This window comes from Bombus terrestris, chromosome 8, assembly GCF_910591885.1.
Source record: "Bombus terrestris chromosome 8, iyBomTerr1.2, whole genome shotgun sequence".
NCBI classification, from domain to species: domain Eukaryota; kingdom Metazoa; phylum Arthropoda; class Insecta; order Hymenoptera; family Apidae; genus Bombus; species Bombus terrestris.
Window position 1 is genome coordinate 2,232,244 of NC_063276.1, and position 118,499 is coordinate 2,350,742.

At 36.2% G+C, this 118,499-nt stretch overlaps 4 protein-coding genes and 1 long non-coding RNA gene across 15 annotated transcripts; 3 read left to right on the forward strand and 2 right to left on the reverse strand.

Annotated features, from left to right (window-relative positions):
- The first annotated feature begins 6,353 nt into the window (after positions 1-6,353).
- LOC100645836 (calexcitin-2) lies at positions 6,354-50,902 on the forward strand. Of its 3 annotated transcripts, none has more exons than XM_003397015.4 (7): positions 6,354-6,622; positions 43,968-44,034; positions 47,396-47,448; positions 47,644-47,763; positions 48,004-48,118; positions 48,976-49,073; positions 49,163-50,902. In XM_003397015.4, exons 2-7 carry the CDS (start codon positions 43,977-43,979, stop codon positions 49,268-49,270), a joined length of 552 nt encoding a protein of 183 aa, XP_003397063.1. In that variant the 5' UTR covers positions 6,354-6,622; positions 43,968-43,976; the 3' UTR covers positions 49,271-50,902. The 3 variants fall into 3 exon arrangements, with proteins under 3 accessions (XP_003397063.1, XP_003397062.1, XP_012166344.1); XM_003397014.4 differs by lacking the exon at positions 6,354-6,622 and adding an exon at positions 42,820-42,878; XM_012310954.3 differs by lacking the exon at positions 6,354-6,622 and adding an exon at positions 43,261-43,283.
- Positions 50,903-52,737: 1,835 nt separating this feature from the next.
- On the forward strand, positions 52,738-55,418 carry LOC100646418 (leucine-rich melanocyte differentiation-associated protein). 2 transcript variants are annotated; one of them, XM_003397020.4, is made up of 5 exons: positions 52,738-52,894; positions 53,949-54,209; positions 54,332-54,592; positions 54,719-54,933; positions 55,058-55,418. In XM_003397020.4, the coding sequence occupies exons 2-5, from the start codon at positions 54,010-54,012 to the stop codon at positions 55,117-55,119; spliced, it is 738 nt and encodes a 245-aa protein (XP_003397068.1). In that variant the 5' UTR covers positions 52,738-52,894; positions 53,949-54,009; the 3' UTR covers positions 55,120-55,418. The 2 variants fall into 2 exon arrangements, with proteins under 2 accessions (XP_003397068.1, XP_012166353.1); XM_012310963.3 differs by lacking the exon at positions 52,738-52,894 and adding an exon at positions 52,925-53,412.
- Positions 55,419-57,260: 1,842 nt separating this feature from the next.
- On the reverse strand, positions 57,261-81,348 carry LOC100646227 (peroxidase). Of its 4 annotated transcripts, none has more exons than XM_003397018.4 (14): positions 81,173-81,348; positions 69,108-69,235; positions 66,333-66,468; positions 66,039-66,232; positions 62,229-62,405; positions 61,510-61,706; positions 60,736-60,931; positions 59,264-59,461; positions 59,039-59,186; positions 58,756-58,912; positions 58,518-58,688; positions 57,859-58,057; positions 57,635-57,740; positions 57,261-57,553 (listed from the first exon to the last, which is right to left on the reverse strand). In XM_003397018.4, exons 2-14 carry the CDS (start codon positions 69,229-69,231, stop codon positions 57,448-57,450), a joined length of 2,109 nt encoding a protein of 702 aa, XP_003397066.2. In that variant the 5' UTR covers positions 69,232-69,235; positions 81,173-81,348; the 3' UTR covers positions 57,261-57,447. The 4 variants fall into 4 exon arrangements, with proteins under 4 accessions (XP_003397066.2, XP_012166350.2, XP_012166352.2 ...); XM_012310960.3 differs by lacking the exon at positions 81,173-81,348 and adding an exon at positions 80,829-80,983; XM_012310962.3 differs by lacking the exon at positions 81,173-81,348 and adding an exon at positions 79,456-79,921.
- A 152-nt stretch (positions 81,349-81,500) lies between these two features.
- LOC110119490 lies at positions 81,501-82,171 on the forward strand. The gene is made up of 2 exons (XR_002307961.2): positions 81,501-81,923; positions 81,996-82,171. It is a non-coding gene; the product is annotated as an uncharacterized LOC110119490 (long non-coding RNA).
- A 1,433-nt stretch (positions 82,172-83,604) lies between these two features.
- Positions 83,605-118,099, reverse strand: LOC100646028 (peroxidase). Of its 5 annotated transcripts, XM_012310956.3 has the most exons (14): positions 117,079-118,099; positions 116,813-116,983; positions 98,184-98,327; positions 96,769-97,087; positions 94,441-94,658; positions 90,333-90,509; positions 89,745-89,941; positions 89,482-89,659; positions 89,005-89,347; positions 88,209-88,365; positions 87,902-88,075; positions 87,530-87,728; positions 87,336-87,441; positions 83,605-87,187 (listed from the first exon to the last, which is right to left on the reverse strand). In XM_012310956.3, exons 3-14 carry the CDS (start codon positions 98,314-98,316, stop codon positions 87,100-87,102), a joined length of 2,289 nt encoding a protein of 762 aa, XP_012166346.1. In that variant the 5' UTR covers positions 98,317-98,327; positions 116,813-116,983; positions 117,079-118,099; the 3' UTR covers positions 83,605-87,099. The 5 variants fall into 5 exon arrangements, with proteins under 5 accessions (XP_012166346.1, XP_003397065.1, XP_003397064.1 ...); XM_003397017.4 differs by lacking the exons at positions 116,813-116,983; positions 117,079-118,099 and adding an exon at positions 111,403-111,763; XM_003397016.4 differs by lacking the exons at positions 116,813-116,983; positions 117,079-118,099 and adding an exon at positions 105,733-106,158 and having other exon boundaries at positions 96,769-97,075.
- Positions 118,100-118,499: the final 400 nt, after the last annotated feature.

Consider the following 118,499-nt stretch of genomic DNA (forward strand, 5'->3'; position numbering starts at 1 on the left):
GAGGGCGTAAGAAACACTCCGAATTTTTTCCAGGTCGGTATTTCAGAACTTGAGTCACGAAGCCCTATATCTATAACGTCTATCCTATACTTAATCGATGGTTAAATCTCTTGCTAAACCACTGAAGCTTGCGAAGTGCATAATGCTACTGTATAAGCGATTCGTATAGTATTAGCTATTATTGTAGCGAATTAGTAACGTTTATAAATTCGAGTAAATATAAGACAGATCAGAAAGTTTAATTAGTCCGATATAAAACAAGCGAAGAAAACAGCGAATGATAGTTTCAAAGGGGAAAATTGTTGCTTCACTTGCAACTTTACCATCAATTTTCTACAAAAATGTGCATCTCTAAAAAGAATAAAACAGATTGCATCCTGTCTCGCATCTACTCGTCGTATATTCCGCGCGAATTTATTCGATTTAATGCGGTTGAAGCATCGAGAGAGCCAGCGGATCTCTAATTTGTAATTCACATTTGTATTACCACCGGTGGTAAATGTTCGTGACACGTTTTCCACAAATTGATTCATGGCGTGACGTTCGTTCTATAAAAGCTACGAAAATCCTATATAACGGATAATTCAGGATAAAAGGCGAAATCCTATAGTTGCACATTCTGTCGCTAAATACGAGGTGGCGATCGTTCGAGCGATGATCCAGAACAAGGAACGGAAAAACATAGCGTGACGTTGGCGCTTACTGTCGTGAAATATCGATATAAAAAAGGGAATGAAGTCCGTTATATCCCGGAGGCGACTATATAAGGGGGTGACGTTACGATGGAAAGTTGTGAGCCAAGCAATTTTGTTCTTAGGAGTCTGTATTACAGCGCTGAATAAATCTCGAGCCCCAGCTACCCGCACCTTACTTTACTCCGCGAACCTGCTTAGAGATTATTATCAGTTACGATACGTGACAAAGTGCAAACTATATTCCTCTTTACCAAACTTCCTATAAAGGCAAACTGCACTCTGCGAAATACATTGCTCAGAGCAGTTTGAAGTTCGCCTGTACGAGACGAGGCAAATATCTGCGACGAAGTAACCGTCTTATATTATACCGGCAAGAAAGTTATTAACGCTGAACCTGTTATCATCCGGCAAAAATCTTTTATTTGATTTATGATATTCTATCAAATTAGTTAGACGTTTCCTTCTTTTTTTCTATCTAATTATGCAGCATGCAAATACTTATTTGAATATCCGAGCACGGAGTAAAATGAAAATCGATCGTCCGGAGTATGACCGAGGATGTAGCGATCGAGCAGCTTTGTATCCCAACGATCTTTTTAGATGGAAAAGGCATTACAAAATTTCTATATCGCGTCTTTTCGTATTCGTGCAATCGCAACCACCTTACTTTCCAAAATTCGCTCGTCAACAATGACGCGATGCATCGATATTATGCGGAGGTTGGTGGGGTGGTTACACTCGTCCGAAATTATTAGACGATCGATCCTTCGTAACAGAAACGTTAACGATCCAGAACGGAGCGTTAATCTTTTGCCAAATACAATCAACAAATTCTATTTCTATTTTCATATTTCCATGTTAAATCGATCGTCCAAGTATTTTCGTAACTTACGATTCCTAAACACGGTACGAAATAAACGAAGAACAAATGCGAAAAAGTTGCGCTCCGATTCTCCTCTACTTGATGTAACATTCTTTTTGTCGGAAAAACAAGCAATAACAAAAAGCTTCACCCTTTATCCTAAAACCATCAGCACTAGAAAGGTGAATCTCCTCGTAGGCCGGAAGAGAGCGTTCGAGGAAGAAGCAAGCAAAAGAGCGCGATAAAAGATCGGACGGATGAAAAAAAAAAAAAGGAAAAAGGGAGAAAAAGGAAGGAAAGTTGCTTACGTAATTTAAGGCGAAGGGGTCGGCAGCCAGTTCTACTGCAGGTTGTCGACAAGCGTGATACGATCAGCTGTTCGCTGAGACGAAAGCCGGTGGTCAGGAAGAATTCTACAGTTTGGAAATATCGTTGACGCGTGCGACTGCTGACTCGACAACGACGATGCGACGAAACGTAAAGCAATTTCGAGGTCGCGAAGTAGGCTCGAGAACTAATAGCCGATCCTTGATCCAATCCGACGATTTCTCGCCTGTCGTTCCAATGCTGATTCGTCAGATCTTCCTTAGCTGTTCCAGATCCATAGCAACCAAAAATAGTTTGCATGCGATGTCCTGATAAGAAATATGCAACGATGAATTTATGCGAGCACAGAAGATCGTTGTAAAGAGTTATCTGGAAGAAAAGATCGCATTTTATTCGCTCGTTGGCTATTTTCTTGCGTTGTGTCACGTTCGGGATCGTTCATCGTCGCAAAATTATATCGCGCGGCTCCAATTAATAGATCTTGGCATTACGTACGCGGATCTGTCGCGACGATCGCAATTTATACCTCTTATAAATCGAGTTAACTCGACGTGCACCGAAACCCATGAAATCCGCGATCGAAGGTGGTAGGTAAGTTGCGGTTTGATTGACGGAAGCCAGCAAACCAGAGCATCGCTTCCCGGAGATGTCATACACAGGCTTGAAACCTAGATCGGTCCAAGTTTCCCCTGCCAATGCTTTTCTCCCGATCGGGATTTTCTTTTCATTTTACCAGAATATCTACAAAAACGATAGAACCTTTCGCGATGCTATTCTATTTTCGTTTTACAACGATCGTATTCTCACTAGCGTAATGAGCGATCTTGCGTTTGTTCGACTGGTACATCCATACGGGCAGAGTTTCGTCATTTTTCACGGATGATAATGGAACGTGCAAATAAATGAATAATTAACAGCAAAGTATGCGACTATTTCTAAGTTACGGCATAATTATTCCTGCGCTATTATAAATTTCATACGGCGAATTTAACAGTTTCCTGTGTTTTTTTGATATTCTGGTCGAGGAATCGAGGCGTATTTTTAGGGGATTTTTGGTCAATGATAAATTACAATACTTCGTTTCCTGGTATCATCAAAGTACAGCCGTTCGCCTGAAAACGGATATTTTCTCTCGATCCTTGGTAAGCTGCCTCGTATTACGTTTCCAACTTAAAATAAGTTTGGCTAATTGCTTTTATGAAGATTCTCCAATGTATAGATTCTCAAATGACTATTAACAGCATTATAATACGCTCTATCTGTAAAGGAGCGTTCGGTTCCTCGCTATTCGTTATTTTTAAATTCTCCTTTAATTAAAACTTTAACTTTCGACTTTCATGTACCACGTGCTATCCGAATACCTCGCGTAATAAGAAGTAAGAACTATGCAGGATCCGCTAAAAAATAGTACGATCGAAACGTTTATAATTCGTTGTGGAATATTTAACTTTATTCGATAGGAGCGTAATTATTATTATTATTATATTTAGGAGCTGTTCTGTACAGCAGAAAGAAAGAGAGAGAAACAGAGAGAAATTCTCATAGCTGTTCTTACTTTGAAGTATTTATACGCTGCACATATTTGAATCTGACGACAAAAAGCGGAAGGAATAAAATTGTTGTCTGGAAAATGTCATGCGATCAAATTTTCTTCCTTTCATTTATTGGTTTGCCCGACAAATAGCGTATTAACTACGATGTTAAGCTTCTAACTGGAAAAAGAAGAATTAACTCGTTGCCGGAGTTATCGCGTAATTTAATAACAGCGATATAAGGCTATTTGCATTAGCTTCGTGCACGTTCGCTTTCTTAAGTGAAATTACGAGCACACTTATGTTCTTGACAAGTGCGTGTTCGCTTGTATTTATAGCGTGTGTTATAAATTTATAATATATGGAGAATCTTGTCGTTCCTAGGTCGTATGTAATACGACTGTAATCTCCCCCTTCGTTATGGATCGTTTCCAAATTATTGCACCTTTACGCTCGAAAAACGTTAAATCAGAATCGGCAAATTTCATTCGCCATTAACCTTTCGCTTTATAATGTCACACACATGGCATGGATTATGATTTCGATTATACGTAAAGAAGAGAGTTTAGTTTAAACGGCAACTTTAGTTTCGATTTCGTAGTTTGTGAATTATATCCAAGGGAAGATAAATCGGAAATGATAAACGTCTGCCACGAGAAAAGAAGAACATCCATGGCTGATGCGTGAAAACACTTTAAACATGCTGCGCTTTTGCGAAAATCTTTTCTAGCTTACGGCAAATTTTTAGCCATTCGAACGACCTCGTTATGATATCAATTAGTTTGTTTAATCGACGTTTCATTGTACATCCGTCAACGTATCAATCAACGTATCAGCGGCAATGCATAACCGATCGATCCTCCATCTGGTTCCATTGTTCTCGATACGCGATTTCAGTTACACGGGTCTTTCTTAACAAACATTTCTGTCCTGACATCGTAACTTGTTAACGTGGCTCCGTTCCAACTTGTTCGTCCTTTCTCGCGAATCTTTTGTCGCTTTTTTAATTCTAGCCAGTCAATGTGGTCACCGTATTTGACACGGAAGACGCTCTTACGTAATGTTAATTGAGTTCCTTTCTTTCTCCTACCTTTACATCCGGAGAAGGGAATTAGCTGAAAAACTGACATAGACGCATCAACGATAACGAGAGAGCTGCATTTGCGACTGTTCTGAATAATACCCGAGAAGATGATTTAACATTTTCACGCGATCTAAACGGTGACTGAAAATTACGATGTTTTAAATATCATTCGCAAGCAAAATTGGAATGAAATTTAGAAGAGAACGAGCTATCGAAAGTGTACTGTTTGAAAATAAACGAAGCAATTATGACAGATTTTTAATAACGTAACGCGATATACAGCTCAACTATGTTAATTACCGCGATGATAAATATCGTGTATTTTGCTTTAATTTTAAATTTCAGTCGATCTTCGCGGTGTCGCGAATCTATAGCCAGCTGACATTATTTATTCGCTCGGTGTATTAATTTGGAATGAGGCCAAAAAGGGTGTACGAGAAAAGTAGCCTTAAAATTACAAAATAAATTCTTTATTTTGCGCTATGCTGCAATCTGATAGAGCATAAATATTTAGCGAACGAGTATCTCGAGCGATAAAATGGCTTTTGATAAAAAGAGAAACTTCAAAGTCGCCTGTTAGCTTTTACACGGACTAATACGTTCGGACGAAAAAATTGGATATTTTAGTTATATTCGATGTATCTGAACGCATTGAAATTAGAATAAAAAGAAGTGTTGCCAGAGGGGATTTATTAATATTTACCACGAGAGGCGCTAATTCGGAATAAATGAAAGAATAATTTCTATGATAGTCTACTTTGAGCGTGAAATACGTGTTCTCACTTGCAGCCATCGCGTCTCTGCTTAAAATCTTAAACAGCTTTGCGTTGTTCAAAGGGCTATGTTTCATTCGGTGTTTAGAATTTTAAAGTCCGCAAGACGTTTATATATTCTGTGTGAGCGTAATCGAAAATATGTGTGGTGGTACGGTGTGCAAGAAGCCGCTATTAAACAACAGACTGGAAATTATGTGCGTATCGTGGCGCACATTGCCTAAAACTGGGTCCTTGGCTAATTGCCCATCCTGGTCCGCGAGGTCAACGCAAAGAAATAAAAAGGAAAAGGTAGAGACGAAAAAAAAAATTCTAATTATTCATAAACTTAGCCACAAATTGCCAAACACAAGCTACGATTACTTCCACCTACTTATCTAATTAATTCTTGGATTTTATCCAAATATTATCTCGTTACTCGAAGAATTTATCGAAGCGGATATCGATCGTACTGAACATAGTACTTCGTACAACTCGTAATTTATGCGTGTAAAATAATTTACTTCGACTGGTTCGGATATGTCTCTTAAAATTTGTATTTTATTTTACCCGGTTTGCCTCGGTTTGCGGAAAAATAAAATTCCATTATTTTCACTAATTTCCTTTGTTATTGATTTATCACCGTATACGTGGAAACTTGCGCCGGACTCCGCACATTATCCGGCAAAACTTTTCGATTACCATGGGATCGTCGCTTCTCTAAACCGATCACTTTACTTTCTTATTCGCCTAATTCCAGTCTCCCTTTGTCATTAAAATTCGCTCAAATACATAGAAAAGTCAAACAGCTACTCGTGGAAGAATGGAGAGCACTGGAAAGCAGAGAGAAAAGCAACGCGAGGCTGAAAGATGGGGCGCCGTGCAGCGGTCGGTGGTAAATGTTGAAGCGAGAATCGAGGAATCGTTGAAAAGCGTGAAAGATTCGATTTGAAATATCCACGAGGCATCGATACACAACGCGTTTAATAAAGCACGTGGTGGCCCGTGCCGAACGGACGAAGAAACCGAGTGGACGAAGCTTAAGAGGCCGATCTGCGCAAGCACAGGTGCAAGTTCGAGGGTATAAAGAGGAGAAGCTGGAGCTCGCTGCGCGCACTTTGTGCTTCATCTGTCCGTCAATCGCGTCGTGCGCTCGTTCGCTGTTTGTTCACGGTGATCAGCCCGCTCGATTCGTCTTTTTTTTCTCTTCCACTCGATCGCGAATCGGCCAAGTTGCAGCTTCTCCTCGTTGTCTTTGTCACCGTCGCAGTATCGCCTTGTCGTCGTTGTCGCCCTCGTGTGTTCACTCCTTCGTTTCATCGCGTTTACTTTGCGACTTCCACTTCGACGATCCAGCTCGGCTCATCCAGGTAGGTGCAGAGAATACTTTTATCAAAGCTTTTAAGGGACGTTCGTTCGATGCTTTTGCGTGGAAATCGCGCAAACCTGCGACGATTCGAATTTCGAGATATTTGAGATTGTACACGGATCAGTGATTTTGTGGTTCACAACGGGCACAACAGTGACACAACGGGCAAAATAGGTTTATCCTAGTTTCGCACGATCGGAGGAGAGAGTGACGTTGAAGAAATCGAGGAAGTGGAGGGATTATAGTCGGGAAAAGATTTCTCGAACGGTTTTAACCTGGTGATACGTTTGTTGGTAAAGAATGGAAGCTAGTTTTATCTTTTGTTGAACGCAGCGGAATTAATTTGATTTATTACCGAGCTCGTTTTCAATCGAAAGGTGAGAATGGCGTTAGGATAGCTGTAGAAATGGACATTGGTAGCGAGCAAAGACAGGAAGATATTTGAAAAGCGTTTAGAATAACAGACGGATATGTTCCTGCGTTATATTCGATCGGGACGAGGCAAACTTTTAATAAGTCTTATCCTACTGTTTCTTACACATTACATACACCCCGATGAATTATTACTTTGATATTTAAACGGTTCTTTATCCTACTTGAAGTAATTGTATACGTTTTCGATGCGAGCGAGTATACTCGTCAAACATAGTTGAGTGATCTTGAGGTTACTTTATTGCGAAGAAAATTTAAGAACTCTGCAACGTTAAAGCGCATTCCGGACAATTTAACCTTGCAATTGGTTGATTAGCCAGTTTATTAAGTCAAGAAATCATGTTTGCTACGTGACGGTAGTTTCGTTTAAAAATCCTGATGTACCTTCTTTGAGGAAAAAGTCTTTTGGACGAATCGAAGGAATTTTAAATTCGAGAAGCCTAGTTTCTTGATACAAAAATTTATTGAAATTAAACGAATCGGTGGCATTTGACGATATCGACGTAACGATAAAATTAGACGATTCTAAACTTTGTTCGGGAACACGAAAATTCGCTATCGTCGCTGAAGGCTTTTAAGCTTCTGGACAGCCACGTAACTTCCATATTTTGTCAAAAATTTTGCGATCCTTTCGACCTTCCACGCATATGACGTTACTCGAACACCTGAAACCACCAAAGCCACTTATCGGCTTTGCCATTTCGAACCTTCAATTATGGCAAATACTCCAGTTCGAAAGTTGTCTTAGGGCGGCGAAATATTGGAGCAAGCTAACGCGTTTGAAAATTCTGCATACTTCGAGCTAACGGTCGTCTTTGCCGGAGTTGCGCCGCAATGAACACAGCGATCGCTTCCGGTGATTCTTTTCCGGTCATCGGGGAAGCCTCGTTCTATTCGAAGTTATCGTGGTAAACGAAGCGTTGATTTTCTGATTATCAGATTTAGTTTCACCGGTTTTCCAACGACTGCACAGTCGATTAGCTTCACTGTCTTTCTTTAAATCGAAGAATTACAGTCGTCAAGATGAGAACGTTCGTTAGTCCAGGGTTTCTGAGACGATTAATTTTGCCGTGTTTTATATCTTCCTTTCTTCCCCTTGAATAAATTTTATTCTTACGAACGAGAAGCTGAATCTTGAAATTTAAGCTGAAACTTTCATTTAACTGGAAAGGCTTTCGCATTTATTTGACAACTTATGGGCCATTTAAAGTCTTGAACATCGTATACTGCAACTTAATAGTTAACGATTTATTGTCCATGTATAAATTTTATATTCGTTTTGGAAAATTGTTAAACGCGTTTATTTTATATAAAATATAAACGAAACGTTTGATATTCAAAATTTATTGATTTTATCAAACTATCGATCGCCATCGATGGCAATATTTTCTTGCAATACCTCAGCGAGAATCCATTTCCAGTTTTTCAATAAATGTTGTTTCTATTACGTTCAATGATACGGTACTATCGTGCGTGTGGATAATAATGAACGGAGAACAATGGGACGCGTTTTTGCAATCGCACTTATTAAAGCATGATTGTCAATAAATATCAAACAGCGATATTCTATTACGAGATGTGTATTATCCAGTTACGTCGCAGTAGTGGATCAAAGAGATACAATTTTCTACGACGTTCAGTGATGAGACAGTTGCGCTATTCATTTTTACCGAAGCTATAATTTTCTCCTATTATCAAAAAGATATTTGCTTGGTATTTATTAAAAATAGATTATTAGAATTTTCTATTAGAAGCGTTGTGTTAATGACGTTAGAAATTTATAATATGGAAAGATGCATTTTCCTGCGACGTTTAACCGAAGAAAAAGGTGCTGAAGTAACAAGATTGAAGCGTCATAGTGAATTCCAGTCAGGTAGTAACAATCTAATAGTTGAGAAAGTAGCTTCAACGAAAAAAAAAAAGAAATAAGGGAAATAGGACAGCATCGAATTAACATATTTATTATTAGCAAAATTTCATGTTTAGTTTTAATAAAGTTGTGCATATCACTGAAGATAATTGGAGATTAGGCTAAATTCATGAACTGGATAAAGTATAAAATACTAAATATGAAAAGTAAATATATAATATTAAAGTTTCATTTTTTAGAAGCATCTGGCTTACGTAACGCAACTTTCAAAATATTGGACATCTCGTTTATGCGGATGATGATATAGTTATTTTAAATAGCGCATAAATTTATGTAACGCAAGGGTGCACGTTCCCGTGACATTTAATAAAGAGCGAAGATGGCGAAGCGGAAGTATTCTTGTTAATTTTAGTAAAACTATAGGCACTCTATGAGAAAAATAACTGATTCGAATATTCTTTTGATTTTAACAAAAGCACGTAAAATCTTTGTGGAAACGGGGTCATCGTAAAATATGAATATTTAGAATGAAAAATAATCGTAAATTCGTACGCTAAACTGCTCTTAGGCCAAAGTGTACGTACTGCTGTATCTCCGGCTGATCATAATTATGCTTACGTTATAGAGCTTTCTTATAGATGCGGCCTAGAAAGATAAGAAGAATATATCGTAGATAATATAGTAAATACGTTATTTTCAATTTTTCCATATTTTTTGATACGGCCGTAGTAATTTTAATTCGCGTTATCCGTTATCCAATAAAACACATGACAGTTCGATAAGCACGATGTACGTACAAACTGATACTTTATTTTTCGCGCAAGTCGTTAAAACTGTGATCGATATAAACGTAGAATTAATTCACGTAATTTCTAATATAATTTCGATAAAACGATAATGACGTTTAACAATCGGATAACAGATTTAATTAAACTGATTCATCGCAATGCCCAAACAGGAAATATAAATATTCCCACTACTAAAATTTCATTAATTTAATCGTCATTATATTTCGTGTCTATAGTCATTTTAAACAAATCTACACAAATATTTCGGACAACGGATAATTATATTATTTCAGCAGCTTTTATCGCGATCATGCAAATATTCTGTTAAAATTTTCTAAAATTACTAACGAAATCGCATCTCGCTCGCATATTTATCGTATCGTACACTTGGCGAACACGAAAGTAACATGGTCGATCTCCGTGACGATAATCTTGGCCGAGATATAAAAGTTCGATAAGGGAACGCCACTTTGACGTTGTCTGTTATGCAGCTTATCAATTTAATCTTACTTAATTCTTTCTCCCCGCTTTTTTCTGCTGGCTCTGCCCCGTTCTCCTCGCCACGATGCACAATATCGCGAAGGTATAAATGGCCGATGGTTGGACGTCATGCGCTGCGTTCTTTGTTTCCACCCCTTCCATCGTTCTGCAGCTTTTCCAAGTTTCATTGAGCGCGTGGCTTAGGTACAGTGGGGTTTATTCCCCGACTTCCGTTGCAAAATAATAATTTAACTCCCCGGATGCATTTGCGTCTGGCTGCAGCGAATAAAAAGTGAAATTCGGCGGCAAAGTGTGAGCACAACGCGGAGTCCCCCGCGGCACCAACCGACAGAATTGCTCCGGTCCGTGGAACAGTCGACCATCGGAGAAACCTCGGCCGCTGTAAATCAACTCTGCCCGACATACAACCGAGAAATTTTTTCCGCGAATGGAAAATCTATCCGAGTGGCGAAATTAAAGGCAGTATCCCTTTGGTTAGCGTGCGAATTTCGAGAATTTTTCCGGCGATCTCACGTGATTTTTGTAATCTTTCAACGTTTCACAGCAGCAAATCGCGATATTCCCGTGGCGTGTAGTTGCCGCTCGTTTCGAATCCGTTTGGCGCAACGTCGATGTTGCGGTTCGTTCTGAAAAATGAAAGTGGAATTGGTGTTAGGTTCTTGTTTTCGATCACAGAAATTTCTTGATATTCGCTGCGTGGCTCGTCTCTTTTGAGTTTGAGAAGACATACCGTGGTGGGTCTTAAAAGATCAGAATTTCTATTATCATCCATCTCTTCTTCCAGCGGAAGCAGAATTTGAATCGAGCGAAGTAGGTCGTAGAGAAGGAAATTTTGTAGCAAGTTACTCGAACTTTTTTCCAATATATTATTTCGATGTGGGACGAATTTAATTCGAGTTACACCTTCCTGGAAGTGGAATACGAGCTCGATGTATACTTCGAGTAGAAATGGTCGACATTCTTGACGTGACAAAACGGAAACTCACATCTACGCTAAACAGCTAACAATATAAAAACATCTATAATTTTGCAATTATTATTTCGATATCTTTCATATTTTAATCCTCGTCCACGAGTAATATCAACTCGAGTTGTTGATTCTATTCTGTAAAGTAAATTTGCATCCTAAATATACACTTTGGATCCCAAATCTTGCAGTTTCATCAATATCTCTCAATGTCCACATTACAGATCATACATATTTTTCAATTTAATGAATCACTTTTAAAATCTGTTCGTTTATTTATTCATACTTATTGTTAGAGGAACGACGATTACGCAATATTGTTTCGTTAATTAATAGACTACTTTCTAACGTGTGTAACATGCATAAGAGTATCTAGAACGAAGCGTGTCTTTGTATATCACAAGCTGGACACCTTTTCCCACGACGTAATACTTCATTATGAATAGAATACTCTATTACCTGAACATTGTTATCTAAATTTGTTAGACCATTATTTAAACACGTTTTTTTCTCTTATAGTAGAAGACACGGCACGGTGTATTCTCTGGATTATACACATAATATATATTTTACTCGGTGTCTCCGGAAAAGATGATACGAAAGATTAATAAAATAAAGTAAAAAATGATTCCATGAACATGATGCAATAAATGCACACGTACGAAAACCGATGTAATTTTATAAAATGGTATTACATCTGACAAGAGCGATATATTGCGGAACAGACTATTGCTATTACCAAAGTGATAAAAAAAGTCATTAATATTCTAAACTTTCTTTTGTCCATTACATACTGCATTTAACTCTGTAGATAAACGTGACTAATATTATCTGGTAATGATATTCGAATTCCTGCGATTTTTACGATCGTCACAGGTACAGCTCATTCCGTGTACATAAATGCGAATTGGTGGCGGAAATAATGATCCAGTGAAACGAAGCAATCGTTTTACGCAAACATGCTCGAAATTCGAAAGGGACCATGGCATTCTGTAGTAGCTGTATGTAACGCTGTCGCTTCAATTGTGTTAAAAGTGTTACGTTAATTACTTTCGTATTATATTATGCGTCGCTATGTTAAATCTCTTTTGTAACAGACATATCGAGTAGGTGAAATATTTACTCCCTTTCCACAGTTTCGTTTACTTCGCTCATTTAATATTCGAATTATTTGTCTGAAAGAAAATCAATTTCTCCGAGGATTAATTGTGAAAATAATTGCAAAAAGTATTAGTAAATCGTTGCTTGTTGAAATAAAAAACGTTTGAAATAAATTTTTGTTAAAATATTATTCTTGTAATAGGTATTCTGCGCGTAATTGCTGAACGCTGTTAAATGGAAATAATTTTGAAAAATTAAACTTCGGATACTGCTGTTTTATCGATGACTCGGAAAACATAACGTGGGGGAACGAGAATATCGATACCCGAGTGTATCATATTCCAGAACAGTCTGGAATTCAATCACAATATTGAATGAAAATACAAAAAATATATTTGTCAGAAAGAAGAAGGTAAACTCATAATTTACATCTGTTTTTTTACAAGTGGATTTATAATTTTAATATTAGCCATCTCTTTGCGCGGAAAGATTAATATAATACTTAATAGGTTTTCATCTTTTCTCCAGCTAACAATTGCGGAAAGATTGAGAACAAGTACAAGAAGTATTCTTATACGAAACCCTATATTTGCTGCGGTTTTTAAAACTGCCTTCTCTGTTCTCCGTCTTCTTATTTTAAAAATCCTATTAATGAAATGACTGTGCCACGAGAATGCAAAGGTCCTTCTTAGTGAGCAACTTCTTCCGTTTTATGGCGATTATTCCTACTTGCCGATGATCATTGTTAAATACTTACTAAAAGTAAGACTTTGAGTACATAATCGGATAACTTTCAAATGGCGTGGTTTCTATACGACCAGCGATTTGTATGTTCGACGATATGCTAAAGTACCTTCCAGACGTATTTTCTTTCCCATGAAGTTTCGAATCCGCTGTACTTTGAGGATTCAGACAAGATAAGATCCGAGACTTTTGTAAATTTCTTCGTTCTAACATTTTACTAAATTTCTTATTTCTTTTATTTATTTTTATTTTTATTAAAACTTCGAGATATCTACAATATTTTACAAACGTCAACTTGCTTAATTATCTTGGCGTAATTATCCGATATTATACAACGACATAATTTAATCGTACAATTGAATAAATTTAAATTTAATAAATCATCAAATTCAAATTACAAATATATGGTTGAAGTAAGATGCAGCTATTCCTCCGTTTTAATTATAAAACTTGTATCTGTTGAGTTTTCCCGAGCAGACTGCGGAAAATTTCACGCGATCATTCCTTGTATACGTTCTAACAATTGTTCCGTTGTATCTGGTTTAGTTAAACGATACACACAGTGTCGTTCAATTAACTCGGGACGATAGAATCCATAGAATTTAAGTGAGAGAAGGGAAAGAGAGAGCGACGTGTGACGCTAATGTTCAGACGTTCTCTACAACTACCGAGGATCAGCATGAGCCGATATAACGTTGCTCGTTCAAAATTGACACGATTCGCTAACTATACGCGTCGAAGTTTTCACGCGTTCTACGTAGAAGACTAAACAGTTGTCTCGTTCATAACTACGTATGAATTTCATTCTGGTTTTCGACTGGATCGAATGTAGCTGTGAATTGCAAAGTGTTACGATAGCCGAAGGAGGTTTATGCAACGAATTGTGCGAAATGTACTCTCGAGTAAGCAACGCAATTTGATCGAACTTCTGCGCCCGAGTTTCAAAAATTAAGCGTTAGTCTGGAACGATAGTGAAATTGTTAACCCTTTCGGAAGAGATTGGTTTTATGCCATATATCAACATCGACGAAGTATTTAAAGCGATAAAGCATGTTCCCAGCTTGAACAGGTTTTTGGTTCCTTCGTGAAGATCGCGAATAAATAATGTAAGAGCAATGTTGGAAAGCGGAACACCGATGGTAAGTATAAAATATTTGGAGCTCTGTGTACCTTGGTCCGAGTAACAACTATTCTCTAGAAATCAAAATTAAGAAGAGGACATTACCGTTACCTTTTCTACCCCTTTGTTAACGCACGTATGTGTATGACTGTTACGAACGTATGTTATATCAAAAGAAAATACAGCAATTTAAGGATCGAATTGTTCTCGTTTTAAATTAAACGTATACTTCGACTTCAACATTTGCATACGCGACAAGGCAATTAGAAATTTGATATTAATAATTAATATTAGAATTTTAATCATTTGAAAATCAGGGATAATAAGTTTACAGCGTATAGTGGATTTTATCGACGACAACTGCAATTACAGAACTATCAGATCACAAAGGGTTGCAGAACAGAAATATCTATGTCGTATCAGGTCATCCTTCACTGCAACGAAACAAGGAATGACCTCATTTTACCTGCCTCTACTATTTCTGATTGGTGTAAGTTTACGTTACAGTATCGATAACAAGGCTGGATCTAACTAAAATTTAACTAAAATGAATTATAATAATGTAAAATAATTCTTTTATTCCCAATGAACTTGATATCATTGACGATAGATTAAAGGTAGATTAAAGTATTAATATTCCATTTTCCTAATAAAACTGACTTTGATGATACTCCCTGTTCTCTTCATACAATGTTATCCGTTTTGCGAATTTACAACGAGATCAATTCCACGGTAGTACACGCCATGAAAGTCAAGAGCAGTTTTTTTTCGCCTGTTTCGAATGGAAATTCGAGTCCACCTGCGAAGGTGGCTATAACCAGGATGGCTAAAGTTTCCTTCAATTTGCCGAAACGGCGATTACAGCCTGGCAGAGTGTCGTTTAGCTGCTACGATCAGTTGAACTACACACTGATTGCACGTACAAATATACAATTAAGGGTTCATTTGAGAGGCGAGGCCCGCGAGATTCGGGTGAACATTTTGTTAATTGACTATTGGACCGACCAGAATAGGCGAGGTTAACGGGAAAATATCCAGGAAAAGTTCGTTCGAGCCGTGACTGCCTGATACGAATCCGACTCGAGAAGCTGGATATTAAATTAGGTGTCGTGGTAGGTAGATTGTTGCGCTTAACACGTTTAAAGGCTTTATCTTAATTTTCCTTTTTACTATTTCATAAACTTTTATTTACTTAACTGTTTGAAAATTTTCCTTTTGCCATCTTCTGTATCTTCGCCTCCTTCGTACATTTTGTCACGTTAATCATCGCATTACTTAAATTATCGTACCGCTTATTTGCCATAATTCGAAAGCCAATTCTCACGTCTAGAATTCAAATATTTCCGAATTATGAACCAAAAAAAAAAAAGAAGATAAATATCTTAGACCGTAAAAGACTGGAGGAAATTCTATTCCACGTTTTTATTAGGCTACCCTGATAATCATATCATCGTTATTGCACATTAACTTCTGATACACTAAAACCGATTCTCCGGTAGTGTAACCGATTGCTTTTCTTCCTCGTGTGAGTTGCGGTGGGTAGGTCGACACGACGTGACGAGACATCTGTCCCGATGCCTCCGGGATGATTTATCCGCGGGAAGGCCAGATCTGCCCTCGAGGATATATCTCGGTAAGACGGATGGCCTGATCGCCATAAATGTTGGATTACAATGAAGGACTCAGTGTAAATAAACCTCTGCTGATATAACGTGATTATTTCTTTTCTCAATTAACGAGAAAATATTGGCTTCGATTTAGATTCCATCGCGTAACTCAAGATGAAATTTAAACTCATGATAATTTTTAATGATTTCGATGTATCGGTAAGAAACTTCCTTACGAAACTTCCTTAGTGTACGATATTTCATTCATAAACTAGAGAATATTTCATTAGCGTAGATCGATATCTGTAACATACGATGTCTCTAATTATCATCGATCTGATACTTCGAATATTCCACCATAATTTCCATCCTATTGCTTCTATCGAACTTCTAGTTGTTAATTTAATCGCAATTTGAATAGAAATTTCATTAAGAACAAATTAATGTACTACGTTTACTGCACAAAAGCGAGTTTATTTGAAATTATAAAAATAGCTCGCATACTTTAAATATAATTACTCGTCCAAAAATAATTGAAGAATGTTGGAAAAATCGGTTGTCGCCAGCGACAGAAGAAACCGAAAATTCATGCTTATTCGACGCGTATTAATAAATGGAAATCAATTATAATCCAAGAAGTTACAAACGCGAAAGAATTTCGGCTGCAGGGACGGTTCAAAAGTGATTTCGAATATTATCTCACCACGGAACTAGCTAGCTAGCTAAATTCTAACGCATGAGCAATTTCGTAACCGAGCGTCTTCACGTACCGAAGCGTTTTGGAAGAAGTCTCGAAGTTTCATAAATCTTGCCGCGAAAGTTGTGAAAGTTCGCTCTTTAAATCTAGACCGGGTAATTTTTTAAATAGAGATTCCTTCGGCGGGGTGTTCTTCGCTTTAAAAAATGCCCGACATTTTTATCTGTAACCTCTGGTCACATTCTTTTGCCACAATTTAACGTTACGAGGATCGATTATTAATAAGAGGTTTTAGCTGGACGATAGAATCGTGTCGAAAGATGCGTACGCGTCATAGACGGAAGATATACGAATCTACATAAATGATAATGCGTCCACTAAAAATGTTTGGATTTTAAAAAGTTTCAACAAAAGTTTCAGAAGCGTGAGAATCGCCAGAGAGAGAGAGAGAGAGAGAGAAAGAGAGAGAAACCATTATAAAAACTTTAGACGTGTATCGGACAACAAACAACAAACAACAAACGCTACAACCAACATTTTGCGACAGTGGTGAAATCTGCTACACCTGACACCGAGTGGTAGCATCCTTTGCGTTCTACGTGATATATTACAAAGCCAGCAAGAGATCGAACCGTTTGTATCCCCCATAAATTACCGACGGTTTGCTCTCCAAGTTTTCTAACAGATGCAAGCTACTTGAGAAATCTTGGTCGGAACTCGTTCTTTACACGCGTGGCGACAGCCGATGCTATTAATATTGGATAATATGGGCAACAATATGTCTCCCTTTTCAATTCTATTTCCGCGAAACTATAACAGCTATGTTTGTGAATGCGTTAACTGGAAGGGGAGCAATGTGGAATAAACCGCGGAAGTAGTAAAAGAAGTAATGCGAGAAAATTTGTACGGTTCCATTTTGGTCGTTTATCACCCTGTATTTATAAAATCATGAATCATGTTTATACATAGTGAATCGTGTAAACGCGTCATAGCTAATATCGTGTTGAACTAATCGTGATTAAGGCTTACCTATCAAACTAATTTTCATTCCATAGTCATCTCGTCTGTTAATTTACTTTAATTTAGTATCTACCCCGGTTTGCAATTCGCGCCGTATTGAAATTTCATCATAGGTCCAGGTATATACGGAAACCTTTGACTGAATATAAATGGCCAAAGGGAATAGAGTGTTCACTGAATGGGACCCTGGCTGGTCGTTACAGCGTAGCCGTTTCTAAACAGCGAAACTCGTCGACTTGTGATTAGCGAGACGACGCAGGATTCCAGTGAACTGCAAGGGAAGAACGTAATTGCGTTATCTTTTTTGCCAATTTTTTCAATGGCCCGTTTTTCTCCTCTCATTGTCAGACGATGTCCTTAAGGAGGACGGCCGTTCTCGTGCGAATATCGCTGCTTGCAGTTGCTTCGTGCGATTGCTACTTGTTTCGAACTCGGTTGCTACGAAGTTGAACGAAGTTAATTGTATCGGGATTACGCGGCGAAGCGCTTGCCCTTTCGTAGCGCATTCTTCTTTGCCATTTCAATGTGTTTGTGCATTTAGTACATCTGACGACGAAAATTGGCAATTGTTTAGTAACCAACGATAGTAATATTTATGCGATTTAATTTGGTTAGTAAGCTCCTTCGTAAATGAACATCGATGGGGCAAAATTCGATGCCTGTAATATTAGTCTGCTAATATTCTAATTTTGTAGGAGATCCAATATTTACGTATATACGTTTCAGAAGAGTTTTACCGATTGAGAAAATTTATTCGTTGTAAATTCACGATGACGTTTCTCGTAGTTCGTAAAAAAAAAGTTTTATTTTAAAAGAAAGCGAGAATTTCATTTTCTGCAGCCTAAAACAACGAAGAGGTCTCAGTTGATTTTAGCTATCTTTATATTTCGTACTTCTTCCCATATTATGATGCAGAATATTTCAAATTGACCTATAAATGCACCGAATCATAAAACGCGTGAATAACATGAAACGACAATTTTATCAAAAAATGCGATATAATTTTATAAAAATATTCTTTAGTTTCTTTATTAAATTAAAAAAGAAGGATAGAACACGAAGAATACCTGCAAACAAAGAAATTGTATTTTAATCAAATTACAGTCTCATTTTTTCCCTTCCTCTTTTTTCGGATTCTCTAATGGATATTCAATCGATCCGGTTTTCATCTTTCAATATACACGTCTCCTCCCAGTTAGATCGAAACTGCAACTCGCATTTACTCAGTCAATTGTCATCAATTACATTCAATTATCTGCAATAATTAATAATTATATGCCTAAATGAACTAATATGCAAAACCACGGTAACACGTCACTATCGCTGTACCTATGTATGTGTATTCTCGTTTCAATTTCGAAACTAAATTATTATATGCATTTTTTTAAAATAGAAGGGCTATTATATAGATTTGTATTAATTATGCACATACGCATGTATGGCAGCGTGAGTTATAGAACTGATTTCACCGGGAAATGACGTATAACACAGAAATTCATAAGGTTTCACGTTTATTATGATGAAAATGACGAGATGAATGTATTCACCTATACATATATCTATAGATATATCGTTTATAATATATTAAATTTGGCAAATAAATTGACTCGGAATAAGATTACAAATTTCATCGTAGCTTTGGCTAGAAAATAAAACAACAATGCGCTATTGTTACGCGATAATATAAAATTTCCTAGGCAAACTAGAATTCATAAAATTCCGCGAGTTTTCAGTAGAAAGATTCAGCGTAGATTAAAATACATTTTATGGATAAAATTCTTAATTATCGATGATTCGCAAGATCGTCTTTAATCTTAAAATTCTACGTTGAATGTACCCGGGGCAAATTTTTTTTCAGTTAAAAAAGGAAAAAGTTGCCGAGTCATTTTCTAAAGTATCGATGACCTCGAAGTAACTCGTTGCCGGGTTGCTAACCTGCGCTTTATCACTTTCACTTTGCTCTACAAACTTTCCTAAATCTCCTCAATATCGAAATCTATGAACTTTAAGTTGAAAACTTTCGACGATTTTCCATTACCCTGCATCAACAACTTCAGAAATTATTTTCTTCAACTTGCATCCTACCGAAAAAGAAACACTTCCTTTTACTTTTAACTTATTTTATTCGCCGTTACTAAGCTGCAGAACCACGTTCTTCAAATCAGGTACGTCTTTATTTGAAGTAATAATATTTTTTATATACGACTATATGATCGTTCATTTATTCGTGACATATGTATCTCGAAGATCACGCGGCAGGCAATTCATCTGGTTCTTTAAAATACGTTAACAGCTTGCTTGTACTTTATTCAGCTCGATAAGATAGAAGCAGCGAGCGCAACACGTGTTCCATTATACCCCTTTATCTAGGGGATGCATATAAGCCACCATACTAGATAAATACCATCAGTCACTTGTGGTGAATGTAATTTAGGTATTGAAAAACAATGATTGATCGTCAGCTTTCCCACAGAGAAAATAAGCTTCTGTCAGCGGAGAAAGAACGATTTCAACTTCCACAGAATCTCTCTGTAACGTTATTTCTGTATGGTAGTTACATTATTAAACTTTTATATTCCTTCCTATATAAAACAATTTCTTTTCATGAAAATTGAGTTTCACCTTTACATAGAGAGATCTATTTGTTTGATACATTTAGCAATAATTTTTCTACTAAATGTAGTAGGATCAGCTTCTAAGGCTAACAGTTTGTGCTACGCTTACTATATGTAACGTTGCATTATACGAGATAACGTTATCATTGCTTATTGTCATACCTTATGCGTCGTGCTATCATGTACTTCACCATAACGTTATTTATTATCTTTAAATTCAACGTTTCTTTGCCGATTATTATCGATTGACAGAGAAAAGCGAAACTTCAACTGTAATTACGCTTCATCCGACATGCTTCCGACATGGAATTACAAATGTTTGACCGAAATAATCCAAACGGAATTTCATTAATAATTTCCATGTTATCGAAACCTGTCCGGTTTATCATTTTCTCTAATGCTACGTGCAATGACACAAATAACCTGTTTCTCAGAGTTCGTGTCCAGTCAATTCCATTAATTGCTGTAACTAATGAAGGCTTGCTTCCTGTTTAGCACGTTCCAAAACGGAATTAGAACGCAGCGACTTCGCCAAATACGTTTGCCAGTGAAATGACAATTTGAGGATCTGGCTGATGAAACGACGTTAATTGCGTCGTGATATGTGTTTGTAGGATTTTTACCTTTAGAGACAGTTGTGAATCGTTCTGTGATTACGCTTGTCGAGGTACTTTTTCGAGGATTCGATACAATATTCTTGATACAAGTAATATTGGAGCAAATGACGGGGACAAGCTAATAGCCGATGATGTTATTTGATCTGAACTAATCAAACTCCGCAAATCTCCAGCTCTAAGAAGCGTTCAGGGAATTCGAATTTTGGCATTGTTAGTTCACTCAGCTTCCCTGTGATTTGTATGATTTCACGGTTGGCATTTTGTAGTTATCGAATCAATTGTGTTCGATAGCTGTATCTATTTGAATGAATTCTATTACCTCGTAATCATGGCTATTAATTATCCAATGATCACAAGCATCATTCATTCCACAAATTATTTTATAATCGTAGTCGTTAATTATTAATCACATTGAATTCTGCTTAATCATATCAAGCATTATGCGTATATGTATTTGAGATTTAGTAAAATAAAAGTATTACTTCGGATAAATACTTAATTGATTATCATTAAATGTTATTTAACAAACAAAAAGTCCACATAAAGGAAAGGGAAAAGAAATGGAAGAAGGAATTCTTTTAATCGATATATTTGGTAATCTAATTAAAAATCCAAAATTAAAATAATTGGCACTTTTTGAAAAGCATTTTTGAACGAGTTGGTTAAATTATAAACCGCAGAGATTAATACAAATAAAATTTACAAAGATGGTAGAACGTACTCGATACAGTCCATTTTGGTACAAATGAATAACGACCGGTAGATGTGAAATTCACAATGGCTTTTCGCGGATGCCCTGGTTTTATAAGCTTTTACCATAAAAATTGAAAATTCCTTTCTGTGTATTATGTACACTTTTACCATAACGACACCTTTTAAGCGGCACTTTATGGGCATTAAGCAACACTTTGCTCATAGCATTTAGATAGATCATCGATAAAATATCGCGGTATATATGCCACAAAGATAGACTTATTTTATCAAGATAAAGTGCGTGAAATAAATGGAACAAGGGATGAACGTTTTCCGATTTCTCAATTTTATTATCTCTTTTAACGCAACAACAACGGTTCACGTTGTTAAGAGGGAGAAAGAGAGATCTGAACGGTATCGATGTTTCACACTTCACGGTTTCAGATAGCCAGCGACGGTGAAAAGTTTATACTGCATTAATGACTTGGCGCACATCGTAGTTAAAAATAATTAAACACCACGATCGATAAAGCAAGCCAACGTGTAATAAATGCACGGGCGGCCATCAAAATTCTTGGACCTATTTAAAATACAGCACAATATCGAGGTTTATCCTAGCCGCGGTCCTCGATATACCGGATACGCTTAATTTCGCTAATTAACGACGTATGTACAAGCTGATTAATTTCTCCACGGTGTTATCCGGACTGTCTGGTTTTAAAACAATTATGTCTAATTATGCCGGCAATTATCCTATCGCGTATATACGATATTTCAACGGCGGACGTTTTATTGGATTACTCGGATTAGTTTTCGATTCTTTGGAAAATGTGAGAATTTCTTGTAATATCTGTTTCACTGTAAGATAAAATAATTTCTTTCGTAACACGAAACATTTCTAAAAAAAAAAGTATTTTCCCAAAACGGAGTTAAAAATTTAAATATACCTCGTAGACTGTTAAACAAATATAAGGCAAGCGACTAGATCAGGATAAAATCATGCCATTCCGCTCTAAACGAAGTCATGGTTTAATGAAACTGTTCAAGCCCCTAAGGTGGAAAACAATAATTGTAGCCGAATCGCATTCAACCATTAAACGTAATTACCCTTGCTGTTTTTTTTTTTTTTTTTTTTTTCGTATAAAGTGGAAGTTTCAATAGCATTTTAGAAGTTTAACCGAGATAACAGTTGTATCAACAGGTTTCCGCGTTGCTTTCAGCACTTTCGTCTCCCATACCTATGTTGTATCATGTAAATGGCGAGCAGTTCAAATCATTCTGATTTTAATATAATACAACACGAAGATAAATTTGAAAAGGTTCTTAAATCGTATAAAAAAGTATGAATAGTTAATATTTTATACAGTTACATATAAGAGCTTGTAGTACATTACTTTTGATGATATTAAGCGTTCCCAATACCTAATGCCAGGAAAATGTGACCAAGCATCATCGTACATAAATCATGTCTACGTTTTACGAACATAAAGAAAGTGTTGTAGGAGTATCTATAAAATTTTTGTGAAGCATTTTAGGAGGCGTGTTTGCGAACCCCATTTTCATCTGTTGAGTTCTCCCAACGTATTACGTCATATATTTTGGCCCTATATTTTATAGTTATTTTACGTGTCGTTTTATCCTTTTATTATTGGTTATGAAAATTTAGCGAGAAAAACTAGGCTATGGAACGCAGAAGCCAATGAATTCGGGTAAACAAGCATAAACAAATTTTCATCAACTTGCTATCGCTTGGTCGCAATCTAACAGCGTCTGCTCTCTATTGATTTGAATATGAAACGTTTAATTCTAAATATTTGACTTGCTTTGGCGATTTTACTTGTTTGCCAACAAAAACAAAAGCGAAATAAAATACTTTGGATTAAAGGAAAATAAATTGCGTTTGTTTTTTTTTTTTGATAATTAGAGGTTTCAAAATTTCCATGAAATGACGGAATAAATACGATCTTCGCGTATAACACAAATTTTCTGCGTTATATTTGTCAATTCCATTTGTGAATTATTAAGCAAAATAATATTATTCCGAGGAAGATAAAATATTGCGAAAAAATTACTTTTCTTTAATATAATCTATTTTTCACCGAGCACAGAACCCAACTATATCGCAGCCCGTGTTTTTCTTTTAAATGGAATTATGAGAGAAATCAATTTTGTTTATTTTTCGTTATATAACGTAAACGTATAAAAGTTCGTTTATTACACGCATGATCCAGTTTATTAAAATCGTGTAGTGAAATCAGCATGGTTTGAAAGCACACGCTGAGAATTCTTGGAAAAATATAAAGCTTATCACGGGGAAATGCAATTATATATCATTGATTTAAGAATATATTAAATATATTAAACTTTGTCACACACGTTCTACTTCACATTACATTTACTCTACATTTACATTGCATTTGAATTGAAAGGTAATATTCTGTTCTATTTTCATGATTTTTGGGATTCATATACCAAACGCAGTTATGCATGAAATAATTTCGCCTCTATGCAAAATTGGAAACCAGTGTGTCAGAAATGCTTCAGGCTAGAATTTCGAAAGAGACATTTTAATTTTATCGACATGTCAATTTTTATAAGCCTGATATTTTTTTCCACGCTCGTGCCATTATTTTATATTCTTGAAAATTCGCTGTTATAACCGGTAGTAGAATATAATAATTTTTCATATTGAAAATCTTAAGGATACAATTTTGTATAAAAATAATTACGACTAAAAATACACGTGACGACCCCCTGGAAAAAGCTCTGCGACCCCTTTGGGGATCGTGACTCTCAGGTTGCGAATCCAGGTTATATGGAAACCAATCTTTCTACACACATTCCTTTCATCGTTTATGGTATTTGCTTGTATAAATTTTTTGAATAAAAATGTGACCGCCACAGCTTTCAATGAAATACTATGAATATTATAAAACGCGTATCGCTTTAATAACGTAAAAGACGTCTCGTTAAAATGTCGAATATTATAAATAATTAAATTAATTACTTTAAGGCGGTAAAAGTATTTGTAGTATTGCAGCATCTATCTTTTGAAAGGATAATAGACGAATTTAACATAGAATTTGTATGAAAATCTTGGGACCTTTGAATATAGATATTCGAAGATGGAATATCATGTCAAAGTAATGGCCAGAGTGGAAATAGAGGCCGCGAATTCCGCGAGTACTTTAAATTCCTTCAATATATGACATTTTCGCTTTCGACAAAATTTGGTCCTCTAATCAATTTAACGAAATTTTCACGTTGTAGGGGCGAAGTTAAAATTCTCAATTTTCGTAAAATTGTAAACGGAGTTAGAGACCACGATCATCCGTTAACACGTTATCTTTGTTAAAATGTTAAAATCCAATTCGAAGAGCTAAACGGCGGTTCGTTTAAATATATAATTAAATTTGACTGATCTTTACCGAACATATTTTTCAAAGATTGCTTTGTAATCTCTCTTTTGCGCAACGCTGAACTTTGTATTCTGTTCATCCTTAAAAATTAACTTCTTTTACAATTTCTTTTTACGTCGGTCATTCTACATCGCAAAAAGACGAATACTCGTCTCGACGAGCATCAAACATGGCGTCGCTCTCCTTTAAAAGTAACAAAAGTGACGTGGAAAATAAGATTCTGGTGGCGTTTCTGAAAGCATCGTTCAATAACAGAGCCAAGGCACAATTGATTGTTATAACGAAGGCTACAGTATAACATTAACTTCGTTAGATGCTGTACAATTGTAATGCAATCTATGTAACTCCTATGTCAAACGATCACGAACATTGAATTGATAAGAAGCTCTTAAGCCTGTCTAATATTAGATTAAAAGCAATCGAGAGATGGCGCAACGTGCTTCGTGCATCTTTATTGCACTCTAGCTCCACAATAAAGAGGAAAACGTAGGTTGCAGAATGAATGCAACGTAAAAAGGTATACAAGTGGTATTCTTAATTATTCAATTGATGGTTGCGCTCCATCTCTCAATTGAAATCTTTGTCCATGAAATGGAAAGTTGTTGCACAATCAAACGGGTACAATTTACATGTACGTATGTACAATCTGTTAGATTATGATTATATGTTGATGAACGGAATGCTCGTTCGAAACAGGAAATTTGTACAACAGGAGATTCAGTTTTATGCATATGCGGTATTGTCATTGGCGCATCTAAAAAACGAGAATAAAAATTGGTAGTTTGCGGCAGTGGTATTCGAAATCACACTGTTGTCCATTTTTAAGCGATGTCGTAGAACTGACCAACATTTTCTCTGTCGTTCTGAGCGTAGAAAAAAATATCGGTCAAATAAAAGCAGTCAATCAAATCGATGAACGTTGCAAACTGCGAACTACAGTGAAATAGAAAAATAAAAGAACCTATGACACGAGCACGAGTGACCGATCGTTCTTTCATTTTAATTTGTTTATTACGATGAATATTTCACATCGAAGCTGTACGACAAACATACGCATCTTTATTCCCCGTAATAGACCGGCAGGGATGAAAGTTCTATGCAGAAGTTTTAAATCGATCTTCAAGTTTAGCTTTCCTATATGATTATCGACAAATTATTTTGCTACGAACTTTTGACACACTTTTCTGCCTGGGAAATTTACAAGGTAAAACAGATTTAAACCGTTCTGACTAAAAATGCTTTCAGTCCTGAATATAGAATGATGTTAATGATTCACCTACAAAGGGTGGAAAAGTTAAAAAATATAGTAGACAAATCTGACAACTGATTAGGGGAAGTTACGATTCGAACGAACATTTTTTTAAACTTCAAGTTCCATCGGTAGACGTGTACGTATTTTAGAACATTAAGGGTAAACGAACTGTTATTTTTATAAAAAGGAGTGACTTTAAGTAAAAAATTTATGTTTGCAAATCATCCACTCTGTCCACTGATCACTGTACACAATCAAAACCTTGCATTGTAATTTTCTTCTGCAAGAAAACTCCGGAGAGTTAATGGTTCGTGGAAACTAACAGATTTGTTCGAGAACTTACCATTTTAGCATAATCAATCTTAATCTTCGCTTTATCATCTCTACAAAACAAAAAAAACCCGTTCCAATTTTTCCCAGTCTTAATTAAGATATTCTTTGTGCTACGTCTTTTCAACTTTTCTTTATCAATCGTACTTCGTCACATTTTAGCATGACTCTTTCAACTTTCAAGATATTCTTCACAAACAATCTTCAATTTCTTCGTCTATCTCCACCTGGCTTTCTCGCGTTTCCCCAAACCAGAGAAATATTTAATTAAAAATGTCCAACCATAATCAGAGCATTCTTATATCCTTATTATTGTAAATTATTTGAGAAGAAGAATCCATCGGGACGCTTTATAATTTTATTGGGATAAAACGGCTTGTTTTGGGGGAGTAGAACCATTTCTACAATAGCGTTTTCGTACACTTCAATTTCTTGTTATTCGTGAAATTAAATAACGTTCAGGAAATTACGATAATTTCTAACACCAGCCCCTGACAAAATGATAGCCTTTTTCACACTGGGCAGACTAACTGCAAGAACATCTAAAGGCCTCTGTAATTACAGAAGCGAGCCGCGGAAGCGAGGAGTTAGAATACCGGCAGAGATTCATCCTTTTTGTCGCGTGAGCGAATTGTTCGGAGGTCGTGGGGAAATTGTACGCTTTGCATCTGACAAGAAGAGATCTCGAGGTATACGTAACGACCGCGTTTAAACGAGTTTTAGCACGGCATTAAAGCTTGGAAATAAGAAAGAAAGCTAGTAATGTTTGCTTCTTAAAAACAAACAGTGATCGATTTATGAGACGCTTGTGTTCAAGATTTCGGTAATCTTTATTCTTTCTTCGTATAAACTTCCTCGTGAACGACGTTCCCTTGACGTATATGACCCAGGCGACTCCAAGACTACTAAAATTAACGAACGTGATAGGATGATGAAAAAGAAAAATGTACCAGACCATATCGACTACGAGTATTCTTTTTATTGCGAGAAAGAAAAAAAAATGATATTTAGCAGCCTCCAACAAGTCGATAATTATTTCATAAAGTGACAGACGAATTATAAGAACCTTGGCATCGTTGTTTTTATTCTGGAACGTGCGAACAAAGTAGCGGTGGACGCCTTAAAGGTTGGAGAAACGCCACAGTGTCCCCGTATTGTGTCGGAGACATGGTCTGGGTCAATGAAGGTACAAAGGACAAGGCAGTTACTCTTTGAAGGTTGCCGACTAATTTAACGGTCGAACCTCGTTGAGATATACCTCGATCGATCATTAAGTGCAGAGACCGCCGTTTGTTGCGAGAGTCGTGGTTCGTTTGTGCAACAATGCACAATGTAGACCAACGTTCTGACCATTCCTGGTCAGCAGACGTTACAGCATAGTTTCAATTGCTTAGAAATCCTCCCTGGGATTTCAATGCACAACGGAAGCTTAGAAACTTGTTCCCGTTAAGATACCATCCCGAGCAAGACACCCGTGACAGCGCCAATAATTAATTTCGAGCGTTGCGTTCGAACAATGACACTTCCGCTTTGCCAAAGAACTTTCGATGCTGCCAATAAAACATGTCTCGCGTCATTGTCTCTGGTTCGAGGTAGAGATTCGCTTGTCTCATTTTTGCTGCCAGATAGAGTATGTGCTGTTCGTTGAGTACTTTCGAGATAATTTTTTCTTTTTAACAGAGAACAGATAGTTTTGCAAAGGATGGAAAGATGAAAAGACTCGTCACTTTTGTATCGAATGATAAATGGTAGAAATTTCTTCGAATAAAACTTGCCAAACTCGAGCCGAGAACCGAAACGATCCACGTAGAATGTTCTGCTGCCACTTTTAAATCTTAAATCTTCAAACGATGGAAACGTTTAAATGTAATATACATTTCATGCAAATCAAACGTATGGTTATAATTCCGGGAAATTCGAAACTCTAGGCTTTTGTGCTCAACTTTTAACTAGGTACTTAACCAAAGCGTTTCTGTTTAGAAATTTCACAGAAATTTTACGGTCCTCGCCTTTATTTCCTCTGTGACGCTGGCTAATTCGCCTGTGTCATGGCTCTGCGAATCGTGATTAATGGCGCTGACTGCTTTATCTCCATAATCGCGATTAGCATAATTATCTGCGCGGCAGAATGTTCACGCGCTAGATTTTCCTGCAAATCTGATCGACCAACTATGTCAGTCACGTGCATAGCATCTGTATCTCGGATATGTTCTTGCCCCATCATCGGTAAATGACTTAGAACGTTCGTTGTCTTGTAGCTCTCTTTCGGAATAATAATCGATAAGAAAGTACAATGTCTAGATAAGTGATTAGCGCAAAATTAAAACGAAGATAAGGGAATGATGGAAGAGCGTGTACTTCTTTAGAATTAGGTTTAGCATAATTCCTATTTGTGTCGTTTGGGACCGTGACAAGGTGCGTTTCATAGTCAGTCGGTTGAGGTATTTTTGGGATACGATACGTAACACCATAGACAAAGGATGTCGTATGAATGTTGGTTCACAAACTAATCTCATTCGGGTAAAAGCCATAGCAATGCTCCATTGTGTAAATGATTTTATTCGTTCTTATTATTTGAAACAAAATACTATTGTAACTAGTAAAATAACATTTCTATCGTACCTGTATTTTCGTAAAGTATCGTATCTTGAAATTAAATTTAATCGTATTATTCTTATATAGCATGTTTCGTTTCGATTATTTGTAATTCTTATTTGCTTGTAAATCGACGTTGTTAAAAGCTTCCCGTTTCTATAGGGACGGTATTGATTTTATTTTGCATTAATAAATATTCCATGTGTCATATACTGTAATTACCATTTTTTTAATAGAGTTTTAACAAAATAACTTTGACGGGAATTTTTTAGCGATACCTACCAACAAATTCGTACAACTAGTGAATTTTCGTACGTCCATGATGCCTAAATCAGAAGTAAACAAGGTTAAAAAGACTATTATCGTTATTTTAGAAATCGAGGGCTTAGACTTCCTTTAAACTGTATTTGACAGCGTTGAGGAGAAAAATGCGGTGAAGTGGTTGAGCTGCGAGATATTAAACATTTCTGTCTAACAGAGATTTCCAGAAAAGTTATATAAATGCTTAAGGTAAGAGCAAACTGGCTCTCAAAAATAGCTTCTTTGAACTAAGACTTTGTTTGAATTATACCCGGGACTGGGTTTGACAGAACTGATTTGTGACCTCCTATGTTTAGGATCTTTTTATTCGTATTTAAAAATGTACCGTCTAAGGAGCACTTTTTATTATCATGTTTTAAATATAACTTAAAATAGCATCGTAGGATAAAAAGTTATAATAATTTCAAACGATTAACAAAACGTCCCCGAAACTGAATAAATACTTGGAACATTTAGCCTTTTACTTCTTTCGAATATTTTTATTTTAGGATATTCGATTAAGTACATTTTTTATGTTCAAGATATTTTTTCCTTTAAATATCCAAATCGTTTGAACAATATGCTTTACAATGCGATCCCCAGGGATAAAATCGAAATATTTTACAGCGAGGATTATTTATTATTCGCATCATTTGCCGATTCAATACGCCAGAGAAGTAAGCATTTAAATTTCGCCCAGAATCAACCTATTGATTTTTATTTTTTGTGTTATAAAGTTGTTTATATTACACTACGCGAATGTAACAATATAGTTCATAAAGTTATTGACATTTTATTATTTCACCTGAAAAATTTGATATCGTTTTTCGTTTAATCGTTCACTGTTCAAATAGCAACGACCATCGGTCAAATAAAGAAGGTATAAAATATACGTGAGATTGGAATTTACTGGAATTCGAATAATCGCCAGTGATGCTATGTCGTACAAGGGATTCGGCGTTCCATTTCAAACAGTACACGCCAAGCTTTCTAATATTTTTACCAATTTTTATTGATCGATGGTGTCGTTTGACGCAAATATGAACAATAATGCAATTTTGCAAACGTGCCATTGAATAAATTACCGGGGAATTGATAGTCAGAAGGGAACGCGTGGATTACGTGCCGCAATGGATTTTCCGCCCCTTACAGGGAATTTTATTCTTCTCAATCCTTACTGAAATTCACGTGAATATTCTTGGATCATGATTGCTTTGAAATTTAAATAACATTAAGAGCTCTATCTATGAAAACATCTTTTTTCTCGTGTATGGTTCACCAATAAATCGAACGCGTAGAATAGAATCTTTTTCGTATTCAACTTCCCTTTCGAGGAAATCGATTTTAAACATACAAACGCGCGCACTCTGTCAGAATTCAGTGGATTTTGCCACAGCTGTCTACCATACAAAGGAAACAGCTTGCAAGTAGCAAAGGGTGCCATATATCTTTTCCTTTTTTTTTTCTTTTTTTTTGAAAAAGTACTAAGGTATACAAATTTCTTTTTTATATAACAAAATAAAATTGTTAAATTGTATTAATCGTAACACAGTTCGATAAGTTTACAATCGCCGTGATAAACAGGAGTGTGCACCAACCGATAAGATCGATGAAAGAATACAGTGGGACTCGATGCGCAGATCTGCTTCATTAAGGAGGTATCAGGTCCGTGGAAGTTCCATTTTTTCAATATTTTCAAAAGATAGCACCCGCTGAGTGATAATACCTACGTATTCAGCGTGGAAGGAAGAACGAAAGAAAATTAGAAAATTGGAAAACCATAGAATTAAAAGCGGCGCAACGAACGTGCCACCTCAGCGGCGTACAAACTTTATAAGAGTAGTTCGATGTAATTTGATACGGTTGTTCAATCAAGTTTAGCTTCGCGATGAAAGCGAGCTTATTCTTTTCTAGCGGGAAAGCGAAAGCTTCGCTTATATTTCCTTATAACATGAACATTAAACTATTTATTATCATCATTTACGTAATGATATAACGATATTTACGTATGATATAACGTAAGAACTGCACATGCAAATGCGAATGTAAATGATCAAACGAAGGAAACAATTCTCTATTTTGTGAGCAATATCGATATTAGTAAATTCCATGGGAACACGAGATCGAATACAACGGTCGTAAGGCGCGAAACTTTTCTGCTTCCTTCTACGGTTTGAATGAATAATTAAATCGATCTGCGTGCCAACGGATCTTTGGCGGTGCTGACACGTAAGTTTTCGGAAAGTTAGATTGCAAGCTTTAAATTGAAAGTGTATCGGTTGCAGAGCGACGAAGACGAAACGCAATCGGCCGAAATAATTAAATAAGGCGGTCGTTCTTCACTCGTACTTGGTGCGCGCAACGAAACTCCGCTCGAGCGCCGACTGGTTAATTTCTGGATAATTAATTTCTTCCAGCGACGACAACGAGTTCGAAACGCGTTTCGCTAATTAGTATCTTGCTTTAGACTTTCTCGATTATCGTTTGTAAATCAACAGTTCTCTCGAGCCTGTAACTGATCAATCAACCGGGCCGTGTAATTTACCTTTTCCTACCAGGAGCGTGTCTCGTAAAGTTCAATTTTGTAACTTTGTTACTGTCTTGTTTAAAAGTTGGGAAGCTAATCTTTAGTCAAACCTTCTCGTTGAAGCATTATTTTGTCGTTAAATTGTAAAGTAGTAAGTAGTAAGTAAATTGTAAATTGTAAAGTATTCCGTAACAGGTTTAAAATAAGATAATTTCCCATTCATTTTCGATCATAATGCTGTCTTTTTATATTTTGAGTAGAAAATAAACTTACATCTCTAACCCTCGACAAGCATCGTTGAGTCATAAATGACCGCTATGGTTCATTTTATTTAAATTTGTATTTTTCGCCTTGGACGACAAAGATCATTGATAGTCATCGTTATATAGGGTATAAAATACAAGATAAAATTAGATATCCTATAACGTAGTAACGTAATTGAAACTATCAGGTGGTCGCTAATAACGCGAGCTAGAATTAAGGTAGATTTGTAGGATTACAGTTGTGAGTGACCTATAAGTGAAATATACCTTCCAGTAGCAAAGCATTAATTTTTATTTAACACGTTAGCTAAAAAAATCCTAAAAATCACTTGTTACTGAGATACGAGTGATTGCCTTGCACTTTATTTAATGTTACATTGTTATTTTGGCTCATTCAAAAGTAACATGCTGGGCTGTTATCAGCCTCTGTGGTAAGATCCCGGCATAAATTTTCTTTATCAGATGACCTCGTAAAAAAGAAATCTAAGGCCATTAAATTAGGTGCCGTTGTCGGGAAATTAAAAGTACTAGCCTGTTCCATCGAACGACCTATAAAAAATGCCACTGTAATATGTATGTTCCTAATTCATAGCGCGTAATGAATTCATCGTAGTTGATATTCATTTCGTACATTAAGAAAATGTTACGATATAAATGGTCATTAGCATGCATAGATTATGTAAACGAGGCTTCATCGCGCGAAGAAATGATACTTTCCACCTTAATTAATCACTGTAACTTCGTGTAAGAAAACATTTTTCGTAGGTATATCTTCGATATATTTTTTTCATTAAGAATTATCACTCTCTTCTCATTTACCAGGTATGTAAATATGAAACCGGAATTTTTGTATAGAAAATACACGTTTATTGTATGAAAATGATTAAAAATATTTTATTCGAAGTATTGCCCATCGCTAGCTATACATTTTTCCCACCTGTCTGGCAATTGGTGGATGCCACGCCAAAAAAACTGTCGCTCTTTTGAGGCAAACCAGTCATCGAGCCATTTTCGTACATTTTCGTAAGAAGTGAAGTGCTGGTGCTGATATATCGCCGGTTCCAGTGTTGCTGGATGCTTTGTATATCATATGTATATTTCGAGACATGTTCTCCGCTCAGGATTATAATTTTTCGAGTAAAAATGTTCAGGTAGCTACGCACGTTTGCTCTATTTACGAAATTGCTTCTTTCCGATTTAAGTCCAAATCACTGTTCTTATATTTATGAACACTCTTGCGCGTAACGTAAATATACATTCAAGGGGGGATAGAAATATATATCCTACGTTATTGTTACTCGCGTCGCGTCAAGGGAACCATAATTTTTATATAACTATAAATTTACATTTTTGAGTTTCACTCATGACGCTTCTCCCAGAGGGCGATGTATTTTTTACACCATCTGTTTCTGAATGAAGAAATACGATTGAATAAAATCTTTGATTACCTCTTGATCGGTCAATTTCATATACATATTTCCTGTGTATTTTACCGTAAGTTATTATGTTAATTTGATGAATATTTATTTACATATTAATACGTCTTCGCACGTATGGTAATACGTTCCTCCTATCAACGATCGAAGTAGTTATGTAACACTAATTCGTCCTACAAAATTCGATCATATATCATCATTAGCCGTGAAAGTGAGGTTTATCTCCTCGGAAGTAACACGAATTAGGATACACGTAGCCAAACGTAATAACTTATTTACACAGTATATCGTAATACTCCTTAATAGATAAATACATAGAACCAATTAACGTTATACGCAAAATTATTTACAAATAAATGTATACTATCTGTGACATGATTAAAAACACTTACTGGTACTGCGTCTGTATTGGGTTAAGGGTAGTATGTACAACGGAATAGTTTTTTAAAACTCAGAATGAACGATCAACCGCAGCATGAAAACTGCATGGCACGTACAAATTCCCGTTCATCATCGAGCTGTAGTATAGACGACAATCCCATTTCTTACCGCCTCTGGAACATCGTGGAAGGAGAATCGAGGGAAGTTTGGTAGGGTAGCCTCACGGTCGGGAGCGAAACAGCCGAAATCGTTAGCTCTCGTTTGCACGTAAATCTCGTGCAGCTGTCGCCTGGTTGCCAGTGAAAAGAGAACCCTTAACGCAGATTCGCAGTTATCCTTCGACACTTGGTGATGCCGTAGCGCTGTGCCAGCGAGACACGGTCGCCCCGGATAAACGCAGCGAATCGCAGGGCCATAATTTAGTAAGCTTCTTAACTCGGAGCCAAGGAGCACGTGCACTTTATTCACCGTCGCGTCGTTGCCAGCTCGGCTGGTGACCGATAAACACGGCACGATTCAAATGAAACTTCCGGCTTCGTTTGTGTAGAACGACAACGATTGGGCTCGTGCTCTCTCGGTCGCTCCATTTAAGGCCAATCGCTATTCCTGCGACGCTTTAATACCCTCAATGAGAGCTAATGCCATTCCGCGAAACGAAAAATGCTTCCCTCTCTCGAGGTTACGCCTCGAGGACGGTGAATACGCGTGCGTTGTTTCAGGATTTTCGTTCCCTTGTTTTCGCTGATGCCATTTTTTAGAACGACCGTACAGATTATACGGGCTTCTAGAAACAAGAAATTCTAGATTTGAACGACAGATTCCTTTATCGTCCGGAATTCGTCGTTTAGAATTTGAGAAGCTCGTTGGAAAAATTATCATCGATGAAGGAAACATTGGCGATGTTGATTGTACGAATACTTCGTTGTTTGAAAGATCGTATTGAATTGTCACGAATTAATGAAAAGTTTGCGAATCGCGTTCAAGGTATAATTTTTATACAGTTTCATCTTTTTTTTTTTTACCGAAACGTTAAAACAGATAGGTTTTATAGTTCTCGCTTTTTAAACAGCACATCATTAGCTGTTAATAGCTTTTGCGGAAACTAGTGATTGCAAAGTTTCACCATCTTCTTATTTTGTAACTGTCAGCTGCCAATATCACGACCGCCTCGTGTAAACAACTTTCAATTCTTTTATCGCTCAAGGGATTTCTTTAGCCGAGAGGCAATCCCTATAAAATTGTTTATGAGGCGACAATAGGAGAGCGATATCTAAAAAAATATCGTATGTAATTTTTATTATGTTGTTAAATAAATCATAATAATAATCTTGAAAAGTGCACGCGTTTTCCTCCATAGAACGGATTTGCGAAATTGAAACAGATATAATATAATTTTTATTCTCCTATAACAGACCTAGGATGCTTCCATAACTCTGATATTTATCAGCGATGGTGTTAGACTAACGCATTAAAAAGTCAAACTAATTTTTCTTCCGCTAGGATCGAAGGTGCAGTATATTGAAACCACTGGAGATTTGCTTTGAAATATTGTTTTCACGAGAGAAACCAGTGGATACTTTGAGCTAAGACATTCTTCTACATGTAGAGAAAATGAAGTTCTATCATTCACATAAATGTGTTGATAAAGACTTTCATCGCCTCACTGTCTGCAGATTCTTTTAATAACTAGAATATGAGCTCTTCGCTTGGCATATTTATGAAGACATGTAACGTGCAGATTTATTCAAAATTATTACTTCTTGGCGACTACGTATTAGCTCGTTCACATTTATACATACATCTATCTATTCCTGTGAAATTTATAATAAAATGTGATCAATTCTAGGCAATCAAACCAACCCCATATCACTAGGAGTATGGCTCGTGATATTACGAACTTCCGCCATTTACATACTTCCTAAATTGTCCGATTATTTCTAAAGTCTGATTTTAAATACTTAATTCGTCTCGCTAATCTAACTTCTCCATTTTACCAATCACATACGAGACGTAGAAACGTTTCATATCGCAGGATATGTTTGAAACGAGAAAGGAGTATAAATTCACGTTGTCGTTTGACCATGTAGACAAATCATAAAACGTTCGTTAACGCAATCCAAACTGGAAATGAAATTGCTCGGAACGTTTTGCTTATTTTGTTTGTCGAGTATTAATGGCCGTCGGTGATTTATTCGACACGCTATGGAATCCAGTTCTCGTAAGGATCGTCTTGCGACCCCTTTCGTGTTCCTTTTCGCCTTCCCAGTTTATAAGATACCTGTTTGAAGAAGAAAGAACCTACGACGCAAAGCTATTTTATTAACGACAACGTTTCTTCCTCTAAGAATAAGTTTCCATCTTATTCCAATTGTAATAATCAGTAGGATAGGGGAGAGCCGTAGCTCGACGAGACTTTCATATTTTTTATCGTCTGCAAGAGACGCAATTTAATTTGCACTTTCATTCCTTTGCGAGCGTTAGTAAGACGTAGCATGGAATAAGAGGCTTTCTCGTTTGAAATTTTTCATTTGTCGCTCGAACTGGAGGCACGATCATGAAAACTGCCCCGCCGAACACAACGGAAAGTGTAGGTAGTTCCGTGAAAATTCTGCGAAATGCTCTTTCTCCTTACACGCACAACGATTATCGTCGGGAAAATTGAAATTCTAATAGTCTCGTCGCGACAAATATCCGCGTCGTACCTAAGTATCGACGCGAGATTTTCGTTTTAAGAGGCGTTGCAAAGTTCCTAGCTCGCGCGCAGTGCGAGATTAAATTGCTGAAATTGATTACCATCGACGAGATTGAAAGTTCCAGGGAATTCGTTCCGTATAAACGAAGATTTGCGTGGTTTTAATGCAAATGTAATCGAAAAGTGTTCGCTTCGTATACGACACTAGCAATTATTTGTATCGTGCAATTATCGCCAGAAAAAATTAAAATATGACAATTTCGTTTCGTATCGATGAAAGTTTATGACGTACTACTAACTATTAATACATAATTTTGATTTCAACTTTGATAGAAACGAAATGTTTTTAATTTTCGTATCGCGATTAAGCAGCTTATATCGCGGTTGTCACTAAGGATAATTAAAACGTAACACGTAGCTTGAACGTTAAAAACACATTTGATTTAATCGATGGTATTTAGATATAAAATTAATTGTATACAAAATTTTGTTTTAATCGCCACCATATATAGAGAGAGCGTGAAAAGTATTAAATATGATATTTTAAAAGGAACTGTTACAAGCTATAATTCTTTATTAAAAAGGCTTTTGAAAGAAAGAAATGATCAAATTAATTTTTTAAACCAATGTACGTTAAAGTTACGTATAAATGTTTAAACGTTTATTTTATAAATGCAAAGAAGAAAAAGTTCCATTAAATTTGGAAGCGATGAAGAATATTAGATTCAAATAAAACTTGTTTTATTTCCTTTACTCAAGTAAACTCACTGTTAATGAAAAACAAATTGATCCGGATTTCCTAGTTTTCTCATTAAATCGTATTTATCGACATTTCGCGGTAAACTAGCGATATCTGTGACGTTAATTTTAAAACGAAAACACTAAACATATCCACGCGCTCCATACTTGTGCGTTTTATGAAAATTTTGTTATACCAATTTTGTTGTACATAGTGTATTTAACGCACATTTCCCTAAAAACGGATAAAACAAGTACACCTGTAATTTCCATATGTATGCGATGAAAATTAAATCACATTAATAACTCAGTAGCATAAGGAAATACACGGAATCGAAAAATTTCACTTTAGACTTTCTGTCTTGTATTTCATTATTTTTTAGCGATTTCGCATATGCCTTTGGATTTTCCGCATGACGAAACGAGACTATAGAGACAATACGATCATTCTAGTGATAACGGCCATGCATTCTACACTAAATTGAACACGATTTTAATTAAACACTGAAAGCGACTGACGAAAGAAATAGATCATGCGTTATGCATCTCTTGCTAGATACGGACACAATTAATAAAGAAGACAGGAAACATATTTTAATATTTTCTATCCGAATCCATACGGTAAAATTTTATTTCTTCCCACTTATTTTTTGACATGTAAAAAGGAAAGAAAAGGAAGTAAAAAGGAAATAACAAAATAACCTTTACGTTGTATCGCTCTGCTTTAATTTCTACAACGTTATCCAATATGTATTACCGTCTAATCGTTTGCTTTGATCGACATTACAAGCCGCGCGCATTATCGTTTTTCCGTTTCGCGGACTTTGCGTGGAAAATCCATAATACAGTTCGACCTTTATAGCTCTAACTCTCTCGACCCGCTTATATCTTTCATTGCTCGTTATAATATCCATACAGGTGGCGTGATACACCTTGCGAGCGAATCATCATGCGACTTTTGATCGGTAAAATTTTATTTCTCCGAGATATTTTATTCCCTGAGATATGTAAATCGTATTACTAGTAGCACAGAAATACGTGTACGTGTATTTACGTATTTGCGCCTCTCGTCCAGTTTCGACGATTCGTACGGTGATCGAGGAAAGAAGTTGCAAGTGGAAGAAATTGGAATTTTTATTCACATAAGGATTTTTTTCAAAGAAATACTATTGTAAATCCTACGTCATAGAACTTGTGGTAATAAAGAAAGAATGTTAAAAAGTAATCCCGAAATATATGGCTCGTTTGAAAATTTCTTGGGACGAAGTATAGCAGTAACAGCAGCTTTGGATTTTTTAGTGCAACGGATGTTCATTTGCCGTATGAACCGCTCCGCTGGTAGATTCTTCACATGGAAACGATAAAAAGAAGTTCATAGAGAACTATTTCATCCTGTTTTCGAGTTATGGCGAGTTTCTTCTTAAACAAACTGTATCTGCATACCTACACAAGAGATATTCGAAATGACCTCTTTTGCATTCAAACAGGAGACAAGATTGCAGATGTTTTATCAATGTGTTATATGTGTTAGACATTTCTCCACCTATTGTTCGTTAGATATCGAATTCTATTTGTAAATGAGTAGGTGAAATTACTTCAACTATTTCTACCTTTCGATAGAATTATTCCAATATAAAACTCGCTATAACTCGCAAACAAGATCAAACAGAGTATACGTTTCTACGAACTTTTCTTATTGTTTTCGTGTCCAGAATCCATCGCTGAATCGGTTGCCCGATGCCGCGGGACACTCTGTATATGTATATTAAACATCAAATAATTTCACCAAGTTTAGCAAAGAGAAACGTCATCTTCTAACAAGATAATGCATACCCCTATACAGGTGTCATATCTTAAAATACAATTTATTACCTCAGCAACGTTATTTGCCAGATTTATATACTTATCGCTGATTCCCATCTATTCTCAGAATTGAAAAAATTCCTCCGGGAAGAAGTTCTTGTCAAGCGAGATTATTATTATTTACTATTAGAGATATATTATATACTATTAACTAGAATTTTACGATGACGATAATATTAGAGAATAAAAAAACAGTTTACAAATAATATTACCATTTGGAACATTTCTGACTCTGGTATCAAATATTTGTATATAAAAATGTTCCACCATGTATAATGTGTCATTTGCTTTTATTCAAAATAACAGGGTAGTACGTTTACTTTTTGGTTGTAATAATACTGAAATTAATAATAACGTAAACTCCCATTTGGTAATTACGAGTTTCTGCTAACTTGGACCATAACTATACCGGGATTAGGTACTTTTGCCCTCCACCGAGAAATATTTTAATCCAGAGATTTGAATAATGAGTCGCGAAGCTAATTTGAAACTGAATTTTTATATCAATCGTTGTACAACAACGCAAAACGTTACGTTGATGGGAAACTTCATTTACTTTGTTTTAATAAATATCGTAGGAAATAAACACACGTATCCTAAAATGAAAGTTAGTCGTCGGATGGAAGTACAAATAGTCGTTGCGTTTTCTACTTAGAAAATTATCTATATCTATCTTCATCGTAACCTATCTATTATATTTCTCTTTCGATTGATGACACGGTATGTTCCTACGTTACTTTATCTTGTAATTGCTCCACCAATAAAATTCCATATCCAGTGGGCTAAAAATAAACTATACCCTTTCAATGTTTCACGGTCGCGTCTTTATTTAGCGATAAAGGTTTACGATATGCAGATTTAATACCTAGTTTGTCAAATCGTAAATGAGCCTTCGATATTAATTATAATATTAATTACACGTATCGACGTATGATGCAGGCTTCCATTGGAAATACGCACAAACAACAGCTCTTTTGATAACTTACGTTTCAACAAGTCTATAATCGATATCGTCCCATTTTACTCATATCCATTCGAAGCTCTAAAATATTTTATCCGATGCGTCAATTTCAGTAACAAAAGAGCAGCAAATAAAAAGCGAATAAATGAACGAGAAAAAAAAAGTGTAGAAAATAATTCAATATAGTGGCCAAGTTATAGTACAGCCCACGAGAATCATTGAGATGGTTTTTTATTGGAGATCCACGTATATACATGTGTATCTCATCAAATCTGTACAATATTTAGCGTATTGACAGGTTGATATATTGGCAGCAGCAGATAACAAGACTGCAACGTAGGGGCTGGTTTCGCGTATATTTTACGTTGCTAGAGAATCGAGGTTGTTCATAGTGTTAGTGGAAACAATGGACTTAAAGCTTACTCTGGATCTTTGTGTTGCATCGCCATATTGTCTGACTGCCTTATCTTGCAGACGTCGCCGAATTTCAAGCACAACAATTTATCGGCTTATTATCTCTTTTACTTCACGCTTCATTTTTTGCTTATAACCTGTATTGAAAACTTTTATCGATTTGCGATAATTATAATTATTAAAAGTTTTCTCTTTTCTCCATGTTTTTATTTTTTATTTGTTTTTTTTTTTTGGTGGTGGAAGGACTTTCACATTGTTATCAAGTTTCACAGTTATTGATCAGAATTGACTGGAAGTGCAGTGCAGGATAATAGCTTGACCGAAAACATTTTTTTCACGAAGTAATTTTTTTCAATTAAATTTCTGTATGGCTGTTGAAGGATCGAGAATAAAAAAAAAAAACAAACATTGTTTCAAAGCATCTGTTATTTTACACACGACATAAAAGGGAGGAAACTTCAACTATACAAGTGCGCTTACATTCAAGCAAATTGATTATCTACAATTTTAATTGATCCATCATAATACACACGAACAAACTACTCTGTTTACCCACTTGTTAATTAATCGATTTGAAAAAACTTGCGTACAGGAATCGACACAAACTATTGCAGTTTACAGTCAAGTTCAATCAATGGGGAAATTGCTTACAAGTTAACCAGTTCCAAGTCGTGGCGAGCTGTTTGCAAACCAGCAACACTTGTACGGCCAATAATGGCGACTAGAAGTTGCTATTAAACTATTCGAACGATGGCAGAAATTCGCTAACCGTTCGACTTCAACAAAGTTCGCGGTCAATTTACTTATTATCAAATTAGAAGATAATGTATCATACACCATCAACGGTGAAAGGAGCTCTTAGATCGTAAAATCTTCGCTAGTGTTGATTGGAAAATTGATAAACGACGAGTTACATGGAAACGTTCACAAGCACGGACATTTTCAAATGAAAAGATTACCGTGCAGCGTTAATCACTTTAAAGATTGACGTCAACATTCACCTTGACGCGATACCACCTTCTAATGATATACAGTTATACACGATTACAATGTTGGCTGTAGCTACTTTCTTGTGGCTCTTTTCAATAGATAGCTATCAGGGCTGATTACTTGTTATTATTTTTTATTTATTACAAGTCATACGACGATTAATAATGCTCACATCGTGCAGAAGGATCGTTGCTCGGATTTTCTAGCGCAAGTTAACCACGAACGTCCTTATTATATAATAGGTGGTAATTGGATTACGAGGTTAATTGATCTCTGCTTTCTCTAAACTGAATATCACGCGTGCAAATTACAGTGAACGATGATTGAACATTACGAGAAAATGGTAATAAGAAACGCCAGAAGAAAAACCAATAGAGAAAGGGAAAAGTTTCCACTCTTGAAATAGGGGATTTATGGCTTACGCTTTAGAGCGTAAATGTAGAATTACTTTGACTTTGATCAATGTCAAAGATTCTAATTTTATCTTGATAAATTCTAAAATATCTTACTGTGGAAATTATCATCGATACTCGCATATTTTCTACGTATAACAAATTAAGACACTATAAATCATGAATGAAAGATGAATACGATAAATATCGTAGAAGCTATTTCCACAAGTTTATTATCATAAACTACTAGATATTCACTGAAGAAGCTGGAGAAAATAGTCAATAAAATAAGTATGCGTGAGATTCAAGGAAGCCGGTAACCATAAACGTAACAAATTTATTCAGCGCACGTGATAACTTGACAGATGATGAAAATTATGTTTCGCAACCAGGCAGTAGATTTTTCCCTAATTGCTTAATATGTTTGCGACAAAGCATTCAGATATACTTCGATTCTTCTTAAATACGTCAGAGGTTGATCAAATATTCGATAAAGGAGAATTACCATTGTATCTTACATAGGAATGCGTGATCGGAATGGAATCGTTATTAATGCGGTTAATATTATACCGCATGTAAAATTCGATGATCGATGGTACCAGGTACATACGATTCGACGAAAAGGGAAAGAACAGGCTCCGAGCAATGTTTCGTTCCGCGTGAATCACTTGAGCATAATTTACGTCACATTACGGTCAATAATACATTTCTGATGTTTGCAGATATCTTAAATTACATCTACAGTATTATTGTGGCATTATAGCGAAATGTACGTCATTAAACGCTCAAATAGACGCGTTATCTTCGGTAAGGAAAGGCTTTTAAATCTTATTATATAAAGGGTTGCCTACTGTGAGTATGTCAGTCATTTCGGCTTGGGGCAAAAGGAAGGACCAGCAGCTATTTTTCCAAAATTTCTCCACCGAATAAACGTAAGACCACGTCTCGTAAAATAAGAGTTGAACAATTTGTAAACTCCTCGTTAAAGTTCTCGTATCTCGCTTAAAATAATCAGGAGACAATTCATTTGATCGAATTTGTCTTTTTTCTTGAATAAACATGTTCGATGCTTTCGTTGTAAAGATATCGCTGCTTCGTTTCGACAGTGGCACAACTCAGAAAAGTTCATATTTGCTTTCAGTGAAAAGAACAATTCTACCTTATGTTTCTATAATACTTTTATCATGTAAAACGATGTATCTATAATTCTATAGTTCCGCGTCAGGGGGAAAAATGATCGCTTATGTCGCCATCAATCTGGCTTTAGTCTTGCTCCAAGGCCAGTAAGTAACAACACTGGCACATCTTCAGTTGTTTTGTGACGCTACAAGTGGAAGGTATCGTTTTCGCGAATAGTGGCGTATCTTGTGTTAAGTCAGCCTTATAATGTCGTTGAAATGACTCGCGAACATCTCTTCCTAAATTTTTTAACGCTCTAGACTTTACATTTTTTGAGTTGTGCCATTGTTAAATCAAAGCAGCCATATACAAGCATAAATTAGACACTTTAGATATCAGGGCAATTGTTTACAATTATTTCAATACCTTTATTAGTAGAGTATACTAACACCAGGATAGTGAATAATTGTGGAATATCGAATATGAATATTTTAGTAACAATGAATAATTTTCTCAATTAGTAATTCAAACGTCTGAAGAATTCTCATTATTATCTGAAATAGGTCGCATGTCTAAGAAGGCTCGTTAGCGAATCGAAGGACTGTCACGAAAATAAGATTCGAAAGTTTTTAATTATTGTCCAGATATCGGAAAACACCTGTCGATGTACCTGAATTAAGCTGACTTTGTGTCTTCACGACGGCCTTGTAAATATCGAGGCGTTGTACAAAGCAGCTCGATAAAAAGCAAGCCGCGGTTACTTTTTACTGACGAGATAAAATAAGGGTCGGTCGCTCGAGACAATCGACCCTGATCGTCATTCGATCGGAGAATGAATATTAACATGACACACACGAACGTGCGGACACGCTTAACAACTCTCTTGTTCCTCTCTGTTGCAGATTGACAAGATGCCACTGTCGGAGTTCCGTAAAACGAAATTACTCTACGTTTTCAACACCTTTTTCGGTGAGTATACTACGTCTTGTCTTGATAGCCTTCGTACTTTGCGTCGATTTTATAAAATCTTAATTTTCCACAGTGTCAACTTGAAAGATCCACGTCGATTATCCTCGTAGTTAAGTTTTATTCCGTTTTATGCTTATAGCTGTATTATCTTCGCCTATCGTTGAGCCGTCCCATTGACATCGAGCAATCTATTTACAAGAGAAGCTGCTAGCTTTTAGTCTTTGCGTTAGAATGACAAATTTTAATTAATTTGTTGCGTCCCGTACTATGCGTATAGTCTGACGTAAAACCTGGTCGACAATCTAGCAAGACGTTTGCTTTCAAAATTTCAAAGCAATTTATTTCAAAGCCACGTTTAAAATTCATTTTCGTTTACATTCCCTCCGAGGTAATCGCCGTATAGTACAAAGAACAAATCAATACGTTCCACATTTCTTCAGCACCAAAGCAAATTTATCAGATAACAGGTTTAATTGGATTTTTCTTCGACTAGAAACACTAAAAAAAAAAAGAGAGAGAGAGCAAAGATAGGGGAAAAATCCGTTTAAACGAATTCATTCCACGCATTCCACGTTCAAAATTTTCCTCGATATCAAACATGATCGTTAAGCTTCCGAGTAATCGGATTTCATGCCGATCATCACGCATCCCTAACGGCACCTAATTGTGTCAAGAAAATTTCATGGCCACCTTATCAGAACCAACGTTCACGACCATCAACCACGAGACTGGTATAGTTAAGCTTCCATCGCGAATCGGTTACGATTTTTCCCCAAGAAGCGTCGTCAGTTGCCTGGTAACGAAATAACAAAACCGATTGTCGTTCCCTGGATCTTAACGCGTTTCTCGTAGCTCTTCCACGAATCGAGTCGGGTCAGCTAACAATCTTCTTCCATTGGTGGCCCCTTTCGGGGCTATCGCGGAGAGCAGCGCGAACATTCACGCTGCTTCCAGAGAAATGAAATACGGTCCGGAAAGGTTGGAGGAGGAAGAGTAGACGACATCCTCTCGAGGGTATTTTTGGGGGCTGAAAACGGAATCAAGGCTATACAGGGCCGTTTTGTTCGGTCTCTCTATGGCACCTATGTGTTGGCGTGGTTGAGCAAAAGTGAGTCAGGCTGGACACCTATTTATGGTATGAACAGCAGCAGATAAACAATGGACGCGGTTAAGGGGGATGTCTTGTCGCGTTGAAATTACACGTTCACCGTATACGCCTATCGTACCGGTGCAATGTTTCTATGTTCGTCGTGTGTGTAACTCGCGAGCAATCATTCATACGACTTATTCGTAGTTCTGTGTATTTTCGAGAAAGGCCATTCACGTAGACGCGTACAAGCGCCAAAATTTCTGACAGGGTATCTTCCAGCGTTAAAGTTTTGAAAGTACCTTTGCATGTGTATATAACGCATGGATACTTCTCACGGATGATGACAGTGTAGCGGATGCGAATAATAGACTGACGTAAATTTCACGCGTAATTAGAGAACGAAACTTGCGAATAGAATCGGTAAGTGTGGTTACGTGCGCATCGGGAACTGCGTTAGCACGATCAGTCGCGCTATGCGACGATGAGGCTGCCTGTGTGGAGCGTGTGGAGGTCACAGGCGTGTACACGCTTCGTGGCCCTCATTAGCCCCTTACTTTCTTCCCTTCTTTGACCGTCGATCGACTGCTAAACATATCCTGCGGGGCTGTTCTTCGTTGTCGATACGGTATTTCACCGTGACCCAGAGAAGCCATGAACGATGCGATGAATTGCGAATCTTCGTTTGAAAACTAGTGGTTTATACGTATGGAGCCGAATCGCTCGATTTTGCCGTGATTGATTTGATTTGATCGTGACAATAAATACATTAATTCGACAGGCTGCTTTGCAATAATAAATCTTTACGTAATTTACGATTGCTCTATATTTCGTGAAATAATTCTCTCTGGACTTTTCTAATTATCGAGGTAAAAATTTAGATATATTCTTCCTTGAGAGAACTGTTGTTTCGTGCGTGATTCGGTAGAATTGTCTTTTTGTAAACTTCGTACAGTCGCTGTAAATTAAAGTATATATTCCAAGTTCCACGTTATTCGGAAAATTGTTTAAATACAAAGCAGCAATAACGAAAGGTTGACGAGAATTATTCCACGATATTCCGATACTAGGTCAAAACGTAGCGTAGAAGCTATATTAGACAGATACACGTGCCTCCTAATCAATTTAACATCAGATAAAAGATCCCCATAGTTTAGCGTCGTACGGAACCACCAGATATCTAGCGTGTTCCCAACCGTTCGTTCTGCTAAATTATTTCATCGTGACCTCGGTAAAAATTGACTGCCGTCGGGTTTCGGAATTCTATATTTTACATCGTTGAATTGTAATCACTATTTGATAAGACGACCGAGGCAAAACCACGCAGTAGAGAATATAAACAAAGAGCAGGAAAAATAGAAGAAAGCGAGAAAAAGAAGAAAAATGGAGACGGAAAGGAACAGTAGGCGAAATAAGTAGAAAAGCATCGGAAGAGAAAGGGTTCGCTCGGCAAAATTGGAATTAATAAACGGGATGAATCCCGGAGGAATCTAAGGATAGTAGGTGACACCTGAAAAGGGGCAGAAAAGTCGACTTGCGAAATTGGGTCGACTTTGCGAAAACTAATGACGTCCGATTCAAACGTCGCGAGGACGACAACGACCTTGCTCTGAGCGATGAATGGCACGATCGACGAGACCGTCCTTTCCACCGGTCTAACGTCAGATCTTGCACACAGTTCTTGCTGGATACAGGCCAAAATACCACCCCTCTGGCTACCCTTATCTTATTCATACCCATATTTCATTACATCGATTCCTTGTCACGTGTTCTGCCTACGTGATCGAGTCCCTTTTCCCCTGTGAAAAGTTTTCAACGAGGCACGGAAAGGTTTTGTTTCGATCATCGACGCGTGCGAAACGATAAGCTGACGAGGCTAACGCTATCTCAAATGGTCGGTGTCAACTTAATGCGGCGATGCCTTTGACACAATCCTGACACAAACGTTGTACGTTCCACTACCCTTTTTCCCTTGGTCTCGTGCCAAATACCAACTATGTACTTCTTTCTCACCTTGTCCTTCCCTTCTGTCTGCCCAATTTCTGAGAAGATTCAGTCATGTCGTATATCGAGGATAGTAATGGCTCGCGCCGACTGTACCAGTCGAACGAACTACGAGCTACGTTATAGTTGTACACGATAGCTTCGAGCTTCCATTGATTAAAGGTTAATGGAGTGGACAGAGTCGGATCGGAAGGGAATTTTCGCTATTTTGTTATCTTATTTTCTACTAAAAATAACATCTATATCTATGCTTTCTTTTTATGTTCCTAGATGTCAATCAAAGTGGTGCAATTGATAAGAAGGATCTAGATCTTGCTATACAAGTAAGCATATCGATATTTTATTATTTAGTCGTTTTCAGCTTTGACCGTCGAAGAAACGGTACAGTTAGTTAAAGAGTAACGTTGAAATATATTAACAAATATTCAACTCTTTCGTAGAGACAAGAGTTACGTTTTTCAAACTTATTTCATATTTTAGAAAACGATATTTTCACGATTCTTTTCACTTTGTTTTAGCGAATCAATGAGAACAGAGGTTGGTCCGCCGATAATCCCAAAGCTCAAAGTATAAGGGATACTTTGCTTAAAATGTGGGATAATTTAAGGCAAGGAGCTGATACGGATCAAGACGGTCAGGTAAACGAATTTCTATCGAATATAAAATTTACTATAGCTGTACCGATCTTCTATCTCAATTATATTTTAAAGATCTAATTACACGTGTTTCGTTTCGTTTCGTCGAGTGATGTAAAATTGTTGAAATTCCAGTGGAACTTTGCTGTACATATTCGAAAGAAACGACTCAAAACTGCTTTTGTTAGAAGATCTGAGCAGAAACATCTGACTCATACTTTCCGTTTCTCCTGTTTATTTCAGGTTAGTCGAGATGAATGGTTTTCACTGTGGGAAGAATACGCAAAAAATCCATCGAACCCATCCGAATGGCAACAAGCATACATGTCTGTGACGTTCCAGTTGTTCGATGCATCTGGTAAGTTTATCATGCTTTCAGTTCCCAGAATCATGAAAAAAAATTGGGATACACTTTTTCCAATATCTTCAGAAATTTCGTTAAATATTTATGAAAGAATTTCGCAACCACGCCATACAGAAACTTTCAAAATAATAAATGATGATCAATACAAAAATATTCGAAGCTTGTTTACCAAGTCCTGCGATATTGAATTTCAGAAATACCTTCGCTTCTTACATACGAGTATACTCGTATATACTTATAGTGATTTCATTTTATATATTTATTTACAAATGATAGAACAGAAAACTATGATTATTTAACTAGAACTATTTCCTAATAAATTAATGTATTACAATTAGAGCAATTAAATCAACTCGTAACGACTAACCACAACAACAACCTTTTCCGACAAAATGTCCCTTTTCAACGATTTCCGTACTCCCATCACACGCACGTTTTTACAATCGTCCAGGACCAAATATGGTCACGTTGGCCTATCCAAGTACCCCTTTTCCGAAAGGGCCAGGGGCATGTCGCTGGACCCGATGATCCATGGGGATTTCCCAACCCTTCAGCATCTTCCTCTTTTACTTGCATTGTACTCCGTACTCCTTACAAATTGATCAAGTTTTACACGATTATTTCACGATACTACGTATTACGCTCTTTTTTATATTGATCTACCCACTTGAAACAAATTTGGTAAATCAAGTAAAGATATTCTTATTTGAAGATCGTTCTAAGAAAGTTCTACGTAGCTATAAGGTATTTGTCGCTTAGAAATAAACAAATGTTATAACGTTACTTTAATGTCATTTTCGATGGGAAAATTGACGATTAACCAAAAGAATGTGCCGTTTTCTGTTGGTCAGGTGACAAATCGATCGACGAGAACGAATTCTGTAACGTGTGCAGATACCACGGTGTCGCAGAGGCTGAGGCCAGGGAGGCTTTCAAAAAATTAGGAGTCGTAAGTGAAAATCACGCGACAGATTCGTACAAAGGATACGACCCTCAGGGCGGAACATTAATTCCATTGAATCGTTTCTCTTTGTACAGGGTCAGGAAATTACCTGGGATAAATTCACCAACCTCTGGAAGCAATATTTCTCCTCGGACGAGCCGACCGCAGCCGGAAACTTTATTTTCGGAAAAACTTCCTTCTAACTCGCTTTGCCTCGCGGAAAACCGACCGACGTACATAAATATATACTATATTCCCTTGCGTCGCATTCTACTCTTCATTCAACTGATTTCTCACGGTCAATTTACTCGAGCCCCAGATTACGAGACAAGCCAAGCTCTTTTTGTTCGACAACGAATAATAAAATGCAAATATTTAATTTCTTAAAAACCATTCGTAGGATTACCATCATCTGCACAGATCGATTGTTCTTTCATTTCCTTCCTTTTTCTTTCGACGATTGTAAATAATCGTCTGCGCGATTCCAGCTCACGAATCAAGATGCGTTTGACAAATAAATATCATTTCGTTCGCGCAACAGCGAAACTCCTTTTACCGCGCGCGATACGCTCGCGGTGATTAAAATGTAATCTCATTGTATGTTTGTATCTGTAGCGTATTTAAATGTAAGAAAAACGAACTATAATGATCGTGACCTGTGCAAGTCTCCTTCACGTCCAGTGGCAAGATCGTTGTGCTTTCGAAGTGGTGAAAAATCGAACGATCGATTTTCGTTCGACTCTGGCAAACAAGATATCTCCCTCCATTGTTAAACAGACGGTATTTTCAGAGTTTAAAAACGAAATTTGTTCAGAACAAAAGATACCCGCATATATATATACATATATAAAAATATAAAATAGTTCCAGCGTTTTTGTGTAACGTTGAAGAAGAGATCAACGTGGAACAGTGTTAAAAATAATTAAAAAGAAAAAAAAAATGAATATGTCTTCTTGTAATCATTGGCAGAAATAAACTAGAGACGGATTAATCAAACAAATGTTGGCTTAATTATCGTGTAAGGAATATCACTGAGATGAAGTATTATATTTTAAACGAGTTTCAATATTGCCCTAAATGTATCTTGTATAGGCATTATATACGCTGTTATACCGAGGAATAAAAGATACACACGTATATCAACAGGAATATACACACACATATATATATACATATATATATATGTATGTATATATATGTATGTATGTATATATTTGAACGACAGAGTTTTCAATAAATCATAATTAATGAGGTTTTTAAAGTTTAATCGATGTTGGCTCGACGACGCAGAATCGAAGAATTAAACGATACCGGTACGTATTTCAGTTTTAAGCCACTTAGTCTTCTATTGCCCGATACTTTGACATTATGTTATTGTACAGTTTTCTCTGTATTACCTTCAATTCTTTAAATAACATTTCCATAGTCGATGTTATTGAATAAATATTAAGGAGAAAAAATATTCGACATATGCGACAAAATAATAGCTATAATGTTGATAATAATTTGATGGGCACTAGGAGTTTAACGAATTTGAATAAAATTTAAAATATTCGCATTCGTATTGGTACACATGCTTTAACTACAAATTTAATATTTTCATATTTTCTATCTGAATTAACAGTTCGTCGGAATCTTTTATTTAAGAGAAATTATGAAAATAAGAAAATAAAAAAAAAAAACATGAACGTGTATATGAATACGATTGTGAGACGTTTAGTTGTATCTTTGAAAACTTTCTTGTGCTTGAAAGTATTGAACAGCAACGTTGTTCCGCGACTTAATATAGTCTGTCATGTAACTCTGAATGTACAATAAAAGAAAGTTGAAAACGATAACAGGGCAATTGATTTCCTCGATTTTTAAACAGCACGAAATAGATACAATGAATAACATTTTATTAAACCTTATTGTCGCGCGCACATTCGTGTTAGTTGTTAATGTAACGTAATTTATTTTTTTCTTGGAATATTTAAAATATGATTTGACCGATATATACGTAAAATTTCTTATAAATGAAGCTATAATCGGTAAAGAGATAATTTTTCATGACAAAATAAACAGAATGCAAATCACATACCTTTTTTCAAGATTTCAAGAAGGAAAAAGGCAATAAATGGGGCGAAAAAGATAAACAATTTAAACGAACGAAGATACGTCACATAATTTGCATCGAATGTGTTAATGACTCGTCTGACACTTTATCAACAAGAGTACAAGCGCGCCTTAAAGTCGGTTCACTTGAAGATGAAGATTCCAATAAAAATGAAAGAAAAAGAAACAGAAATGTAGCAGATTTTACCGCCAATAACCATCTTCTGTTTATTGTGCCATTAATTAAAACCAGATCTCGATACATCGCATTACAATAAACATTATTGTTATTGAAACGCTATTTGTTATAGATTATCGTACTAAGAATGAGCCGAGACGTTGCAAGAAGGTCCAAATTGCCTCGTAGGTGATTTATATTGTAGGGGAGAGTGGAGTTACAGGAGCAACAGAACGAATATTCTATTCGCATGCGTGTCGTTGCAAAATTTTCAAATACTCGTCATAAATTTCACCGTAGAAGGCATAACGGTATTGTAAAATTCGCTTTGGCGCTTGCTTTCATTATCAGTCACTGCCCGTTGAAAATACGCGTGCAAATACACGCGTCGAAGTGTTGTGAACATATAGAGTCGGGCATAATCTGTTAAAGGCAACCGCGCTATACACGACGATAAATCCTGACCTATTGTTTAATATAACGATTGTTCTAACGAAAGAGAATAATCGACGAAAAAAGACAAAGCCGTCGTTAGATTTTTTGTCACGAATTTTATTAGACAAACGATAATTATGACAGCCGATTGTCGCCAACACGTGTGATACTGTTGTTCGACGTATGGCTTATATGTAGATATTAATGGTGTTACTGACTGTCTGTGAAACGTGTCGATAACGATACGAGCAATGTTATGTAAAAACTAAATGCACATTAGCTCTTTAAATAAACATGTATATGGACTTTAACTCTATAATGAATTATTATTCCCATTATGTTTTGTTTGTATTTCGTTAGCATAATCTCTCTGGTGTAATATAATGTTGTGGTTGTGGTAGATCTTTGTGATGTAAGATATATCTTTCAGACGTGAGAGAAAGATGGCTTTACATATATAAATTTGTTTAATACATTAATACAAAGGGATTATAGTATTATTTGCCGTAATATACAGGAAAAATAGATATAAAGGTTAAGGTGCGTGTGTGTAGATGGTAGAACTTAGCAGAAGTATTATTTTTCTCGAATTAGATTTGAAAACGTTGATACACGATTAAATAATATAAACGAATGTCGTAATTTTTATATTACGAATAAAAATATGAAAATTCTAACTACAAATCTACCACAGCCATAGCATTCTAACTTAAGATCATGGTCTTAGATCATTAAATATCTTACAAACGTTACTTTATTTTCATCTTTACTTTACTGAAGAAATTAATGAATGGGTGGAAAATATAAAAATTTAAACTTTAGATCAAAAATTTTTATATAATACGCATATTGCTTTAAACAGCAATAATATAGTTGTTTCAGCTCGTTCCAATAAAAAAAAATAATAGTACGTGAGCACGATTACCGCCAAATTGAAAAATACAGAATGATAAAACGATTAATCGATGTCATAAAACGTTTCGTTCGATTCTCAACCATATTAACAGTTTACAAGTATTCGAAATGGTAACGCAGCACCATCTCACTACAATACAGTGTTCGAAGTTTCATAATCTCATTTGGTGAAAAGATTTGAAAACGAGATATGCAGGAAAATTCGGTAAGTCCTTCGTATTATATATTTTTACTTGTTCATCTTGTCTAATAATCAGCATTTCACTTACGCTGTTAATACATTACCTAGCATTTTAAACATTATGTAATGTTCTATTTCTAACCTCAATGTTTCCCGTTTTGGTTCGAACCATTCACAATACAGATAGTATTTTAAGTGCGAATCGGTTTCGCCCATATCTTATCGTTAACTGCCATCAGATAAACGATAAATTTTATGTACTATCTTCGCGGATGAGAGCTCAGTATCATTCAAACTGCAGGAAGACTCACTATGGTTGACCTAATCACTACATGCATTGCATATTACACTGAAGCCTTACAGCCTTACATGATCTTTTATTTACGCAATATTATCTTTCAATGCAAGCTGTAGCTTTAACCAATGTTAGGGTGAATAGTATAAGTAAATGTAGTGAGTGAAAAGTGTATTGCATGATCCTAACGCGTTGATTGTTCGTTTGAAGTTACTGCCCTGTATTGTGATACAAGTCGAGGCATAATGTAAGTATTATGATTAAGTGTGTTTTCGTGAGACTTTTTATCAGTAACTTATTAATCATTCCAAGATGTCCATTGAGAATTTATATACTTGTAAATTTTCTAAGATGGATACGTTCATATAGGTTTCTTAGTATTAACAAATGAAAAGATTATCAAAATTGTATATGTGTAATGTAACTTTTAGAAATTTCATATTTCATAAGCTAACACATCTGTGTTCAAAGAAATGTATACTAAAAAGGGGGAAAAAAGTAAACTGCCTGGAATAAAATGTTCACATTGTTAAATTTTTACTAATGTTAATAATCAATATTTTTGTAGTTTAATGTTAACTTTTAGTCATACATATACTAATATATAGTTTTCAAATATAAGTTGTATACATTTTATATCAGAGAATATCTTTTCATTTCTTACCAGTTATTAAAATGTTTTAAAAGATATTAAACATGCGAAAGAATTTTTTTTTCCTTAGTTTTTCTCTGAATCAGAGAATATTGGATGTTATTGCATTAAATAGAATAACCTCTTTGCAGGTTGGATTACACTAATGAGTTAGAATTACAAAAAGAAGCAGACGAAGTGGAACAACTTGCTATGACTTCCTTAGGAAGACTAATATTTGTAGATTTACATTGTAGGCATTCAAACTCTTTATCTTCAGATAAACCATCAGTAGATGTTGTTGATTCCTTATCACTTGCTTTTGAAAACCTTTTTTATATGCCATTTGACATTATTGAAAATTATAGTAATACTCTCCATACACTGGATGTTAGTCATAATAAGTTTAGTAGGTATGTATTATTTGACATATTTATGCATGTAATATAATTATACATGCATAAATTAATGTTCAAGTTTAAGTGATCAAAAGCCATACAATCGAATGAGATTTCTTTTCCTGTTACACTTTTAGAAATTTACAATTTTTGGCAGAATTTGAAAATTTAACATCTTTAAACCTAGACCATAATAACATAGATGATCACACAGTTTTTCCACATATGCCAAAACTTCAGCTTCTGTGGTTAAATCATAATAATATAGAAGAATTGTATCCATTTATTAAGAATCTCTATGAGAGTCTACCCAACCTCAGATATTTGTGCCTTATGGGAAACAAGGCAGCACCAAGTTATTTAAATGGTGGTACCTTTTATGACTATCTTCAATACAGGTATGAACATAAAAAGCAATTAGAAATACACAACTGCTTTAATAATAACATAAATAATAATCACATACGTTGAATACATGCAGATTACATATACTTTACTGTTATAAATATTTTTATAAAAAAAAGGTTATACGTCATATCTTGGTTCCCTCATTTGGTACATCTGGATGATAGAGCTGTGACTCCAGAACAACGACAGGAGGCAAAAAGGCTTTTCAAGCGACCACTGTTAGAGAATCTAACTGAAAATGCTCCTCTTCCAGAATGCATTAAACATCTACACAACAAAATTGCAAATATATTTTCAAAACCTACACTGCCTTATAAGTTGAAACCAAGAGGTACAAACTTTGTTGTTTAAGACAGTATTATCTTAGTAATATGGTCTTGCTTGAAAGCTGTTCATTTTTGTCACAGTAAAAAATATTTGTGGAAAGGTAGATATACATTTTTTATTTTACATAGGAACAAATACACAGAAGCAACCACATAGGGCAGTAACAAAACAAGTGTATTGTATAATTTAATACAGTATAGAAGAAATTGCGTCTGATCTAACTAATATAATTGGTTTGTTTACATAGAAAAAAATAATTTTACAATGCATACGAACTCAACAAGAATGTATTTAATTATACAATAATTGTTATTGATAAATAGAATTGAACTATTCAGGAATTACGTACGTTTAATTTTGCAATGACTTTTTGTAAATGTTATATTACGTACTTATATAACGCATATACTTGTTGTATTTTTTCAGAAATATTTTATACCAATACCAACTATAATAAATAAAAATAAAAGTCCTTATTACGAAACTATATACAGTTTGTTTTTAATCAATAGCTTTCTATTTATCCCAATCTTTTGTTTTTCAAAATAACTTTTAGAACATTTTAACAATTTAATTTGTCTATTATTTAATGTTTTTGTATAATTCATATTTTGTTCTCTTCATTTTTTAGACCTTCTTGTTGAATCTTTATTCAATCAGATACGTTTAAATATATGAATATCATGAATATCGAAGAAGCCCTTTTGTTATAGACATCTTCCGATGATTTCATTTGAAGGAACTAATGTTCTAAAATTTATTTATTAAAATATCCACGAGACTTTCCTATTTCCATTCCATATATTAACCATAAAACGCCTCAAATTTCTGATACAGATTTACAGCGCACTGTATTTCATAATATCACATAATATAATTAATGTTAAAATAGAATATTTAACGATGTTATTTTTTCACATATTTAATCATATTTTTCAAACGATACATTTTGATTAAAGTTTCAATTTCACGAAGATTTTACCGATTTGTGATATAATTTTTAATTAGTTTCGTTATCTGTGAAATAATTTGTAAGCGACGATGCCGATCTATATTTAACGCCTTCGTTATATGCGATGAATAATCGAAACAATGTATATGTATGCGCATGTAATTAGTAATAATTAATAATAGGAAGTAGAAAGATAATAGGAATTTGCTAATGAACTTCGACGATTTTAAATACTATCTGTATTTAATTTTGCATGAAATCTTACACACTCGAAATAACATATATCTCGATAAGAATTTTGTTCCGAAGCTTTTTGATTGTGAACCCTTTGAGTGCGATCGTTTCGAGATTAATTCGATATTCGTTCCTTAATAGGAAACGTTGCTCAGACGGTCGTAAACATGTGTAAGATAAGAAAGTTTATTGAACGTGTTGGGATAAGTCGTAAATTCCATTTTACGCCAGAATATATTGCAAATAAACGGTGACTTGATAAAGCATACAGTAATATCATGTGGCAAATTAAAGCATTGTAACTTCAATGAATCACGACAGAATGTTTCTCTTCTTTCATTGCGATGACTTTACGAGTCAAATGTAAGCATCATTCAATTTTCTGAATTGTTTCTTTTCTAACAGTCTATGATATTATAATAATAATCTACTCGACGTACACAATTTATGATGTACATATTATATCCACATTCGTTTTATTATAAATAAACTAATGATAAGATAATTATGAATATCGTAATATTATGTGTTACAAAATTTTATTTATACAAATTTTTCACGGAATCAACAAACAATTAGTACCTTTTTTTCCAAACTGAAAAAATAATTGAAATAACGAACTATGTCAAGTTTTTTTTTTTTTCTTTTTTTGAAAGCTATCTTCATCTTAAGTTTAATCTCTTATCTATAGCCGATACCGATATTTGTATGATATCGTAAATTGCTTCAGCGATTACGAATGGGAACCACCGATATTACACGACATGTCTATTCATTACTCGCAAACATTATTGGAAAATGTCGATCTGCCGGCGATTTCAAACACGTAAGATCACGCATATTTTTTCCCTATTGCAATTTTGTTATCTATTATATCGGATTAATCGTTCTTTAAATTTAGCTGAAAAGTTACATATAGGAAAAGCACGAATTTTTGCTCACTTAAACAAATTTTTAAGTGTTCAGTTTGGTATAGCAGACAGTAACGTTCTGTATCTACGAGTAAACGCATTATCAACGCTAAATAATGTAATAAAAAATTGTAGACACCGTGTTCTACGCTGTACATTTAAAATATATCTTTTCCCTTATGAACCGTTGATTTCTTTAATTTTCTGATTTTTTGAAAATATCGAAGCTCGAACTAAATTAAAAAAAGTAATGCATTTTATTAATAGGACGTAAGGCACAACTTGCATAATTACATAAATTGTTACAATTTTACGTTAACTATCGATAATACTTCAGGCGTATCGTTTAAATTGTTTTTAACGGATTGATATTTGGTAATAAGAAAATTATTCCGTGGAAATTGTTAATCATTCTTATTGTTTAAAATGGAGGTATGGTGTATTTTTGATTTGCCAGTTCCGGGGCGTAATCCTTCCACAGCGAAAGATCTACCGACGGAATGTTGTCGCAAATCATGATAGGATTACTGAAATTAATGAAAAGACTTATTGGACGGGGCAGTTATCGAACCATGAGGCGTATCGTGATATAGAAATAGAAAACTTACGATGCAGATACTTGCTGGAAGCCTCTTAGTTGCATGCTTGCGATGTGATCGCCATTATCACAGAATAATCTTGATATACTGGCCTTTCGAATCTCGTTCAATTGCTCTGCAAAAGCATAGAAGTCGCAGGCTTGTAAATCTTTGAAAAATCCTTTTCTCAAAATTGAGAATCTTTATCTATTAGCTGCGAAATAGTGACATCGATGAGAACATGAAACATTTACCTATAGTGAACGCTGTTTGGTGGTCACCTCTTTCGTACCAATAACGATCACCCACTCGTGTTTTATAGAATTGTCTGGTAAGAATACACAAGAACGTAGGACCGGAAAGCGTACCCGGCACATGTTCTTCCAATGATCCTCCGACAGTCAGTTCGACGTCATCAGGACTGGGATACAGTTCAGACAACTTTGCCACGTTCTATGAATAGAGAGATTATCGTATATATTCGTTACATGATAATATCATTCCAATATCAATTCACAATGATAATTGTATCATCGTGACTTTTTATTAGAATTTATCACGGCTTCATTATATAATACGTGTAATTCATCGCGAACTTTTGCCCTATTACGCGATAGAAATGCAAAGAAAAATAGCGTGAAATCCTACTATGAACTGTGTAACAAACAAATTATCTTGGATCTTGATTTTAGTTATAGGTGTTCTCTGTAAGACTGAACAAACGATGTTGCACGATTGTTTCGTAATTCCGGTAGTCTCGTTAAAATATACTTATTCCGATGAGAAGCGAGCACATGTTTATTTCATCTGCAAACAACGAATATTTCGTACATTTCGATCTAATATTTGCGTGTTATCGTATTTCAAACTTATTGGCAATTTTGGATCTTCTCTTTGGAAAATATTTACCTACCGAGGCAGAAATATAATCTGTGAAGTCAGTGAAGTATTTCGCTCTTGGTAGACCGCAGTATTCGCGGTAGCTGTTGTATGACGCGAGGCCGTGATCGCGATCCCTCTGAATATCTGTTGCGCGAAGGTCAGATCCCAGTGGTCTGTCGTTTCTGAATAAGAATTCCGTGATCTGAAATATGTGCAAGTTGAACGGTTTGACTTATTTTGATTGCGATTCGTTTAAACGTTTCATGTACCTCCGCGTCAAAGAATTGATCGCTGGCTTTTTCTGGCTGATAAGACATGCCTCTCGTCAAATCGTCCATATTGTTACGCTCCTCGATAATTCCTGGTCTGTTGAAGTGATCGCTCAGCCTCAAGGCACCGTTTGAAAGTCGGTGCTCGTTCACCAAGCTGAGATTCGCCAAACGAGTAAAACAAAATTTTCTTCTTAATCTTTTTCGCTTCCCGATGAATTTATTTTGTTCCGATCCGATTGGAATATCGTTATACTAACCGTGATAATACTACCGAACTTACTTGAGGTAGCCGGCGATAAGGGAATGGAAATATCTAAAAGCTGCGTTCGAATGTTCGTTCAGAACACTTGGATTTACAGTTTTATCATAGTCGTCTACGTAGCCCTTGGTGTTGTATAAAATCTTATTACCGTACGTGGCCTCAATGCCTAGATACGCGATATTTACGTAATATTAATTATCGAACAATCAGATATCTATTAATGTAACAAACATTTAACGTTACCTAAAAATATTGGCAACCATTCGTAATAGGAAATGTGTTGATGTTCTGCGATTACAATTCGTCGCGCCTCTTGGAATATCGTCTCGTCCGTCCAATGTGGATTTAAACGAGCTAAAGCATCAGCGACGCGATTATGCTCCCTAAGCAGTATTATTTGCAAAATAGTCAGCTGGGGATTCTGATTAACTCGCGTGTCTCCTGAAATAGAAATCGAATCGTTCGTTAGTAACGAATAACGAAGATACATGAAACACGTCTGGCATGTTATTAACTACAAGCGGAATGTTTTAATACGCGTTGGGTTACGACCCAAAGGAGATAATACAATAACATGGCAAAGGGGATAAATAAAAATTTCAAATCCTTTAATTATAGCGTTATTTAGCTAATATCAAACAATAGCATTTTCGAAAACGACTTATATAAGAAATACATACTGCGGTTACCACTTATGAAACCAATTTAATAAGGAATTCTTTGTTTTAGAAGAAACAGCATGTCAATGTAATGCAATACAGTTATCACCTAGAAGAAGAATTTTAAACAACTATAAATTCGTCTAATAAAAATTTCTAACGCGATAAAGAAAGGCTATATTTAATTGCAATCAAAAAATGGATTTAAAGAATATAATAAATAATCAACGGTGCGAATTACACCGTACAGCTGTATAGGAAAATATTTTACTTGAGTAACAAGAACCACTTTCACTAACATTATATCGATAGTTATGAATTATGAACTCATAAACGCTGGTAATCCTAAGATAATTAATTACTTCTACACTTTAATCATTAAATCCGATATACTAGATTTCCAAGATAACAAGTTTACCATCGAGCTATGTATGTAATATTTTTTCTTTCATTAACCAATGCCCACTTAATAATTAGTAGCTATAAATTTCTTTATCTCCGAAAGGTATCTTTTAATCAGAACGTTGCCTCGTATAACGCTGTCGCTCGAAACTTGGCCATTAGTCAATACTTAACAGTACTTGACGTATTAAAGATTATGTTTAATGGTCGGTGAGACAACCTGTTCGAGTAGTTAACAGTTTTAGTACATAAGCAAATGATAAAACGAGTGACACGCGAGCGTTCAGGCTGAATATAAAATCAGCCGAATACAACGTGTCATTGAATGTGGTAACAAGATGTTAATGAATTTTATTCTTATGTTACACAATTAACGCTGTCGATCATTTTACATCTTAATCGCTACGGGAAAATAATTATTATAATTATTTGTTCGATCAGTTATTTGTTCGATTTTTTATCAGTTGATTAGATATCGGTATAATATCCATTAAGCGTTTTAATCGAAAGCTGTCGGTGATTTTTTAATGAAAATAATTTCTTCGTTTTTTGATAACCGATTGCATACCGATTCCCTGTCTATTAGACACGGACATTCGATCGCAAATATTCATCGCAATCGTATTGCCGCAGCGTGATTTCGTCAATGCTTACCGGCCTGATAGCAAATTTCGTTAGGATCCGTGGTTTCACAAAGCTGGCTCTTGTTGGTTGCCATAGGTGGCCATTCTCTGTTGCGTCGTATCTCGACGTTCATGCGGCCGCCGACACCGGCTCGCAAACTGGTCGCCAGCTGATCACTGGATCCATAAACCAGAGAGAGATCCAAGAAATGCGTTACGACGGTTAACTGAAAGATTTATTTTACGACATTGTGAAATTCCACGGGGGACCGAGTAGAACGCGCGCTTAAAGAAAAGAATTAAAACGAGTTTTCTGCGAAGAGAAGTTTAAAGTTTCTTTAACCAAATGTTACAGCCGCTGTGGTCGAATAAATTAAAAAAAATTGTAATTTCCAGGTTTATGAGTTTAGAGGAATTTACTTTTTTTTTTTTTTAGGGCAAACTTGATTTTAATCCAAAAATTAGTTCTTCTTTCATTTTTCGTTTCTTCAATTACCGTATCCTTAATCAGATACATATTGTATTACACTTAAATCATCGACGGTGGAATCAAAATAATTTGTAGACCGTCAATGATAGTGTGGCACGGTGCATCGGTAATCGATAGAATGATTGATACGTCCGTTCGAGAAAAGACAATTAATGCTTTCATATTTATGTTTATGCGAACTCATTATGTTTCTCAATATTTTCACGAATCGAACACGTCGTTTCGTGTTGCCGAGGATTACTCTCGATTTCCGTGGATGAAGTAATAAATGAAGCAATGAACGACTAGGCCTATCAAGTATAAGAAATAGCAAACCTGTTCTGCTGGTTTGTATCGAGATGCACAACTGCGGTCAAGGTCGGTTGTACTACGAACGAAGTTGAGACATCTTATATTGGCCTTGCTGTAGGTGGGATCATCGTAAGGTATAATTATGGGATAACATTGACCGTGAAGCAACAACGGGTCTACCAATTGCCCATCCTCGGTACAGCACTGCGTCGTGTGTGGTTCTGTTGCATAGAAGTTAATTAAAAGTAAGGCAATTGGATATCGATAAGGTCGACACGATTTTGAAATATTCTATTAATATTTCCTATACGTAAAAAAGCTATTGTGAAAAACGTGCGGTGATAAAAAATTTTTAATTTTTTTGCTATACGATACTTCTCGGCTTATTCCTGTCCTTTTTCTTTTTTTCTCTTTGTGCTTTAACCTTGCGTTGAGATTAGAACGTAATTTAGATTAGGCGCCTACGCGCGCTTTTAAAAGTCGCAAAGCACTCTATCGAAATGTAACGTTTAACTTTAAACCAGTTTTAAGAACGATCTAATAAGCCGTGATCTATCGCCGATTAATTGACACGTTTGCCTGGTAATTAACATTTAAATGTTCATTTTAATCACAGGAGTTCGATTAATCGGACGCTAACTAGAATTTTATTTCAATGACCGAAGTTTCAGCAAGGTAAAAGTAAAGATAGAAATGAAAAGTGTACTTATGAGGAAAAGAGACGATAAAAAGTTGAAATTTACTTGATTGAGTAGTTCCGTCGATCATAGCCATGTCGTGAGTAATAATTTGTCCCCATTGCATCGCTACCAGCGTCCATACGGGATCATCGATATCGACTTTGGGAAATAACGTATAGCTAACCAATCGAGAAAGTGGTAATTCTGCTCCAGTTACTGATTTCGTGGGCGATCGTATTCCTGCATAAATTAAACGTTTAATAGCGACTATGGTATAGTAACAGAAAGCGCATGAAGGTGATATATATGTGCGTGTAATACGAATTCCTTGCTTTTGGGATTCCATTCGATTCGCATCGTTGGCAAAATCGAACTCAAGCTTCATTGCATTAACTTTTACGTAATTTTTAATCGACAAACATTCTCGATATTTTGCGTCCAATTTCTGTCAATGTATTTCTACACGGGCTTTCTTGCCTCTAATCGTTATTTCTTTCACCATACTCGATATCCTCTTTTAACCAACGTTTCTCAAACCTCGTACCACGTATGTAATCTATCATAAATAAATATAAGTTTGAAAAGCAATAATAGAGAAGAGAAGGGCAATACAAGACGAGGAGGAACGACAGGAAGGAAGCACAGCAAGGAGGCAAAAGTTCAAAAGTTGCGATAGTTTTTACTCGTTAGTTTTTAGTTTTTGCAGATAGAATAATTAAGGGAGTGCAATATAATAGAGTGGATAAGAGGGGAGGTAGATATATAAGAAGCGAAATAGGTACAAGAGATGTAAAACCGAAGGTTCGTCCAAAGCCGAAAGGCACGGACTAAGCAATAATAAATAATAATAATAATAATAAATATAAGCTTGCAGAATATAAAAGTTTAATAACTATAATAAAGTTAAATAAACCTAAGGACTCACGAACGTGTATTTACGATCGTGTCGTAACTAGCAGGTGTCGCGAATGCTTTTTCATTTAGACACGAACGATCGTAAAACACTGTGACTTAATTAGTCGCTTCAGCGTGGATAACATAGATCGCACACATTCTAATTCCGTTTTGGAAAGTCGAACAATTGCAAAACTTGTTTGTCACGAAATCATAATGTTCACCAACGATTGTGTAATAAAACGGGATGCGGTCCATTCGTCATTCTTGCATCGGTATTTCCACTACATCACGATTTGATATTTCCTTGTACAGTTATTTCCCCATCCTCCACCAACCGAGAATGTTAAAACTATCGTCGTAAAGGTTAATATCATTATCCCATGTGACATTCTTAAGCAATTTTATCGGATTAGCGTGTAAGAAACGTCGTTCGTGCGAAGCTTAAATTTTACGAAATAGCACGTTGATCGTTAAATTGTCTCCTTTGATCAACGGTTACTAAACGATTAATAATTACGACAGAACGAGGAATTGCTATGATACACGGGTATCGAATCCTAGGGATCTATCTATAAGGAAAATATTAAGACGAGACTGGAAGAAGTCGAGGAGAAATTTTAGGATGATTGAAAACGTTCGAAATAACAACTTGATTTTGATGGAAAGAGTCGGTGGCACGTGGTAGTTTTCGCGTAACATAACTGTTCAAAAATATGATAGGGCTATAAATTAGATACGATACGAATCTAATTTCCTGTTACATAAATTTCACTTGGATGTTTAGTTAAAATAATTTCATCATGCGGATAGATAAGGTAGTAGGTATTTATTCGACTGTCGAAAATGAAAGGGTAGCGATAAAAGTGTATGAAAGTTGCAGAACGGTTTCGTGCGTTGTAAATTTTATAAACGAGAAGGATAACTAGTTCCTACTTAAGCGTGCGAATCACGTTTGCTGCGTTTATATCGTTGAAATCGAAACAAGCTCGTGTGAAAGTCGGTATTTGTCATGGGAGACGTCGTTGAACGTTAACCGTACGAACGACAGCAAGTTTCGTTGCCCATGCACCGAATTATGCGTATAAAAAGGAAAGAAATTCAACAATTGATAGAAGCGAACTATATCACGTAGTTTATGTTCGACACGTTACTGATTCGTCGTATTCGACGATAATGACAGGTCTACAGCTGAATTCTTTAATGAAGATAATTAATAAAAGCAAAGTGTCAACGTTGTTGTTATTATACAAAACTGTTTACTTATAATTCTCAATGAGAATTGATTGTAAAATACATGCAAATAAAAAAAAAAAAAAACTACACAAAATTAGAGCCTGTTTTCACTTGCCTTGATCAATGGTACAATCGATCAATGGTAGCAATAACAACATTTTTTTTAATGAAATGATGTCAGGTTTGTTTAAGGATAAAGATAATCAACACCTAATAATCCAATTTATTATAGAAGTTTGTTAATTCCGTCGATAACGTGCAACAATCTGGAAATCGAAGCAAGAACTAAATAATAAGTAAGTTGTTTTCGATTTTATCTCGGTTTATTTACATTAATGCCAATACTATACCATAGAACTATGCGCTATAATTTTGCAAGAAAATATTAGAAAACAGTATAAACACGTTACATCGTTGGACTTTTTACTTTTTGCGTCATGCTCGTTTCTACATGTAAAAAGCTGCATTTATCTGAAATCTCACCTTTCATATCCGAGCAATCGCTACTGAATTTGTTTATCCGTCCGAACGCGTTATTTGAAAAATAATCGAGGTTGCCTGGTATACGATACGGTTTTGTTTCTTCGTAAATCTTGGTAGAAGATAATCTTGACGCAATTGATTCAAATTAATGTCAAAATAATGATATTACCCCGGATTTTGTACGTGTCTGGTATCAAAGATTATTATGACTATGCGAATCAAGTTCAAGTGGCTGAAGAAATTCTGATCGTAATTTCGTATTTCCTTTTTTTTTTTTTTTTATCTTCATACGCGATAAAAATCTATTCACGGAAGAATATCGTTGATCCGAGGAAATGGCAGATTTTGTATCACGATCCACGTAATACGTCGTCGGCGTGGAATAATTTCGTTGAGTCTTTTGTTCGTTTCGTTACAGAGCGAAGTGAAGCATGACCGCTGGAAGGAATTGTACCGATTGACGTCAGTTTTGAAAAAAGTTGCTGAGAATTTGCCTCGATTCCAAGTTCTCCGAAGCGTTACGTCGATGGAAATCGAGTAGCGATTTTTCGACGATATTTCGACGATTTAATCATCAGGAAGTTGTACGATTCTCGGAATTATATTTTCATTTGTACCTCGTCAACTATACTTGCGTAATTGTGTCATATTTTTGTGTGCGTGAGAAAGTATCTTAAAACTGTAAACACAAAGGAAACGAATGCAAACGACGACTTACGTAACGTAATTGGTTAAAAAATGTGACAGAAGAAGGTGTTTCAATTTCGTCGAAAGCTTCTCACAGTCGTCGCGGATCTTTTTATTTGGAACACGCCTTACCACGTTTAACAGGGGAAATCGACAAACAGTGGAGAAAAAAGCGTTCGTTATGGCAGCGTAATAAGCGGATCGTCGTGAATAATTGTTCGTAGTTAAGTAAAATGTTGACTGACGGCGTGCGTCAGAACGAATTAAATCGAGCTGTAGACAGTGAAAGTGACGTTCGCTGAATTTTATATCGATTACGGAAGTACATTTTTTTTGTCTATAAATCAGGGAAATAGCGATAAAAACCATTGAATAACGCATAAATATAAACGGGCGAAAGGCGCGTTTAAATTTAATTTAACGGTTCGTTCAACAATTTTATCGAATGTTACGTGTCATATATCTTTTTGGTTTTTATAGAGCGACGAAATCGCGACGCGAAGAATTTAACGAAGACAAACAGCTGGAACGAAGAAGTGAAGTCGTTGCGAATTAAATCTCATTCGTTCTTACCGTCTCCGTAATTTGGTGGCAATAGCCGGCCGTATCTCGTATTTGCCATACCCCACGTGGGATTCCTTAGATTGTTGCAAGAGCCATCGTACGTTCGATATCTCGCTTTTTCACAAACGCGCTGGAAAGCATCTCCGCACCTGATCTCTCGATGAATATCTAACGTCGTGTTTCGCCCAATGTCGAACGATACGCTTAAATTGTATGGATAAAGTTACTCTAACGCCGATAAAACACGAATTTAGTTCCATTTATACTCATGCTATAGTCGTTAACGATCTGTTTAATACGTACCTACTCTGTGGGAAACTAGAGGAATACACATGGGAAGAATAAGGAAATGAATCATACGCATTTTCAAAACCGTTCGTGTAACTGAAGGTGTAGGTTGTTTCCGATCCTTCCAAATCCGACAGTTTCTCCTTGTTTCCTGAAAGAAAGATGAGATACCGATTAGAAACTGAATTGGCTAATACGTGGGTTACGTGACTCTGTAGATCCCTGGATTTTATTTTTCATGACTACTTTAAATTAGTTAACGCGATCCATTTGGATTTAACATTAATTAGTGCGTTACGTAAACTATAACGTCAGTTGATTTTACGCGATACAACGAGACACGAAAATTGTCTGCGTACCGTCGTTACGTGCATTTCCTACGAGAATTTCTTTCAAAATAAGAAAGGAAAAAATGGAAATATTCTAACGCGTTGAACACCCGCGTTCGCGTACCGTGTGAGTTACCAATAGCCAGTGACACGCGACACTTGCCGGAAGTACAATTTTCAATAAAGAAATAAAGATATTTTTCGATACGATCAAGATAAACGCGCAGAATCGAACGATGGTTCCGCGATAATTTTACTTGGCAGTTTCAGCCATATCTAGATCGAGAACACGAATTTTACATTAGCCAATACGTATCATGCGCGTTCTATATTCGCCGGTGTTTCTATTACATTCAACGGTATAATGCCTAATTAATATTCTGGTTGATGTAGCCCTATTGATCAATTAATATCCTGCGCGTTGGCCATCTCTCTGTTGATCTGAGAGCGTGTTGTAATTAAAGCATGCCTTTCGATCCGCTAACTTGTTTCCCAGCTCGTTTACCCGGAACCTCGGTAACCAGTGCGTAACAGTGATCATTCCAATCAGGATAAAGGGATTTATTAATACCAGCTTTATCGTGTTCTTCGCGTATCCACGTGTATCAGGTGTAGGTAATCCCGTTTTCTCACGATGAAGATGGCACACGTGGATCATCGTTCGATTTCTACCTATTATACTTACGGCTATGTATGCAAGTACTTGTTCGATGACCGGCGGATTTCTTACGCGTTTATCTCGCGCATAACATCGAGCCGGCAGCTTGCGCTACATGGAAAATCCTAGGGATTCAATGTCGACGTAATAGATCGTGAAACACGCCCGTTGCTACGGCCCGATGCCTTTCACCGCTTTTAGCCGGAACGATAAATGTTATACCAACGAGACAGATCTTATCGATGCTGGCTCAGCCAACTCGGCAAATGAACGAACCTAGTCAACTGCGTACGTTGACTATAGGGCACTTGCTAAACTCTTGGCCGAATTTGAATTTCAATCAGCGCAGCGAGTATCGCTTTGGACGGCGGCCAAATTGCTCGCGCCCTGTTATTTACACCGTCGTGGATGCTGCACCGTTGTCCCGTGTCCCGGCAACGGTTTTGTAAGTAGCGCTTTGATTTGTCAGCAGCGAGTCGCGTGAATCTGCTCCTCCGCTGGTAATATCGAGTTACGTGTTAAGGATATCGCGAAGTAAATGTCATAGGAACGATACTTTCGTTTGTGACCGCAGAAAAGGTTTCTCGAAAAAATTACCGATATTCCGGCATACTGCGATACTTAAGGAGACAATCGTTTTCTATCGGGCGAGCGGTTTCTCGTTTTTAACTTCCACTTGTTGCACAATGAACACGTTGCCCTAGTTCCTTTCGCTGCGTGCTCTTATCCCTTGCCTTGATTTATCAACGCTTTAATTGCCATTCGAGAAAGCAGACGCAATGTACGAAGAAAACGCTTTAAACGAACGCGTACGAGTGTGTCGTTTTTCCCCTCTTTCTTCCTGTGTTCCTGTCCCTTGGCCCGATTCACGATGTCGTTTTAATTGATTATTAGGAAAAGCTGGAACCTCGTAGAGACGTAAAAACACGCTGAGCATTGCGAAACGCGCATAAATGTTTAGCACGTATCTAATATTCCAAGAAGTAGAATGTCGCTTCATTAGGCAGACATGCTATATAATTTGCCTGACCACATTCGTATTACGAATTGCGGTCAATTTAAGTATAAGTATACGTTACGATAAATTTGGGTTAATTCCGATATCGATGCAGGTTTTTTCTTTGCGCTGTACGCGTGCTCTTGATTATCGGTATTTTATTCGAAAGTATCACGAACCAAGTATCGATTAGTTATTGAATAACCATTCGACGCGGCAGGAACTTGTATTAGCGAATACGTATGCCGTTATTAATGTTTGCAATGTTACGTAGCATATAACATATTCGATGTTTTCTTCATTTTCTACTCTCTTCTTGGCTTTGTCGATAATATTTCAGCTTCTGCTTAATATTATTATTTTAACGAATTTTTTGCAAACAAATTCATTTGACTTAACAAGGTTTCCTGTATTATTATTATTGTCTGATTATTTGCTATTTCCTGGTAATTCTCTTTCTATCTTTGTTCCGGGAAATATAAGAAATTAATGCATAAAAGAAAATGCTTGGCATTGTGAAGCACATGCACTCGAGTGTTTAGTTTCTTTCTCAGTTGGGAATTCCTGTCGTTTAGTGTACAGCACCTGGTTGTAATAAATAGCACGTGGTTTTTAAATATTTGAAAGTGTCGATAGAACGTTATGCCAATTTGTAGTAACTCGCGAAAGGATTGCAGCGGAAATATAGGTTTACGATGCAAAATTACGCTCATTGTGCGTCTAAAAAGTGACTATCGTTTATCGTTTAAGCTCGTGATTTTAAATAGTTGAGAAAATGTCGCGAGAACTGTATCGAAGAGCCTCACCTGTATTTTCTGAGAATTTCTCATCCCCGGACGTGATATTCTTGCCGTTCGCTACGCTTGCTTCTTTTGTTAGTAACAGAACAAGGAAAGCTGTTACAGTCCGCCATTCTCTTCGTCCCTTCATGTTTCTGAAATATAGGTCGAGATCGTATTAAGAAATTAGTAACTGGAAGCTGAAATATAACAAAAATTTCCATCAATTAATATACTTGTTCAAAGTATTTCTTAATTCTCTACTATGTGGTAAATAAAATAATATCTAAGTAATCTAAATTTTTATCAGACATCGATATGATCAAACGATAAACGAGATATCGAACTTTTTCTACGAGCCTCAGTTATTTTCGAGGCAACTGGTTTACGACACGCTTAGTTGATAGTTTTCAACAGGGCTCGATACGATTGCGATGGAAAAACGTTGCAACGATGAACGTTGTCCGAATATAAGCGGAACATTCTACTTTCAGGATTATACGTATACCTAGATATACGCATAAATGTATCTCTTTACTTTATCTCTTTACGTTTGTTCAACAAATATTTTTTCCAGTTTAACCAGCTACAGCATAAACGAAACGACTGAAACGGGCTAATAAAATCTACTCTCTTTAAATAATCGAATAATAAATTATGACAATTATACATATATATATAAAAGTTGAATTTCTTGAATGGAGAAATTATTAACATTACACGATTGAAATATACGAAATTTTAATAGACCTGTAAGAAATATTTATGGCATTTTAATCGTTTTATTCAAAACGGTAAACGCTTTTCATAAATATTAAAGGATATAGACGTTGCTCTTGTTCAACGTTATTTTCATCTGTCTCGTGAAATGTGGTTTTTAAAAGTTTACGTCGTATCCCTGTCAGTTATTTCAGATCCGATTCGCTACTGAATGCATGCTATTTCAATGCGTTTACCTCGCCTTCTTTTATTAATAAAAAAAAAAAAAGACACCTTCGAAGGTAACGCGTGTAATGCCTGAGACACGTTTAGGTGCATCTTGTCGGGAATATATGCATTCCAGAAATACGTTCGAATCATGTACGATACTATCCTTTGCATGTAAATAATTCAGCCAATTACAATTTGCATGATCTTGCATATTCTCCTGCCATTCTACGAAACCGTAGTAGCTTCGCATTTTTTGAAAATTGAACATTTAGAAATTGCTTTGGATCGTAGGATTGTGGTTCAAGTACGTAGGAGGAGTAATCTGAATGTGCATATTAATGCACGTAGAGACTGACTTACATTGCTCTGAAATAAAATAAACGACGAATTGTGAAATTTGTCAATGATAAAAATTTTCTTCGAGGCTTTCATCCAATCTGTACGTACTAGGCGAAACAACTTGAGAGATTTTTAACGTAGTCATATTTTATGTCACGTATCTATATGAGGTTGGAAAACTGGTTTCATTAATATTGTAATATATCTCAGTTTACGTGACGGAAATAATTACGAGATTTCAACCTACTAACCAACAGAATATGTATCCTAATTACGGATACACGCGCTTACATTGTTTACGTTTCTGAAAAACATATAATATATCGCTATATCTAATTAAAGCTCTTTTATCATCCAAATCTACGGAATAGAATTCTAGAATTCTTTTGTAATTTGACAAATATTTCGTTCATTAATTCTCATATATTAACATTCTTATAAATAAGATTCTTAATATTGCGTAACTTTATAACGCAAAAAGAACCTTATTTGTTTCTCCAACGATATCCTTCGACGGACGAGTGAAAATTTTTCTCAATCGACACAGTTTGGACAAACACGATTTGCTACTCAAATATCACACACATATTCACGTGTTTTATTACAATCAATTATATTGCATACCAATGAATCGCGATAACGGAAACGAACAATATACAGCTTATGATACTCGTTGCAACTGCGGAACAAGATCGTATCGGACATACGTTTATCAGGTCTGTAAGTATGAAACCGGAATTTGCCTATAGATGATAATGTAGTTGTCACTAAACTGCGTCATTGATGCCAAAAGTCTTTGTTGACATCTCACGAACATTTTCGACTCAGAACGATACAAGTTTCGTACAACAGCATAGTTTGTAATAGCGTTGAACATGTCGAATTTTCTGCCTGGAAACTACGATTTGCGGACAGCATTGATTTTCTGTTACCATTTGAAGAAAACTGCCGCAGAATCGCATCGAATGCTTGTCGAAGCTTACGGTGAGCATGCTCTTGGTAAATCACAGTGCTTCGAGTGGTTTAAAAAATTCAGAAGTGGCAATTTTGACGCGAGGAACGAAGAACGTGGAAGACCACCGAAAAAGTTTCGAGACAGCGAATTGCAAGCATTGTTGGATGAGGATGACGCTCAAACGCAACAACGACTCGCTGATCAATTAAACGTGACACGAGAAGCCGTCTCCATACGTTCGAAAGCCATGGGAAAGATCCAGAAGGTGGGAAAATGGGTTCCACGTGAACTGAATTGAAGACAGCAGGAAAACCGAAAAACCACTTGCGAAATGCTGCTCGCCAGATACGAAAGAAAGTCATTTCTCCACCGAATTGTGACTGGCGATGAAAAGTGGATATATTTTGAGAATCCTAAGCGTAAAAGATCATGGGTAGCTCCAAAAAGTTTCTTCCGTTTTATACGGAAATAATAGACGCGCAATGTTTTTTGTTTTATATTAGCTTATTGAATTATGCACGAACGTAAGAATAGAAATAGAAGGAAATGGATCATACCTAATTCGATAAAATAATATAAAACAGAAACTGTCGTTTATCTATTATCAGCTTATGAAGCGAAAGAAACTTTTCGGACAACCTAATACTTAGCAAGCGACGAAAATACAGACCGATTCTCTGTTCTCACTTTCGTATTGAGCAGTTTTCTATCGAAACAAAGTTGCGTAGCTGAGCAATTTTGCAGTAACGGTGCACGAGAAACTCGGCAACTTGTGCGCAACGTGCCGCGAACGCCTTCCGGTTGCATGTCACCAATTTTTTCGTGAATTTCTATCGGAACGTTCGTATATCTTTCGACGTACAAATGTATTTGATTGTTTTGAAGCTGCAAATTCAAAGGCCTGTAATCTAATATTATTCGCATCGATTTGGATACCAAAACTAACGAGGATGATCATTATGGAGCGACTACAAATGAGGAGAAAAATTTCATTTGATTATGTATAATTGATCGCGTTACTATTAATTTTACAGGAAATGTGAAGCTGTATTACGTCGATAATGATCGCAGAGTAGAGTACAAATCATTAGGATTTAAAGGATTTTTTATAATTTTCTACAATTTGTATAATTTAAAAAAAAAAGACGGAAGAGGTATCGGCTGAAGCGATCTCTGCTATAGGAATTCACTGGTTCTTTTTGTTGACTCACCGTTTTGGCAATGCCATGCCGAAGCGAAACCTGTTCTCCATTTATGGAACTCGATCGTTACGGGTTTCTTTTTTTTTTTTTTTTTTCTAATTGTTTCTTCTAATCAATCTCCCGTCTGATTGATGAAACTAGAGGTGAACTGACAAGGTAATTGCGACCAGGTAATTTGTATCACGCAACTGGACACGCTAAATTACTGCGGTTGATTCGTAATCCGACTTACTGTTTCTATGATGAGAAATGCCACCTCAATTTGTTTGTCACTGAAATGAATGACGGCAGTAACGTGATTATGAAAATTATGCAGGAAAACATTTGCCGAGTCAGAAGTCGGAACGAAATCGAAGCGTGAAACGTCTCTGAGGATCGTGAGGCATTGCCAAAGAAAAGAAACGCGATGCTCTTACGTGGAAAAACGATGAATCGTTCGTTGCATTTATTATCGGATAAATCGCGTGAATTTGACTCGTTAAATTATGTTTGCGCGCAATTTTGTTGCTCCAACTTTGTCAAGCGATCGTTGACGAATTACGTGACTTCGTCGGAGTCAACGTACGTTACTTTGAGCAGCAACTGCGTCTAAGACGAGCACAAACCATGTCCAACCTGTGTACAAATACTTGGTACGTTTCATCGACTAACAGAGTTACGACAAGCTTGGATCGACTATTAATCTTACGAGAAAAGAAACAGAGAACATTTTCTGCTAATTCATAAATATACCAAGCATATTGCAAATTAGGATAAACAAGGATAAATCTTCGACTTAACTGTAGAAGCACGACGCTGACACGCGCGCCGGCAAATTCCACTTTCTTCGCTCGCTTTTCCGCGAGGAAATTTGCCACGCGTTTTCACGCTAATTAACAGCTCAACAGTTATGAAGTTGCATTCGGCGTAATTGCGTGATTACGTAAAGCGATTTCCATTGCCGTGAAGGTTACGAGTTTCACGCCTATTATCACCGTGTTTCCATCAATGTCGTATTCGTGATTCGGCAACGTCCGCCCGTGGAACATGTAAATGTAGTATTTTTCACGTTTCGTGAATTTTTCCGAATCCTTTTAACTTTCTGATTAATTAACGTCACGGTGATACGAAACAGGAAGGCAGAATAGGAAAGTCGATCGCTGATTCACTGTTTCCGTCCACTGGCATTGTGCAATCGCTTTATCGATATTCTCAGAGAAAGTCGCGAAATCCTCGAGTACTTTTGACTTATTCAGAAGCAAAAGGAAGTGGACTGTTAAAGCAAGAGAACCATTTTCTGAGGTATACACGTATTGTGGAAAGTCGCCGGCATACCGTGGAATCTTTGATACGAAAAGTGGGATAAAAGCTGAAAGGAGTCTTTTGAAATTGTGGAAAGCATCGCGATGAGACGCAAATTCTTCGGCCGTTGCGAACGTACCGTGCGCAACGTGATGCTGTCTTTTAAAAATTCCAAGATTTAATAATTCGCGGATGGTTTCAATAGCGTGAATTTTTAAAATACGATATTACGTTGCGATGGTAGAAACAGAAACGAGTTTGGAAGCTTTGTTCGCTTCGCTTTAACGATGACTTGTTGGAAAGGATGTTGCGCGAAATAGACCTGTGATGTATAAATTTGCAAATGTGGTTTCTTAATCGTCTACCTAAAAGGGATTGCGAAATTGAAGAGTTCCGTGTGCGTTAGAAACTCTGTATAAGTTGGCAACCTTGTAATATTAATATCTCTGTTATTGAAATAAGTTATCGTAATTATTATAATTGGAATAAATTATAATAAATTGTTTAAGGATGAAGGACGTGAATTGGTGTCCTCGGCTCGTGATCTAACTCTTCCACGAAGAATATAAACGTTTTCATTAAGTACAAGTTGAATATAATTTTAGAGATAAAGTACGAAAAGTCGCAGCGATATTTTCCTCGAAGCTCCTTCCGCGTTACAAAATAGTACGTTTATCTGATAATCGAGTAATCTCGAACGAACTATTCGCATAGAATAATACGAGTTCCTAAGTGAAATGAAAAGTATTCCTTTCCACGAAGATTTACAAGCAATTTTCCTGCCACCAAGAATTATACTTGACTCTTGCATTATCAAGAGTTACAACTATTGCTTCTGATAAACGCGTCACGCAAATTCACGCGACGAAGATTAATCGCATAAATTTAATTTTGCATTCACCGATCAAACGAAAGTCTCTGTTCTCTACCTGTTCCGATAAGACAGATTACTCTCGCCAAAGAATTAACAATTTGATAATTTCTAACTGCCAGCGACTTTATGATTATCAGTTGATTACGCAATAGTAAAGCTAAATTCCTTTCTTATCGTTCAATGATAACGCTTCGTATTATTATCATCATTATATATCGGAGCTTTAATCGCTGATCGAAAGTTACTCAGAAAGAGTATTCTCTTCGTACAGAGCAAAATACAAAATCTCGTCTTCGACAACCTACGATAGCTTTCTAACAATTGTTCGACGAATCGAAACTTTACACTCGCAGGTGTAAAAATCTTCGGACAATTCACCGCTGGTTATCCGTTTAATCGAGAAGATAATTAAAAGATCCGATCTCGTGGCTTGTCTACCTGAAACCGCGCAACTAATTATATACTTGTCGTTATAAGCAATTACATTCACCCACCAGCCAGCTCACCGCAACATCGAGCTGTTTACCCGAATAAAAGCATTCAACAGCTCGTGTAACAATGAAACGACTAATTACAGGTCGTCTTATTGTTAATTGGTCGATATCAGCTACGCGATTATTACGAGGTATAAGTACGCTTATTTTCGTTTATCGTTTAATTAGAAATTCGGAAAAAAGGCAAGCTACGAGATTTAATCCCGCGATGTCCATCAACGAAGACCAACGAGAAGGTAGCGACCAAATGAAAATCCAGATATCATTCGCGCCACGCCTATACGACCGACAACCAACGACGGTAAAATTGAAGAGCGCTCGTATTTTTACGTATCGATCAATTTCGATTGTTACGAACGAGTTTTGCCGATAACATAAACGAGTCTGGTTTCGAAACCGCGATAAACGGCAAATGATGTCTGATGGCAGATCGAGAATCCACCTGGTGAATTTTCTGCGGTCGGAAATCAGAATGGGGTTCTTCGATGAGAAACGAGGTACCCATCGCTGATACGCGATACGTGACGCGATTTGTGTCCCAGTTTTTTTTCTTCTCTGCTGGCAATTTCGCGATTTCCCGTCCGTGTGATACTTAATTACGAAAGGATGTAATTACAAGTTGACAAAACATCGATGGCAATCTTCGCCACTGATCGTACCTGTTCTTTTCAGGTGGTTACACGTCTTCAGCTCGAAGCTCTTACTTAAGTTGGAAATGGGTGCACGTTGCGATTTAATTGCTCGGTGTCCGCAGTCCTGCTGTTTGTCGCTTCGCGTCTTTGCGCCAGTATCGAATAATTTTGAGACAGAGAGCTAAAATCGAACGTAACAGCCGACTGTTCCTTCTACGTTCTAACGCTTTATTTATTTAACGATCGTTGAGACGTCTGCCAGCAAAGTCAGGATTTTTGAAAAAGGAACGCCGTCGTAATTTTCCAAAGTCACGATTCTCGCAGCCATGCGGCTGTATATTCGACTATTACTCATTCGACTGTTGCAAAATTTCTACTCGAATCGAATCTCAGGATTAATATGAATCATCGATGGCGCGCGTTAATTTCACCTTCGAAGGAAGCGCTCTGACTATTCGTAATACTGGATTTTGTTTTCGATCGTCCGCTAACTGATTCTTAGAACGCTTGAATAGTCGTAACAGCTATTACAGAAAATGTAAATTATGTAAAGTTCACGTAATCACTTCTCGAAATTCGTCGTATATAATCTAGTCTCATCGTTTAAAGGCCAACAACTTTCACACTCGATTGACCACCTTCGAAAAACGAGACATATGTATAATAGAGCACGAATATCATTGGTCGTTCACGTGTAACATCCCGGAACTAACGTGAATTATCAAAGCATTTTCAAAAACAACTTTCACGCAGGTTCGACCTTCAAATCGTACGGAGAAAAGAACACGTTCTATGCTAATTTGAAAGCCGCTCTAGGAATAAAATTCTAAAATCAACACGAGGTACTATCGCTAGAAAACCAATAGTTTCTTCTATAGAAAGACTAATCTCCTGTCAAATCCTATTAACTACGCTTACGACACTGAAACTAATAGAAAAATGATTAAAACGTACGCGTACTATTGCGTAAATATTTTCACAATAACTTTATACCTATTTCGTCACAATATCGTTCGAACAACGGTCAACGAGCAGAACGAGCAAGACGCGTGTCCACGATGAACGTGGAATTTCCTTAATGACAACTGCTCCGCGAAGATCAAAGAAATGCTAATTCGCTGGTATAATAGGAAGAGAAAGTAGAGATACGTTTGGCTATAACTTCGACCACAGAAAATGAAGTGCAATCCTGTGGTTAATTATTTCACCTGTTTTTCTTTTTTTTTTTCCTTTCTTTTTTTACGATAATTATACAAACAGATGCGTAGGAAACTAATTTATGCGGTGGAAGTCCGTTGGACGAATCGATGCTTTCCACCTGCTTCGAATAACTCAAACGCTAAGTGTAAATTTCAGCCGAGTCAGGTAGATAGCGACTAGTAGATTGAGCACGTAACTGGTAATTGCAAATTAGGAATTAGAAATTATTTATTTTTCCGTGAATCTTGTGCGTTGTTGGTAAAATGGAAAATACGAGAGTACGATAAGCAAGAGTTGGTTAATACATTTGTATAATTGCGATCGTGATGGACATTGTAATGAATAATAGACCAATGAAACGGAGTGGATACATATCAAAAGAGGGGAGCGATGAAAAGTAATTAATGTTCCAAGTACGTTCGATATGACAGTTTGAAATATTATTCTTCAAGTAGAATTTGATATGTTTCGCACCGGAATTACATTTTTACGGGTATTCGTATTTCGGCGTAAACGTTTGTTCGTACTTAACGACAAACTTATTACGCAATTTTGCATATCCATTTGAAATAATATAATATTCTCAGAAGAATACAAATCCTTTACTCAACTAATTAATTAATTCACGATAACGTTATGTACATGTTGGTTATTTAAATGGCCAGTAAGTAATCTTGTTTATTAATCCGATATTGTTACATTATATCGCGTCTATTGAAATATTGATTTTGCAATTTTATGTAAATCGAATTAAATTTTTATATATATACGCAGAAACTAGATGTTTAATTAAATCAGCCAACCCTAATGTTTTGATGGAAACTTGAAATTTTGATAGAAACATTTAATTACTATATAAGAAATACGTTTGCAGTTGAGCGCGTTTCCTCTACGATTGCGATCATGAAACCGAACGATGCATTAAAAGTAGACACGCAACGAATCGACGCGACGCTAATTACAAGCGTAGGAAACGAATTACGAATGTTACACGAATCATACAAATTTCCAATTATACGGTATCAAAAATTGGGCGGGACGTAAAATTATTGCACACGCACAGTCGCATTTATTGTATTATAAATCGCTCTATACTCGTTGCTCGTTATGTTGTATCTTATGAGCAGTAACACACGCTTAGCATTCAAGAAGCTTGAAACATTCGAGACCGTATTACAATGTTTTACGAGTTGTACGAAACACAATTAACTTTTACAGTATCATTTTCCAGAGTGGTCTTGTAAATTGATCGTTACACGAATATAAATAAGACTTACTTTTACAATTTTTCTAATATTCGATTCTCTTGGGGATATCGCTATTCCTGTCTATTTCACTTTTAAGAGGGAAGATAGGAAATAACCTGCTCAAGGAAGAATTTGAGCAAATACGACTAAGGCGTCGAGTGGAATGTACTCATAGTTCGGTTTCGGCATTGTTTAACCTTTAATTGCTAGAATCTTCGCACGGTAGCTGCTGAAATGGCAAGTCCAAGGCGTTTTCTCTAGTATCGAGTATACGCTTGGAACGAGAAGGTTCTTTCGCGCCGTTTCATCGGTCTTACTTAACAAACACGCTTACTAAACTCTGATAAAAATAAAGGCGAATGCCTGGAACGTTTTTCGTGTACGCGAAATGCTAGAAGTAAAGAAAGAGTTTGTAACGTTTCATTGAACAAACGTATTACTTACGCGAGATCGAAGTTTCCAAGCTAAACGAATATTTCATTTATGAACTTCTGCTGGTTGTTTACTTGAAACAAATAGGTCTTTGATTCAACACTGATTTCATATTAGAAAGTAAATGACTGTAAATTTACCAATCGTTCTATGCTCCTTTCAATGGGTTGTCAGCTTCTTGTAATTATACGAGGTCGTGTGATGCAATAATACGACAAACATGAGGGAATCATTTAATAGGAGAAAAAAAAATAAATGTAAAATAAACCTATCGCTTGACATTGTTGGGACGTTCTTTGGTTTTCCCTATTCGTTCGGAGCAACTCTTTCCAACGACAATTTAATTATCGTGCTCAAACGTAAAAACGCTTATACGACGAATCTTTGATACGTTAGAAAGTAAAATTAATAAAAGTATAGTAAATTACAAAATAAGAGAGAAATCTGGATGAAAAGATACGTATTACCTTCGAACGCCAAAAGGAAAGCTCTACCCTCTATTTCGAAAAGAAGTAAATTCTACCTTCCACTAAAGCTTCCGCTAAATGATACGCAGATGAGAAATTTAATCGATGTTGAAAAGCAGTAGCGCAAAATCCACCAAAACGATCGATTTTATCCATCGTATTAGCAACTTTAATACTCGAGAAAGACAATTTGCAAACGAAAAGTGGTCGCATCGGTATCGAAAGTCGAAATACTGTTGATTCACCGGTGCAACGAACGATCGGTCGATCCGTACGGATCTGCGGTCGCGTAAATTGACAGAAAATGAAACTTGAGACCCACCGGAAGATTTTTGGCTGCTCGAAAACACGGAACTTTCCAGACCAGCTGGAACCTCGTTCGCGACGCACAAAATCGGTGATATTAGAGCGGAACTTCACTTCATACGCGGTTTCTGCCAATTCTCGGCCAATATTCCAAACACGTGTTGGCAGGACGACTGAACGAGTGCGAGATATGAGCCGAACTTTATAAATGGTGGGAGAAAGTGCAGGAGTTACGATCGTAGATCGGCAGGTACCCCACGCTGTCAAAAGCTCTCGGTCTACAAAGATTTTTAGCACCGCTCGAACCGTATACCATTCCAATGATTAATACTCGTGTTTAGAAAGGATCACAGTTTCTTATGATATTATTTCTTAAATAGATCGCATTGTAAAAACGCTGAATAATGTAACGATTGATTTTTCGACCGCGCGCTGTCGCTCGATTTTTGCCGGGATAAAGGCGCGGACCAAACAATTTCTTCCTACCGCTTGTTCTTTGAACGTTCTTTCGTTTGTTACTTTTTTAGGCAAAAAAAGGTTCTACCAAGGCTGCTGAAAAATTACCGACATTAATTCAAGGAATGATATTTAAAACCGGTAGGTACTTGGAGAGGCGATTGTACGCTGTACGATCGTAATATGTTCCCGGCAATTCCAGTCATCGCTCGCAGTAAATGTTTTACAATTTTCAGTAGCCGTGAATGCCGTAACAAGTTACATGCTTCGCGTTTTCAAAGGATCGATCGATTAACTGCGGCGTAAGAGTTCGCTCGATCGATGGTCGCATTTGGAGAAAAATCTTACCTAACTATCGTTGGAAAGATTACTATTTTGTTGTTGTTTGATAATAGTAACTAAAATGTAAAACGAAAACTAATATAAATGTTACAGGTTTCGTAGGTCCTCGGCGCGCTGCCAGTGCATGGAAGGATACCTTAGAAGAGAGAGACACCTTAGAAGCGTGTTAATTGGGAATTTCAGCCGGATATAAATTAATCAAAAGATAGATTTTAAGGTAGACGAAAAACGACGCTTTTGTTGACAAATATGGTCTACGACGATAATCGAAGCGAAGATTGCAACGATAACAGAGAAAACGTGGGGTTACTGTGCGAAGCAGAAGTCGTATAATAGCATTCCGTTTTAACAAGACGATAAACGTATTTATCCGCGGAGAATCGTATAAAATTTTCTGTTATTGCGAAACGTGGAAATCCAGTCGACTGTATTGGAAATCTCTATTAAAGTATAATGGGGTTGTTTGTTACGCGGTTAGATCAGCACGATATATCAGAGAGAATCGTAAATTTAAAAAATGTCCGATGTATATGTATGCCCGATGTAAAATTCATACGTTCGTTATTTAATATGCGGTAAAGATGAACTCACCTTATTGTTCCCCTGTCGACTATGCTGAGAAAAAAAATACGCGATCGCTCGAGCAATTCCCTTTCGTCTTAGGATTTACTTCTTCTCGTATAAGAGCCGATATCCTCGCTTTAACAATTGAACGTAATAATAATCGATCTAAAGAGAAATTGAGGGAATAGAAACGAGCCGGTTGTAGAAACGTTCCTTCCACGCTTCTCACCTCCGCGATTTCCACTTTTATAAAAATCGTTTTCGCTTTGAATCAATTTATAGTCCTTATACCGGTCATAAACATATGCACGTGGTGGTGGTATTTTAGCGAGACAGAGATGCGGTCGTAGTTCTTAGGTATCCATACTTACCACTTTTCGTACGAACTGGCTAGGGATTTTGGGAATTGACAGATCGTCCTTGACACGAACAAGCGCTCATGCGATAAACGATGGTTAGTATTTAGGCCTGTCTTGTGTGCTCGAGCACGTGAATATTTCGTTTGTAACTGATATCCCGATTCGTTGCACGGATTTTAGTTTCACATTGTATTAACACTTTGAATGAGCAAACTAACCTGCAACGTGTAGCGCAACCGTAAAATAAACCAATACGAGGAAGCTTATCTAGCATACGACGAATAATAAGCAATGCAAAATAACGTAGAAGATATTAGATAAAGATATTAGATCAGTATAAATTTGTATATTTTATTCAAATTATCGTTACACTGTCATACTATTATCTAAATTACGGTAACAATGGCATTAACGTGGATAATTGCCTAAGTTGCGGTATAGAATGTCTATTACTATCTTCGAAGTATGCTCTCATTATTAAATTGAAACATACGCGATCGATAAGATTTTGCGCGACAGCGATTTCTTTCCGACTTCTACCACTGTTTCGTAATTTATTCGCTATGTGTTCCCCGTAAACTAAAAATTCATCTCGTTCTGTACTAATTTCTGTCTTTATACGTTTTATAGTTTCCCTCTCATTGCCGATGTTATTCTTAACGCAATTTATTTTCGGTTTTAGAAATGGGAACCTGGATTTCTCAAGTGCCGTGCTCATACCTGGATTTTCTCTGTAGACTGCTTTTACGGAGAAAGAGTCGAGGTTACTCGATAGTTCATCCTCTTGAACCTTGTCCTTCTATAAACAGCAATAATGGCATTCTAACTATTCTAGGAAGAAGAGGCTTGTGACGGAAGAGGAGTAGGAAGAGATAACGCATATTTTATTCTTGAAAAATTAAGCGAATTCCTTTATCTTTCTAGATACACACAAAAAGTAATTAATCGCGTTTAAAATCCTTCGGGAAGATAAATATCCCCAAACGTTAAATTCTACTTATTCCTTCCTTACCTTTGCTTCGCAAAAATCAAACTAATTAATTCTTAAATAATAATGTCATTTGAGTCAATACACATACTTCCACGTGTTGCAGTAGAAACAACAATGGTTTGTATCCGAACCACGTTGCCCTCGGATAGGATCCACTTTTGTTTATATTCGATGATTTTTTGTGTTCTCTTCGGAACTGACACCTTAGATTGGCAATTTTTTTTCCACTTCGCTGACGCTAATTTCGTATTTACTCGATAAATGCTCTACCGCGTCACTTTTTGCCTTTCGATCTCTATACTGTTCACTCTTTATATTCCATAAACACTCGTTTAACTGCAGATCCTTGATAAACGATAGAACCTTTTTATTCGTCCACGTGATAAACTGCGTCCACAGATATTTCGTGAAATGGTGGACTGTTTGCCTAGATACTACGTGCAATTGGTGGACTGTTTCCGTACATACTGAGTGCACATGGTAAACTCTTTTCACAGGTAGTCGGTTCCCTTGCCCTGTACTTCCATCATAAACAAACCATTGTTTCAGTGACTGTGCACCGTTTACGAATTATACCGCCCCTGTATTTTGTTCGTGCACGCATGTTCGCAGAAACTTCACGGCTAAGTTTGCCACATTGATGGGCGATGATTGTCCGCAGACGCGTATCGCAGCCAATCAGCGTCTGTCTATCAATGGATTTTCTACGAACAATAGATGCCGATTGGCCGAGACACGTGCCTGCAGTTAATTTTCTACCGATGTAGACTTAGGTTAAAGTTAAGCCACGAATCTCGTCTAGGCTTAAGCCTAGTCCTGATGGACAAACAATATTTTATCCCTATCCCGCATACATTGATCGCGGACAAAAGTATGTGTACGCGTGTATATACATCGTCTTGGCTGTCAGGCTGCGATGTACGTAGACCGTCTACGGACAATGTGTGTTAGTCTAAACTGGACTTTATGAATAATTGCTTGCAGGATCCTTATAAACTGTTTACAGACTGTGGATAAAACTCACGTCCAGACTTGCGATAAAGTACCGTTGCTGTTTTTAACGTCGAATTTCCAACGTAATATATATTCCGTTGTTTTAACAAAATAGTGGTATCCTTTGCTCAAGAGTAATGATTTTCCGCGACTCGTATCTCGATATATTCCAATCTATGTATATTAGAACATGTATATTCAGTCGTAATATATATTCTGTTGCTTTCAAAAATAGTGGTATCCTTTGTACGAGAATAATGATTATTCCATGAGTCATATTTCTCAATGGGTATATACCTATATGTGTATTAGTAAATGTATATATTGTACGCATATGTAAGTATACATCCGTGGAAAAATATCCATTCTGCTGATGCATGCGACATAAGAATATAAGAATTATATAAAAAAGTATAGAGGGAGAATGGAAGTAATAAGAAAATATAAAAATACCGACACATTAGGATAAGATCTTTTATTTTCGAAATTTGCAATACGATTAATCCCGTTCTTAATCAATTCAAACTTTGAATCGTATTGAATTCCGTAAGTACAATTAATTCTAATTACGTACGAAACGTTCAACAATATTATTCTCTTCTTAAAAACTAATCAGTCATACTCCGTATACTCCTAAAAGTACTTCAGTCGTTACAGTCATGCAAATCAACGTAAACGCCGAGCAGAGTTTCATTAAAATTCATTTTCGATAACAGTAAGCATAATTAGGAGAAAAAAAATTTGCGAGCAAATTCGAAGAACGCGAGAGATTTGAAATGGCAGGCAATCGTTATAAATATTAAGTGCTATGCGTATAATCTTTTCATATAACATCGATATTCAACAGTACCGGTGTTATCGGCTTGAGCGAAAGACTCTAGAGTGATTCAAACTTATCGACGAATGCTTTAAACCAAGATTTATAAACAATGAATCTATCAATTTAAAAACGATACAGCCATAAGTATTATCATGCGAAAAAAAAGGATGTAATTAAACTTTAGCTAATATATTATAGTAATATATTACTTAAAAAGTTTGATTACACGATATATTTCCTTAAAAGTATTATACAATATCCTAAATCTTATTTCACGATATGAGTAAAAATCTCGCACTACATAGTTAGAAAGACATTGTGCACCAGGTGTATTGCTATTGTTTTGTAATTACAAAATGATCTCGCATGTTCTGTACTTTTGTTCCGTAACGCTTCGATCCTATCATAAACACGTTAAAACCCCTGAAACACTACTTCATCCAATACATCTAGTGGAAGAGTAGTAGGTTCGTCCGTTATGATATCGATTATTCTCCCAGGACTTATTGCTCGTTCTAATTCTCATCTTTCCGTATTTTAATAAATCCAATTAAACTTACTCTTATCATGTCACGATATCGCTCGTCGTCTTTTCCTTTCTTCCTATGTAGATGAGTGCGATGATTCGATTAATTTGAAATTATCGGCGTGTTTTACTTGATATATTCGATCTGCTCTACGTCATTCCCTTAATATTCTATCGTGTTACTCCATCGTGGTATCACGTTATACTTTTATTTTTAGAGAGTTTGTTCGTTGAAAGTTTGAAGCGTATGCAGAGGCAAATTAACTTTGACGCTGATAACATTATAAACGTCGGCTCTGAAACGCTATAGGGGCACCAAGAGTCCTTATCAAAAAGAGTAGTAAACGAATAGAATTACACGAAGTACATTTGTTACTATGCAAATGAACTGCGATACAAATTTTAGCTTGGCTAAAACGATATTTGTCAAATATTCTTTTTACTCGAGTTCTAGAATATTCCTAGGTTTTCTAAGAACGATTGAATCCAACGAGACTGTCTTACCACATGATACAATTCACCTCACATGATAGATTAGCCAATGATTATAGATATAGATAGATTAGCGCGTCTAATAATCTGAATATTAATTTCCTATTGGTTTAACAAACATCGCTTTAGCCAGGCGACACCTTTAAAAATGTTTATTTAGCTCAAGGGCTCCAAAACGATTGTTAGCTTCAGGCTCCTAAAGACTTAAATCCGCCACTGCATGCACGAATAGCTAAACATCGTACAATGTTTAAAAATGAAATAATGCTTTGCTATCAAATATATGAACTTACCAAAAAGTATGATTCTTTGAGAGCTGAGAGATTTTGATGATGTAGTCGAACAATATGGAAATTATCTTATTTTTAATAAACTAGCATCAGTTGCTACTGGTTAATTAATAGTCGAATTTAATCAATATTCTAATTAAAAGTCTAGTTCAAAAAATTGCTAATAAATAAACTGTCTTCGATATCGTGATAAAACGAAGAAAGAATATTTGTTTTCAGTTTCCAATAATTTCCATGATTGTATTAAGATTAATTACCTTTAATAATATATACGTTAAAATAAGAGTATATATGTAAAGTAGAAACATTATCTCATACTAAAAAAATGCGGCCTCGAAGTATATATTCAGACTTTGAATTATTTTGTGATCGCAAATCGACTTGGACTTCTTAACGCCAGATCATTTAAAAAATAAAACGTCAAATCGCAATGGATTCGAGTTTGGTAAACAGAAAAACTCGCTCATACATTCATTCGCATATCTCATAGAACATTCAAGATATCATGCCGCTCTGGTTTACAAAAATAAATTTCATCTGTAACGTTTGCATGTGGAAACATGCGAAAAAAAGACCGATATAAAAACCGAATTCCTGGCTTTTTTACTTTTTTATCATAAAGAGGGACAAATTGCAAAGAACCAACAAATAAAACACGAACGCAACAAATAAAGCACGAACTCATCGAACAGCCAGGAGCGGTTTACCATGACGCTAATGGCACTATATGCAACGGGATAGAATACTATCAGCTTGTCAAAAAGATCAATAAAAGATTATTAGAATTATATAAAATACATTTGCTAGCGTGCAAAGATTGGAATAAAAATGTTCGCTTGTCCCGAATATTCGGATGCCCATCAAGCACTCGAGTTCTGAAAGATTTTTGCGTTTTCTAAAATACGTGAAAAACAATCGGATCCAACGAGACTCGCTTACCATGTAAGTTTTGAAACGCTGTTTTAGACTGGTCATTGCAGTGTGCGTATTTCGATTAGTACATACAAAGTCAATAATCACCGTCTAAATGAATATATTTTGACAGATTAGCCAAAGGATCTCTAGATATAAATATTAATTTCCTACTAGGTTAACAAACGTCGATCTAGCCAGGCTACACTTTCTTAAATTTGGTTTAGCATAGGATTCCTAACATAATTATTAGCTTCAAACTACTAAAAAGGGAATCAAATACATCACTGCGAGCAGCATGATCTGTGAACATCCATCTCTAAGAACCAAACATACTCGTAAGCGTAGGATTAACAAGATAGCGTATCTACGACTTCTAGGTTTTTATGCGCGTGCATTCTCGCGTAATGATAGATAACTCCGCCCCACGTTATTCCTAAATTATTCTAAAACGCCTTGCCGTAAGATTTAAATGTCTATCTGAAATCTGAAGTTATTTCCCCTCTATCGAACGGCAGTTGTTTTTCTATTACTCTTTTCTCTCCATCGACTTCACATATCATAGCACAGCCTCCGTAGCGTGCCCACTTAATCGACTAGTCACGTCTATTTGATGCATCTTGTTTTACAGTATTGTTTATTTGTTTAATCAATTTTCGCGTAGTGTGCATGCTACTAAATTGTCTTATTTCCCTTCATCGTGCCCGTTGTTCGATGTTCGACCGCACTGATACACGCAGCTCTTCAGTAAAAACTCTCTGCTTCTTTTTCTTTATCCCGATCGCGTTGACAACATCACATCGAGATTAGGATCGAGTCAGTCGCCGGTATTCTCTTGTGACCTCTATATTACGCCCGTCCCGCGATCCGGGCAAATCGATGCGGCAATGTGACCAGCCAATTAAGAGGGAAAGTTCAACGATAAGCCTTGGCTCTTTCTGCCCAGGCAAATAAGTCCACGCTGGGGATCGCTTCAAACATCGTACAGGATCTCAACTCGTTTCTGATGAAAAATGTAAAAAATGCATATGTTACTTGTTTGTCGAGCGTTGCACGAGCTAAACTCCAGACTTTGACAATTTGTTATTCTTTTATGACATTATCCTAAACTCGTAAAATATACTTAGTAAAATAATTCGACATCAACTTACCCTGCTTGTGGTCGAAGGAATACATTCGGTTGCATTTCTGTGATGTTATTACCATTATCGCAGAATATTCTTGCTAATGTTACATTGCGTATTTCTGCCAATTGTTCTGTAATACGAATTTCAGCGCACTTAAAATTTGTCCTCTTATAATTATATTAAGCGTTAACGATGATTTCAGAAAAATGATTTCTTACCAACTGTGAAAGGTTGTGGCTGATTCGCAGAATCGTAGAAATATCTGTCGGTGCGACGAGTTCTGGAAAATTGTTCGGAGATCAAACAACGGAAAGTTAGACCTAATAACCCGTCCTCCGTTGGTCTCTCAGCCATACCACCAATGATAAGATCAACGTCATCTGGATGGGCGTAAATTGTACGCAATTTCTTCATCATCTGTTAACAGAATAAACAACAAATATTTAAAAAGTTCAAGTAATTTAGAAGTTGAAATATTTCTTCCTTCTTTTCTTCTTTTCCCAAAAGATTTTATATTTAGAAAAATTTCATTAAATTTCATTAAGATAACGAATATATGTGAAGCGTAAAAATTTTGTTGGCACATTTACCTCCATTGGAATGTAATCTAGAAAATCATCGAAGCTCTTCGCAGCTGGAAGACCGCAATATTTGCGGTAATGATTATATCCGGGTAAACCGTGATCACGGCCACGCTGAATATCCAAGCTGATAGCATCTAAACCTAGGCTGTCCTGATTTGTAGCGAACAGTTTGCTTGTTACCTACGAAACACGAATAATTTGTTCTTAACGACTTCGTTTTGTGCATTAAATTTTCAGCTTTGGATCGTTTATTTTTTATTGTTTTAAAATCGATGGTTAGATCGACTAGACTAGAGGAAGAACGCATACTCACGTCTTCGATCATGCTGATATCCATCTTCTGACTGGTCTGAGTAGCCATACCACGCAGTAAACCATCGAATATTTCATGCGACTCGATTATATTTGGTTTGTAAAAATATTCTGCCAATGAAACTGTTTTGTTGATCTGACGTTTATTGTCTGTCAAGCTGTAACATAAAACCGTAAATAAAACCGTTAATATGCCTGTTATGTCTTGACTCTGATAAAGTATTACTAGATTAAGTATTTAATGATCCTTTTATCTCCAACTAGTTCCTTATCGTTAGCTTCGTATTCACTATTTTTCTGTATCTACGTATCTGTGCAATAAACAATATAATCGCTCAACGAGTAGGACGTAGACCCCGCTACATTCGAATATGAATAAGAAAAAGGCTGGTGGATAAGGATGGATGCTGGTCGCCCCAATCAAAGCTCGCTCGTGGGTGGTATTGTACATAGGAAAACCGCTTTCCCGTGTTTTCTCGGAATGAACAATAAATCTAACGAACACTTCAACTTAAAAGATACTTATGTGATCTGAAGGACTTTAACTATAAAAATGCGAAGATTTATGATAAAGTCCTTAAGATTATCGAGGATCCGCAATCTGGCAGCCATCTTGGTCGCGGTATGAGAAATGGTTTGTGTAAAGAGTCACCAGATATAACGAATGATGAAACGTTTCAATTTCTTAACCGAAGCATAATATTTGTTCTTGGATACATGGATCTGAATAATTTAATCGGCATCATACGAATAACGATTACACGTTCGATTCATTTTAAAATACAATATCGACTCACCTTATCTTTCCTTGCAACAAGGAATTCATAAAACGCAGAGCTGCTGTCGCGACTTCGTTACTAACTGCTGGCTCATCCTCGGAGTTGTAGTTACGGCTGTAGCTATTTCCAATGGCAAGACCAATCGCACGAGTGTATCTCTTGCCCAGTAATATAGGCAACCATTCTTTATACGTGATATGCTGAATTTCAGCAATTACTATACGCCTGGCTTCCTGATACAGCGTCTCATCTGACCAGTGAGGATTCAGCTCGGCGAGCTTTTTGGCGATTCTGTTGTGTTCACGGTGCCAGATAGTGTGTATCGCAGCCAGTTGTGGATGCGTATTTACACGATTATCACCTATAGCGAAGAAGTATTTTAGTAGTAAAAGTACTTTAAGAAATATTTAGTTTCGTGACATGATCGATACTGATTGTACGAACGATTCGTTATTATTTTTTATCGCAGATCAAATACAAAGTACGAATAATTACCAGAATCGTAACACCCATCCTTGCATTCCGAAGAGTTTTCGGCAATTGGTAAGAAATCGTGGTCGTTGCCCCTGTGAACGCGCAACAGACCTCCTTCGAACTCACGGAGCTCGCGAGATTTCTTCAACGTAGAACCGTAGATCGTAGAACCATCCAAGAAGTGACTCGCTTGATTCATCTATCGTTGAAAATCACAATGTTGCATCTGGTACGTTCTAACGTTAACGATTTATATACAGTGTTTAATGGAAAAGTTAATTTACCTGTTCTATAGGCCCGAAAGTACAGTCTGACTTAAGAACCGGCAACGATCGCACGTAATTCATGCATCGTACGTAATGTTGGCCATAGACGGGATCTCGATCAGGTACCATAATCGCAGAACAATCAGGATGCATGTATCGAGGAGACAAGGCATTCCCGTCTGATCGACAGCATGAGATCGGTTTTCCCGACGATACTGTAGAAAATACATGCGTTTTAGTCTGAGAGTTACAAATTTACCATAACTAAGAGCATGTTACAATTTTAAGACTAATAGAATATAATAGAATGGATATTAACATATAATACGTATTACGGTGTTTTCAGTGAGGTATAAATTAATACATCGAGCTTATCGATTAATCTTATGTTAGTCTCGTCGATGCGAGGTACACTGCTTTGTAATGTTTTCCTGTCGTTTTGAAACTCGATTTCCTAATCTTATAGAGCTTTATGCTCTTAAAATTACTTATGTACGAAGGAAATATTATTAAAATCTTGGAAATCTTCTTTCATCGTCTCTCGAATTTTATCATTTTTATCGTAATATAGATATTCTTCGTCTTAAGTATCATTGAAACACTTACCCATCTTACGCATTGGAGTATGCGAAATATCATTCGCGATAAATTGCGTCCATTGCACGACCGTCAACGTTCTGCTGACATCCGATTGATCGTTGGGTGTCGATAAAGCCACGCTTACGCTTCTGGCACCTGGCAGCGGCTTTCTCATTTGTCCCATGCGTCTCGGTTCTTGAATTCCTGGTCGCCAAATGAAGCATTAGCCTGGCGTTTTTTCTCGCGATATGTCGTCAAATCGGAGTAATACCACAGTTACGTTTCGCAAAAATGACGTTGAAATCTACCAACCGGCACCGATATCGTACAAATTTGCTCGTTTCTGTTCGAACAATATCGGTCGACGAACAACGGAGTTGAAACGATGAAATAGTCGGAATCGATACATTACGATTACTCCGATTTCGACAAGGTTTTGCACGTGAGCTTCGCCTATGCATGTGAAAATAGTGTTCGTACAGCGCGAGAGCGAGAGACAATTCGCGACTGATTTAACAATGCCTGATTCTGTATACCGAAATCGAGCTTTCAAATCCCTGCATACGAGAATCCCAAGCCTAACCGCGCCTATAAAACCTGCCTCAACTTGCGACCAATTCGTCAGAGACCAATCAGTAGATGACATCATGGAGTCTTTTGTCTACCGATCTATTCAACGATAATTGCTTTTCAAACGCGAACCGTTTCACCAGCACGTTCGTTTTTTTCTTCGTTTTCGTTATCACGCACGTCCCAGTCCTGATTGATCTCTGGATCTACCAAGATGCGGCAGCTCTCGCGCTGCAGAGCAGCAGTACAAAATACTTGTCTTCTACTTATTTTGCTCGACATGACGTTCTGATGCGTTATCGACGAAAACACGCGCGCTGAGAACGAATTGAAAAAGAAAAACCGGCACACATTCGATTCTCTGTTACGACTACTGATTCTTTAGTTTTGCTTATTTATTGTTCTTAAAACGATCACGTCGAGAACGCTCGCAGAAGGAATCAAGTGACTTATCTAGGTGATAGGCTGATGAAGGTGCCCAAGTGAGAAAATCAAACTGGGAGCGATCGTCTCAACGTCCTATCGTGCTTTCTGTATACCGCGTATCTCTTAGCTCTTTGACGCGCGATGCATCGTGTCCATATCATTTAAGTCTTTAGATAGAAACTTTGATAAATACTAAAATCGTCAACAATACGTTCAATGTACTACGTTTCACCCTATCGCAAAATCCTAGAACCGCGAATGACTCCCAATTCTCTTGTCTCGGACACCTTTAACGAGACCCGTATACCGCAATCAACAGAAAATATTTGAACTAGTGTTACAATAATAAATATGATACATTATTAGGTATATCCGAATTAGATTACATACACATTCTACTGCTGGATAGAATCTCCCGACCGGGGCACCCTATTGTAGGCAGTATTATTCACTGCTACACTCAGGCATTTTATGCTCTATGTGCCTTATCGCACAACAACTGTAATGCAAATCACAGAATATAATTTGTTAAGCCAATCGGCGAACGTTTTTTTTTTCTGTTTTCCATCCATTAGCGCCCAGGGATCAGAGTGTGTGTTCGTTTTCATATTTACATATACACAAATGAGATATAATATATAGATTCTTTAAGCTTTGCTTTGCGTCTGTTATCTGTGTGATAAATATGTATGGGTGTATGATTCTCCTGTTTCGTTGTTTGTGATCGTATATAATTGTGCAAGGTGTCATTGTGAGGACTAGGTGGGTTAGTAGGTCGAGGCTGGTAACTCGCGTGCACCATCACGCAATTTGTAACGATTTCCAGTCGTCAACAGGAAACGGTCGCCCGTTTTCCTTCGTTTCATCACAGAGTTGCTCGACATGAACGGCCGACGAATGAAAGGAAGAGTTTTGAGGATGCAACGAACATGAGATGCGATGATACCATTCTACGTGTATCCTTGGTAAATGTAACGTGTCTTGTCTAAAAAGCGAGCAATTATGCAAGAAGCCTGTTTGAAACCGAAGTACAGTTGACAGTCCTGCGGTCGATCGAAATTCAATTAATTGTGGCGGAATTTTTAATTCCCCCGGAGAATTACGTAAGAAGTTCAATGTAATGTCCAAGGTGTCCTAGAATTATCGTCGTAAAATTAATCAAAATTACTTATATGGAAATATAAGAGCAACGTCCTTGAATTATTCTGCAGAAACGCGTAACGGCGAAGGTTCGAGTACAGCGAAGCGAGATGTACAAGGTACTTCGCGTGTCTATACTACGTATATCTCTCCTCTGTTCTTGGTAAGCCTCGAGAATCGATCGTATTATTATACTTTTCCTGTTCATACTATTTTTTTAGACGTTTATGCTACCGTGTCCCGATCGAAAATAGGAAAAATCACGAGAGACATAGGTTTACCATGTTCGAAGTTTACCGCGCTACATGAAATATTCATTATTGTAACGAATATCACAAAAGCGTAGACCTTTGGAAGAAGGAATTCTTTAGAAATTCTCGTACGCTTTGTACGTACATTAATGCGTTCCAAAAATATGAGGTCACGCTCGCACTTTATCTCAAGTTTTGACTACTCTTCTTCTTCTAACGACACGATGAAATACGCATACAAGGTACCTCCCTTAGACATATAGATATCGTTAACGATACGACAAATGTTTCAGACAGAAGTTAAATGAGCTTAAAATAATTTTTGTTAAATTTTTCCAGCTACGTACGTACATAGTTGCGTGGAGGATATACAACGACATTGTGCACGCGTAAAAGAAACTTTACTCAAGTGTAACAGCCAAAATTATAAGTTTTCGTACATGTTTTGTCTACGATATACGAATAAAAGAATCAGTCGTTGAGAGCTTCACTAGTCCAAAGTATAATTTTCTTTGCAAATTCTACCAACACAGCGACTTTCGACCGTAAAATATTCAGTTTCCGAACGCATTTGCAGAAAACAGTTTGCTCGACGGAAATTGCTTTAAGCGAAGCGTTCGCGCATTGCCTTTTATTGCCTTCGTCGCGGTATCGTACAATTTGTTAACGTTATATGTATATGTCGATAACTACCAAAGTACCAAACATACAATTTGTGTATTATCGCACGACATTTCTAATTTGTTTATACGTATGACTGTACCAATGTAAACTAAAAGTCAAGTCGATAGGCAGGCAGAAATAAAGATATACTAAAACATTTCTAGGACACCCTGTACACGTTCCAGCGTTACAGCCAAATTGCACAGTTTCGTCTTCTCTGAACGTTCGTAAAGATGATGAGATATGCGACGCGTGTACAGGGACAGATACATCCCACGACGCAACAGATGAAAGTGAAACATTCCGCAAGACGAAAGATGAAAATGCCACATTTCGCAACACACAAAAGATGAAAACGACACATCCCACGTCGCAAGATGCGTGTCCAGCTTATATAATATGTATAATTGGCTAACTGCATCTCGTATTTATGCAGACAAGTACTACTCCGTTTCGTTGGTAAGTTTAATGGAAGCGACTGCGCATCGCGTACAATTAGAAAACGTGGTCGAAAGTATTGTTGGATCGTCGGCCGTTTCGACGCATACCAGATACAAAATGAGATCGTCTCTCGAAGAATCTACCACGAGGAAACCGGTAACGAGAAGAAACGATCACATAGATAGACGACAGAGGAATCAGGACGGATACGTGAGAGGAGAACAAGGAAGCGCCAAGCGACCAGAGGCTGCAAATAATTGTACCATTATTATTCCACACAAATAACGACGAGAGGCCACGAAACACGGTATGGTGAAGCCAAAATATATATCTCGAACTGTTCTTTTGTCTATTTCCGTTTATCTCGTCCGTTCGAAAGCCCGAGCAGCGTACGAATGTTAAAGACAAGAGAAAAGGACGCGTCTCGCGCTAATAACCGAAATCGTGAGAGCCAATCGAAAAACCGACGATTTAAAGAGGGTCGACGTAACAATTCGAACGTAGCGGCGATCGCGATCGTACGAAATTCTCGCGAATTTCCATCGCACAAAATGGGGACTATGTATAACGAAATATGATAGACAAGTCCTTCTATTTCTTTTTTCTTTCTCTACTGATAGTCACACGGTAGGAATAATCCTTACCATCAAAATATTGGGGGAAGAGAATTCTGGAGTACGCGGTCATTGCACTACCCCAGCTTGGATTTTCGACGTTGTTGCAAGCACCGTCGATGCTTCGATACTTGGCCGTGAGATCGCAAATCGGGTGTCGCAACGTCGGACAAGCTGAGTCCAACGGAGTCCCCTGAAGCGACAGCGTCGATATGTAACGAGCGCAATCGTCTTTCTCCAAACCAAATCTGTAACAAACGCCAGTTATTTCTTATAAATATATTTCTTATAACATGCTATTAAACTAGATATTATCATCTATAATTTATAGAATGCTTAAGGTATTACCATTATTAATCTTTGTAATAAGACAGACAACGTTCTATCGAAGATTTCGTACTTCAGAGATATGTTGTGGTAATATTCGGACGAATTCTTGCGAGCTTAATATTATAATGATACGTAATACATTAACCCTTTGCGATCCTACGTCGAGCTGACCTCGATACTCTATTTCGTTCGATTTTAATTATAATTTAACATAGAGAGCGAACCCTTAATCATTACGTGTCGTAAATTAATCAGACGATTGAGATAAAATTTGAAATGCAATTTGGATCACAAAGGGGTAAAGACGTGTAAATTACATTAAAGATAGTTCTTCATTCAAGAATTGGATTCACTCGGCAAGAATAAGTTTTAAACTTTATATCAGAGTACATCGAATATCTTAATCGATACAGTATGTAACAATTTTCTTGCAAACTAATAACGTTGATTGTAAAAAGGCCAAGGTACTTAACCCCTGCTTGAATTCTCCCGTTAATGTGATGTTCAGGTACATAGAGATTTACTTGAAACATTTCATACTACATGGAATAAAAATAGAAATGAATTTTTGTTGGTAATTCCCATTTCCATATTTTTCTTCGATCGCAAATAAACTACCTTTCGTTCGTTGCATTTAAAGAAAATATGTTTAAGGAGAAAATTACACCTGCATCTTCTTAAAATCAATGTTCAGATTAATATGCATCGTATAAAGAACAGCGATGTTACGTGAATTTACAATAATAAGATTAAAAGTCCACAAAAAATTGAGAGAAAAGTGAATGTTCTGCTGATATTCAAATTAAAAAGTATTTGCAGTCATAGCTATTCCAATTCTCTTTAAAGATGAAGAATGGACTGCTGTTGGGAGTTCAGAAGATGGTTTCAAAGCATTACGTAAATATCATTGGTTCGTTCGTTCAAAACCATCTTCTGATATCTCTATAGTAAGCAACTTTCCAAATGATCTTTTTATTGTGCAAAAAGGCATTCTCGTTAATCAAACGTTGCAAGCAGAGTATGAAAATAAAATAAGACTCGGATTAATAATTTAATCGCAAATACAATGAGAACTTTCGTTAGAAGATCAAGCAATAAACGATACAAATTTACTAGTATTTTGTTAGTAGTTTTTAGTAGAAAAATTGTAACGAGATATCTAAATCTAAATTCTTCGATTGTACTAAGAAGTATTCATATCTTTAGCTTTTACATCACTTGGTATTGCATCGTTTCGATAGTAATACTTGATTTGATCGTATTATGATCTGAAAATACGACGTAGGAAGATACGATGTTATATATTTTATTTACTATGTAAAATAAAAAGTTATTTTAAGTTATCCCACTGGACTTATTTCGATCTCAGACTATGGTGTATAGAATATGTTATGTTTACTTTGCATCCCAGATAATGGGTATGTATTCAATGAAATGAAATGCAAACAATTACCGTACACAGATAGCAGAGTAAAATTCAATATTCAATAAACCATGTATACCATATGTATATACCAAGTGTTCAAACAGTACGAAACCATTTTCCTTCTAAAAATAGTCTTCCTTTTGCACAATTTCCTCCTTCTTCCAGATAATATAGCAAATAAAGTGATTCTTTACGAACAAAATCTACTTTAACGAAAGGTTCAGCGTTGAAAAGTAAGGAGCAGCGAATATAATGGCTGAAGGCAAAAGATAAATTTAACGCGTTTAAAAACATTCAGAGATCGAAACAGCGATATAAAATTTCAGCTCCAGCTAAACGTTCTACGCAACGACTTGACTCGAACCTCGCTCGAAAAATCTACGGAAGATCGACTCGTCGGATCTTATCTTTGAAACTGCCAAAGGCCGCGACTGATCGGTAAATACCGAACAAGAACAAAGTCGTGATTTATTTAGAAGGAACGTTTCAAACACTTTTCAACGCTGAATTCATGCACAAGTGGACTTTTACCAGTAATGAAACATCCTACAGAGTCGTAATAGTCAATCGAAAGGAGTTTTGACCTAAGAGATGTATGTTACCTGCGACAGTTCTGATGAAGGAGATAGGACGAAGCTTTCATCGCCACAATGGCGTCGAGGCCTCTCTCGAAAGCATCCTCGGAAGGATATGAATCAAGGAATTGTTTTCCAGCCGGCGTGTGAGCCATCAATTCGACGCCAGCATTCGCGATATTCCTTTCGAGGGTGCTCATACGATCGATCAAGCTTTGCGCGAAAGTGATCGAGTTGTTCAAGACCGCCTCGTCAATGTGAGGGTAACGTCGATTATGGAAACGACCTGTGTCTACGACGCCACCCTCGTAAGGGTCGTTCGACATCGGCAAACCTGAAAGGATACCTTTAAAAACGTCGGTGAAATGGGTTCAGTCAATTCAACTGTGTTGGTCGCGATTTAACGTGCAACGTGCTTTAATTTAAGGTGCAAGATTTTCAATGAATTTCTTATCGAAGACACATAAGGAGGAAAAGTACATTATATATTTCTTCTGTATTATTTCGTTTCAGCAGAATTTTGCAAATATAATAAACTACGTAGGTGTAATCGTTAGAGGGGCTGTTTATGTTCTGATAATATTTACGTGTGGTATGATCATGTATCTTCTTTTTTGTAATCGTGAAGAGATCTAATGTACGAATGTTACAGAAAGAATTATTTGTTGATAATATTAGAGAATTATTTATTTATAATATTATATTACATAAAAAAGATTGCAATAGCGAAGTTGAGTGATCTTTAATTTTTCAAAGGTTTTCCAAATAGAATAGAGATAAATTTAGATGTATAGACTATAAAACACATATAAATTGATCTTCTGACGTAACTTTTATGTATAGACTCGATAGAATCTCAAACTGTAAAACATGGATATAATTTATTGCGATTATTGTGTTCAGTATATATCTGTTTATAAATAGAGAAGAAGGATAGAATCGTTATTTGTTAAAATGCTTATAAATTTATTTTAAAAAGAAAGTTCATTAAAACCAATAAAAAGCGTTGCAGCTGCTTGATAATAGCATATTAAAACACCATAAGTAGTTTTATATAAGAAAAATTATGAAGACGATGGTTAAAAATGTTTAAGTATTAAATTTAATATACGTTGAACTAAACATTTGTCTGTAATAAATGATCTTACCTAAAAATGAAATATTTGATAAAACGGTAATAGCTGTAAAATTATCAAATACAACTCTGTACTTATGTTTCGATAATGTTTCAAAAATGCAATTCACAACAGCATTGATCAATTTTGTTAAAATATATTTACAAGACATTCGCCTATTGGCTTAGGTGGGCTAAGTATAGTCGTACTGCTCGACGTTGGCGATAAAATTCACCACCGATGGTATTGGTTACTCGACCAGAGGATCAAAACTTTCTTCGTCGACGAAAAGAACAAAAGGTAGAAAAAAAGCTGTGGACGACCTACCTGTGTAACTGGCAAGGTAGTTCTGCACAGACATCGGCAATTTATAGGCACCGATCGCGTGCGAATTCCCAAGGAATCCCATGGTTTGCAGAGACACCCAGAGAATCGCCAAAGTAGCCACGGAACCCGCCATTAGTCCTCCAGCTGCACAGAACCAAATGATCTTTCGTTATTTATTCGCTACAAAAACTTCTTGACCGATGATTCAACGCATACGCGATCGTATTTACAAAACTAACTGAAAACACTGATTTTTTTTATTGCGAAAATACGTTGCAAAATGGTCGGTCGAGCAATTTCGTGTAACAGGGTGTTTACGTTTAGAGCGATAAATCTCGTTTATTGGAATAGCTTAATAGCTTAAGGTTCGTTGCAGAGATTAATTGATCGATCGGTTGAAACGGCTCTGGCAAATTGCCGTTCTTACGAGATTGTCACTGTCCGGTTCTTCTGTATTTGGTAGACGCGATTCGATCGAACGTATACTTTCAGCTTGACAATCGTATGCTGAGATAGCGCGATATAAAAACGTCGTCAAAAATTAATTGAATTCGTAAATTATATTAATAACTACAGCTTTAGAAATTATTTACTTCGTTTCTTCTTTTTTTTTTTATTTTTTTTTTTTTTTTTATTTAAGATAAGGAAATAAAGATTGAAGGGGCATTGACGTCATTGATAGTAAGGTTATCAAAAGATGTACGTCGCTTAATTCTGCGTAAACACGTAAGCACGAAGTGAAACTCGAAGCTGTCGGCATAATTATAGAATGTTGTTTTCTATATTAATTTCCAGTTGTTATGAGCTCCAATGAGCGTCTTTTTTTTTATAACATATGATAAGAGACTGAAATTAAACGTCAAAGCTTAATTATCAAATATACTGTAATATGAAGCAAAATAGGTGGCACGAACAAGATAATCGCGATATGCTACCAATTCTGTGGATCAAATAGTCGCAAGTTTAGAACTTAGAGGACCGAAAGCTATTATTTACCAACGAAACCTCGAGGTTCGATCTGCCTGTCGAATCGAAACGCTTGAAGATCCTATCGATTAAAAAAATTAAATCGTCAATACGTTTTATTTAAGATTACCTTGCGTTTACTATTATTATTCTATGTAATTGCTACGACTTACTCGTAAATGTATAAATAGGTTTAAAAAATTAAAGAGAAAAACAAATCATTATCAGATTTCTTATCATCGTCGTGTATGACATACAGTTTTAGTGTCGTCATACAGTTTTCGCTTACAAGAAAATATAAACAAAAAACGATAGTAATTCACGAAATGTTACTTACGACTTTTGAAATGAACCGTGCAAACACCTCCGTGATGAAACCATAAACAATTGCATAAAACGACCGGTTACTTTGAAACATACAGATTTCCTAAGACATCAAAGTCTTCTAATTTATTTAAGTTGGTGAAACTCGTTGAAACGTTCGCTATTTCCACTGGCAATGATTTTCGAAGAAAAGAACGAGACACGCACACTGCTACCTCTACTGTCAATTTTGTTCGCTTTACTATTCGCATAAAATCGATGAATCGACTGTCTAGGCGGCTTGTTTTCGTAGAACTACCATTGGAACATTTTTTTCTTTTCTATTTATACCATAGAGAAGATCGACGTGCGAGATTTATGTGTTTGATTACACGTTTATCAGGAAAGTGTAGGTTCGAGATTTGTGAGATAAATACTGCGTTTATTTTCCAGTGGAGCATTTTTCATGCCACGTTATTTCCAACACTACGCAATTCGATTCCTAATTGCACAGTTTCTACGTTCTTGATACTTCCTTGACTTTAATGACGCTTCTTAATCGACATACATACGAAACAACAATCGCAACTCTGTGGCGCCTTTATTCTATTTGCGTCTCGTATTTTGCTAATATATTTTCACAGCTCCAAGTCATTATACATCCTATTATTTTCCATTTTCTCATTTATCTTCCTGCCGTTTCGTAATCTGCAGGTGATCCGACTCGAACGAAAATAGAATCCGAGCAGCGTGTTACGATTATAACGCTTCCAAATTCTTATAATTGCGACTATAATAGAACCGTGCTGGGATACTGATATTGATAACATTACCGATCAATGATTCATTCACAAGTGGCTACGTAATTAGCATAATATGCGTATACAAAACGTTAAAACGATAAGTGTGCAAATGTAGTCGCACAGAATCACATATGTACGTAAGTAGAATTTTTGGCAATTATTTAAAAGTATTATCGCCTCACCGATTTGATGATTTTTTAATACGTTCAAGAAATCAACATTCTCAACAATTTTTTCCCGCGCATATAATTCCCCGCTCAGCCTTAGTTTTCGAGATATTCATGAAAATATTTTTGCGTTGTAACCTTGATACGCGTTGGATGTCGCTTAGGTTTGGCTTAGACTTATCTACAGACATAATTACATATACACATTATATGCCTGGGTCGCGATGAATTTACATATCTCAAGTTTCAATTTGTGAAAGGTAGATAAGAAAGAAATGCGACTGTAGTTAATGTTGGCTCGTACCTAACTCAAACTTAATACAATATAGATCATTATGCCGGCTAGCGGTTAAAAAAGTCTCGATGTAATTTCCGTCCAGTAATTTCGAGTGAAATGAAGAAGCTCGATGACCTGTATCGATTTAGGTTTAGGTTGAACTTTTTACTCCGCTCGAATATCTGTTATGCGTAACTAAAAATCTTCTCTTGACTCATTCTGTGTTTACAGACAGAATGAAACGCGAGATCGTAAACTCATGGTGTTGTAAACACGTAATATAATCGTGCCGGTATATGCGTAAGTCTAATCGTTGTTGAAAATGTTGATTTCTACGACATATTCAAGAATCATCGAAGTCGGTGATGTGGCAAGACTTCTAAATAATTACAGAGTTTTTTTTTTTAGTAATTTATAGACACTTTAAATGTTTGCGCGCTTTCGAGAGTTTCGTCATAATATTTATGTATATCTTTAAAAAAACTGGAAAAGTTCTACAACCGCATACCGATTTTAAAAAAGACGAAGAAACATCTCAAAACAAATAAGAATCTAAAATTATTCCCTTCGATTTTGCCTGTCCGACGCGTGCGTGGCAATAAATTGTATTTTACATGTAATGTTTGAAAAACGAAAGATCGTGTCGAAGCTTAACGCTAAACCAATTATCCAATGTACTTTTTATTTCATATCTTCAAAGTAAATACTTTTATATCGATCTGTATTTATTGATACCTAAACAATACAAGAATACTTGTACTATATCTTTTATGATATACTAGAACAAAGTGTATTTTTCAACTTACTGATATCGCCGCTATCATCAAGATATCAATTATCCTGGAATGGAATTAACCATTATAAAACCAGAGCGGAATTTACCATTCAGCCGTATTATGTATATAAACATCGATCAACAATCAATAACACGCACCAATGAAACGTAACTGTTTGTTATACTTGTAGCGATAACACGGAAAAATTCGAACGATTATAAAAATAAAAAGAAATACATAAAATTTACCATTTTTCATAAAACATTGATAGAAAACGATATCGACATAATGGATTACTTTCATAGGTATGTATCTACTTGATTTTTGTCTTATTCAGATCATACGGATGCTAATTCACGCATTTGCGTAGACAACTTGCACGGTTTTCACTTTCACTTTATACTTCACGGTTCTAACGTCTGGCTCTGACTACTCTTGTATAGCAACAACTACTGTTTCTAGGACAGCCGCAGCTCGTAAGATTGAAATAACACGTTCCGTGTACGAAGAAGGTGTAAAAAATGTAGAATAAAGGTTAAACATCTTCTCGTGCGAATGCCTAAACGCCTTAAGTCTTCCATAAACAATTGATAGATAAAAGTAAATTTTCTATGAGGAAAGAAGGCAAATATTGAACTTCCGTGACTATGAATGAGCTACATTACAAATTCTATTTTCTTATTCTACCACACGTTAGACATAGGAAAAATATATGATTGAGATGAATGGGTACGAAGAAATGCAAACCAAATCCTATTTCTAAGCCAAAATAAACTAAGATACATACATAGGACATAAATTTTAAACGTTAGATGTAACTGCTACCGATTCAATTTCGATATCTCGCTTCTCTTTCGGGAAATAGCAATCTTTTACTGGAACAGCGTTATAAATAAGCGTAAATTGAGCATTTTCCAGAATGAACGATCTAGCTGTTTCTTTAAGATAGGATCCCAAAAATAGTTTAGCGTAAATACCATAATCCATATGAAAGAGCAGTGAAAAACCTGAAATCAACGATCTTCTTTCTCGCTACTATCGTTAATACCGTTCGCTACTATCATCATTTCGTAAAACGTAAGTAAAATATCAAAGTTTCGATACCAAAAGTTTCTCCGTCATACGTATACATCCAAATTATTATCTAATCGCCTCTATTTTCCTGTTCGTGCCAATGTAAACTCTGAAAACATATACCATGAGCCATGTACCATAGTACCTCTGAAAGAAACTATACTCGATCCTCTTCCTTCTCCCCTATCTCACTCTTTAAAGGTAAATACATCTTTGTCATTAAAATAACATTTCAACGAAAGTAGTCGAATTTAAATTTAGCATGGTCATAGTACAGGATGATTCATTCGAGGTTACGCACCCTGACCGTCACTCTCGCCCTCGCAAGAACGAAAATAGAGTCGAACTCGGAAATACTGTTTGGAATCGAGCCACCCTGTACCCCCGCGTTTCGATTCACAACACAGGACCGAAAACTGATTCACGAGCCAGATACGATTATGCAAACTCACCTTTCGTTCTTTTCATCGGTTACCCCGACCTTTAAGAAAATTTCGCGAGGTATTTATAACTTGCGAGATGCCTCGTATTCCAGTAAAACGCGATCTCCACGCCTGTTTCCCGTCAAACGTTTTAAAATCGAGTCTCGTTACGTCACAGCACCGAGTAAATATTGGAAATATCCGACAATAATTGCATTATAACGAACCATAAGCTCTATGCATACAGTTACTGATTTGTTGTTAAGTAATTTAAATTAATTCCCGAGATGGTATTGTATAACGCATTTGAGATAACTCGTTTGTATTGCTCGACACATCGAATCCAGCATATTCTACGACGCATCCAGCGTAATGAATATTGAACGACAACTGGCACAAATATTTTTCTTACATGCAAATTACTGAACCGAACAATTCATCATATTTTCTTTATTTATTCGTTTTCCTTCTTTTATTATACTTCGAAAAAGCTTGTAATTCGACCACTATTAAACATATAGAATATATTGAAAATTCAAAGTTCCGAGGATAAACGAACAAACAAATGTAATGCCTACTTGATATTACAATATCTTGCAATTATTCGTGTCACGTAAAGTCTCGATCATGTAATTACTTTAAGCAACACTGCGTTGTAATACTTGACGATTCGTTCATTAAACGTAATAAAAATTATCTTCATTTGCTTGAAATATTCGTAGCGGATTTTTCACATTTTTTGCTACCTACAATTACTATAATCACCCATTGAAAAAGATATTGTAAGTTTACCTAGTATGAATTGTATTGTACGTGTATTTAGATTTCCATATAATCTAAAGATATTTGTTCTTCTGAAGAGAGCACTTCTTATTCCTATACAGATAAGAACTACGTATTATCCAAGCACAAATATATCTAAAGCTTGAGAAAAATATCAATTAAAACAAACGATTCTATGAAGTAGATTGCTGTTGGAATAGATCTCATATTTTAATGATATCAACTGGGAAATACGCAAGATAATTGAAAATAGTCATTTGAAAGGTTCGAATGAATAATTACGTACTATCGCTGACTAGATTTTCAACATTGATATTAAGAGAAATTAATTTTCAGAATCATTGAAAATTTCTAAAAAAAAGCAATGGAAGAATACATTCCTAGTCGAATAAAAACAAGTCATAGGTAACGTGGTAAGATATTCTTTTCATTGCATGTTTGTATATCGCATTGAAATTGCTTGGCTACATATTTACTAATGCAAAATGCACGTCAGGTGTATTACAAAATTTTTTGCTTAAATATCTTCTCCTATATACTTTTTTCATATTTCAAATTATATTCTTGCACATGTGTATATATAATAATAACAGATTACACATATTTTTCATTCAAAATTTTATTAATTTATGTGGTCTATACGTTGTAAAATTAATATTTCAAACATTTTGTCTTTGCTACTGCTTCATACTAGATATTCTATGGATAAAATATTTAATCGTTTCTACAGTGCATCTTGTAAAAATATTTTGCAAATCTTTTACATTACTCCGCATTTCTATTACCACATTTTTCTGTTATACGATAGTGTACACCAATAAACTTCTTGCTACGTATTGTATTTTTCTAGAAAATTATTTTCACTCTCTGAAAATAACATGACAATTTACTTCTCGGCTGAGTGTTCCATTTAAATAGTAACATGTCACTGTTTTTATTACGTTTAAACTAGTTAAACGGATAATTAAAACGATGGTTAAAAAGTTAGCTAATTTTGAAACAGTTCAATAATTAGATAATTTTAAGACAGATAGTCAAATGGTCGTAATAGAATTTGTTATATCTCATACTGAATTAAGCAAAAAATTTCAATTTTATTGCATAATTAGTCACAATATTTTCCTGCGAGTGAGTCATACGAGTCAAAGATCTTATTTTCTACGTCATATTTCGTATTACGTTAAAATCCTACAGCCATAACATTGATAAACAATCGAGTGTTTTAAAAATTTGTAGCTTGACCTAGATAACACTGCTGATAAGAGCAATCAATATTACTATTCATTTTCATCCAGCAGGCTTACGTTTTAATACGTATTTGACATATTCTAGATAAATTGATATTCCATTTTTACTTGTGATAATAACGTAAGTCATACAGATAGCCAATTTACCATTTTGGTGACTTGCATTCAATAATATGATGGCAGTGACTGTTAAAATAATATAAGCATAAGGTGAATGAGTGCAATACCCTAGAAAATAAGTAATTATATTCTATATGAATGCCATATTGCTAACAACTATCTCTCAACCCGCAAGAATTATCTACATTGGTTAACACCTGTCTGAATTTCTTTACGCGAGAAGCATTCTGAGATCGTAATTTAAAACTTTAAATAAGAGCATCGATTGATTTAGCCGCAGCTAAGATCTATGCGCTTTGGCCATCGGTATCTCCTTTTAGATCTGTGGAAATTCTGTTTCTGCGTTCAAAAGCGGTGTATGTATCTATGTTGTACTTCCAAGCTTGGTTAATTTTATGACCTTGCTATATACATACATATATCTTTTACCGATAGTACCTAAAATGTTATTTACAATTTTCGTTCGTTTATGCATTAAAGGCCGCAAAAGAACCACTAAGAGAAGAACCATAAAAATTTCTTACATATAGTACAACACATACTATGTAAGTATACCGGCTAATAAGAATCGTTTATGACCGTCGCATATCAAAAATATAACACAACATTACCGGACACGTGATCCATAGGCTTCTCCAATCCATGCATCGTATAAGCCCAACGATTGTTGTCGGCCGGCACAACGAGGAACATTTTCAACACGCAAAAGCGGGACAGCTGTGTTCGCGTTAGAAACGATACGTTCCACACATTCAACACGAATCCGATTAATTGCTCGACGAATTGAAAATATTTCTCTTTCGATAAAATGTCAAGTTCAACGAATTAGAGCGATTTCGTTCATAAACTTTCTACGATAGATTCTCGTTGAAAGCTGCTCGTACAGGTGCGTTCACCTCTGACAACTCACACGAATGAAAAAAATATTTGCGGACGCGCTACGCTCACGAAAACTAGCTACTGAAGATGAACCAAAGATTCAACGGTATCCAAGTTAGCAAAGGAAACTGAACGCGAGCACGACACCGCGCTGCAGACTGCAGAATTCTCTCTATCGTCTCTTTCTTTTCTATGTTCCCCCCTCTCTTGTGCCCGCTTACCACATTCAGAATCTTACACACTCTCACAGTGCTCCATCTTTCTCATTTACACTCCACACGAACGTCTCTCTCTCTCTCTCTCCCTCCCTCTCTCTCTCTCTCCCTCTCTCTCTCGCTCCTTCAGAGTTTCTATACGTTGGACTACACGAGAACGTTTCTTACACACTAATCTGAAGCTCTTTCATTTGTTGAAAGTAACGCATCGTAGTTAAACGCTTGTCTTGCTCCGAAGTTCATATATTTATGGGAATTTTGTCCTTTTTTCCTTCAGGAAATGTTCTATACTATCGCAACAAGCTTATACTATTTCCGTTTCATTCGCTCGTACAGGCGCACGTCTCTCTCTTGTTTACCCGTTCAAGCGCATGCATTAAGGTGTATACACACTGATAAGATGACTGCACTATGCAAGTTTGTGTTCCTAAAAATAGTATAAGTTATAAATCAAACATTTTCTCACGCTCTATGCTGCTATTAGTTATAATGCATAATTATATCCCGTTTAATGTTTTAGATAATGCAGGATTGTTTGCACGTTATGTAACTGCGCATGTACCTTTACAAATTCATGGCATCCTCCTCTTACACTCAGCAACTTATGTGACTTTTTTGCTTTTTTCATTCTGCGTTCCATGCATTTGGACTGTCTTACTCTCGCCTCCGTCGGTATCCCGCACACGTTTATACTACATACGTCTTTATGCGACTCTTCTTTTTCTAAGAAAAATTTTGTGCTCCTACTATCTTTCTTTACCTTAGCGATCTTCGCAAGATCTATCGTGTATACAAAATCATGCATAAATCTCTTTCAATCCTTCCTTAAACCCTCCCTCGCTCCCTCTCTCATTCTTTCTCTCTCTTGCTCCCTTCACATACACATGCGTGCGCGCAGACAGCACACGTACGATAACCAACCTTCCACATTTTATCATGCTTCCACTCGTTCGCTCGTGTACTTCGATTTCTCTCTTACGCACGATACATGCAAGCGATGATCAACTCCCACCACTGCTATACCTGCGCTCATCTATCTGCACGTTGCATATTTCTATCTTTGTTTAACTACAATCTCTAGATTTTTTTATTCCTTTCTCCCTCGTACATACATTACGGTACAACATAAATTTTCCGTCTTCGTTTTGCTAGCGCTAGTCATTCTCTTGATTTTACGACTTGCCCGTGCAAGTGTGTATGTGTTTACTCGCTCGCTCGTTCATTCGCCAGACCCCACTATCAGGATAGGGTCACCTTATTCGGTCGAAGAAAAAGACTTCTATCACTCGATGAACACGTGCTCGTTCGGCTTCCCCACCGCTCGTTTCTCGCTGCATGCCAACTCGTAAGCGTGTTCCAGCCGTTCCAGGTTATCGCTGGCCGATTCTTCGTCGCATGATTTTCTGTTTACTAAACGGGGATATGGAAACACGTGTTCCGTATGATATGACGTCTCCGAAAAACGATTCGAATCCCTAATAATTAAGAATATTCTTGCGTGTCATCGATCGATGTTGGGTACGTAAGTAAAGCAGTGATAATGGATATCTTTCTTGCTTCGTGAAATTGAGAGCGGCTTTCACGTGGTCACTGTTATTGCGAGTTCTCGAGTTTAAGCTTAGCTGAAGCACTCGAGTTTTTATAAACCTATCTATTATCCTATTATCCTATTATCTTTCAACATGACACGAAATCAAAAGTTTGCTCGTAAATGTTTGTTACTGTGCTTTCAATTTGCACGAAAATACCGTTAAGCGCAAACTGACCATTCATTCTTTCAATTAGAAATTCGTTTGGGTTCGACTGATGAATTGAAAATTTCTTGAGTCCCGTTAGAAACAAGAATTTGTATATTCTCGACAGTTATTGGCAATAAATCATCGATTTATAACAAATGGTCAGATGACCATTAATCTCCTACGCCCTGTATTTAATTTATTTCGTCTCAAAGTAAATTCCTAGAAAATTTTTCAGCAGAAATACATATTTCAGATTCGTGTAAAAACTTTAGCATTGTCCTGTATTCAACTATCATAAATCAATTCACTTCTCTCACTTAATTTAAGGATTCTCTCTCCTTAATTTCCTATATTTAAAAATACATATATATTTGTTTGAAAAGGTATTTGCATACTAATTTCACCGAGGCATTTGTAGATACGAAAAGTAAACAATATTATAAATCCAGGAGCTTTGGTCTAAGTGAACTAAATTACTGACAAAGCTGTATTGTAATTTCTGCATTCTTCTATCTGTGCCCAAAATTGTCTTTCTTTTATCTCTAAGGTACCCTTCCAAACCCTTAGACTGTACATGGCAAGTTTATGGTACCCTACTAACGACCCGGTACTTTTCCACTGCTTTCACTGAGGCCTATCTGTCCTGCACGGTATCGGTATTTACACAAGGGAGCAGAATGTAGGTAGACAAATGGATACTCGCTATACAAATCGATTTATTAGGTTGTCCCAAAAGTTCCCAAATAACGTAAGTTCCAAAAGTATTATAAAACGAAACATGTTGTGTACCTATTGTTTCCTTACAAAACCTAGTAGTTACCCATACGATACAACGGTTAAAATCGGTACTAAATAATATTTCTAATATTCTTACTTTCTAATATTTCTAATTTTTAATTTTTAATCTAATATTTCTTTTTTAATCTAATATTTCTTACTTCGATCTTATTATACTCTTCTTATACAAAATTAATAGATTGTGATATTTGTTTCGTGGAAAATAAATTGTTTTGTAAAGTTAAATTAAAAATAAGGATTAAGGGCTGTGTTACTAGATCAATGCGTCTATGAGACGAGCGCAGTTATAAATAAGAGAGTGTTAAATCAATTGGAAGTGAAATAAGTAGAGTCATGAATCACGAGTGTGTCTATCAATTGAACTCTTGGTACAAAGGCTACGGCAATGACGTTCAATTAAAAAAATTGAAAAATTTATGGAATCGTTGGTCAAGAATATTTGTAATCAAATAAGAACAGCAACTAGTTTAACGGAAGTTCATACTCAAACTGTAAATGAACTTTATGAAAGCATATCCTACGTTTCGTTACTTGAAAAACGAGACTATTTCATTTTGAAAATATCGTCAGTTGATATTTTAAAAGTTAACCTTGAAAATATCATAAAACGTTTTCGCGTGTACTCGCGAGATCGTTATACCGCTTTTAGAATTCCTCTTGGCACTTCCTTTTTCGATAACTTATTAACGATCGAAATACAGAGAACTACTAAGATCCACCGAACGCAAAGAATATGTGGCAATCAATTTTATCTAGAAAATTATATATACATTCGAGAGATTTACCAATTAAATTTAATTCTATACGTTAATTTTCTTTGTATTCAATGAAAGTCTACTTTCTGTGAAAGCGATATCTGAAATAGAAATCTTGCACATTTTCCGTTCGAATAACCTAGCGTCTAATCCTACACCTGTTAATATTAATAGGGAAATTACAGCGACATCAAAATCGATGACTGAAAACTGAAAAAGTTATGTGGATTACGCGATCTCCTTTATCGACGTGAAATTTTCCATAAAAATGACCAAATCAACTTTCATTTCTCGAATTTCACTTCAAGCAATTTATATAATGAAAATAAATTATAAAAGTATACAAATTCTTATCGGGTTGACTCTCATGACTCTTCGAAAAAATTGAGAATTTATATTATGCATTTAAATCTTCAGTCAATGATTAATATTGAACTTTATGTTTAAAACTTATGTGTTTGCCCTTTCATATTATTAAACGAGACTTTTAACCTTCTGTTTCTGACGTCAAAGCATCCTTATCGGAATTTTAACGTCAGAGTATTGATTAGAAATTCGGAGCAAGTGCAGATGCAGCAGCTTGATATTCCACGATCTGTGACCATTTCTGATCCCAGCAGGATACTTTTTATATATAAAGTTAAGATTTTAATTACCACATCGCATAACAAATTAAACTAACAAGGGTCAACTGATCAAATGTTATTTATAATATAGGTATTCCTTTATCAATATTTACAGTGTAAGTTTTCGAGATTTTTTTATGTAAACATGACACGCGTTATTACTAAATATCTGATTTTTGTATATTATCATCAAATCCACGAAGATATGTTACGGTAAATAATTTCTAAATGTAGGAAGCTATATTAATACGTCAAATACAACCAATTAATGCTTAATAATAGAATAATACATTAATACAATGAAATTTCAAATCTGAAGACGTATTTTAATGTAGCTAAAACTAAATAATTGAGAATATAAACTCACACGTGACAAGAAGGATGTACGAAATTGAGACGTATATTTGAACGTGTTTATTAAAAAGATTAGAATTTTATTGTTTTGATTCTGTTGTGCAAAATATAGTAAGGTACTAAACTTTGCTGTATAGGTTTCAGAATTCCTCGTTTCTAAACAAAGTTGTTTGAATACACGAAAGTCTGTTGACATAGGAGCGATCAAATGTCAAATCCACATAGATATCTTGAGTTAAATGCAAACGTTTTTTCTTTCAAGTAATTCTTCCAAACTGATCTGTAGTAATACGTATATGCATGATAAAAATTAAGAAGAAAAAGTAAAAAAAAAAAAAAGAAAAAAAAAACGTTAAGTCCTGTCAACAATTAACCGACATATCTTATCACTTAGTAACTAGTAACACTTTCTTGATTACGACATGTTGACCAACCTTTTAAATGTTCACTATCCCTATAGTAAAGTCAAATATCGTACCATCTGTTTATGCCAATCAACGAAGACGATATACATACATACTCATTTCTATCCACATCCATGTCACTCTACTGTTACATCGATTCGAAGAAAGGTTTTAACGATTACCCGACCTACCGTCATAAAATTGCAGTTTCGCATCAATCTACTTCCTTAATTACCTGTTTTATCACGTCATATTTTCCGAACCGGGAGAACACTGTTTTCGAAATATACTTTCCACATAATCAAATTTGTACTATCTATAAAGTTTATATTACACAAATATTCCTAAAATTACACTGAAAAATTAAATTAAAATTAGAAAAAGTGCTACACTTTACGTATGAACGAAGTTTCGCGCTTTCAGTGTGAATTTCTTTTTTTAATGGTTGCTCCCAATTTCTGCATAATTCAATGCCTACGCTAATGGCGACATTACAGTAATTATAACTTACCTAAATATGACTTCTTGAAATGATCGACTCGCAAGTTTTCATACAGGAAGGTGAACACGTCCACGCCCATTTTTCCGTTTGAAGATAGAGTAGTTGGGCTGCTGGAGCCCTACGCCAATTTTTACTTTTTGGAAAATTGGCGAACAACAACAGAGCTAGTCTTCCGTGCGATCGATAAAACACTTTTCGGACGCGACCCGAAAATTCTTAACCACTATTTACCAACTGATTATTGGACTAATTATTCGGAACGATCGATAGGAAAGAGAATCGGTAAGTGACAACCAGAGAAACGTTGAATTTAAAAAATAAATAATGAACAAACTCTCACAGATTGAAAGTGCTTCCTGTACGATCGACTACCCGAATTCGACTCTCCCGGTGGAATACTGCTACTCCCCTCTTCCTCGCCCAGAACGTTATCCTGCAGGGCGCATGCGCTTGTCCCTATGGAACTACAGTGTGTGTCTATGTTCATGCGTACCAACAATAAAAGCCATTCTGCAGATGGCGATAAATGTTCGATTCGATTTCTCGTTTCGCAGACTTTCAAACAGATTAATTAGGTACGTTAAACCGCGAACACTTGCAAACGATCGTACTAGCGATGACTTTAAGCAACGATTAAAGTCTTGCATCATGGTAAAATTGAAACCTCGCGCTATAGTATTAACGCAAACATGATTATAGCTTGAAACGAAATCTTGCAATTTAAACTTTGGTAACGTGAATCATAGAGCAGTGTTTATGAATTCTTGTCGAACTAAAAGAGTTTAGAAATCGATATAACTGTTTGTTTTGTTGTTTGCTCGACACAGTTTGAGGCGGTTCGAACGCATCGCTAATTGTAAAGCATCATGGACCATGACTTATTTAATAGAGTTGAGGGTCGCATTTTAACTAGAGTATTAAACTTGTAAAGAGCTCAAATGTTGTCTATAAATTTCAAGACAAACTTCGCTTAAAAAGTTTTCTAATTTCTCAAGAACTCTTCCAATTGAAATATAACAATCACATCAATAAAATTTCTTTCCAGGACTCCAGGGTCAGAGTTGTTTTCTGGAGAGAATAAGATTTGTAGAATATACTTTGATGCGACAATAATCTATTACGCATTTGAAAATAGAACTTTTTATGCGTTAACTCTTCGTGAAGCGTTTAATTGCACCATTCTATGTAGATAACTTATGTCTGTGCGTCAATTACAAGCAACAGAATTAGAAAAAATAAAACAGAAATATCCGTATTATGCGTTATGGCCTACATTCTAACGAAACACCTGACTAAATGAAAAATTCGCATTGCTCGGTGAAATTCCCGAGCATTCTCGAACATTTTGTTCGAGTTCCTGCATTTCGCGAATCCCATCCATACGATTGTAAAAATGTAGAATATAGGTTCGCTATTTACCAGGTGGCGTGCTTTTTGTAGTGCAGAGGATAGTTCGAACGAAAACGAACCACGATTGTTCTACCTATATTGCTCGCTCTTCCACCTCGTCATAAAAGCCAGTAAAAACCGAACAGTGGGGAGGGGAATAGCAAACTCGGCCGTTTCCCTAGGAAGGTAGGGGAACAGGACGAGACGAACCGTACGAAGATCGTACGGAATGGTTATCCGTCACGCGTGTATCACGTGCTCGTTCGACCGGCCGGCATCTTTACCGTTTCTTGTCTGCATCCATCGCTGAATTTCTTATGCGCTCAAACGAAATTTTCAAATCTGCCTTGTTTTTATCGAACGATTGATAACGGTTGTTTAAATAAAACTATATTTGAGGTAATTTTTTAGTATGTACATAATTTGAAAAAGCGTGCGTGTTCTATTTCTAACGAACCTTGAGATAACTAAAATTTAAATACATATTGCAAATACAGACATTGTAGCATAATCATAACCACAAGTACACCGAGGACTGACTCATGGTTAATTAATTCCTTTTTTGTATCTGAGTTTAAATCTAGTCTTTACAATGTCATTCTGTCGTTAAGGTTGTCACGTAGTCAAACTCGAAGATGGTATCCCGCTGGACGTAGCCATGTTATTTAGCAATTAAATTGGAAAAATTTACCAAATGTCCAGCTGGACAAGTTGTAAAGTACAAATTATATAATTAAAAGAAAAAAAGGTTGTCATCGGTCAGCTGATCATTAAAGAAATGGATATATATATAATTGACTTTTTGGTAATTAATTTGACGTTGAAATTTTATCATTATATATATATATCTTATAATAAACTTTACTGAGCTGCAAAAATAACATAGAAAATAAGCTTCTAATTTGCCTCGTGTGTTATAAATCTCTATAAGATGACATATTTCTACACGCTCTTCTATTTATTGCAAAAGGTGGCCAGAAAAACTCGTAAGATAATATGTGCATATTTAGTCATCTATGTCGAAGAAGTTGTATCGACGTTTACTTTTAAAAAACGTTATGTAAAGTGCACTGCGTGTAACTACTTAACAAGGCCAAAAGATTACAGCAGTATCACAGCGAGGAACTTTAGATCGAGTTCAGAAGAAGCCCGAAGAAATATAGTTGCGATTAGCTAATCAGTGTGGTTTACGACTGTCACAAGACATTTCCTGCTTGTACATTGTAAACTGGCACGTGACAAATATTACAGACACATAGCTCAGGCCGTTTTATTATTCTTCGTTCGTCATGGTTGAGATCTATTCACCTTGCATAACGTGTTGGTATTTTCCGATTTTTGGCCCATTGCACAAGGCGTAAGATCTTGCGAATTTAAATCGTTTGAAAAATGAAAAAGCATAAGTACGTTTCCAACTGATATTACGAAAAATGTAACGAACGCAAAACGAGATCTCAGGAAAAGACCAATCTACCTTAATCCATTTTTACACAAACATATTATTTAGGTAATAACGTCATTCTTAAGAGACAATTAATAAATAAGCATTATTTCCAAGCTTAAGATAAAGCTTTCTCGAAACTAAAGTGTTATCATATATTTAAATGGGTACGTCACGATATCGTTTAACATGAATCATGAAATTGTGACGAAACTGTTATAAAAATTTCTCAATCAAATATTACGGTTGTTTACGCACAGAGAACGCATAACGGGAAATATGTCTATTAAGCGAATAGTTAATTGATGTAAATGGAGAACTATCCTCTCTTCGATAGAACGATGTTTCCAAGGAATTGAGTTACTTTGAGACACATGTTACATACATTACATCTGTTTAATCATTCTGTAACAAATACCGTAGGCTAGATGTATGTGTAAACGTTCACCGTCTACGTGGCCGTATTTTCAACCTCGTTATTTTTAGTAATTGGAACGGGTTAAGCTTTGTTAATTTATCGATAATCATTTATATTGATGAGAGAATGAAAAGCTTCGACTAAATGTAGAATTTTATAGTGCATCGATGTATCTGTTATTCAAATAAAAATTTCGACGGACAGTCAGATAATATTTCTACAAGTTCAGATTTTTTAAATTATTATTTAAGAATATTATACGAGCATTAGCATGGCTGTTTTATTGTTTCAGGTAAAATTAAGAGAGCAGATAATAATTGTAATAACTTTAACGCGTATGCTCTTGCCATTGTTTTGATTTGATTTCATTGAACATAATTATCACTGTTATCGCAAGATAATCGAGACTATTATCTCTGGGTCAACTGAATCACCTTGTTAATTTCTAATAGAAGCATTATCGCATAAAACAATAAACAATTATCGTTGTAAACGAAGACCATGTTTATGTCTTATTGATACATCTTGTTGTTAAACTGCTAGAAATATCAGAGTTCTCCGATGTTTTCAAAGTATGAATTGACGCTGGCAGTGATGTATTCTGTTGTTTGCCCTCGTTTATCCAGAAGCATTCTATTCACTGTTGCATAACAATGTGCGATGACGACCGAGAAAATGCCATGAACGCGTCACCTATTATTTACAGCATAGAACTGAATACTATACTGCTCGTTCGATAAAAGCGAATACAATACTTTTAGCGGGAATATTTGATTTGAAAATGAATGCGAGAACGTATATTCCAACGCGATTGCGTGAAAATTCCGTTTTCTAGGTCACCAAAGTCCAAAACAGGAAACGATCGAAGGAAAGTAATTCTTCCATCGAATTATGAAAAGGTTGTACGAGTAGCGAAACGTAATTACAATTAACGATATAATTCGGACATTAGTATTTTAAGCATCGTGTGATAAAAACAAATTAACAGGAACAGAAACGTGACTAGAAATCGTCTTTGCAAACTTTTGTCCCGTTCGATGGTTTTAGTTTCGATTACGATTCATTCGCTCGTGACATGTCTTCCATCTATGGTATTGAACTTTACTTGACTTTCAGATACGTATATATGTATTATTCGTAATTGTTCGTACTCCGATATTAAATCGCTGTAGATCTTCGATTAAATCGACGTTAGAAAATTCCTTTGCTTAAAAATAGTCCATAAATTTTGGTTTACAAATTGAACTACACCCGTGAAAATGATCGTATAATATTATATAAATATGTTTCATCGTAAGAAACAAGACGATAGCGATGTAGAATTGTTTAAGCGTGATAAATTGCATTATTCGTGAACAGGAGAACATAAGATACATGGTCATTCATAATGAAACTGTAATATATAATATTCCGTTATCAACGTTCACCGTTGCTTTACTGTTTTTTAAAAATAACTATTAAATCTAGGTCACTCGATGGTCACTGCAAAATTGATATTCGCATTCCTACTACCGCCCACGAATAGTCTAGCACGGTTTTGTCGATCAGACATGCAACTTTCTTGTCAACTTAAGAGGAATCTGCTTTCACCGACCGAAAAATTAGCCCACTAAAAGCCGCACTACGAAGAAACGATATATATGAAACTTAAAACAAAGTCGAAAATTTAGTTCGTCGCGCTTTCTATAACCGGTAATTTGTTTCCTATGCCATGATCTTAACCAACGAAGAATGACAAATATTTTTGTACGATATAGAAACAGGTGTGTCACGGGCAGACACGCGGATACATGATTCAACATTGTATAGATACAATATAAAATATAAAGCGTATCGATCACAAATAAACTTTCCTTGCACTCGGGACGAGATCGGGGAAAATCGGGACAAAATTTTAATCGCACATCGATGCACCGATCGAGACGTAGATCGCCATCCTGTAATCTCGCGTAAAATTTACGATAGTAAACAGTACGAAAACGATGATAATACCGCGATATACGAACGCGTCGGTAGTTTCTCTAAGTTTGTATAATTTCGATTTACCGCCGGGGGAGGATTTTTTAAAAGCGCGGGAGGGATCCAATCGATGGTGAACCGACCTGATCCGAGCAAAAGTGCCAAGGCGATCGCGTTAAAATTCAGGGATGAATTATAGAAAGGGTACTCACAGTCGTACGATAACGATGAGGTTTAAAATGAAAACCTTGGCGATTGGTTCACGACGACGTGCTCATCTGCGCCACCGATTTCAGCCACCTTGGTTAGTTTCTATTAGACTGCAGCTCGTATTCGTGCCACCTCTAGTGCGCCTCTGGCTGATCCTCGCTTTTCAACTGCAACTATATACGAAGACGAGCTCTATCGGCCAACAAGTGATTCTAGATAGCGGGGCCTCTGCCTGACACTCTCATTGGTTATTGGATCGTGTACTTACTCGTCTTTTAGCGTGATCGTCGCGAGGTCGTCGTGGGGTCGTCGCGGGGTCGTCGCGGGGTCGTTCCGGGTCGATCTCCACCCCGGGTAGAAAGTTCATGTACATCGGAGAATTCAACGATCGTCTTACCATCCACGTTCGTGGCTCTTCGTCTTCTGTTTGCGTATTTCCACACGATAGTCGAACCCTTGTCGCTCGAACCATGCTAAGCTGGTGCTCGTGAGTGAGGGAGAGACGGTGAACTTGAACTTTGTTTCAGGATCTCGAGACTCGTTTTCGGCGATTTAACATGAAATAACATCAACTATTTTTTCGCTCTTTTGCTCGGTGGTACGAATTGCGGGGATAAAAGATCGTTGGTCAATAGATAGTGAGAATGTATCTGTATGAATGTAAACTACGTATATGATATTGATAGGACGCTAGACGTTTTTATAATTTTTTATCGGCGAACATTTCGCACAATGATGTTTTCATAGTCGTAAGAAGAAAAGTGTCTATATTTCTTCTATTTGCTAATCATTCTGGAAAATACGTCTGATTTATTCGCCTATCGCATACACGAGGAAGAGATCGCGGTTACGAAATTGAAAATTTGAATGAACAGTATTTTAATTCTACAATTAATCGTATCTTTTATCGACATGTTTCAATTCCACGAAATTAACGTGGGATTGGGATTTGCGTGGGATTAACGTAGGATTGGAATTTTAATGTGAATGTTGCATATATCATTTTGTGCCATTTTTATTACAATATCCTTGTACGTGTATACTTCTCTGTTGAAATATGCGTGTTATTCCTCGAAAAGTAGGAAAACGATGAATTGTTTCCTTGTGCTGTAGAGAGTTCTCCTAAAGATTAAAATAGGATAAAAAATATGTAGCGCCTTGCTTTCTAGCTTAGATCTATATCAGTTACAAGAAGTCGTAAATACAACCTATGATGTGTACATAGACGAGAAGTACATGACGAGTGGATACAATAAACGTATGAAATACATTGACTTTTTGTGCAATACTTTCGATGTATATTAACAAAGGAGCAAATTAATTGAAATGTCAATTATAACGATGTAATTAATACGCTATCTGTAACTGCACGTTGGACAAGTATGTAAGTAAATAAATCTGCTTTGACTCTTCGGTTTCGATTAGCGACAACAACAAAGAGGAACAGCATAACAAAATAAGACGACAGATCGCGTCAAAACACTGCGCAATTCGAGCAAGCTAGAATACAGTCTGCGATAAAAAAAAAATAGTACACTCTGTGAAGTTTGTAATAGCGTGGAACAGTACAGAAAGAGTATAGAAAATATTTGTATACGTATTTAGCTATGGATTAATATGATGATAACTTCATTGATTCTAGCATGTAACTATTGTCCCTTGATTGTTAGATTTACATTTCATGGAAGG

Excerpts from the sequence above, each read along its gene's own strand:
- LOC100645836 (XM_003397015.4), top strand. The coding sequence starts at position 43,977 with ATGCCACTGTCGGAGTTCCGTAAAACGAAATTACTCTACGTTTTCAAC. Across the intron at positions 47,449-47,643 it reads ATCTAGATCTTGCTATACAA|CGAATCAATGAGAACAGAGG; the intron begins GTAAGCATATCG and ends ACTTTGTTTTAG. Across the intron at positions 49,074-49,162 it reads CTTTCAAAAAATTAGGAGTC|GGTCAGGAAATTACCTGGGA; the intron begins GTAAGTGAAAAT and ends CTCTTTGTACAG.
- LOC100646418 (XM_012310963.3), top strand. Across the intron at positions 54,593-54,718 it reads TATGACTATCTTCAATACAG|GTTATACGTCATATCTTGGT; the intron begins GTATGAACATAA and ends TATAAAAAAAAG. Across the intron at positions 54,934-55,057 it reads TTATAAGTTGAAACCAAGAG|GAACAAATACACAGAAGCAA; the intron begins GTACAAACTTTG and ends TATTTTACATAG.
- LOC100646028 (XM_012310955.3), bottom strand. The coding sequence starts at position 105,814 with ATGTTCCTCGTTGTGCCGGCCGACAACAATCGTTGGGCTTATACGATG. Across the intron at positions 94,659-96,768 it reads CTTCATCAGAACTGTCGCAG|ATTTGGTTTGGAGAAAGACG; the intron begins GTAACATACATC and ends CGTTTGTTACAG. Across the intron at positions 90,510-94,440 it reads CTTCCCCCAATATTTTGATG|GAATTCAAGAACCGAGACGC; the intron begins GTAAGGATTATT and ends TTTGGCGACCAG.
- LOC100646227 (XM_003397018.4), bottom strand. The coding sequence starts at position 69,231 with ATGAAGGGACGAAGAGAATGGCGGACTGTAACAGCTTTCCTTGTTCTG. Across the intron at positions 59,462-60,735 it reads CGAAATTTGCTATCAGGCCG|GAGACACGCGAGTTAATCAG; the intron begins GTAAGCATTGAC and ends TTTCTATTTCAG. Across the intron at positions 59,187-59,263 it reads ATGGTTGCCAATATTTTTAG|GCATTGAGGCCACGTACGGT; the intron begins GTAACGTTAAAT and ends TCGCGTATCTAG.